Below are 144,179 nucleotides of genomic sequence, written 5' to 3' on the forward strand. Positions count from 1 at the left end.
TGCATGAACCAAACAGTATTATTATCTTGTTTAATTCTTTGGACATTGTTTTAACATGTTTAGAGTTAGAGAGGTGTTAATGTTTTTAGACCATAGCTTTCCATACTACATATTTGCATATCTAAAGCTTGTCTTCATCAACATTTCTAGCAGATAGATAGTCATAAAGTCAAAGCAAAATTATTTTTCTGTAAGTTAGAACTTTCCAAAGAAATGTAGTACAACGCCTTTACAATAATGTTGTACATTTTTGTAAATGTTTCTGTTAAAACACAGCAGTACGTTCATGACCACGCATGGCCAACCATTGGTGCTGCAACACCCTCCCATTAAAAATAAGGAAACAAGGGAATTAAAATAAAATCCCATAGGAAATAATGTTACAATGAATATATATTTTGTAAAAAGTTTCTAAAAAACTAAATATAATTGAACGTAAAAATATATTTACTGAATTCCAAAATATTTTAATACCCTAGTTTGAATTAAAAAGTTAGTGTAATCATTAGTATGAAAATGTGACTAAATGATTGCAATTAATTCTATACATTGCTTTTAATAATTATTAGGGCATAATAAAATGTTTTTCTTTAGGTGGCAATTGTTTTATTTATTTTAAAAATAGACTTACAGCTACCAGTTTTAGCAACTTTGCCATATTATTCTATTGAACTTATTGTTAAATTTTACTCTAATTTAGCGTTTTGTCTTACTTTGGTGATGTCACTTCCTGTTGATGTAATCGGGTTAAAGGTAATGTGACATCATTCCCTGTCATGCAATGAAGGTCAAGGTTAGCTGATGACACTTCCGGTGAAGTCACCCAGGAGTCAAAAGGTGTGTGATGTTACTTTCGCTACCCCTGACATTTTGGTGAACCGACGTCCATACGTACGCACTCCCTTCTTCTCGTCACTTAACACAAGAGGTCAATTTTAACTGTGCTCCTGAAAAGCAACCATTTCTCAAAGCCTCGCTGTCAATCCCTATGGTTTGGGATCTTTTGTTGTGGGAGGAGCCAAACATCATACCGTGCTTTCTCAGGCCAGCCCATTTAACATTTTGTACATGACAATGAGCTGGCTGGCTTTGTGAGGGCAGCCAGACTGAGTATGCATATGAACGATAAGGCTGCAGCCGCCTTTAGAATTGTGCACCAGCGCCCAAGCCTGCTCATGTAATAAAACTACAAATAATAATCTTTCCTACCGGCCATAGGCCCCTCGGTCAACTGTGCCTTCCCTACCCGAAACGACCCCCTTTCCTGTGCCTGGCAGCACTTAAGTATTGCAGGGTGGACTATTGTCCATTATCACTTTGCAGGAAACTTTGCACAGAGATATTTTTAAGACATTTGGTGGGCATTGGGTGGACTCTTCGATACAAAACACATTTTTGGTGTTTCATTCCATAACTACCATCTCTAAATCAATCATTTTCAGACGATGTAGCCAGACAGGCTGGATAAGGTGCTAATTGGGTAGGATTCTTATAACACCTTGTAAAGAGTTCCAATAACTATCACTTTCTGGAGTAAGCTTTGACTGCTCGGTATTGCCACATTTGGAGAAACAAGTTTCACAAAGGAAAAACTCATATCCAAATACAATAGTCTGTCCTGAAACAGCAACTATAAACAGCTGTATCCTCCACAGATGCTGTCAATGTATCACCTATTACCCCTGACTCAAAGAAAAGGTCTAGCAATATACTTCTGCTTTTCCCCCTTTACATAAAAAATACTTCGGGACATTAAAAAAAAAAGGGTAGCAAAGAGATGCTGTGAAGTTTTGAGATAGCTGAAGGTTTGTTGAGCAGAGAAACAACCACAACATTTTTTGTTTTACATTCGTAGGAACCAATGAAAAGACAAGCAAGATACCGCAAAGAGAGATCAAGGCAGGAGCTATGATCTCTAGATCTCCGGTCAAGGCATGTGCAGGGAGGAGTCATTCTCGGAGTCATATTTAACACCTTGGCTGCTTCGAACGTTCCGTGCCAGTGCGGAACGTTCGAAAAACGGGTGGGGCTGCATCAGCCAACGGTTGTTCGCAGCACCAGCCAGGTAGTGCTCCCGTCCGCCAAGCATGGAACGAGTTAATAGAAAGGTTAAGAGCAGTAATTGTGTACACAGAAAGCAGGCTGAAATTCAGCAGAGACACAGAGTGGCACAAGATCAGAACCCTTTTGAAGGATGACACATGCATCTCATAACTAAGACGAACTGTTTACACACTGGTTCAACAACATTTTTAACTCTTCTACAGCCTTTTACTTTTTTGCTGATTCAACCGTTATATCCAACTCCATGCTCTACTTTTTACCTCATCTCTTGACCAACCTATTAGCCAGTCTTGCTGGCTCAGCCCCTTCTTATATCCACTTCCCCCTTGCATTATCTCCTCTTCACCCCCCCTGCATTATCTCCTCTTCACCTCCCATCTCTCTCATGCTTCTGACATTCGTGCTCCAATTCTTTAACTCCTACATCCATACGTCCCCTCAATGGTCTACTCCTTTCCTCTCATCTTTCCACCCAACCTCTAACCTTCTTGTGCCTAAACTTTTCTCATTGGTTCTGCCCCCTATACATCAACCGCTCACTCTTCCCCAGCCTCTTATTGCTGCTTTTCCTCGTTTGCATTTGCATCTCCCCTCCAGACGCTGCTTTCCACCCCTCTTCCCCCTAAGGCGCTTACCATATTTCAGCTGTTCCCATCCACCTCCTACTCTATAAACGGTGGTCACATTTTGGCATGGATTCTGCGTCTCTTATCATTACTCTCTTTAGGTGGGCAAGCCAATGAAAGCTCGAGCCAGAGGCCTGGCTCTGCTCAGCTTGAGGTCCTCCTGGAAACTAAAGCCCAAAATAGGCTGAACTTTCACAGGAGGCAAAGCGGCCTATTGGCTAAAGCTTCCCACCATGCTTAATGGGGAGCCAAGCTTGAATCCCAGCCTAAGCTAAGCAACCTGTGAATCCGGGCAAGTCTGTGCATTGGAAAAGAATTACATAGTCAGTTGTGAAGTGTTCTTATATCCATATGCGGACCCTGCTACGGAAATGCCCTCTACGCAGGAACGTCGGCCAAGCTCCTGAGACGACTGCAACGCACCCAGAACGCCTCGGTAAGTCTGATCCTAGACATCCCTCGTCGCAGCCACATCACATCCCACCTGGGAGACCTGCACTGGCTCCCCGTCAACAAGAGGATAACCTTTAAACTACTCATCCACGCACACAAAGCTCTCAAGACCGGCCCAGCATACCTCAACAGACGACTCAACTTCTACTCCCCCGTCCGCCAGCTCCGCTCCACCAGCCTCGCCCTCGTCCCCCGCATCCGAAGAACGACCGCCGGTGGCAGATCCTTCTCCCACCTCGCCGCCAAGACCTGGAACACCCTCCCCACCAACCTACGGCAGACCCAAGACCTACCGGCCTTCAGAAGACTCCTCAAGACCAGGCTCTTCGATCACTAGCAGCACCCCTCCTCCCCCCCAGCGCCTTGAGACCCTCATGGGTATGTAGTTATGTTATGTTATACTGCATTTGTAAAGCTCGCAGTTACTAAAAGTATCCCGGAGCTAATTCCAGAGAGAGCCCACACACATAACCATCTAAAGAGGAGACACAGAAAGAGAAGGCCTCAGAAAAGAAAAGTTTTTAATTTCTTCTAGAACACAACAGGGTCAGACACCCTCCGAAGGCCCAGAGGGAGCTCATTCCAGGCAAGACCTGATTTGCGAGTGAAAGAGCAGCCACCCAGCCTATGGCGATTAAACCGAGGGTTCTGAATTAGAAGTTGGTAAGAGGACCTCAGTTGCCTGGAAGGTTTATAGAAGGCAAAACGCTTCTGAAGATAAAGCGGGCCCGCCCCATACAGAGCCCGTTGTACAATGGACAGCATTTTAAATTTAAGACGAGACTCGACAGGGAGCCAGTGCAGGTGACGAAGGTGGACCCGCACACTCCGCCTGGTAGAAAGTCCCAAGAGGAGTCTCGCTGCCGCATTCTGGACTACCTGCAGCTTCCTGGTCAGATAGCCCGGGCATCCCACCAGGAGAGCATTGGCATAGTCCAGACGGGAGAGGATCAGGGCCCGGACAACCGTCTCTTTAGCATCAGTTGGCAAGAGGGGGAGAAATTTCCTCAGAATTTTCAGGGTACCAAAACATGTACCTGTTAACTTTTTCACATGTGTCGCGAAATTAAGGTTTTCCTCGAACCAAACCCCCAGGTTTTTTGCAAGACCATTATCGGACAAAGGGGGTGGAAAGTCAGGCGGCCACAGCTGCGCGTTCGGCCTTGACACATTTAAATAAGGTATGGCCAGTGCTGGGAAGATGCGTGCAACGACTGGACCGCTGACCGCGCCAAGCGCGTGTCACGTCCAAGATGGCCGCTACCCGGCCGAAAATGAGGTCAGGAGTGCTGCGGAGCCGGGGCAAGGAGGATAGAGCCCCGAACAATGCCAAGCACTAGCTGGTAATTGCAATCTTTAAGAATCAATTATTTTGACAGCAAAGTGATGCGAAAATGAAGTAAAACTGTCAAGCACTCCCCCCCCCCCCCAAATTCCCTTCACACACACCAGAAGTAAATAAAAATTCAGAGAGCAATGATTAAAATAGCATCAGACTCGTAGTGTGGGAGCGAACAGGAGCAGCGCTCTCCCACAATGAGCCTCATTAAATAGACTTTTGCCCAGTGCCGGGAAGATGCGTGCAACGACTGGACCGCTGACCGCGCCAAGCGTGTGTCACGTCCAAGATGGCCGCTACCCGGCCGAAAATGAGGTCAGGAGTGCTGCGGAGCCGTGGCAAGGAGGATAGAGCCCGAGCAATGCCAAGCACTAGATGGTAATTGCGAACTTTAAGAATCAATTATTTTGACAGCAAAGTGATGCGAAAATGAAAAGTAAAACTGTCAAGCACTCCCCCCACCCCCCCCCAAATTCCCATCACACACACCAGAAGTAAATAAAAATTCAGCGAGCAATGATTAACATAGCAACAGACTCGTAGTGTGGGAGCTAACAGGAGCCCTCTACAAATGTCTTGATTGATTGATTGCTCTTCGTCCACGCTCTAGTCTCATCCTCCAAGTTTTAATGCAAAGTATTGAGCTTTAATGTCATAAAGAGATATCAATGTCGTGGCTGAACTGCACAGTGAGAACCTGAAAATTCTAGGGTCAACCCCGGTTTACCTGCTTGACCATATAATTATGGATTTGCCTCATTTGCTACATAAGCCATCTGCTACATAATCTGCAGCTGTTAACAGCTTTTAACAAACTAGTCTCTAGTTCAAATAGATCAAAAATTACTAAATACGCAGCAACACGTGTTAATGCACAGTGGAAAGCCTTTCACAAGGGTTGACTGTTCATCTTTATGTTGCTTACTGTTAATTTGGTTGTCAGACTTGTACCGAGATGCAACCTTTGCCAAGATAGTAATAACATGATAAAATGACAAAATAAACAGGCAATACCATCACAGAATTTGCCTTTTTCTTGCTGCATAAGTTAGTAAAACCTGTAACATAATTTGGTTCTTTCCTAACACATAATTCCAGGGGCCTGTTCTTAGTTCACCAATGCAATTATTATCAGGGTAGGGGTAGGAAAATATTCTTAGTTCATGTTTAAAAACTCTCATTTACTAAACGTATATAAATGATAATATATTACGAAGGTAAATAGTTTCTGAGTGTTAAAGAAATATGCTTTTCTGAATTGTGATGACATTTATGAGCTCATCTTGTTAATTTGTTGGCTCACCCATCTCTACATGCCATCCCTTTCGCCTCATCTCTCTTTCAGACACTCACAGAGTCTTCCTTTCATACACTGCTCAACCACCCCTCCCACCCCACTTTCTTCCATCCTCTGTGAGTAACGGCCATTGATGATGGGACAGGATTCTTTCTTTTTTGTGAGCACTGCAGGACACACAATGATTTCCAATCAAGCAGGGGCAGGGCTCACATCACACCAAAAGGCACTTTAATCACTCCACCTAATCGCTATTCTCATGCAGGTGCAGCCAGTAAGATTTCTGAAGGACAGGACTTTGACCCCAAAGAGGTGAGGCCTGGGGAAATGGGGCGGGTGTTAGGGGTCCCTCACTTAGGCCTCGGAGCGCTGTACCACTGCTGCTCCCTGGGCCACATAACACTGGAGTCTTTTTAGGAGGTGGTGCTCTGGTGCAGACTAGAGCCAGCTGCAAATGTGGTACCCCGGAATGCATTGATTTACATATTAAAATGAACCCCAGTATATTTTATTGCATAGATTAGGCAAGGTAAGAAGAAAACATTGTGAAGGCAAAACAGTTTTATAGAGTGGATGTTATTTGTTTAATTACCTGAACTTATGACAATCTCCGCACTGCAGAACAGGTCAGATAACGTTTCATCTTAAAATAATAAAACACTTTACAGTGAAAATGCTAAAAATCCCAACTCGAATAAAATGTCTTTAAAAAAAAAAAAAAGGGGGATGTATAACATCCAGTGGAGTTAGTCTTTCCATTTCCTTCTTGAAGTGCTCCTCAGACGCCCTGGTGTCTCATTTTGTAAGACGTATGCCCAGAACAGCACATGAACTGGGTGCCTCTGAAAATTCTCATTATTTGTTGACAGACCCAAGATCCAGCTCGAAGGACGTCGTCAGTAACATTTGCCAGCTCCCAACCCTCACAAGAACAGCGGATGCTCTAGTCTAATCCTGGGGTTTCAAGAACATTTTCTTTGCTTTGTTGCCTTTGATATTCCGGTTCTCATCTTCTTCATTTACGACAGGTTTTGCTCGTTTTTTCGTAAATTTGTTCTTGATGGTGCCTACTAAGGATTCATACCTACAAATGTAAAAAGAAAAAGAAAAATCACTTACAAAAGGCTACAACTCCTTTTGGTGAACTACAAAGTGTGACTGCAGAAGACAGCTTCGTTTAGCAGCTAGAAAACGACAGGGTCATTAATATTGCGTAATACCACAACCACATTGCAGTTTGTAGTTACGAATTCGGTGTAATTTCCACATCATTCAAAGAGATCACGCAAAGTTGAACCAAACAAATGTGTTTATCTCAAATGGATCATGTTACTAAGGACACTGCCCACGGAATGAAGTTTAGCTGCAGATACTGAGCAACAGTTAAGTGGTCACCTATTGATGGCTATAATTAGAACTAATTAAAAATGTTACCTAAATGAAGTTAGCCCTAATGTAATTTGTCTTTTGTCTACAGCCTAAAACAAAAGAAAAAGCTCAAATATATTGCAATTTAGTGGTAATAATTTGTCATTCATTTTCCTAAAAAACATTTAGTTTCACACCAGTATCCCAGTGTAGCAACTATTTCAAGACAACTCTTGGAATTTAGAAGCGTCCCACACATTTTCCAATTTATATCTAATCTACTGTATTTTAGAGTGCCTGCTGCGAAGACATTTAAATAATACAAATGCCGTCTATAATACTCTAATGCATGGCTGTTTCTTGTTGAATACAAGTACTTATACAAGCACAAAGGAATGGACACAGAATAAGCCAGGCATTGAATTCCAAGGGAGAATAAAACAAAATAGGAATGCACAGAATGAAAGAAAGAGGTCTTGCATTACAGAAGTGTGTGCATAAATATTTGGGTTCAGGTGAGTAAAACATGGTATGCTTCACACAAATATTTTACTATAGCAAAGGAGGATGGTCTTGATAAAATCGCCTTCACGTTGTTTAATGCAAAACAAACATTATTATCAGTTGATGCTATATGCTTTCCCTTCTTGCAAGAATAACGTATCTAGGTGTATTGCAATATCTTATAAGTTAGATAATAAAAACTAGTTACTTACCTTCAGTAATGTCCTTTCTCGTGATACTCCCTAACCACAGATTCCTCACCTTGTGATTACCCAACGCACCAGACTGGATCTGAAAGTTTTTCTCAGCACTGCTCTTGCACGCCAGTATGTGGTGTCATGCAGTTCTGCGTCAACTTCACCCTGTCCCAGAAGTGATGCCAGAGCCACACTTATGCACCACTCCAGAGTGCGGATGTCAGTTTCTTTCTCAACTCTGTCCTCACTGTCTGATGCAGAGCTTAAAAAGTGATCAGATGTGATCGTGTTCAGATCTCTAAAATGGAACCTTTTTATAGTTGGAGAAGTAGTCCATTACATAAAATGGGGCAGTCGAAGGGCGATGAGGTATCTCCAGAGAATCCAACACAAAGTAATTACCAAAACTAACTTGTTCTTCTGATGAATACTTCTAAACGCAGATTCATCACCTTCTGAATGGATACCAAAGAAGTACCTTCCAAGGTGGTGTGCCTGTGGAATAACAACCTAGAAAATCTTTCAGGACCGAACAGGAACACAGCCCTTCCCACTGGAAATAGCTATCAAGTCACTAGTTGTTTGTGAATGTATGGACTGAAGCCTATGTCAGACCATATGTCAGACATGTCGGCATGACAGAGGACCAGACTATGCAACACATGTGCCGAAGCAGTAGTAGCAGCATTGGTTCTGGCTATTTCAGCCAAGAGAGCCTCATGGGGCTGCTTCTTGGCCAATGTTTAGCAGATTTTTATACAGAGGACTATCCACCCTGATGGGGTCCTTTTCTGCACTGCCTAACCCTTCTTTGCCGGAGAGAACCTCATGAAGAGCTGATCGTCCACCTGATTGGCCTTGGTACGATAGAGGTAAAAGCTAAAAGCATTCTTGGCATCCAAGCAAAGGCCTCTCTTCTTTTTTTTTTGAGGAGCAAAGAATGCCAGAAGTATAATGGATTGTCCGACATGAAAAGGTGCCACAGTCTTTAGCAGTAATACCACCCTTGTCCATAACACCAGTTTGTCCGGTGGAAAAACGTGGTGTATATTTGATGAACTGCCAGCTTGCAGCTCACTCACTTGAAGAGCTGATAAGAATGACTGTCATGAGTCAGCAGATGCAAAGGATAGCTGTGCATTGGGTCAAACTGGTTACTCTGAAGGTCAGCGAGAACAAAATTAAGGCTCCACGGTGGCATCACAAAAGGTTTGAGTGGAAACATATGGGTCAGACCTTCAAGAAAACGCATCAAAACAGGTGATTTCGATAGGTGCAGTTCAGGTAAACCCAAAAAGGTAAAAAGGGCTGACAAATAACTTCACAGTGTCCAAGGCAAGTCCAAACTGGGATTAAGAAAGCACACAAAGAAAAAGCATCCAACAACTTTGTCTGTAATGCACCTTTATGGCAGGAATTACACCAGGGTACAAACTTATCCCAGTGTTTGCCGTAAACAGTTTTTGTAGGACACATGGCACATGACCACTGAGATAACATTAACTAATTCTGGAGGAAGATCAAAACCCAGCAACTGTTGTTGCTCTATATTACTGAGAGGAGGTGTAGATTGTGCAGGCCCAGGTGCAGCAACTCTCCTGGTCCAATCTGAAGCTAAAAGGGTGAATTGGGCCAGTTTGTTCTGGATCTTTAGAACTCGGGCCAGGAGAGGTAGCGGCAGAAAAGCATACCAAAGACCTGTACTGCACTCTTGGAGGAATGCCTCTTCTTGGGAACTCCAGCATGGAAAAGGGCTGACATTGTTTAGTCTTGTGGCGGGGAATAGAGTGAGCCAGGGTTCTTGCAATAACTGGATGATGCTCTGAACCACCTCCCCATGCAGCTGCGATTCCTGGTACATCTGGCATCACCGAGTTTGTCCATCCTAGCATTTAAAGATTCTGCTATGTGGTTTACAAAAAGAGATGCCCAGTCGACTCAGCCAATGCCAGAGACACAGAGCCCCATGGCAAAGGAACCCACTCAGCCCTGTTTGTGGCAAAACCACATGGTTGTGATGTTGTCTATGAGAACCTGGACAGGCCTCTCCTTGATGGACAATAGGCATCTTCAACGCCAAACGAGTGGCCTGCAATCCAACAGGCTGATGTGGACAAGAGTCTAGGATGAAAAGCGGAGATCTCAGATTTTCAAATCTCCCACATGACATCCTCAACTCAACAGTGACACGTGTCACCACCATCAGCTCTGAGTGGGGTGGGGTAGGGTGAGGTTCTGCCATGGGTCCAATTGCGGTCAAGCAGCCACCACTGCAGGTCTTTCTCAGGCTCCACTGAAACCTGGATTGAATCTGACAAGATATCTTGGTGCAGAGCCAATGAGACTTTGGATACCACTACAGATCCTGCATGTACAAGAGGGAAGAGGTGTGTCGCAGCGGCCAGGGCGACTGACGCTGGAATCTAGGGCTCACGGTTCGATACCCAGCACCAGCGGCAGGTCAGCCCAGCACCATGTGACTCGGGCAATAGCTCGCTTAATCTTCCTGTGGGCCCCCAGAGCCGGGACACCACTTCGGAGGTAGATGTGCGCTTTACAAATGCTGGTATTTCATGTACCACCTGGCATAGTTGACAAGTAGGATGAAGAGGCCACATCGTCTCAAGCCAATTCTGAACGAGAACCAAGACTGAGGCTGAAACATCAAGATCATAGCTCCAATGTCCTGGACTTGTTGAACTAGAGAGAAGGACTAAAAGGCACCTTATCTACAATGCCTCCAATGAACAGGAGTTTCTGCGAAGAAGTCAGGTGTGACTTAACTGATCAAGAACCCTAAAGACGCTAAGAGGTCTGCGGTCATCTGGAGGTTGTCTAGGACGGACTGTGGCAAGTGTGCCTTTAGCACCCAGTCTCCGGGGTAGGGCGAAGATTGGAAGATTGGAAGCACGCCGAACTCAGCTCTCTACTTAAGAAACCACCAGCCGACCCCACCGACCTCAAGAACTACCGCCCCATCTCGCTGCTCCCGTTTCCGGCAAAAGTCATCGAGAAGACCGTCAACAAACAACTGGCCACCTTCCTCGAGACGAACGGCTCCCTCGACCTCTCGCAGTCTGGCTTCCGGACCAACCACAGCACCGAGACCGCCCTGATCGCAGCTACCGATGACATCCGAGCCCTGCTCGACAACGGAGAAACAGCGGCCCTCATCCTCCTGGACCTCTCCGCGGCCTTCGACACGGTCTGCCACCGTACCCTAGTACAGCGCCTCAGCAACGTCGGAATCCAGGAGAAGGCACTGGAGTGCATCATCTCCTTCCTCGCCGGAAGGACACAGAGAGTCCGCCTACCCCCGTTCATATCGGAGGCTATCGAAGTCATCTGCGGCGTTCCTCAAGGCTCCTCGCTCAGCCCAACACTCTTCAACGTCTACATGAGCCCCCTCGCAGCCATCGCACGCCAGCACAACCTCAACATCATCTCCTACGCCGACGACACCCAGCTGATCCTCTCCCTCACCAACGACCCCGCCACCGCCAGAGCCAACCTGCACGAAGGGATGATAGACGTAGCCAAATGGATGTCGAGCAGCCGCCTGAAACTGAACTCGGACAAGACGGAAGTCCTCATCCTGGGATCATCACCCTCCGCCTGGGACGACTCCTGGTGGCCCCCCGCCCTGGGCAGCGCACCCAAACCCACAGACCACGCACGCAACCTGGGCTTCATCCTGGACTCCTCCCTCTCCATGACCATATAAGTCAACGCCGTCTCCTCGTCGTGCTTCAACATCCTACGCATGCTACGTAAGATCTTCCGATGGATCCCCACCGAGACCAGGAAGACGGTCACCCAAGCCCTCGTCACCAGCCGTCTGGACTACGGCAACTCCCTCTACGCCGGAACCACCGCCAAACTCCAGAAGAGACTCCAGCGGATCCAGAACACCTCAGCACGACTCATCCTGGACATCCCCCGCCGCAGCCACATCTCCGGACACCTGAGAGACCTGCACTGGCTCCCGGTCAACAAGAGAATCACCTTCCGGCTCCTCACCCACGCACACGAAGCCCTACACAACCAAGGCCCAGGATACCTCAACAGCCGCCTCAACTTCTACGCTCCCAAACGCCAGCTTCGATCGACCAGCCACGCCCTCGCCGCCGTCCCCCGCATCCGAAGAGCCACCACAGGAGGAAGGTCCTTCTCCTACCTGGCCGCCAAGACTTGGAACTCCCTTCCGACCCACCTCCGCCTGACCCAAGACCACCTCGCCTTCAGGAAGCAGCTCAAGACCTGGCTGTTCGAGCAGTAGTGGACCCCCTCCCCCCAGCGCCTTGAGACCCTCCGGGTGAGTAGTGCGCTATACAAATGATTTGATTGATTGATTGATTGTATCCATATCTCAAAAGGTGTGGTGCAACCATCACTTTCGTACACACCTGAGGGGATTTGGTGAGTCCAAAATAGAGCACAAAGAACTGAAAATATTCTTAGATCATACTGAATCACAGGTAATGCCTGTGGGACTGCAGGGTGGGAAAATGAAAACAAGCATTTTGCAGGTCATGCCCAACTATCCAGTCTCCTGGATCCAAGGCAGATAATACTGTGAGCATTTTTAATTTGTCCTTTTTGTGGAAGAAATTAAGAGGGAAAAGATCCAAAATAGAACAAAGACCTTCGTCTTTCTTCAGCACCAGAAAATAGCGAAAGTAACATCCGGTCCCTATTTCTGATGCGGAGACCCTCTCTATGGCTCCTTTGTCTAAAAGAGCCTTGACCTTGTGCTGAAAAAAGAACAAATGGTCCTACAATGGCCACTCTGATGAAGGACTATGACAGGAATGGTAGGGCATATCATTGTTGGACTATTCAGTCAATGGTATGTCCTGCCAAGAGCGGAGGTAACACCTTATTCTGCCGCAAAGACCTTGGCCATGTGCTGCAGAATGCAAGCTAAATGGTTTGGTGGCAGTAGCTGGAGGGACCGACGGGAAGATTTACTGACCATACCCCATAAAGCATGCAAATATTATACCAAGAGGCAGCTGGCATTTAATGAGCGAAAAGTGAGGTTGGCTGAAGAAAACATCCCCTTCCCAAATGCCTCCATGCATTTGATTCCCTATTAGGAGGTGTAGTAGGGAATGAGTCAGGGTTTAGCCTACTCAGACACTCCTTGACCACCAAGCTTTCAGGTGAAAGGTTCTGAATGAAGCAAGAAGCAGGTTTATATCTTCTGGGGAGTGGTCTATTTATGGTTTGGCCCAAGTGCCCATTAGTAGGTCTGTCAGGGCTTCAGAGAAAGTCTGCTCAGGTTGTAGGACCTCAGTTGGGACAACACTTAACCTCTACAGACAGGAGTTGCAGATCTAAAACTTCAGCAGCCAGTCTGATTACTACACGCTTTTTCCTTTATGAAAGGCCAAAGGGAAAGTTCAACTCAGTGTCCAGGGAAGGGAGAGGGAAGGTGTGTAGCACATTTTACTCCACGGAGTTTAAGAACAGCCCTAACCCTATAAAACTCATCTTTAAGGTCTGTAAAGATCTTACCAGCAAGAAAACGGCGGTAATGGAAAAACGCTCCCTGACTCATTGTGAAGAATTAGCAGCCTTCTTTGTGGAGAAAGTCGAGGCGATCTACCGAACATTTCCCCCGCAAACTGTGCCTGTTAATAACTTAGGATGTATTCCTACGACCTCTAGGTCTCTTTCGTCAATACCTAAGCCATCTCAGGAAGAGTTTAAATCTCTTACTATAAAAGTTAAATCGGGCTCGCCTGCCGATCCACTAAGACCTGCACAATTTAAAGAATCCGCTGAGGTTTGCTTTTCTCCTGTGTATGATCTTATTGGGCTATCCTTTGAGTCCGGGACGGTTACCAGTAAATGGAAGCAGGCCACGGTCATCCCAATTTTAAAGAAGCCCACCATGGACCCATTAAAACCTGAACATTATCGACCCATCTCTCTCCTCCCATGGGTATCCAAACTCGCGGAGGCTCATGCCAACAAAATCCTGTCTTGCCATCTCCAAAACGTAGGCATTCTAGATCCATCTCAGAATGGTTTCCGTGCAGGTCACAGCACGGAGACTGCCTTGTTGGCGATGGTGGAGCACCTGCGGAGGATGATGGACTCAGGACAGACGGCGGCACTGATCCTTCTGGATCTCAGTGCCGCTTTCGACACTGTCTCCCACTCCATCCTTCTTCAACGGCTGCGAGAGGCCAGGGTGGAGAATACAGCATTTGAATGGTTTCGCTCCTTTTTTATCAGGACGCACCTTCAAAGTATCCACCCCTCCACTTGAATCTACCCCACGTAACATTTCCCAAGGGGTTCCGCAAGGTTCGGCACTTAGCCCGACCCTTTTTAACCTGTACGTGCAGCCGCTAGCTACTGTCGCTAAGAGATGGGGTCTAACTATGGTGTCGTACGCCGACGACACCCAGCTAGCGGTTGCACTAAATGGGGACCCTGCGGTTGATGCCCCTAAATTCCAGACGGCCCTAAAGGAGGTGGCTAGTTGGATGACGGAGAACTGTCTCCAACTTAATACAGCGAAGACAGAGGTCTTAGTCCTGGGCAAACAGGCTCATCTCTGGGGAGACCGTTGGTGGCCACCGGAGCTAGGCCAAGCCCCCATTCCTGTGTCAGAGGCTAAGAACCTTGGGGTCTGGCTCGATTCCAACTTGACTTTCACCCCTCATACTAAAAAAGCTGCCGGCACCTGTTTTGGTGTCCTTCAGAGCCTTAGACCCATTTTCAAATTTTTTGATGCTCCTACAAGGCAACTCATTGTCCAAGCTACAGTGCTCTCTAGATTGGATTACGCCAGTTCGCTTCTTTTGGGCGTCAACCAAGCTGAACTCACACGCCTCCAGCGCGTGCAAAACGCGGCTGCCAGAATGCTGGTAGGCCTGCCTAAATTCTGTTCTGTCAGACGTACCATCCATGACCTACATTGGCTGCCCGTCGGACAGAGGATCAAGTTCAAAGCCCTGTGCCTGGTTTTTAGGTCGTGCCTGTCGATGCGCATGCGCATCGAGCTTGCGCGACTATTGGGGCTTAAACAGTCTTTAACCAACTTGCAAGGAATCGTGGCGATTCCTTGCAGTGCCCGTGAAATTCAAGCTCAATGCGCATGCGCTTAAAAGCGCGTGCACATGCCCCCAGCCGCCTGCCTGCCCCAGCTGCTTTCACACCCTCTCCCCGCTCCGCCCCCTCCCCTGCCCGCCGTGTCGCATTTCTCCTCCCCCCTCCCCTTCTCTGCCTTCCCTCCGTCTTGTCTCTTTTGGGCCCCCTCCTCCTCCTACTCTCCTCCCCCCTCCTCCTCCTACTCTCCTCCCCACTCTCTCTCTCACAGCCTCCCCCAGCTCCGCCCCCTCACTTCTTTGTTGCACGGCCGCTAGGCCGTGCCTCCCCTACTCTCCTCCCCCCTCCTCCTCCTCCTACTCTCCTCCCCCCTCCTAGTGCGTTAAAAAACAAAAGAACACTGCCATCACCTTAGCAACCGCACCGGGGCAATTTCTCATTGCATTCTCCTCGTGTCAGATCCTCGCAGCCATTGCACGCTGGATCTCTTACATAGTAAATTGTAATTGTATTTATGTAGTGCTTACTACCCCTAGTGAGGCGTCGAGGCACTTTACGCTGGCCAGCACGCAGCTCCAGAACCCAAGGTTACTCCAGTGTTATGGGTTACTGTTAGTTATTGAACGTAGTCTTGTGCGCTCAAAGCAAAACATTCCATGTCGTCATTTCCGTTTCTGTGCAATGCTCTTTGTTTCACAGACGTCCTCACACGCAACTCGGCCAGCTCGGGTCACACTTCTGTCGCACAGTCCTTCCACGCCCCCTCATGCCACTGATCCGTCGTGCACACGGCGAGAACTGGCACGGATCCCAGGCACGCCCCGTGCCAGCCGTCGGTTACCAAGCGGCGCCCGGTGTTTAAATCAGGAAGATGAGATTATCTTAATTGCTGTTTACTGAGCTGTGCGGCAGGCGTTAATTACAGCCCTTGGAAGGGGAGAATGCGTGCTTTACTCCTGCCCAGGAGGCGTGGGCATGCTTACCTCATTTTACACTGAGTGTTCCATTATTTCACTGCTGCTGGCTGTGTTTTTTTTCTTGACGTGTTTTGGCCACCCCCTCTTACAAAAGCGCACCAAACGCACGCCTACACCACCCTCAAGCTACAGATTTTGAAGGGGCCACTAATTAAGCTGAACAGGTCACGCAGGCATCCTTACCGCCATCTCTGCTTTAATTGGATGTATTTTATTGTGAATAGCGCAGTAAGGCACAGAGTTGGTGTGATCTTGCGTCACACATATAACCCAGCAAAGGACCTTGGGAAACATAACTTAGAATGACATTGTTATGACATAACAACGAATGCAATATGGGGGACAGAAAGGTGTTATCGATGCATAGGGTCAGAGGTCAAACCAGTTTTGGGCTACCTCTCAGCGAGTTATATTTGCGTTCAATAACACATCACACACAAACAAGCATACACTCCATTTAAAATAAAAAAATAAAAGCCCGCCGTGTCGCATTTCTCCTCCCCCCTCCCCTTCTCTGACTTCCCTCTGTCTTGTCTCTTTTGGGCCCCCTCCTCCTCCTACTCTCCTACCCCCTCCTCCTCCTACTCTCCTCCCCACTCTCTCTCTCACAGCCTCCCCCAGCTCCGCCCCCTCACTTCTTGGTTGCACTCTCCTCCCCCCTCCTAGTGCGTTAAAAAACAAAAGAACACTGCCATCACCTTAGCAACCGCACCGGGGCAATTTCTTACAATTCTAGGTTTCCTTAAAATTAAAAGTGAAATTCTACCGGTGCTATGCCCATAACCTCAGAGCAGGGCAACCCGTGCCAATATCAGAAAGGCTGACTGAAGCACAAACAACAAATATATATAGAATGAGCGAGTCTGCATGATTCAGACTGTTCTACTGTGTCCTTTCCTCCGTTCTACTCTCAACATTTTAAAAGTTTCCGAATGAAGCTCTGGTTGGAAATTCTTAGTACGAACCCTTCAGGTGGGCTGAAAAATGTGTGTGAGGGTTGCTCTGAAAAAGGTGCGACCCACAAATTGTAACTAGTAATGACGTAAGTAATTATATGTTTGGCTTACACGTGACCTAAAATACTGTGCATTATATGCTGTGCCACACGACCAGTTTTGGGCTACCTCTCAGCGAGTTATATTTTGGGTTCAATAACACAACACATTACAAACAAACAAGCATACACTTCATTTAAAAAAAATACAAAAAAAAAAGACAAACCTTTTGGAATGTTTATGGCTTTTTAGGTCTCGCCTGTCGATGCGCATGCGCATCGAGCTTGCGAGCCTATTGCGGCTCAAACAACGTTTAACTACGAAGCAAGGAATCGTGGCGATTCCTTGCAGTGCCCGTGACTTTTAAGCTCAATGCGCATGTGCATTGAGCTTAAAAGCGCGTGCACAGCCGCCCGCATTCCTCCGACACCTTTGAAGTGAAGCTTAGCTTCACTTCAAAGGCCCGGCTTCTTCACACCCACATGCCGCTCTCGCTCTCCCCGCTCCGCTCCGCCCCCTCCCCTGCCCGGCCGGCTTCTTCACACCCACATGCCGCTCTCGCTCTCCCCGCTCCGCCCCCTCCCCTGCCCGGCCCGGCTTCTTTACACCCACATGCCGCTCTCGCTCTCCCCGCTCCGCCCCCTCCCCTGCCCGCCGTGTGACCTCGGCTTACACTCACCCCTCCTTTCTCCCCTTTAGGCTGCTTTCGGATGCTTTGTTCGCAGCTTGTCATTTACTTTTGCATTGTGGGCGTATTATGATTCCTCATCAACATTCACTTGGATGAGTCAGAACATATTGGCCCTCAATATGGTAAACTTGAGCAATTATTGATTTAGCTGATCCAGTCCTTTTTCTGTTTGATTGTTTAACAGCACCACACCCATAATCTTTACTGTCCTAAATAGTCAGAAATCGTCAAGTAGAAGTGGGAGAAGGTCTGGTCTCAGTGGCGCAAATACAGAGGGAGTTGAGGTGCCTAAAAGTGTGTATTAAATGTATGGATGTATAATCGATCTTGCCTGTTTCATATACATCTAAAGTTGCCGCTCTGGCCATAAACTCTTGTAGCCGACCCTAGGGTCGCTCTTGGGGGTCGATGAATGTACTTGACATCCAACAAATGTTACACAAATTGACAACTGTATTGCATGCATGATTAACAATGAAAAGTATGTATTCAACTTGAGCTTGTTTTAATAAAAAAGATTTTGGGATTAAAGATCTTGCCCTAGCTTCTTGTATGCATGGTGGGGAAAGCTGTGATGAGTCCGGGGAACTAATGTGCATACTGGACCATGCAGTTTTGTTTTCCACCTTTAAAATGATTCTAATGTTTTAGGAGAGGACGCTTTGCAGTCTGGGACTAGTAGTTTCAGGTTTTACCATTACAAATAAGGCCATATACATCTCGCTAGGCAATCTCCTGTTCTTAAAGCATGGTGATGGTGCCATTGCACAGTTAAAAGTACAAAATAACAATAGCACGTTGCAGGGCTCCACTTAGTAGTTATTGAGCCGACTTCACTATTGGGGGTAACTGAATAACGAGAGAAAGCTGGGCGGATTTAAGCATCGTAGTTCATCCAGTCACAGACAGATGACCCGCGTCGTATATAACCGCCTCAGCCCGCCTTAACTATATTTTGTTTCAAACTGTAATTTATATTCTAGACCGGCCTGACTTGTAGGTCCTGATTAATGTAAAACCTGAAACTACATGTCCCACAATGCTTGTGCGTTGCTGAGACTAGAAGGCAGTGTCACATGGATGCATTTGGGCAAATCCTAGTAATTCCGTCGTTAATCTGCTTCAGCGCCACGATCCGGAAATAATGCGCTGCATTAATACAAATGCAGTGAGCAGTGTTAGCTTTTCTCGGCTCCTTTCCCCTCCCCCAGGTGCATATCCCACATTCCTGCAAAACAAAAGTTGCTATAGTTTCTAAAATCAACAGGCACCCTAAGTGTGTGTTCCCGTGCGTCCATGTAAATGTGTGATGGTATTGTAAATATGCAAAATATAGCTTTAGCAAATTATTACCTGCTTTATGTTCCTATTTAGAACAAAAATTCCTTTTTTATGTGAAAATAAATTCAGTTTTAGCAAACTAAAAGTGTTTGGAAGGTTAGTCTTGGTGTTTATGTATTCAAGGCTTTACAGCGACTCACTGGCACACGGCGCTGCTTGCAGTTAAGTTACTCTCCCGTATATCTTCCCCAAACACCTACCGCCCCTCACGGCTTGTTATTTAAGAGTAAGATTGTTCGTAATTGTGCCACTACACCCATTTTGTGAAAAAAAAACTCACTCCCTTACATAAAGAACAAAATGCTGCGCTGCAGGAAATAACTGATTACACTGATTACACGCCCAAAAGGACATTAAGCTGTCAACAGATATACAATCCAGAGCGAAACATAATACGAAAATAAACCGCAAAGCAAAATACGGGCTTTCCTACTCCGCTTACCCAGGCTCTTCCTAGGTGGCTTCCCCCTTTCATTTCACTGCGTTTCCATAGGCCTTTTTCAAATTTTTTCCTCTGGCTGTTTTCTCTCCCATCCCCCCCACTTTCTGTCGCTCCACACCCGTTTCCAAATATAATGTCCTGCTCCAACTGCTAATCCAGGAGGTGCCTGCCCCCCCCGCAGCTCTCCAGTTTGCGCTTCAAGTCTGGGATCCAGTGTAGATCGATTCATAGAGCAGGACAGCCAGGGAAGTAATGCTGCCAGCAGCTACTTTTACCTACCTCACTTGGCCCTGCTGCCTCCTACCTATCTGCTCTACGTTCTATCTCAGGGGTCAACAGTGGACACTGCCAACACTCTAACAGCTGCCATTAATACATAAACAGTGAACAGTACCATCACAGCACTAACTAGGAGTGGCGTGCTACTGTAACCGCACAGCTGTGTCTACCGCAGTGATAACACACTAATAATGGGCACTAACAACACTACACGTTCACTGACAGCTGCCATTCCATATTGGGCGCAAGTATCCGCTTGCTTACTGTAATATGTTCTCTTAGCCTGGCATATTTCTTTGTGACCCGAGCTGGGTTGCTGCAGGTTGGCGTCTGCACTTTCCCCCAAATAGTTCCCATATGTACAATTAATAACACTCACCCTCACTCACCCTCACTCACCCTCAAACCCTCACCCACACTCACCCTCACCCTCACTCACCCTCAACCCCTCACCCTCACTCACCCTCACTCACCCTCACCCACCCTCACCCACCCTCACCCTCACTCACCCTCACCCTCACTCTCCCTCAACCCCTCACCCTCACTCACCCTCAACCCCTCACCCTCACTCACCCCCTCACCCTCACTCACAACACATATTGTGTTACAATAGGTGTCACATTTGCGAAAGATAAAACTATCTAGAGATGTAGCATAACGACCAGAGCTGCCATATAAGTCACATAAATACAAAACATGTTGCATTCCAAATGCTATAGGTGTCACATTCGCAAAAGTTATAACTATTGGCATTGTAAATGACAAAGCCATCAGTTTAGCAATTTTTAACGACCAGAGCTGCCATATAAGTCACATAAATACAAAACATGTTGCATTCCAAATGCTATAGGTGTCACATTCGCAAAAGTTATAACTATTGGCATTGTAAATGACAAAGCCATCAATTTAGCAATTTTAACAACGAAAAAATAAATAAATTGTCATTTACAAGACCAATAACTACAACTTTTCTAATGCGAAACCTATTGCATTCCAACCCCACTCACCCACGCAACGTCACTCACACACGCAACGCCACTCTCACACGCAACGCCACTCTCACACGCAACGCCACTCTCACACGCCACTCATCCACGCAACGCCACTCATCCACGCAACGCCACTCATCCACGCAACGCCACTCATCCATTTGCAAAACGAAAAAAGTTAAACTCTTCTATTGCGAGACCTATTGCATTTTCAATGCTTGTTTTATTTGTAATTCTTTACCATTGGGTACAGGAAACAAAAATGCTAAAGATTTACAACAAAAACCCATAAACAATTCTAAAAGCACTAACTCTAATGATGCGAGACCTATTGCATTTCCAATGCTTGTTAAGATCTTAAAGGCTTCATCCCCCCCCCATTCTTGCACAGGCAATCTCCTACTATATTCCTTCTAGAATTCTACGTTCGACGGGTCAATTTCTGGCCTGTGTTCCTCGCTTCAGGAAAACCAGAGTTGGTGGACACTCCTTTGCTGTCCTGGCAGCGAGTCTCTGGAACACATTACCCGCTGACATTCGTGCCTTACCGGATCTGTTGTCTTTCAGAAGAGCTATCAAAACCTTTTTGTTTCCACTACTCTAAATCTGTTCCCCCGCTCTATCTGGTTTCTCCGTCTGGTTGTGTTATTTTGTCCAATATGGCGCCGGGACGCCACTTTGCTGTGGCAGCTGAGCGCTTTATAAATTCTATAACATAACATTACATAACATAACAGTGGTGCGATGAATGTCTATTAAAAGATAGTCCTCATCATAATCTTGGAAAAGCATCATCCCAGTCATCTCCAGGATCACTGTGTTGACAAAAGATATGTGAAGAGTCCTAGCGATCCGTTAGAGCCAGAATTCGGTTGGACCGGCTGCACCAAAGGTTGTGAAGGACGCAATTTGGATCAAGGTTTGTGTTTGGTTCACTTCAGAGTCTGATAAGAAAATGGGTTATTTCTCCGGCACAGGCGGATGGAGTGCTGGTGTTGATGTGGTGGGCAAAGGCTTGGATTGTGACGCAGGATTCAAAGTCAAGTTAGGTGTTGGTCCTGGAGCCGGAAGGACTCCACAGTAGAACCAAGTGGCACAGATGGCGAAAAGAAGACATCTTTGCCAATGTTAGCCTGCCTGTAGTCCTCCTCGGATCCGTGGGGCCTGAGGGCACGTCAAAGGGAGCTGAAAGGGTGTCAAAGATGCACACTTCACTTTTATTGAAAGTCTCTACTTATTGTAGAGTTGCCGAAGGACCCAGGAATTTCTGTTGAATCGATATGAGCTGTGGCATCGAATCCTTCGTAGGAAACCGGGACTGAGACCAGGAGGTGCGTTTGCAAAGGGGTGGAGAAAGGGAGCGTGGCCTCTGAAGATCTCTAAGCAATCAACCTGTGTTGGACTTCCTGGCGGTAACAGGAGGAATTGTAGGGCCCCCTCCCCCAGGACATCCTTGTGAGCAAACTATCCTACCTGTTACCTTCAGTAAGTCCCACAGCGGGATTGCTGAGAGGTCTTCATGGCCCGCCCCCTTTCTCTACCACTCTGCAAACATGCCTCCTGGCGCACTACTATTTGGGGGATATAGTCCCCTTGGCTGCTGAGGGTCCTTGGTGGTGAACAATCCTTCCTGTTACCTCCAGCAAGTCCCACACATTGGGATTGCTAAGAGGTCTTCAGAGGCCACGCCCCCTTACTCCTGGTGCACTACTGGTTCGGGAATGATGTCCTCTTGGATGCTGAGGGACCTTGTGGGCCAAGAAGCACTCCTGGTACTTTCTGTAATACATAGCGGGATTCCGGAGAGCTGATCAGAGGCCACGCAGTGCATTGCGGGAGTACGAGTTATAGTTAGCTCAGCTAACCATAACTGGTGAATTTCACTGGTTTTGTACAAGTGAAACCTGAGCCTAACTATAACGATCCTGTAACCTTTAGTTTTTTTCAGTGAATATATATCTATATATCACAACAACTCTCCGTGGAGGGAGCCTCCAACACTTGCAGGGCAGCTTCAGTGAAATAGGGGAACGGAGTGTCCTGAAAAAGCCTCCGTAACAACAAAATGAACTGAAGCACCAGATCCAAAAAGGGCACCTTATTCAATATTTACTGGCAACCTGCTCTCTTACTCCGACAAGTTTCGGCTGCTACAATCAGCCTTTTTCACAGGTGAGCAGTTCTGACATAAAGGGTGATCACATGCTTTTAAAGTAATAGCACCTATGTAGTCTCTTTGATCATATACGTCCCATAATGGACTTTCAAGTAATACAAACAATAAGTCAGAACTGCAGTGCAAATTGCCATTTTATACAATGTGTTCTTTCTGCGCACATATCCTGGATGTTAAAAGAGACTGTTACTACTTCTCCTAAAGTAATTCAATGCATTTTGTTATTGCGGATGCTTTTTCGGGAAGCTCTGTTCCCGTATTTCAGTGAAGCTGCCCTGAAAGGGTTGGAGGCTCTCTCAAAGGAGAGTTGTTGTGTTGTTTGAATTGGGAAGCATGACCCGCTTGCCGCAATGGGACTTACCCGAGTCATTTGGAAACAGCGGCAGGAAAAGGGATGAAGGAGGAGTATTAACTGATTGTAGCAGCCGAAACGCGTCGGAGTAAGAGAGCAGGTTGCCAGTAAATACTGAATAAAGCACCCTTTCTTGGTCTGGTGCCTCAGTGCATATGTACACACACACAACTATATACATACACATATATGCTGCTCGGTTTCTTTAAACAATGCAGACTCCAAACCACCACTTCTCGGCTGATCCTGATACAGTGCCCTGCTCCAGGCATCAGTCAAATTCAGGACAAAGATTATTAAAAGCGCTTAATGCAAGGAAGCACCAAGGTTCCCGTCAGGAGAGTCCAACGGCCCTAAGAGATAAACCACTGTCCTTGCTTCAGCCCTAACTTCATCCCAGTCCGCGACTGGGGGCTAGCTTGCCTCTTAATCCAATCCTGTCCTCCGAAGGAAAACCAGGGCAGGGTACCTTTAAGTGTAGTCCATGCAGAGCCAAATATTCAACTTTAAAATTTGGTTCTGCATGGACTCCATTTAAAGGTACCCTTACTTGGTTTTACCCACAAGGTACAAGTTAATGTAAAGCCACCAATGATATTAAATTTGTACATATTATCCAATCAATAGGTACTTCTTTCTTTCAAAGTCATGAGAAGGTCCACACTAAGAAGAGGCTAAATGCGTCAACACTTTCCTTTAGAGGAATCATCCAACTTGAAAATACTAAATAACTTTATCGACACACACCCAATAGATCCATGACAGGATTGTTCTTCATGCGACACCATTTGGAGGACTACCTCCTCTGTGGACTGCACAGAAAATAAGAACGGCAGCCACATTGTTCTTCAAAACAACCGGAAGACTGAAGCAATATTGTTTGTATTGTAGTTGGCACAATTTTTGGGTGCTTAAAATTTGGTGATTACTTTCTTTTCTTTTTGTGTTTAGTTCTAATACACACTCCAGGTATTCGTGCTGATAGGGAAGATTATGCCACCATTAAGTGAATAAATTGTGTACTTTAAAATCATACTTATAAACCAGTGACTAATTGAAGTATTCATTGAGGAACCCTATGAATGATATATTCCCACAATACATCATTAACATTTTAGCCTAACTTGAGGGTGAGCATGAGTATATTACCCATTAAATCCAACAGGAGGCAATCATACATAATATAACATGGGACATCTTAGAAACACTTGATAAAGGTGCTACTCGGGCTACCTGGTTAAGTAGTTAGCTGGTAAACTGAAGCACAACAGAGTAAAAGATAAATACAGCTAGCATTTGCAGCTAGGGCCCCAAAAATTATATGTGACAAGGAAATGCGGCCCAGCCCTGTGGTATTCATATTTAACAGGGAGAGCCTGCTGCATGACCATCAGAGCAAGCCACAGGTCGGTTCACTACAGAGGCCTTAAACAGGATTATCACGAATTGGAATCCCAACTGCTCAGTTAGCAAAAAGACATTAGCACTCACAGTATCAGGTAAATGGGATGTAGCATCATACAGCACAAACAAGACACAGTTCGAGATGAAAGCACATATACACTGCAGTATACAGTTTTGCAAATATCCCTAGAATTAACCGTGAGTTTTCAGACAATTGAATCAAGATATGCAGTACCCGGCATGACTATTTGTCAAACAGACTGATGAATATACCAAAAAACATAAGTTACCTTCGGGCCATCTCCTCATCAGATACGTCCGCTTCCATTTTCACATCTTTGCCATCATCATCTTCTTCGTCAACAGCGACTGCAGAGTTCATTTGGATCATTAACTTCTGAAAATATAATTTCTGACGGCATTAGGAACTGAACCGGACAGATAAATGTAACAGTTTTCAATGATTTCAGAATAGAGTTGTTAAACTGGGCTCGTACAGTAGACTTCAACCAATCAGGCATTTTCCATTAAACACATCATTGAGAAGTTGCTATAACTACGGGAAACGGGCATGGAGAGCCTACTGCTTATGTGAAACATAGACGTTGCTAAACATATTGATCAATAGTCCTTCGAAAATGATAAAAAAAGCAGAACTACCCCAAAAAAAACTTTATAGCGTTTGCATTTATCCTTGGAGAAGACAGTCAAACTGTGAAATTACTTAGAAAACTAGCTTTCTAATTCCTATTGCTACTCTTAACATTGTATGCTTAAGTCATGGCAGGAGGATTCTCATGAAAATGCTCCAATGACTTTTTAAAGTTAAAGTGAAGACTGCACAGGGGCTCACCGGGATGCTTTGTGAAGTGTTGGAAACCCGAGCTTCCACTGTCCACAAAATTGAAAAGGAATACATAGGTAATAGTCTTTCCAACAGAGGTAACTCCTGGAGCCTCGGGAGTTGATAGAGCATATTCAAATTAGGCCAATGAAAGCAATATGTGACCCCTTAGGGAAAAGCTTTTGTAAGGAGTGCCACATCTTGCACCTGATCTAAAGGTTTAGAGTAAAAGGGTTTGCACAGGAGAGATTTGCATCCGACTACAAGTAAAGACTGTACACAAACCGTCAGCAAGGGCACTGCAGCATTCTTTACATATTAAACATTGATATTGGATTACATTCCACAAATGGAAGCAGTCCTTTAGCAGAAATCTGCCTCTATTTATTTTAATCAGACACTGAACTGTCACTGTTTACACAGTTTCACGCACAAACAGTGCGAGAACAGGAAACGTGGGCTCTACCTGCAGTATCACTGAAGCCAACTTAACATTACCAAACTAGCTTTTCTAAACTAGGATTTTGGGACGGAGAGCCACCAGACAAAGGAAAATGCTCATAGTATGTTTAAAGGATGATTACTATGGAAATATGATAGGTTAAGGTCATAAGGGCAGTTAGAGGTGGATTAATAAAATAGTGGTGTGTCATCATGCATAAAATGTAACACTTATACTAAAAGCCAAATACTAAATGTTAAGTGTACACTTAGTGTTAACCCTAATAACTTGCCCAAGTCTTGCGCTAGGACCGTAAATATAACTTTAGCTCCATGCCCTCACTCTGAGACTAACTGAAGTAGTAGTGAATCTAAGCAGAATGCTAATCCCAGCTTTAATCCTAGTGCTGTCCCTAAACAAACAGTGCTTCAAGAAAAGGGAGAGACCCCACTACCCAAGAGAAGGGGTACCAGGGGTAAACCAAAAGAGCAGAATTCTCTTGGGACAATTTGAATATTCACAACCACTGCTAATATTCTCTAATCCTTATTGTTCAACAGAACATATCATCCGCACACACTCGGTCACCAACCAAGGACCCTAATAGGCAATTATAACATATCGTACTACAAAAAAATACATTAAAATCTCTTGAAGATCATGGACAAATCCACTACTTCACAATATATATTCAAATTTTCCCAAGAGAATTCTGCTCTTTTGGTTTACCTAAACAAACAGTACAAGACTCCTTGGTTTTGATACTAGGTGTAATCCAATTTAAAACTAACCCAACTGTACATTTCAGGTATTTGTGTTTTAGCATATTAAACGGACCACCACTGCCTCAAATATCCTTAAAGATAGTTTTCTACCACTATAGATAGCAATCACTACCAAGCAGATAGAAGAGGCATGCAACTTATCCCAGATGTAATAATATTGTACCTCAACTTCTGGGTTGAATCCTTTGAAGGACATTCGACCATATAGCAGGTCTTCACATGGAACAAAGCTTCTTTCTTCAACAATGGCGCTCCTATCAGCAAAACAAGAAGACAGGAATGTGGGAACTTCAGCAAGAGAAAATGTTACAAATGAAAACTGGAGTCTGAATAGAACAAATGAAATCAGCATATGATGGGCACTAGCGATCAACGATGCAGTCATGATTGTATAAGAATCCTAAATAAATTTGCAGACTAATAAAGCACCTGAAGTTTCAAGCGTGCATGTAGTGCAGAAGTCCTGAGGAACTGATAATTACTAGGCCACAGAACTCCTCACTGTAAAAAAGTGCCTACTGCTCCATTCAGGAACCTGGACCCAAGCATCAAGACAGTGCAAAAGTGCTCCACCTCAGTAAAAGATAGTTTTCTCCCCCACCCATGAAAGACCAGGAACTTCTCTATTCCCCTCAGGAGCTGTAGCATAACATTGTTCACACAAGTGAAAGAGCCCCATTACCAGCACTTGACCCACCCACCCTTTGCACCCCCACATCCCTGGTCCACACTGCCTGGGCACCACCTCCTCTCTCACCTATTGATAACATAGCCTGCAGTATCCTGTATTACCTTCCTGGTAGCTACAGGGGTGCGGGATTTAATAAAATATCTACTTATCCACGGGACAGGTAGCTTCATAAATCTACTTGTCCTGTAAATATCCACTTGTCCCTTTTGTGTCACGCAGTGCAGCGACAAATTATGGCAGCAATCTCATTATATAAAAGCTCTGATATTAGCCTTTCTGATTATGCCAGGGCTCATACTATAGTAGGGGGTAGCATTAGTTTCAGAGGTGGAATGCCCTTTTAGTCAGTGCAAACCAACTAAATTGCATGTTTTAGGGGTTTTCACCAGCTCTTCTCTATTCTTTTCCCATACTGGGTTGGAGGGAAAGTGAACTTGTAAACGCTCAACAATTTTCCCACAAGCAAATATACACCTACATATTTGCTCATGCTAAAAAGCAGTTCACAAATATTTTCTAAGAGTACGATTTCCTGACTAATTCTGTAAATTCATGAAATCCATAAATCTGCACTAATACAAGGACATAAACTATGGGTGTGCTTTTGTTATTCTCTATAAGAATTGGACCCCTAATTAGGTCTGGAGTTAAGAAAGACCGTTTGTTTTTATTAAAATTCCATTTCTCTATCTATCAACTTGCTTCCACTCTTTCACAAAGAGCATATCGGCACACAAAGTTGTTTTGTTCACTACCAGAGATTACTGTGGCAATGTGTGCTTTTGAGACCAACAAATATTGCTTTTTGTCAGTGTTTGCTATAATGGGAAGGGCCTGCCAGCTCCTACAAAAACTTTACACAAACCATATCAAAACAAGTCACGTTTTGACCAAACCAAAAGCTGACCACCAATATCAGACAGACTAACTGTGCCACTGCTTGTTTATTTTAATATTACCCATTATCTTGTTGAAACTGGTTGCATTGAATTTCTATTATGAATATTTTTGGGAAATACTATCATGCATCAATACTTTTTACTAACAGATGCTTTAAAGAAAAGTTACCTACAATTTCACAGTAGTAGAGCAAAATGTAATTTTTTCCTAGTTACATTTTTTACACTTTATTTTGAAAGTAAGCTTCTGTAGGTATTTGCATCTAATTAGAGAACTTTCGGGGAGCATTGTATGTAGCCTCATAATGTTAAACGTTGAGAGGGAGTGTGAACATGTTTACATTGGAACCACTGTCAGTAGTGTAGTCTGACTGACAAGATTTCCTTAGAGCGCTCACTCTAATAAGAAAGGCTTAGTATTAATGTATTATGAATATAAATTCGAACAGCATTAGCATATGGACACAAATATTACCTTAACTGCAGACACTGTCCTCCCCTGATCCATAATGCAGTATGGTACACTGGCAGCCAAAGGGGTTGGCCTACTTGTCCAAAGGACAAAATAAATATGAAAAGTCATTTTCCTTGACCTCAAACAATATGTCCTGGGAGTCCCGGACTCAGTACTAATGGTATTTCCAGTTACTGCATACATGCACATTTCAATTCTGTTGAAAGAAACTAATCACTGACAACTTCAACAACGTCAAGCATTCTAGAATCACCACTGCTCGTCCGTTCTACATTTTGTATTATAGTTCTGTCACGTAACACCTTCGCTGCGGCGGCAATTCCGCTGCAGCGCTAGGGGGGAGGGGGGCCGCACGGCGCTCCCATGCTCGTGACGGAACCGCTCCGTCACGAGTCTCGGGCGCGCTGTGCTTGTGACGGAGCGGTTCCGTCACGGCCCCGCCCGCTCAATAGAACGCGCCGCGAAGGCGCGCCGAGCGGGCCATGACAGAACCGCTCCGTCACCAGCACAGCGCGATCGAGGCTGGTGACGGAGCGGTTCCGTCACCAGCATGGAAGAGGTTAAGCCACTGTGAAGTTGAAACGCCATTGCAAAAATTAAGAAGAGCGAGAAGCAAACCATTAACAATACAGCCGACGACAGAGACATGAACTTTCTTAGCACTTCCATTTAATGTATTCAATTAACAAAAAGGTGACGTTAGTCTTTGGATAACACAATTGAAGCAATATTCTTTATTTGAGTGGCAGATAAGAGTAAACAACCAAACTAATTTCACATAGTCAAAACACTAAGAAATGGGAGGTTGCACAACTTTAACCATAACGGAATACTTATGTCTTCAAACCAAAAGGGTTGTATCACAAGCAGGGTAACCAAAAACCATCAAAGGCACCCTGCTGTCCAGGGTATCTTGGGCTAGAAGACGCCACGGATCACCAGCTTGACTCCCTGTGGGTGAGGCCCCGAGTGGGCCTCATAGGCAACACACCATTTTATCATTTCCTGATAATGGCTGTGCGGTCGGTCTCGGTCTCTCACTCTCTCTCACGTTGAGGAACACATTTAACATTGGCTTCAGCAGCCTTAGGTCAGCTATCACTAAATGAATACGTACAATAACAGTACCCAACATTGGTCCTTCAATACAGCTCAACAATGTTCTTATTATTGACAGTCGCAGCAGACCTTCCTATGCTGAGTAAGCATGATCTTACTGGACTTTCAAAAAAGGAGAATCTGTGTAGGTCCCATTGAAATCCAAAGACTTCTAAGTTATATATCCACCCTTCTCAGAGTGAACTGAAGATTTTTATTAAAAAGAGCCAACATTATGATATCTCTATATGAGGGGAGAAGAGAACATCACATGTGCAAGGCCCTTTAAAGAAGTCGACTATCTTGTAATTAACCTTCTCAACCTTCAATTATTTTATGAGCAAAATAGTAAGGACTTCGAGTAATACTCTAGAATGACTAACAAACTATCACCTACAAAGTCATAATCCAGGTAACAATATCTGAAGACAAACAAATCTTGGCAAAGCCAATTTCTACAATAAAGCAACATACATATTGTTTGAGAGTGTTGCAGTGCAGCCTTTACAATTAGAGGACCACAGAGAAGGCAGCCAGCCAAAAGAGACCAGTATTCAAAACAATTCGAATCTCGCTGATAAATCTATTTTTGTTGCTTTTAGTAGCAGTACCAGGATTACAAACAATGACCATGAGAAGTTGTAGTCCTTACCGAATAAAAAATAAATAAAAGCAGTCCGATTATGCTATTCGTCTACATATTTATAAATATGGATCAATAATAATGGAGCAAAGTATGGACTGCCCCAAAAGCAGCAAAGTCTTATGGAACATTATGAAGTGCTCCTCAACAAGTCCGAATTTGACCAGTTTCTATTTCAAATGGACAATTATTATAAACACCAATTTCTAAGTCAGGTAACTTAATGACTTGTTCAAATGGCAGACCTATTTGTTTTTCTAGTGCAACTTCAAGGTGCCATGGTAAACTGGCATTTGAAGGTAGAGAAACTGAAACCTTCTGGAGCATGAGCTGTTTTTTTGTTGATTAGGATGCCAATGACTTATGTATGCCCCTTGATATGAAACCTCTGGATCTGGAGTGACTCATTTGGAAAATCTGTTTGCACACTGCGCAAGGGACTGTTACACACAGACTCCCCCCATAGGGAGAAAGATTTTTCGCGGTAGACCAAGAAGGGTTTACAGGATAACGCATCCCTAGATTTATATACTAACACAACAGAAAATACCCAGTACCTCTGGTATCTACACATGGATAGATTATTCCATAATGATCTAAATTCCAAAGCCCCTAGTGTTTTTTTTTTGTGACCTTCGCGCACCCTATTGGTTTCGAGCTTCATCATCAGGTCTCAACTGCATTCCAGAGAGCACTTTAAAAGATATTTTCTCCAATGGGGGGGGTCTAGATGTTAGTAGATCAAAATACCTAGGGTGCACCCAAATATCCCTTTATCATAAGGTGCCTCCGGTATGGTTATAAAAACTTTGTGGGTGCTATATCCAGGTAGAATGTCCCTAAAGCCTCATCTTCACTATTCTTGGTATATGACAGCCCACTTTCTCAGCCTTCTCAGGGTCCTGGGCTTTCATCAGGACTATTGCTAGTACCACACTCATTATTTGTCACTGTATCCCTAGTCCTACCGGTCAGGGCTCTTTAAGACATAATTAGACGAACAACATTAAAACATAACTACTTGCCTGCCATGGGAGCATGTATTCATGCCTGCTATTGAGCAAAGGAAGAGAGATCAACAAATAATGTGTACATGTTTAAAAATTATTACATGGAACAAACATTTTTGACATACATAGTGTTAGACAGACACATTGATTCTAAACATGCAAATGGTCATGCTCGAAACAGGTAACACAACTATAAATATTGATGGATGGACATGTTGATTCTCAACATGCAAGTTGTAATGCTCATGACCAATATCAAACATGAGCCTAGATAGTAAATTATGGCACTCTTCAAATGCTCGTGAAACATGCTGTGAATCTCTCAGATAGCTATGCTTACCCCTAAAGGTATGTATTGTCACCCATAAGGAAGGACAGGCCCAAAGCCACGTCCCTGTAGTCACTGCGGGTTCACCACCAGACGTTTAGCTTTTTGGCTTTGGATTTTTGTTGGCTTTAGGACTCTGGGCAATTTACCACTGCTATTCAGTGCTAAAGTGCATCTGCTCTCCATATAAATTGTGTTTATGGATTGATGTTTTCATAAATGGCTTATTTGATTTAATGCCAAGCCCCTAGTACAGTGCGCTGTGTGCGCCCTGGGCCTGTAAATCAAATGCTGCTAGAGGACCTGAAGCACTGATTGTGCCAGCCACACAAGCAGCCTTCCAAAAGCTTCTCAGATCTGCCACTCAGTGTCTCGTGCACTTTCTACTGCCCTATCGACCTGGCAAAGCCCACTTGTCAGGCACCAACCTTCCCTTTTCTCACATAGAAGATAACCCTAGGATAGGCCCAAGGTACCCCTGTGGGCAGCGCACAGTGAGGGGAAAGTAGGACATGTACTGGTGTTTGTTCCATGTCCTGGTGGTGAAATACTGTGCATTTCGTTTTCACTGTTGCAAGACTATATTTCTCATAGGCAATATGGGAGCTACCTTGTGACGTCTCGCAAGCAAAACTTTCCATTGGGACAAGATAGAGAAATAGAGTTATCGCTTACTGAACTCAGGATTTTCAAAATACATCTTTTCGTAAAGATGATTTTGATATTGTGCATTTGAAAATCCAACTTTTAGAAAGTGGGTATTTTCTCGTCTATCCAGTAGCGTTATCCCATCAGTGAACAATGTCCCCAAATGCACATGGAGTTATAATGATCAAAAAAACAATTCAAAAGCAATTTTGTTAATGGTTCCTTGAAATAAAGTTGTAATTTTTGAATTTCCTTGAAGTATTTGATTTTTCACGATGTTGTTTTCACATCATAAGTATCCTTTAAACATAATTATGTTTCTTGCCCAATGCATTTCGGGCATTTAGCCCTTCGTCAGGGGCTTAGCGTTCTGTTAAGAAGAATATACACAACAGTAAATATATATAATTGAATGTGTCTTGACACGTTGAGAAAACAACTTTTAACCATGTGACTCTATTGAGATGAATTACACATAACCTTCATCCCTGTGTTGGAGTTCAAATAAATAGAAGGAGAAACAGTCCAAATATAAGTAAATGGTGCCTCCAGTGCAAAACGAACTCATGCAAGAGTCAATGATTTCTACAACAAGTGCCAAAGAACCTGAATCAAAGACAATTCCCGATGTGGTTGTGGTCAAGTAAATGACTAAAAGTGTATTAAAAAACGATCTTGCTAAATACCTTAAATGAGTCAATGTATTGAGTGCATGGCACTCTTATACACGACGAGGACGGTGATCTTGTTTGGTGCCTAAAAGGTTTAAAAAAGCGAGTGGGTTACGCTAATCAACAGATACACGATATAAATACGAGTGGTATAGCGCCACAAAAGTACCTGAACTTCCAAGATTTCTCTGATTCTGGCTTTCTTAAATGACAGTGCAGACTCGGTTCTAAATCTGCAAAAAATATATAAAACTGTATATTACATTCCAATGCACACTAAGCGTGCTGGTGTATCGTCATAACACACGAGGTTAGAGCAGCGTCTTACCATGGTAAATGGCGGAGATAAACCAGAGTCAGCACAAGCGTAGCTTCCGAGAAGAATCTGGAAGGTTAGAAAGATCGACGGAGATTGGGCGTGTATGAATTCAGATTTTGTGGCACGTGACCATGAAAGTGAAAAAAATACTAAAAGGCTCGCACAGCTTGTTGTTGAGCGAAACCCGAGAATATAGAACTGTAAAAGCACTGTAACACGCGCGTACATTAAATGTACAAATATAATGAGGCTTAGGTTTATGTGAGAAGTCACGAAAAAAAATAGTAAAAAATAGTAAGCACCCCGAAAATGGTCCCTGAAGAAATCATGAGATAGTAACCATCTATGTGTCTCTGCCCGTTGTGTATTCCCTGTCTGGGTTTCTGACGGACAGGGGCTGGTTTGTGCATTCACACTAGACAGACACAAAGGAGGGGGAGGGGGTTGAGGTGTGTCCTGCCTTCAATGGGTGACTCATAGCCAGGCTGATTAGGCCTGGCAGCATTTAGAGTAGGGGGAGGAGTTGTTGCTTGCACCTGAATGGACTGTGTCCGTCTTCAACAATGCTGTCTCCACCACCTGGAGTGAGCCTGCCAGAACTGGATTATGTATGCCAGTGGAACTTTGTTTGTGCCAACTTCAAAGGGAAATGTGGTTTAAATATTTGGGTCCTGTCCCTAGAACTTTAGATTACTGCTGGACTAAGGAACCTGCCAGGAAGAAGAGCTGTGAGAAGAGACAACCACTTTGCTGTGTGCTTTGCTGGGTTGGCCTGCAGTTGCTGCTTCTCTTTTGGGCAGGGGAAGGACTGGACTGTTCTTTCTTTTCTGCATTCTAAGTGTTGGAAAACGAGGCAGCATCTGTGAGGCCTGCACAAATAACATGCAATGAAAACAAAAACATTTTTAACAATGGAAGAGAGAATGACACAGCAGGACTCAATCTGCACCCGATATGTAAGACAAAGAACAAGTAAACACTAAACATAAAACAAAGGATAACAGGCAAAAACTAGAGCGTTGGAAGCTTGAACTAATCATACAGTAAAACAAGCTAACCAACATTAATCATACACAATGGAAAGCAGTGGCACTATTTAGTATGTCGACGACGTTTTGATCCCAAGTATCATCCTCTCTTCCATTGTTAAAACTATTTTTGTTTTCATTGCACATTAAATTCCTTGTCCGGCTGGACATCGAAAGTTTATAGTACCCATCAAAGTCTATATCGTAATTGTTTTTTGTAGTGGTTTCCTAAGGACCATTGTTCTACAAAATAAATGACACCCAGGGGCCTTAGTTACTTTTCGGGTTCCCTTGTTTGTTTGTTTAAAATTCACAAATAACATGACACATTTGTCCTTCACTGGGAACCAAACACCTTAGGGCAGCGCCTGACTCTCAGAGGGTAGCGTTGCAGAGCAGCCTGAGGCTCACTCAAGGGAGGTGGTGTGGGCTAGTAATCGCCATTTGCAGGTGCGCAAAAATAGCACTCAATAATTGATTGTCCAGTCTGTACTTTGCTTTATAAAAGTAAGAGTACATTTATTAAACACACACACCACTCAATACTATACACCAATTTACAAATATAAGCAAGCTGTTGGAATTACTTTGTGACATTGCATTGCTTCTCCACCCCTCCCGCAGCGGGCTGGGGTCTAGTACCAACACTCCCATGTCTGCACATCATTAAAATAACCCGTACTCCTTCCGGAGAACATCGTATCGTAGCCCTGAAATATTTAAGCATATTAAGACCCACAATATTGTCTGGTGTGTTTGGAGAAAGCAAAAACGGACATGGAGCAGTAAACTTATCAACATGAAATGCGAGTGGTTGTGACAATGGGCTAAGGGAAGGCGTTCCATCGAAACCTATCGATGTAATGGTTAAGCCAGACAGGGGAGCCCTTGGAACCAATTGTTTAGACAAGGCGCTACGAGTAGCTCCTGTATCAACCAGAAACTGATCAGTAGAACCCAAAACATGTGCTGTAACATAGGGACCCCTCTGATCTACTGGAACTTCAACTGATTCCTTACCGCATCCTAGGCAATCCTATGTACAAGCAGAATCTTGTAAATCAGACGTCACATAGAAGGAACTAATATCAAATGTCTGACTATCAAAAGTGTTAAACCCATCCTGCCCACGTGTATTAGCATCAAACCTAGCGCGATCATTCGTGCTTCCTCTAGGTCCTAAATATCCGGAGCGATTTCTCATTTGTCGCCGACCACGTGGACACTGCTGAGCACGCAGTACTGGACAATCAGAAAGCCAATGTCCAAATTTCTTGCAGTACGCACACTGGTCAACAGATAAATTTGAACGAGTATAAGAAGGAAAAGACGAACCATAAAATCCACGTCCGCCTCTATCATTACCTCTAGAAGGCGGTCCATATGCTTGAGCTAACATAACCTTTGTTTTCAACTCTTTAGATTTTTTATCCTCATTATTTCTAGCTTCTTATTCTTGTCGCTCATAATACTGAGCCATGGTTAGGAGAGAAACCGGAGAAGAGGTAGTCCATGAACTCTCACTGGCCTTTAGGCGACTAGCTATTCCTGGCAAAAGGTTTGCGACATATTTATCGACAAACAGATGCCTACCCGTGTCATCTGTTAATGACTGGCCACTAAAATCGTGGAATGCCTCTTCAAAGCGTGTAAAGAAATCTGAAACCGATTCATCTGCCTTTTGTTTACACGATGCTAATACAGTCCAATCTATCTTTTTAGGGGGAATAATCGTCTTTAACTTAACTAATATAGCTGCCGGAAGGTCTAAAATTAACTGACATGGTTTCTGTGCAGGTTCTCTATCTTCAACTAACTGCTCTAAATCTTTCCATAACTCTCCAAATGTCACCCAGTCATCAACTTTACGCACAGTTCTCCACATATCAGGCGGTAATATTAATCCAAAAAACAAATCAATATCAGGCAAAGTCATAGTACAAGAACTAATTGCACCCTCAACTTCCTCATAAAAAGCTGCTGGATTCTTTCGCGGATCAGGCAATGCATTTTTAAGGGCCATAACATCTGCTCTATTCCAAGGAGTGTAAACCGAATTATAAATAAAATACCCTTTAGCATCTACAGAAGTCTTATCATCATTTGCACCCGTTCCCTTAGGAGGAACATATAAAGGGGCGGCTTCCCGCATGGGTTTCACATTAATTACAACATTCCTCTGTTTCAAGAGTAGAAGTTCGTGCCATGCTGATCTGAGATGTTGGTGCAGCTGCGTCTGCTGCCTTTTTCTCCTCTCGCAAACAGGCTGCTTCAACACGCAGTTTAACCAAGCGTCTGATTGTGTCAGCCACCTGGGAGAAGACAAAGACCGTCAAGTAATTGTTTACAATCAGCTGTTACATCATCGGGCTCCATTTCTACCGAATGTTTCCTAAATCGTTCAATAACCTCTGCAGCAAATACCTCAGTAAAATATATCTGCTCCCTTTCGTGTCAACTTTTTATACTATCTAGAAGTTCAGTAGCAGTAGTAGTACTACGAACGGCTTTACGCGCAGCAGATCTAATCTGAGACGCACGTTCAGCAGATAACATTGAGCAAGTTTCTCTAGCTTTGTCCTGGTCTGTAGAAGAGTCCTCATCTGACTCATAAGGAGCAGAAGGAAGAGTATACGGAGGTGGACAACGATCTAATAAGAGAGAGTCATCTTGGGGTTTATTAAGAATAGGATAAAGAGGTCTACGAACAGCGTATTGGCCATTTACCTGTAAATGACGCTCCCCATCTTCCCTCTCTTTAATTTCTTTAATTTCCCTACTTTTCATTTCCAATGCTTTCGCATGGATACTCTTTCGCTGTTCTTTTTCAATCAAGGTTTGCTCACGCTTCATTCGTTCACGCACTTCTTTCTCCCACATTCGTACACAGTCAAACATATCTTGCCTAGCCTTTCGCTTAAACATCAGTTGCTCCACATACTGAATCTTTCGCAAATCAAATGACCCATGCATAGGCCAACGCAACTCAGGATCTTTACTAGTATATTTATTCCGTAACGTGCTGTACATTATGGAAGAAATACCATACTTAACATACATGTCCCTATTAGGCGTCCCCTTCGGGGGGGCTGGTTGTGCTTTGTCGAGTCTCACATTGGTACCACTACAAAAGCAACACATCCTACGAAGTGTGCTGGAAACAGGCATGCCAAAAATAGTGCAAAATATGCAATATTATAATCAAAAGTAGTGCTTAAGGTACTCTTCGTACATTGCGCCGTTCAAACAAATAAAAATAGACAAAAATCTCCTCATTACCTGCCTATATGTATTGCAACACATATATATTTGTCAAACGAAATTCAATATTGGCCAATCATACAAACAAAGCCGCAGTACGTGTTACTAAACTACCTCACCAATCAAAGGCGTCAAACCAACAGCAAGTGCCGCAGAACGGCTCTTACGAATCAAATGGTGTCCAGGTTCCAACTGCCAAGTTCTCAAATCGACCAAATGGTCACTGCACGGCGAATCAACAGAAGCAATCTCAGTCGAGGACCGGCGCCACCTGGATGGTCAGATCAGAAAGAAAGGAAAAACGCCGTGGGTGCCAAGACTCGGGTCTCCTCAGGCAGCGATCACGCCCAAAAGCGAGATTCCAATCCTTCGCCTCGACCAGTCCTTCGGACATCCGAGTCGCCGATGAGCCCCACGTTGGAAGCGCCAATTTGTGGTGGTGAGCCTCAGCAAGGTCTACCAGTGCTAGGGGTTCTCCCTTCTCTGCACAGAGTCCTCAGACCAATAGAAAGAAGTTGGCACAGAAGCTAGAATAGAAAAAAGACAGTTTATTAAACCTCATGAGGTGGAACTACATTCACACAACACCCTTCGGTAGTGTATGAGGTAGCACACTGACTGGAAGGAGCTTGGTCTTTTTATACCCACACAGGGGCTCAAATGAAGGCGGTACAAGCGGTACAAGTACAGAATGCTGGTTTCAAATACATACAAGGTCATACAGCGAGTGTGCTGGCAACAAGTGGGAGAGGCTGACAGTTAGCTAATTCTGGTGGACACATCCTGACAGTTACAAGTTGGGGACAGCTGTATGCTCAACTGAGCATGTGCAAAGCAGAAGAGGCTAAATATATCTCGTCTCTAGGCAGATTTCAAGAGCAGTTGACAGGAAGGTAGGACAGAGCACATGGCGAGCACATGGCAAACAAAATGGCTGCTAGAAATACAAAATGGATTCCACACAACAGACAAGATAGTCTCTAAATAAAAGATGTCTTCTGCTAATGCTTAACCTAATTCGCTGCTAAATTACAACAACACGGGGCCCGGAGTTGGGCTCCCAGGCCCCTCCTCCCTCACCTCTTCACTGGGAGCGCGACGGCGCTCCCCGTCGCAGGTTTCTGCGGGGGGCCAGGGTGGGCTCCTGGCAACCCGCGGGGGCAGCTTCACGGGGTGCGCGACGGCACACCCCGGTTTTACTTCTTACTGGGCAGGCTCCGGGACCTGACCCACCCCGGGGGCATCTCTGAGACTGGCGGCGGAGCCCCACGCGCTTCGTCGGCGGCCTTCTTAGGAGTCAACGGTCGCCTACCTTCCGGGGGCCATATCTCAGCACCTGGGGGTCAGATATGCAGCATTTTCACGTCTTCTCGCTCCTGGTGGCGACCCCCAGCCATTGGGAGCACTCTCCTTCGCTTTCCAGGTCACCAAGAGGGTGCATTCTGTAGGGAGCGGTCTTCTCTGGCTCCCTGCGCCAGCCTTTCGCCTGGCTCTCCTCCTGCGCCGCTCTTCTCCTTGCGCTGAGGCCTCTGCTTCTGCGCACCGGTCCTGGGATCTTCTTCTGTTAGGGCCCTGGGGGGAAGTCAGGGGGTACCTCCGTCCAACTGCCCATTGCCAAGCTCCAGCTCCTTTTGCCTCCGCAGACCACACCCCAGAGAGTGCTTCTCTTCCGGTGCAAGTACTTTTTAAAAGTTGAGTAGGGGGCTGGCAGGAAGTCTCTGTGTGTCCTATCAAACAGCGACACATCACTTCCCTGCCCCTGCTCCCTTCTTCATGTCCAGCCTCTGGGTTTGGTCAAAATGGCATCGTCCAGTGTCTCTGGCCACATGGCCCCTGAAACTCAACTCCTTCCCCCTTTCACTGCCTTCACGTAGTACTGCCTTCACGTAGTTCAGCTTGGTGCCTGGCACCGAGCAACAGCAGTTGATGGATTGGCTTGTAGCTCCACCTATCTTCTCCTTGGAGGGAAGATCTTCGCTCTGGGAAGAAAGGTAATTAATTTAACCTGCCGTGGCCAGACCTCAGCCTGGGACTCAGAGAAATTTCTGGACGACCCAAAAGCAGTACAAATATGACTTTGGACTCTGCAGAATACTAATTTTCACATCCGCTACACTGGACTGTAATGCGTATCTGGAATCTGTAGGTTTTGTGGAAGTCATATTAGGGAAATTAAAGACTAACTTCTTCTGGGTACCAGCTTCTGAAATTGGATGTTTCAGGTGGCACAGATGAAAAAGATAACCAGACGCCATCAACAACGCTGCTGCCGGCTCCCTGACCTGAAGGAGCCACAGAGAGAACAGCCACAATTCGCACCGCAGCCCTGGTCTCAGCTATGCCCCCACACGCTGCTGCTTGCACGTGACTTGTTGACACCGCACTCCACACTGCTTCGATTCACACCGCCGCCTTGGTATACCCAACGACGACACCTCAAAACAGTCACTGACGCCGATGCCTGCACCATGACCATGCTCACTACGCCACTGGAGTCAAGCTATCCTGGCTGATGAAGGCTGATAGCCAGAAACCGGTCCTAGGATGCTTGATTCAGGTCCAGGGAAGACATGGCTTGGCAGTTCAGTCTGGACTGTTCCCATGAGGCACAGGGTCAAGACTGATTTGCATATGGCCATGTCTGAACTGGGGTGGCTTGGTGAGCAAAATAATGATGGATTAAACCCAGATCTGTGACAGGGGGTGAATGTTTTGCCATTGTGCAACATTCCGTCCATCATCTTGTGTGTTTTGCTATCCGTTTGTCTAGGCCTTGAATGGATGACTGTCTCGAATGCTGATATTACGTGTGAATAAAAACATTGGATTCTTAACCAGTTTGCTGCTACCGCGATTTAGCGGTAGTGCGGAACTTCCGCAAAACGGGCGGGGCTGCGTCGGCCATTAGACGTGCGCAGCACTACGAAGGTAGTGCTCGCAACGTCCAAAGGCAGCACTTGAGGGGTTAAAATTGAAACCATTGCTGTTCAATATATGCAGATTCTTGGTTCTAATTCTCTTTACAACATTGGAAGGATTGGTATAAGCGCTTACAGAAGTTAGTTGATACATTTCCTCTCTATTGTCTACTAGTATGCGGTCTCTTTCACTAGACCTTGCTCTGATTTCTGCTCGTCTTACTAGTTGTCCAGGATACCCCCTCTCAGTCAATTTCCTACTCAACACATTAGCTTCACTTTGTAGTCTGCCACATTGCAACAATTCAGTCTTAACCATCGGAATTGGCCTATAAGTAGATTTTGGGTGGATACTACTAAAGTACAGTAATCTATTTTTGTATGTGGATTTTATATATACCATTGTGGTCAAAGTACCCTCCTTCCTCAGGTCCAAAAAGGGCAATTCCTGGTTACTCATTTCCACCGTAAACCTCAAATAGTTGTTCTGATTGTTAATCCAAATTACAAACTCTTCTGCTATGTTCTCTCGAACCGTACCATATGGCAAACACATCATCTATGTACCTCCGTCATTGGTTCACATGATTATTGTAGGGGCTAACGGTCCATATGCATTTTTGCTCAAACTGATGTACATACAAACATGCCACACTCGGAACAAAGGTACTGCTTATCGAAGTGCTGTGCTGTTGTTCATAGATTGTTCCCACAAACTAATTTATTTTTTAATGTAAAAGAGGCAAAAGTCATATGAAATCCAGAAGTTTTCCGAACTAGGAGCTCTTCTATAGTTTTTTAGACTTTCATCCTTTGGAATACTCGTGTAGAGTGCTTCTACATCTCTATCTAACATGTATTCGGCCTCATGGTCAAAATCCATTCCTTTGAGAGTATTAAGCAAATGCGTAGTATCTTCGTATAAGACGGCATTTCCATTACTAAAGGATGTAGAAACCAATCAACAAATGTTGACAAAGGCTCCAGGAGTGAGCCAATCCCTGAAACAATAGAGCGTCCAGGAACTGGGTTACGCTGTTTGTGGACTTTGGGCATCGTGTATAAATATGTTGTACGTGGATTCTCAACTGTAAGGAAATCTGCCTCCTTCTTTGTAATCCACTCCTGTTTGAGTAACTATTTTTTTTATCTCTGCATCCAATTTCTTAGTTGGGTCAACCGTAAGAGCCTTATGATTTCTCTGGTCATTCAAAAGGTTGGTACAAGCCAACAGATTGTTCTCTGTTGTCTGTATAACTATAGCTCCATCTTTATCTGAAGCTTTAGGACTACAGTAGCTTTTCTTTCAAGTGCCTCCAGTGCTGTTCTTTCCTTTAAAGTAAGGTTCGGATACAGTATTGCTTTGGGATCTAAAGCTTCTTTCTCCCTCACAACCCCTGGTTAAAAGGCAATGACCTGAGGTGGCATCGTTGTTGTAGGAGGATTGAAAAAGGACTACCTTCTGAGGTTAGTATGGGTGTTATTGGTCAGAGGGGCAGGAGAGTCCCTAAAATAAGTTTTTACATAAATCTTCTAGAAAAATTCTGCAATCTGAAATCGCAGATCAAATTTGTTGGTTTGTTCTGTCAAGATGAAACATAAGCCTTTGTTCATAACAGCCTGTGCTTCCGTAGAGAAAGTAAGGGTAAGATTGATTACAAGACTTACATCCCGCTGGTCCTTAGACTTGCTCCCGGTTTCTACTCCTTGTGATTCCTTCCACATACATTTTTGTCTATTTTTCTTCCCCCTCGGACGCCCTTCCTAAAAAATCTGTTTTGTTGGAAAAAAGGTGGTGGGGGACAAATCAGGCCCGGAGAGCTGTATGGATTTTGCCAGAAGTACATCAGTGGAGGAGACGCATGAAAATACCGGGTGTTATATCTCCTCCCTTGCCGTGGAGTGTTTTTGTACCTAGGGTTAGTGTTAGAACCATCACTACTCCATCTATCAGATTCAGAATTAGATATCCAGCCACCCTGAGAATCCCCTTTTTTGGCGGGTCTGCTCATCTGCTTTAGCAAAGTAAACCCTAGCATAAGAAAAATTCTTATCTTTTTGTAATTTAGTTATCTTACTCTGTATTAAGAACTCTTTCAGTTCCAATACTTCTTTTTTGGTTTCCTCCAATTTCTTTGGAGCAGACCTTTTTTTAGTGATTTGAAGGTGATGGAATCATTGGGGGGGGGGGGGCAGGGAGATTGGCAATGGAAGCTGGGGGAGATAGACATGGAAACTGGGTTGCTTTGAACGTGTATGACGCAATGTCAAATGTATAATTCCCTTTGGGATTAACAAACACTCAGCATACATCAAACCAGAAGCAACGGGAGCAGAAACTAACAGGATATCGAAACACTTATAGGTTCTATTTAATAAAATAAAATAATGGAAGCGAAATTGTTATGCAATAATATTGCTCAAAGTAACCTATTTCATGAAAATGGGCAAAACAAATGTATATATTTTATCACCACAGGGTTTTTAAATAAAGACAATTGAGAAGTGCAGGACAAGGAGCTGATTAATACTGACAGCTATACATGTCGTTCTTACGCATGCGTGAAAAATCTGCTTTCAGAAACTCAAACAGGTTTGCTTCTATTAAACAAGCAAATGTGGAAGAGTGGGCTAGTAAATGTGTCCATGTCTACTCGGGTTAATTATTTCTATACCTTACATGCAGGTCGCAGTTGACTTTGCGGCTAGTTTGCTCCAGTCAAGAAATCGCGCCTCGTAGAGTACTCTGACCGGTGAGTGAATAAACATGATGGAAATAAGAAGATCAATTGCTGCAATAAGGACGGGTGAGATGAACAGATGTTGTTTCATTGCATATGGTGATAGTATGAATGTGAAATTGTCAACCCTTTTGTTTGGGGTCAGCACCTTGTTGCATGGATACAGGAACACTTATCGAAACTACTGTGTTAAATTGAGGCAATATAATGCATAGTCTTGAATCATATATGTTATGACCCTTTTATGAACAAAGTGGATTACAGATATTTTTTCTTTTAACTAGGTGTTACGGATATTGAGAAGGATAGAAGTGTTTGTCCTGAGTAAGGTGTTTCCATTGTTCCCAACACGCCGAAACGTGTCGACGCCTTGTTTTGTTATTAAATTTGTATTGTACCGAACTACATTATGACAAAGAATTGTTCTTTTTGCATTATTTTGAGTTTATGTATCTTTACAAATTAATGCATTGATGACAAATGTGATGGTCTCTTTTAAGTCCTTTCCGGTTTTTTACATTATGAATTTTGTATGATTCATGTTTCTAGCAATTTTTAACTTGATAATTATGTGATACAATTTTTTTTTTGTTAATTAGAACCTATAAGTGTTTTGATATCCTGTTAATTTCTACTCCCGTTGCTTCTGGTTTGATGTATGTGAGTGGATGTGGAGTGTTTGTTTATCTATGCACCCAAAGGGAATTATACATTTAACATGGAGTCGTACGCGGTGCCCTGTCCCTTTTGTTCGCTTAGGTCACCTCTCACTGAATTTCAGAATCAGTTAGTTTGAACATGGCCTAAAGAAGGAAACGTGCAAGCTCGTGTTTGTAGTGTGAAAGATGGATCCATCTAGGTAAATCAACAGATCAAAAGCAAGTTGAAGCAGCATCCTCCGTGGATATCTGATCAGCTGAGTAAAATGACTTGAAGAGAAGAGCCCGAGCGTGCTGGGTAACGTGCTCCGTGCAGTAGACTAATTCGTAAGTTCATTTATTGCACCACTAGAGTACATACATTTGTGTGGCATGCTATGAAAACATTAAGGAAATAGGAAGAGGATAGGTGCATTGACTAGGGTTGTGAGATGTTTTATGCTTATGATTAAAAAGCATTAGAAGGGAGGAAAATACTAGGATAAAGTTGAGCATTTGTCGCTTTTGAAGGCAAAAAAATGGAGGTTGCATAACTTATTGGTGAGTCCGGTCATGTATACAGACTGATTGAAAAGAAAGAACATGAAGAGTCTGCATTTCTGCGACCAGTTTCCTCGCGGTGTGCACTTCAGATGGTAGATGCGTTACTTTTATATCTGCATTTTAACAGCCCAGCTGTCACACAGACTCATTTCTAGTAATATACATGGAATAGGATTTGGGTCTGCCCTTTTCAACCACTGGCTTGGTCTCTTTCATCCATTGGATCGAGGCTTTGTCAATCATGTCTTGGCTTAGCCTAGTTCATTATTAATCTCTCATCTAAAGCTACTTGATGTTTTAGAGGCCTCATCCTGCCTCCACTTGAGCACTTACATTGAACCGCATTAGGTACTACTTTACAACTATAGCCCTGTGTGTGCTCCTGCTGGTTCACTTCCATATCTCTCGCCCTACAGTGTTAAAGCAAGCATTAAACACATACATACTAGCTTTGCCAGTGCTTGTTCTGCACACCTATCACAATACATTTCATCAAAGCCCAAATTTTTTAAATCTAATTTTACAACTTAGAAGTTCTCAAGTGACTATGCATTTGGTAGTGACTTAATAATAATAATAATATATAACACCAGGGTTATATCACATCTAGTCTGCAAATGTAACAATACATGTCATACAGTAGGAGAGAGAAGATGAAAGCTGTGCGTTACCTTAGCTAAAGGAACACAACTAAATGGGTCTCTGGACTCGAATCAAGGAAACCAGATCCCATATAAGGACATAGATGAGAGGTATGCACGATTATAATCCCCGTCCCCTCCCCTTTCAAGCCCCCCTCATCTCACCCAAAAATGCATGGAACAGCTCCCTACGCTTATAACGAGGGAGTCCTCTTGTCGCCCCTCAGATGCATGGGAGGTCTGTATTCATTTGTGTATCTCATATTACTTCAAAACCATGCACCCCAAAACCAGCCAATGTTTTCCTATTGACGCTGCCATTTGATTCACATGCAGATGCTGCCTTGAGAAACACAAGTTTTATAATACTAAGCAGATTCAAGTATTGGGAATGCAAAACAAAGGCACGCTCCCTGCAACAAACACCTTTTCAGTTCTGTGACACCCTTGAACTTCATCAGCCCCTTCTCCAATATATTGGCACACACTGAACTATTCCAAGACCTGGTAAATGCCTGGCTGAAAGCTCCCACGACACGCAAAAATGCTGTATTCACTAATTTAGGAATGAAGTAGCTGCCTACACTAGAGCCTGCTCTTAATTTTTTTATGTAAAAAAGTGAAAAAGGAATGCGTAGCAGTGCACAGGTGAAAGAATGAGGATTAAATCCTGGAGATCTATTATCACTTGCCTCTCACAGACAAAAAATGAAACAGAATTACCACTATCCTATCATGAGGATCCTCCAACAGAAAACAAACATTTGGTCAAACCAGAAATACAAGTGTGTAAAAAAAGAGGGCAAGTGTAAAATTACTAAAAAGGTTCACAGCGAACACAAGGACCTGCTAAGAAATGGTGAGCTTGGGAGTAAAGCCTTGCACGTTTGACGGGAATTAGGAATCAGTAGGAGAGAATACAACATGCAGTAGGTGAGAACACTACCAACTATTGATTAAAGAAGAAGGGAAGAAGTGTACTTCAATAGTGTTCCCCGGGATATCCCCTGTTCACTTGTACAAAAATATAGGTTCTGGAAGTGGGAGGACAGACACAAAAACGGCACTATTTCGTTTAAGTTACAGTACAACACCAATGAAAATCTGCTTACACTTTTTCCTTTAGTTCGGGCAAATCCAGGTACCAGTGTTCATCACAAATTATTTTCTTTTCATCCTCTTCCAACTGTTTTCTAGTCTCCGCATCCAAGCCTCGCTGCATAAACTGAGAGATACAAAAGTGAATTATTATAACTTTTAATACACTTGGTGCTGTGAGCTTTACCAAACCGTAGCAAATTTGTTTTTGTGATGACCTGTCGCAAAGCTGTCAGTATGTGCATCATCGGCATTGTACAAGGACGGATTTAATTTAAAAGAACAATCCACTTTAGGTTTTATTTTCTGTTCTGAACTTTCACGTTAGTTTACATGACAACGCCGCTGGATGGACATAGAAGGCGCATTTGCTCACATGCATCTTCTTTTACTCCATTCTCATTGAATTAGTCTCATTTTAAGGACAGGTGAAGATAATAAGCAAGAAGCACAGCAGGTGAAATACATTACCACACTGACCCCCAGATGCATCAAGCCCATATTCTTCGAATTCTAAATAGCGAAAAATACCGAAACGCTATTTAGAATTCGCAGAATAGGATGCATCAAGAAAAGCGATTAAAAAAAGCAAATCGCAATCGGCCGCAATTGCCGATTGCGATTTTTGCAAAATCGCAGAATCGGCTGTTTTCCATGTAGAAATTGCGAACTCGCAATTACCGAAATCGCAAATTGCGATCTCGCTAATTGCGAGATCGCAAACAACGGGAAGTCGCATTTCGAGCACAATGATGACATCACAACCAGGAAGTAGGTAGTTCCCTCCCTCATTCAGATCACTGAGCCTGAAAGTGGAAGCAACACTGGCCAGAGCTCCACAACAGACTACCTGCAGCACCACACCAGGACACAAAGAACAACTGAAAATGTCCCAGGAAGCAGCAGGGAGCAGTGCACCAGGATAAAGAGGAAAATCAAATTCTCAGAGCAGGAACTGGAGTACCTCATTGAGGGAGTCTCTAAGGACCATGATCGCCTTTTTGGAAAGGAGTCCCGGAGGGTGCCTGAGGCGGACAAGAGGCGCATCTGGCTGCGCATTCGCGCAAAGGTGAACTCAGTCGGAGTGACCCAGCGCTCCATTGATGAACTAAAAAAGAGGTGGTACGACCTCAGAGGGGGTGCCAAAGAACACATCAGAGAGAGGCTGGGGGAGCGACTTGCCACCGGAGGAGTCCCCACTGTTGCACCCAACACTCCACTGGAAGACCTTGTGGAGAACACCCTAAATCCTGCAGCCCGCGTGGGGGTCACCCGGCTGGACTCCCGACCCACCCAACAATCCCAAGGTAAGTGCCATGCGACTGCGACCCCGTCCCCTAATAATGCCAATGACTCCAGAGCTAGCTATTTGATAACCCCAGTAATGCAGGCCATGCACACCTGAAATGCCCTATTGCATTGTGGTACTTGTAGTGTGACCACAATTCCCAGATAGCCCCACACAGCCAGACCTGTCAAGTGAAAGTTATTCCTAAAGCCAGTCAGGGAATGCAAGCCTGCATGCATGTAGCAACATCCCATGTGCAAGATACATATCATTAATCATGCCCCCATTTACATCACAGGCGCGTCTGAACAACCCAGCACCGACAGCGAGGCCCTACACACAGAGGATAACCCTGAGGACACAGAGGGTGAGGGCCATCCTGCCCCACGACCCGGAGTATCTCGGCCAGCAGCAGCAGTACCACCACCTCCCCATGTGGACAGGGCCCCCCCCTGCAGCCACAGGTGCCCAGCAACCACCCCAAGTGACACCCATGGCCGTGGTACAGGCCACACCACCAGCACCCAGGAGGCAGACACGGCGCACAGCCACTGTGCGATCCCAGTCCAGCGAACTGTCTCAACTAGGTTTGCACCCACACGAAATTGCAAGAGGAAAGATTACCCAGAAGTAGCACATTGAATATCCATGAGCAAGGCGGAACATCTGATTTTGTAAAGCAAGTTTATGTTGGGAAGCGTCAGCAGCGAATTACATATAAATTATCATCAAGGTACTATGTATTCGTTTTTTGTCATATTGAAATGCAATGTTTCTGTTTAAAAATAGTCGACTTTCAAGCGGACGAGGTCGGTTCTAGAAACTAAGCATTCTGGGAGTAGTAGTGCAGGTAACTGATCAGACCCCCCAGGATATAGCGGCATGGATTAGCAAATTTAGCGGCACAAAAATGGAAATTTAGCGGCACAAATATGGAAATTTAGCGGCAATTTTGCGGCATTTTATGTGGCCATTTTTCCTACAACAAACACAGATATCTTCGTTTTTTTAGTTATTTAACTACATGAAGCTATGTATATTTGGTTTCTTTACAATGTAGACACTTTGGGGCAGATTTACAAGCCCCTTGGGCTGCTTTTACGCTGCCGTTGCGTCACTTTTGTGACGCAGCGGCGGCGCAAAAGATGCACCATGGTGCGGGGTATTTACAACGTGATTAATTGTCTAACAGCAGAGGGGTGTGTGCAGGGTTTTGAGTAGGATGAAAAACTGGGGGTTGCTCACAGGGGCGTGGCCGATGTAATTAAGGGCCTGGCTTAAAACACTTATGCTAAAAATCTGAACTTAGTATAGTGTGCTGCCCCAAATGGTATTTTGCTGCTTCTGTCCATTCATCCATATATAACTCAACGTGGCCATGCAATTGATGACCTGCATATGTCTGCACTCCAGCGCTCCCTTCTGATAGTTATTCTGCCGCAGAAGGCTCCTATGGCTGGAAACTGACTTGCTCTCTCATTAATCGAAATGGGAATTTGTAATACAAACGTCGCTTGGCCAGAAGGAAGCAGAAATTGGACGGCGGGGAAGCGCCACTGCCTCTAGAGGGCTGTGTCACCTGAGGCGCCTCAAATGCTGACCTACAGGGTGAAATCCAGCTCTCTGAAAAGAACCCCGTTTACACAGTAGATTGAAATGCATGACTCACAGCTAGTTGTAAACACTACATTGATATGTTTGTTGTTAGTGTGGTTACGCCCTTTCCACAGTTTAAAGGTCACTCATATATGTTGTGTCATTTAGTACCAAGAATAAATCAATCACATATTTCTCTCCATTGTGTTCCTCCACCCCTTCTTTTTCCCTCATCTCTCCTACCACTTTCTGCTTTCACTTTCTCCATGCCTCTCTCCAGTCTTTGCTTCTCTTTCTCATTTCTCTGTTGCTTTTTCTTTGATTATTTTCTTTTCCCTTGTCTTTGTACCCCCATCTTCCTTAACCCTTGTTACCTTATCACTACTTACAATATTCTGATCCTCTTCTGTGCCTTTCCCCTTTATTTCTGTCTGTGCTGATGTGGTGAACTAATGGGTGATACATGCTCTCATATTGGAGGAAAAACAAACGGGAAACTCTGTGAAATAAAGTATTTGCGCCGGTATCCCACTACATTTTATTTTGGGGCACTTTTAAACAGCTGAAAACTTTGGACAGATTTGCAGAAATTGCTTGCTAAGCCGAACCGGACTCTCTTCAATAACGACAAACAAACACAAATCGTGCAGACGTATTGCCATATAAAACAAACATTTCTGGACGTGCACCTGAATGCTTCTCAACTCCTGATTAATCTTTCCCTACACGAATGGGATGTTTAACTTCCGGCTGCTCAGGGTTCTGTTATGACATTCCACAGGCCCATGGCAGGGAATGTCGACCGTTTTCGAACGCTTTCCCCACGCCTTGTAAACTCACAAGACTTTCTCCCTGCATTTCAGCACCAGGAAAAATACCTTTTATTCTTTTCACAGCACTCGTATTTTAGGAGGCTGCGGGCAGCAAAAAGTCTTAATTTTGCAGGAAGCAGAGACGTGCGCGCTATGCAATAAAGTGTGAGTGCAAGGGAAAGATAGTGTGCGCGCAAGTGCAGGCACGCATACTACCGGGAACCATGATAGGCAGAGTGATGGATCCATAAAAAAGGGATGAAGAACTGGCTGTCTTAGCTCACCGTGGACTCAGCCGCATCCTAATCCTGCCCTTCGTAAGTGAAGGGAGGGCGCGTGCTCTGCTGCCTGTCGCTTCCAAACGTGTCCTGCTTTCCTTCTCTCGATTTGCCGAGCTGAGCACCTCGCATTGTTGAATTTTAGGTTCTATTCCGTTCACTGGTGCACACGCTGATTATGTGCGGGATACACGATGGTGTTTTTGTGAAAAGCTTTAGCTCGTGAAAAGTTCGGTGAAAAGAAGGAACAAGGAAATGATTGCCTAATGCCGGCCGGCCGCAGTAAGAAGCAGGCAAGTATTACAGTGTAGGAGCCACGTAGTGACGTATGCGATATGCGCGTACAGCCAATAGGATGTTATCATTTCTTTTGCTGTCTGCCGGAGACCTTTTTCGCGGCCAAAAGGGTAAATATCGCGGGAATCGCGCTCCTCTGCTGATTTCGCGATTATTTTGCAAATCGCGAAATCGCGAAATGCTGGAGGGTCTGACTGATTCCAATGTACGAACGATGCCAGGTGTAAGCAATTTTGGATTAATGGGCGGTATAGATCAGGTACAGGGGGTGGGGCTAGTGCTCTTTAAGTAACACGTGGGAGTGGTACGAACAAAGATTTCTCAGTCGAAAGGAAGTGAGAAGGCTGGAACTGGGTTAGCAGGTACGTGATGGTTTTAGGCAGGATGCTAAACAAAGTGGGTTTGAAGTGTTAATGGGTTTCTGGAACCTCATTGTATTTGTCATAAAGTAGCGGGGAAGTGAAAGCTTAAGAAAGCGGGTGCGGAGTTTAAGAGAAACAAAGCATTTTCTCACACGAATCCGGTGCATGATAGTTTAATGTGACGGAACGAAGCTGATTTTTGAGAGTGGGTACTGTCAATGGGTGGTTAGAGGTTTGTGTTCGAAGTAGAAGGAAGCAGAGAAATCGAGTTTGGTAGGAAGTGTGAGCACATGGAAAGGGTATACTGATGGGGGAAAGGCTATGAGGCTAACGCGCAGGTACTGGGAAGAGATACAAATAATAACATGTTCATAAAATGAATTGGAAACATGATGATACCATCATTACGCTTGTAGTTAAATGATGTTGAGGTTTGTCATTGCTGTACCAATGTGAAAGATGAGAGTCAATTGTTAAATAGCATGTCAGTTTCATAGAGAAAGTGATGTATTGTACATATATTAATTGTCATATTATTGATCTCTCTAGTTACCCCTGACGAAGGGCCCATGGTGGCCCGAAATGCATTGGGTGTTTAATAAAACTGCTTTTTACGAAATTTGCACCTATACGTATTCTTGATTGAAGAGGCACGGATGGCCCATTGGGAGTATGAGAAAAACAGAAAATAAGCATTTCCTTGCAAGTGGATGAAAGATGCTAGAAAAAGAAAATATGAACATTGGAAAAAAAGTGATGAAAATAAGGATATTCATGATAAAAAATAGTTAAAGAAAAAAGTGAAACAATGATTACTGCAACAGCAGCAGTTACAGTGCCGTGGTTTTGGGGCACTATCTAGTGCCCCAGTGTTAGGATGGACTGTTTTCTCGTGCCACAGGGGCAGGGCACGTAACCATCGAGCACGCTTGGTCGAATTTAGGTTAAACATAAAAAGATGACGTGAGACTTAAAAATAATAGGTGTGCAACCTATCTACTTACAATGCGGTACACCAGAAGTAGGCACGGCACTTGGCAGCCATCCACCTGCAGCTGAATAAGACAGCGCGAAATGTGGGCCAGCTCACAGAAAGCATGCAGGTCATGACCGCAGCTGTCCGTGAGAACAGCCAGATCCTGGTGTCCCAGCAGGATTTCACCCGCCTCCGCCACCGCCAGCTGCTGACCCGCCTGTCAGCCTACACCAGATCTAACCACATCATAGGAAATGCCACCTCCCAACTTTCGCGCCGCTCCCTTGCGATGCAGATGGTCCAATCCTGCCAGGACGTCGCCAGGGCCCTTGAACAGGTGACAACAGCTGTGCAGAGTCTGCAGGCGTCTGGCCATGGCCAAGCAAGTGGGCGGGATGATGCCAGCGAGGGCACTTCCAGTCACAGCAGCCTGTCCTTGCCGCTGGTAACGGAACGCCGCCGCAGCACCAGGCCCACTGCAGCATCACGGGTCAATAGTGACGTGGAGAGGCGAATGGGTGCGTCCAGCCGGAGGCGCCAGTGACACTTTGAACTCTACCAGCAGGGTCATGCTGATTACACAAGCACGCCCTCTACCCTATCATGGGGCTGTATGAGGGAATACAGTTCGCATGTAATATTTACAAAAATTGTAGTAACCATTATTGTGAAAAAACAATAAGAATTTATGGTCACAAGTAAATCCGACTCATGACATTATTACATTTGTCATGCATGAGTGCGTGTTGTGTGAGGGGAATGGGTGCACTAGAAACAGTTCATTGTGATTTGGTTGCGGCGCCTGTGTCCTTCAGCAGGATTCTCCCCGCGTGCATGACGCACATGTGCAGGTGGGCGGTTGTCCCCTTCCGACTCACTGCCAGAGATATCCACAGGTATCCTCCGCTTGGTAGCAATGTTGTGGAGTATTGCACACACGGCCACGATGCGGCAGCAGACCTCAGGCTGGTATTTGATGGCCCCACCAGTCTTGTGTAGAATGCGGAATTGGCTCTTTAAAAGCCCAAATGTCCGCTCAATGCAATTTCTAGTGCGAATGTGTGCAGCATTGTAACGCCGTTGCTGTGGTGTGGCAGGGTTGAGGTATGGGGTGAGGAGGTACTCACGGAGTCCGTATGCGCTGTCACCTGAATGAAAGGAGCAGAGGGCGAGTGCCTGTCATGCGCAGCTACATGGTCTCGATGTACTGTTTGTTGGCATGTGTACTTACCTAGAAGGTGTCCTTTGCCATAGTCTCCCCTGGCCAAGTGTGTGCATGCCGCATTGCCGGAATATGAAGGAGTCATGCGTGGTCCCCGGTATTGTGCCACTATGTCGGTGATGATTGTCTTAGCGTTGCACACCATCTGGATGTTCAGTGAGTGGTAGGACTTGCGGTTCCGGTACATGTATTCTGTCTCTGCGGGTGGGCAGATGTGGATGTGGGTACAGTCACTGCATCCAATTACATGGGGGAATTGCGCAATGTTGTAAAATTGTAGCTTGGTTTGATTCAAGTCCTGTTGGGTGGTTGGGAATTTAATGTAATGGTGTAGCCGGGTCAGCATGGCCTCCAGGAAACTCCTTGGGCAGCGGGACATGGTGCTCTGGGAGATCCCCCCTGCAACGGCAACTATCCCCTGGAAGCTTCCGGAGGCCAGGAGGTGCAGGCTGCACAAGACCTGGACATGGGTGGGCACGGCATTGGTCCTCCTCATTGGGTGCTGCATCAGGGGGTCAAGGTCCTGGATGAGCTTTGCAATCATTGCCCCATTCAGCCGGTACTTTGAGTAGATTTCCTCCTCAGTTTGGCCCAGTAGTGTGATCCGCTGGCGGAAAATTCGCTCCTGGATCCTGCGTCTGTTCCTTGCTGCAGCCTGAAGCCTTCGCCGCCTAACCACCATGTAGAGTCCTGGCATTGTGAATGTCCTCATGCTCCTACTGTGTCTCCTTAAGTGTGTTTGATCAGCCCCGCACCTGTGGCTAGTTAGGATTTTTTTTTTTTTTTTTTTTTTTTTACTTCATGGTTACCACCTGGTTTGAGTTCTCCTTAAATTGCGCCACGCAAATTGCGATTAAGATTTTTCGCCAATTGCAATATTTCATGCATTTGGTTTGCGATTATTTTGCGATTTCGCTAATGAAATTGCAGAATCATTGGGAACTCGCAATTTCCGATTCGCAAAGGGGGTTCCACCTTGATTCTGCGATTTTCTTTGCGAAGTCGCAAAATAGGTTTTGCGAATTAGCAATTTGGTCCGGTTTTATTTCATGAATTGCAAATCATGGAATTGCGATCACAATAGCTATTTCGCAGCTATTGCGATCGCAATATGTGTTGAGGAATCTGGATGTAGGTCCTTTATTTTTTTGTTCAGTGTAATCCACACATGGTGCTGTTTTGGCTGCACAGGTATTACTTGGAGAAAATGGTGTCTGAAACAAAAACTATGACCGAGTGCAAATAGTCCCTAATCCTTATATGTGTGTATGGTTCCATATAGAGCAAGTCTAGCTATAAAGGAGGGGAGAGCACTTCCAAGAAGAGAGGGGAGATAGGGACAGGAAGAGGAAAGGATATGAAAAAAGGGTATGGAATGGGCATGGGGAGGGTAGACCTACACAGGGCAATAAGTGTGGGGTCCGTACGATTCAGAAATTGCTTATAATGTTAAGGGCAGACAGGAAGCTACACAGAGAGGGGGCATTTGAAAACTAGAACCTGGAGTTACTTCCCAGAATGGAGTTAAGGTGGGGATTGGCGGATTGGGACAGGGATAGATTTCCAAACCCTTGGTGTACAGAACGAGAAGTTCGCCTTTTTGGTCTTCTCTTTACATTCTGCTGAGCACTGAAGAGATCATTCAATTTCCATAAAACTAACACGAAGAATATTTTAATGTCAGTCAATTCATTTCGCAAAAATACCATGAAATGCCATTTTGTAACACTCCCCGGTTATGCTTTCACCTGAAGTAGTCACAGGGAAAGACGTTTAGTGTGGTCTGCAGGTTATAGATGACAAGTTTTAAGGTGTACCCTTAATACATTGTAGGCACCAAATCTGGAGTTATTACATCTCAGGTAAGATTTGCTGCATTTACAACAGGAGTCACTAGGTCACGTGACATTGCTTCACAGGCAAGTACTGTTAAGTGTTACATTTCAAAACACATTTTTATGTTCTTTACCTTTTGCTATAGCATATATATTTTCGACCACGATTGGGTGATCTGTTCGCACAATAGAGCAATAAGCTGCCAATCTATTGAGTGCCTTCTCTACCTAAAGATACATACACGATCTATTAGAACAGACACTTAACAATCCCACGACAATTGTGGCACCTTTCCCGAACTATTATTCCTTTCTATGTTTAACCACTAATCCCAGCATTATGTCAGGTCCCACAAGAAACAAGCTAGGTTAACATGAGCATCTCCCTTAGGACTATTAAAGGTTTTTTCACCATCAATGTTCTGCAATGTGTCAAATGTTTGTGCTTTGTAAAAATGTTAAATGTTACCAGTCTGCCTTCACTACAGCATGTTTTATTTTTGAATTGCAACATCACTTTTACCACATAGGGAAATGGCTTATGCCATATTCAATCCACCGAGAGCTACCACAGATGTGTGGGCATCCAGAAAAGTACAGAGTCATGAACCTCTACTTCTGCAACAAAAAAGAAATTCAGAAGACCCAACACCACATCGACAACAAGCCTGCTTCTGCTCTTATGCCCACAACTTCCCATAGAATCTTGCAAGGGTCAGTCTTCAAAGCCCTATCTCTCACTGATCTCGCCAACATACTCACCTCCGTCAAAATTACTCCTCATGAAGATGATGTCTTACCCTCGTCCTTGATTAAAGCTCTCTCAGGGGATGGTCCTACTCACAATTCTATGGCAGGACGGAGGCTCAGATTATGCTTTCTCATTTCTTTACTGACACAAACAGCAGCCAATGAAAACACAGTAAAGAAAACCAAAAAACTACATATCCCATGAGCACCAACAATGACCATAGAGGTGATATAGTATAAAAGGTTAATAATCAGCAAAATTGGACACTTGTTACACTGCTCGACTTTCAGTTCAGTGCAAGTAAGGAAACCCTCAGAGAAGTCAATGTACGTTTGGAAATAGCGGTATATCTATTTCATCCGGCCCACATTGACATTCACGCAGTTATCATAGGGTATTCCTGTTAGTGTGTACTGCTAGCCTCATCCAGAGGCACCTCCAGTCTCGAGTGCAGTGTCCAGAGACAAAAGGACTTGCCCAAAAAAAGTGGTTAAAAAATGCAAAAGAGTGCCCAGAAATTTTTTTAATATTTGGCAAACTTACATTATTAAAAAGTTGTGGATACTCAATGGTAGACCGAGTTACAGGGCTATATGGTATTACTTAGTTGGAGTTGTCGACATGTTTCAGCTCTATTTGGCCAGGCGGTCTGTAGAGCTTTCGCCAGGACTTACAAAGGGTAGGGACAAACAATATTTACAAACACATATAAAAACTACTCACACGAATTGTGCGGTAATCCCAAACTCAATGCATTGATTTGAGTATTGTGTTCTTCACGATCTATGGAAGAATATACATGTAAAGCTCTTTTTAGCTAAGTGCAGTGATTCATAGAGAAGGGTAAGTGCAGTAAAGTGACTAGTGATTGTATTAATCCTAGTGTTAATCATGAGAGTTTTATCATGAGGGTAAGAGTTCAGGTTCAGGAAATAGATTCATTTACACTGAAAACACTCGTGGGTAATGAAAAGGAAAGTGGTTTTAAGCTACAAATGCATTTACGCTTGTGGGTGCAAGCGCTTATTGATCTTGTCGTTCAATTTTTATATCACTGTTTGTCAAGGGGCTCTTTACCTCGCATCGCATGCCATCTTAAGTGCTGATCCTTCACACGCAAGGTTGCCCTTTCAATTATTCGTTCAGTATGCTCGCTCTGAAGTCTAATAAATATTATTGTGGCTCTCGTCAGGGTATGGCTGGCGTCAGGTCTTATCTCGCCGTTATTGTATCATATCAGGGTGGGGCGCTCTACGCCTTTGCATTATAGACGACAAGTGACAAGTTAGAAACACAGGCCGGCTCATACGGCATAGTGGAGTTCTTACCTGTCGTGATTACGAACTCCGCTTCGAAGCGGAGTTCGTAATCACGACAGGTAAGAACTCCACTATGCCGTATGAGCCGGCCTGTGTTTCTAACTTGTCACTTGTCGTCTATAATGCAAAGGCGTAGAGCGCCCCACCCTGATATGATACAATAACGGCGAGATAAGACCTGACGCCAGCCATACCCTGACGAGAGCCACAATAATATTTATTAGACTTCAGAGCGAGCATACTGAACGAATAATTGAAAGGGCAACCTTGCGTGTGAAGGATCAGCACTTAAGATGGCATGCGATGCGAGGTAAAGAGCCCCTTGACAAACAGTGATATAAAAATTGAACGACAAGATCAATAAGCGCTTGCACCCACAAGCGTAAATGCATTCGTAGCTTAAAACCACTTTCCTTTTCATTACCCACGAGTGTTTTCAGTGTAAATGAATCTATTTCCTGAACCTGAACTCTTACCCTCATGATAAAACTCTCATGATTAACACTAGGATTAATACAATCACTAGTCACGTTACTGCACTTACCCTTCTCTATGAATCACTGCACTTAGCTAAAAAGAGCTTTACATGTATATTCTTCCATAGATCGTGAAGAACACAATACTCAAATCAATGCATTGAGTTTGGGATTACCGCACAATTCGTGTGAGTAGTTTTTATATGTGTTTGTAAATATTGTTTGTCCCTACCCTTTGTAAGTCCTGACGAAAGCTCTACAGACCGCCTGGCCAAATAGAGCTGAAACATGTCGACAACTCCAACTAAGTAATACCATATAGCCCTGTAACTCGGTCTACCATTGAGTATCCACAACTTTTTAATAATGTAAGTTTGCCAAATATTAAAAAAAATTCTGGGCACTCTTTTGCATTTTTTAACCACTTTTTTTGGGCAAGTCCTTTTGTCTCTGGACACTGCACTCGAGACTGGAGGTGCCTCTGGATGAGGCTAGCAGTACACACTAACAGGAATACCCTATGATAACTGCGTGAATGTCAATGTGGGGCGGATGAAACAGATATACCGCTATTTCCAAACGTACATTGACTTCTCTGAGGGTTTCCTTACTTGCACTGAACTGAAAGTCGAGCAGTGTAACAAGTGTCCAATTTTGCTGATTATTAATTGAATATTTTGGGGAAAGAAACGGACACTATAATTCCTCATCCCTCCCAGTTGATTAATTGTGCATAGTATAAAAGGTGCCATAGAGGACAATACTTCCTCTTTCTTTGCTGCTACGCAGCCAGTTAAGTGCACTTTTCTTATTGTTGTTATTCTGTGCTTACTTCCTTGTTGTTTGCCTTTACAGCGCTTTGGTCTGTTGCTCGCCGCTCTGTCGGCACGCTTTTTCCCTGTGCTGGCGCGTCCCGCCAGCTTTGCTGTCTAGGCTTATTTGGGGCTTTGGTCCGTTTCTGTTGCCGGTTTCGGTCTCTCCGGCGTTTGCTACTGGGAGCGTGTGGCACCTCCCCAAGCAGGCGCGCGGTGTCCGCGCCTGCCTTTCTTTTGTGGAGCGGGAGCTGGGGGCAGAGAGACGTGCTCAAGGCTTGCGCGTCTCTCGTTCGGCAGGCGGCTATCAGCGCGCATGCGCGATACCGTGTATTTGTTTACTTTTCCTCCGCGTCTCGTCAGAGGAACCCTCGGTGATGGCACTTGTCTTTTGGGAGCATTTCCTGCGTTTGTACTTCATGAAGGCTGTTTTCACAGCGTTTGCCCACTTGCCTGCCTGATTTTGCCTCCTCTGACGCCCCTATTTCAAAATAGAATTGGGGTTGTAAAATAATGCATAGGCTTTGACTGGAGTGCTTTTGAGTTCGAGCAAGCCCTCCCTCCACACTTTATGTTTGTTTTTTTGACAGGTTTGTACCTGCATTGTCTTGGCTTGCTCTGGGGTTGCACTCCCCCTGCATTGCCCTTTGGGTTGTTGATATTATTATTCTCCTCACGTGGGCATAATCCAAAAAAATTTCTTTTGGCATAATGGGAGACTATTATGATGAAGAGGAGAATTACTACTATGAAGATGAACCCTCAGGTTCTGTGGATGCCGACGTTATGGGTCAGGCCTTATTTCATGCCATTGCCCCGCTGAAACGGCATTTGTCGGAATATGCAACACAGCAAGATTGGTTGCCTCCTTCCTCTGGCCATTCCAAGAAGTCTCCTAAAAATCCTCATCTTGCGGATTTTGCGAAACTGGCGAAGACTCTGTCCACTTTGTGTCCTGCTAAAAAGTCTGCGAAGTCTGTGCCTACGTCACAAGTCTCTCCTACCTCTTCTGATTCCTCCTCTTCCGATTCCTCCTTTTCCGATTCCTCATCTTCTGATCCTGCTCCACCGCCAAAAAAGAAGGCTCGAAAGGAGCACTTTGTGGATGCCCTTCTCCCCAGGTTCTCACATTTGCTCCCACTGACATTGTTCATCCCAACTCCTCGGCCTGGCTTCCATCCCCAGAAGTTGCAGAATATGTGCAGACGCATCTTCGTCGTCCTTTTGACAAGGATGTTAGGGCCCGATTGTGATCGCAATGTCCCCGTCCAGATCTTTCAGATACATTAGCGGACACGCCTGACGTTGATCCAACGATGGTGACCTATATGAAAAAATACTCCAAGGACCCAAGAAAGGTCTAGTCAGGTCTTGGAAGTCCTGTCAGGACAAGATGTTGGACCTTCTCGGTCCTCTGACTAAGATTTTGGATCTTGCGTTCTGCGCTAAATAGTCAGATGCTCTCATTGACCCAGATGAATCCTCCAACTCAGGAGAGCTTGATTCTATCTTTAGAGGTTGTTTTGGGGGGCAGGTTGAAGTTTTTTCCTCCGCAATTGGCAACAAATCTCAAACGCTGCTTGGGTGTTGGAGACGGTGCAAGGTTACAGAATCGAGCTCTACGAGCATCCTCACCAACACTGCCTTCCTACCCCCCTTGTTTTTTCCCAACAAGATCAGGTGTTCATCTCCGAGGAAATCAATTCTCTTCTGGCCAAAGGGGCCATCGTTCACACTTCCCTGCATCCCAACGGATTCACCAGCAATGTTTTCTGGTGTAGAAAAAGGGAGGCGGTTCACGATTGGTCCTCAATCTGAAGGATTTCAACAGCGGCGTGGTGTACCGTCACTTCAAGATGGAAGGTATCACTCTTCTAAGAGACCTTCTTCAGGAAGGAGACTGGATGGTCTGTCTCGACCTGAAAGACGCTTATCTGTTGGTTCCAATTTACGGGCCTCATGGCCGCTTCCTCCGCTTTCGATGGCAGGAGAAGTGGTTCCAGTACACTGTCCTCCCATTCGGTCTCTCCTCAACTCCGTGGTGTTTCACGACGCTTCTGCGTCCAGTGGTGGAGTCTTTGCGAACCCGTGGGGTTCGCCTGATTGTGTATCTCGACGACCTTCTTCTCATGCCTCAATCCCATTTCCTTTTGCAGACTCATTTACAGTGGTCCATAGAACTCTTACAATCTCTCGGATTTCTTGTGAATCCTCTGAAATCCACTTTCCAACCCTCTCCGACGATGGACTTCCTCGGGTTCCGAATCGATTCAGTTTCCTGTCAGCTCCTTCTGCCTGGTCAGAAAATCATAGCCATCAAGCGCGAATTGCGGATGGCGCTGTCCAAACAGATGGTCTCGTTGAGATCGGTGGCTCGAATTGTAGGGCTGTTGTCCACTTCAATCCAAGCGATCTTCCCGGGTCCGCTACATTATCGGGCTCTTCAACGCCTCCAGATCAGGCATCTTCAGAAGGGTCTTCGCTATTCCGACCTCATTCCTCTTTCAAAGGATGCTCGCTGGGAGATGTTGTGGTGGCTGGAACACATGGAGTCTTGGAACGGTCGAGCACTGTTCGGGAAGACTCCGGATGTGGTGATAGAATCGGACGAGATCCTTTGGGGATGGGGAGCCCGGTGCGGCCCTGTGGAAACGGGGGGCCGTTGGTCCCAGGAGGAGTTATCCCTCCACATCAATTGCTTGGAGCTTCTAGCGGGCTCTTTCGCAATTCGTTGCCTTACCCCTCAAGCGTCAAATTGTTGTATTCTCCTCTGCATGGACAAAATCTCGGCGGTGCGTTATGTAACAAATTAGGGGGTACCATTGTACCTTGCGGAGATTGCGAAGGACTTTTGGCATCTTTGCCTGCAACAACAGATCACAATTATTGCAGAGTACCTTCCTGGTCGCGACAAACGCACAGCGGACTGGAACTCTCGCCATCTGCGGGATTACAGCAATTGGAGGCTTCACCCTCGAGTATTTCGGGCATTGTCCCGGATTTGGGGACGCTGTCACCTCGACCTGTTTGCCTCTTGCCTCAACAAACAGCTTCCCCTATTTTACAGTTGGCGCCCGGATCCGGAGGCCTCGGCCACGGATGCCTTTCTCCAGTCTTGGCCTCCTCTCCTGTGCTATGCCTTTCCACCTTTTGCGATGATTCCCAGAGTCCTGGCCCGCACGAAACACTTTCTTTCAGAGCTCATTCTCATCACTCCTCTTTGGATAGCCCACGCGTGGTTTCCGGTTCTTCTGGAGATGTGCTGCTCAACGCTGCTCCTTCTTCCCCACAAGTGGAACCTGTTGCTGGACCCTCTTCTGGAACCTCACCCTCTCATACTTTCGGGTCATCTCCGTCTAGTGGCGTGGCGGATTTTGGGGGTCGCTGGCAAATCCCAGGCCTTTCTTCGGACGCTGCCAGATTTATCGGTGAAGCTTGGGCCCCCAACACACACAAACGTTATGCGTCCGCTTGGAAACGATGGTGTGATTGGTGTTCACAACGGACGGTGGATCCCGCTTCTGCAGATGTCCCTTTAGTCCTCAATTTTCTGGCATCCCTTGCTTCATCGGGTTTGGCATACAGAACTGTAAATAATTTTCGTTCTGCTATTTCGGCTGGGCATGTTTCTGTTGATGGTAAGCCTGTTGGGGAACATCCTTTGGTTTCCAAATTACTCAAAGGCATTCGGATGGTACAACCTCCTTGTCCTAAGTATGTCACTTTGTGGGATGTCTCAGTTGTTCTCCGTTTCTTGGATTCGTGGCCTTCCAATTCTTTGCTGACTCGCAAGCAATTGTCTGCCAATCTCACTATGTTGTTGTGCCTGTTGTTTTGCAAACGAGTTTCAGATGTTCGTGCTTTAGGTCTTGCTGGTCGCACGCTCTCTCAGGAGGGCGTTTCCTTTGTCATTTCTCGACGTACGAAATGTAACACGTCTTCTGTGTCTTACCCTTCTTTTCCGCACAACCCACAACTTTGTGTGGCTCAATGCATCAAGGATTACGAGGTGAGTACTGCTCCCTTTCGACATGATTTACAAGGTCAACTGTTAATTGCTTTGCATAAGCCTTTCAACCCTGTGACTCCTGCAACATTGGCGCGATGGGTGCGTTGGCTTATGTTGGAGGCTGGCATTGATGTTTCCATTTTTGGTGCTCATTCTGCACGGGGGGGCTATAGCCTCTTAAGGTTTTTTCCCTGGGTGTTGGTCTCCATGAGATCATGAAGGCCGCTGATTGGTCTTCGGAGTCTGTGTTTAAAACATTTTATTTCAAACCGATTGTGGATGTTGCTTCAGTTGTGGTGGCTCAGCTTTGAACAAGCATAATCTGAGCCTCCGTCCTGCCATAGAATTAAAAATTTGCTAACATTCGTGCCAAGAATTTTCAATTCTATTAAGGACAGGAGGCGAGGATTATCCCACCCTTATTTTATGTATGCATATATTTTCTGTTATATTGTACCATTTGCTTTATATGCAATTGTATTCTGAAATGTTCCTGCTGTTTTCTACATTGTTCCCACCCTACTTTTGATTCTAGATACATTTCTACCTTGTGGGTTTGGGTTACTACGGCTCTGTTTTACCTTTCAGGTTCGGATCCTAAATGAAATTCTGCGTTCATGTTTCCCGTTGCCGGAGGATGGTGCTTCGCACGGACGATCTTCGGCTTCAGTTTCTTCATTCGGATTTCCTCTGGTCTGCTTTTCGTGACCTTCTTCATGGCTCCTTGGTTTTGAGACTTTATCCTTTTGGTTGAACTGTTCTGGACAAAGAAAGAGGAAGTATTGTCCTCTATGGCACCTTTTATACTATATCACCTCTATGGTCATTGTTGGTGCTCATGGGATATGTAGTTTTTTGGTTTTCTTTACTGTGTTTTCATTGGCTGCTGTTTGTGACAGTAAAGAAATGAGAAAGCATAATCCTCGCCTCCTGTCCTTAATAGAATTGAAAATTCTTGGCACGAATGTTAGCAAATTTTTAATTGTCAATGCTTCCCCTCACTAAAGGCATCTTCCCAAATGCTCGCCAGACTAGCAGGACCCTGCGAATCCCCCAAAAAACCTACACTAGACCCCGATGACCTCACCAATTACTGGCCCACCAATCGCCAACTATTCATCAGCAAGATCACTGAAGAAGCAGTTCCCATTAATGCTAACCAATTTCCTGTAGGGATACAAGTTTGGCTTTAGATCAAGCTGCAGTATGGAGACTCTACCTTACATATCTTAGAAAATGCCTTCTGGAACACAAATGATGGCTCCTGATATTGATGGACCTCTCAGTTGCCTTTGATGCAGTCTACCATCCCATCCTTATGCACACTCTGGAGTCTCGAATGGGATTCCCTGGCAATGCCCTTTACTGGTTGTCCTTTTACCTTTCCTACCAACACCAATTTCTTCATGTGGGCCCATCCGGGTCCAAAAAAATCCCCATCACCTGCTGATTCCCCAGAGTTCCATACAGTTTCCAGTCGTCTTCAACCTATACATGGTGCTGATAATACACAATCAACCTGAAAGTCTTCTCTATCTTCTCTACTTTAGACGTCCAACACCTCAAAGACTGCCTGCTCATCATCCAAACCTGGAGGTTTCACCCCTACCTGAAACTAAACCCAACCAGAATACTTCTTATTTTCAAAGAACAAACAAGAAACAGTACAAAACTGGCTCAATGACATGAACCTTGTTAGCTTCAAACCCATACTTTTGCTGACAGGCAAGTCACTTGGATTCACTCTGAATACAAACCTCTCGCTCGAGGAAAACGCTGCAAAAACTAGAAAGATCGGCAGGTACGGTTGTACGACTGAAAAACACAGGAAATACATTGCATGCCTTCACCACGCATTTTTTTTGTACTCAGCTTTTTTTCTTTTACAACACTTATGCCTTTAAAACGCAATATATATATATATACACACATATATACACACACAAACACACACACACACAAACATATACATACATACATATACATACACACACAATGTATTTGTTTGTAGGGGGACCCCCCTCCACACCCGCCAACTTACCTTAAATGTGTGGTAGAGGCATGCGTTGTAAAAATAAAACATACACAAGGTAAAACATGCGTGCTAACAAATGCGTAGTAAAAGCGCAACGTGGTAAAAACTTTGTTGTAAAGGCTGTTTCCCGACTGGTGCCATCTGTTTCTTCTAAAGAAAGTGAAAATCAGAAAGCAACTGAAAAAAATGCAGTTCAATCCCTCATACTCTTGCATCTGGATTGTGGCAACATCATACTTAATGGCCGTGCAGACCACACACTGACGCCAATTAAGGGAAAGTAACACTCTACAGCAGGTATCATCCAAGGCCTGAAGAAATATGATCACATCACCATTCATCCGGTTGGAACTCTACTGGCTGACCTTGCTAGCCCGCATCATCCTCAAAAGCAGCTGCATCGTTTACAAAGTCATCACAACCAGTACAGCAACTTGTATTGCACACAAGCTCACCATCTCATGTATGCATTAAGGATCTGGAACACAATCCCTGCATCCATCAGAAATGTCCCAATGCAGCTTCAATTTAGGAATAAGTTGTAGACGCCCATTTAAAGAGCACTACCCCACAGTGCAGTCCAAAAACCAAGTACCTCTCCTATCACTTGCTGATGTTATGTTATTATGTGACCGTGTAGAATGCAGAGTTGCCTTTAAGATAGGTTTGTGTTATGGAAATATCAACTGCATACATTCATCTTAGAATGGTATATTTTTTGTATTTGTTTTTAAAGGCACCAAGCATGTGTCCATGTGGGCAGCAAAGCACAGTTTAGGGTGTGGAGGGGGTAGGAGGAGGGAACTGGAGAGCAGCAAGTGAGTGAAAACAATCTAAAAGCCCCAAACATGCACTGCAAAGCAAGATCTGGCATCAGCAGCAGAAGGATACCATATCAAAACACAAAGACCAACAGGGTTATGGGTGAGAGAAACATAAGAATAGGGAGGAAAAGCCATTGATTCAGAAGGAAGGGTGTGAGCTAGGCAACAAAGTCATCGAACAACAAGCAAGGGGCTGACCCAAAGCCCTCTCTAATCATATGTAATGCATTGGAAACAATAGGTCTCTAAAATACAACTAAAGATGTATGTTGCATAGCCCTAAAAAACAGAAGGACACTTTAGGCATGAAGGCATTGATTTGGCACCAAGGAACGGCATATGCTGTATTTGGGATATATTTGAGTGTTCACTCAACTTGATACAGTCCATGAGACCTCGTAGACAGTGACACGAAAGAGACTGACACATGTGGAGGACTGTAGCCTCCCTCTATTAGAGATCATGTCAACAGCAACACTAACATCAGAATGACGGCAGCTACACAACCTTTGGCTGGGATTTGTCCAAGATCCTCTGATAAAGCAAGAAAGGCAACCTGATGAGATGGAAGTTGCTCTTGTCGCTATATCAGAAGATCTTAGAAGAATATCAAGGCAGGATAAGAGGATTGTGCTTACAACTTCCAAAGCAGCAAACTCTCATGGGGCACAGTAAAAACGCTTCACAACTCATGCCAAAATAGCCAATCATCTTGCAATGTGCACAGTTCACACAATGTCAACATCATCTCAAATGTATTCTCTTTCCTCCTTCGTAAATCGATATAAGTACAGTCTGCTCCATCTTATTTGTCCAACGTTAAACTCCATGTGGGTGTTAGTTGCAGACTTTGCAATTCTGAAACATAGCTTTCCCATTGAGTGGCATTGCTATACTTTGATTTTTTTGCCTCTGGTGCTATTGTGGCTCTGAGACTGCAGTGACTGCCTGATCCGTTCTGGTGACAGTCATTGGACCTCATTGAGCTTGTATGGGAGTTTTTCTTCTGCCTGTACTTTTCGTCCAGTTCAGAACAACCAGGAGTGCTTTTACCAGCTTTCGAAGCAACACAACCTCAGAGGCAGATCAATGTGCTGACTTCAGCCTCAAGTACGGCCCTATATTTCTATTACCTAGGCGAATATTCTCGAGAAAGACTGCCACATCATGACCATATTGCATCCAGCCTCCCACGTCCTGAGAATTGGGCTATGAAAGATATCACAGCTTTTGTTATCGATTTCGCAATAATATTAAATATGGGCTTAGCCCATATGAGCTTTTAGTCACATGTTACATCCTTACTCCTTTTTTGAGAAGCATATTTGCCCTAGACCAGCTACCCTACATTGCCACTGTCGCCAGTTGCGTCCACTGTAGAATGATGAACCCCTTACAGTCAAAAAATGTGCAATATATTTCACTTCCCTCATACTGCCAGAAAAACCAAGCGTAGGATGCTAATTTTCCATCAGGCTATTCTTGCCCCTTTAACGCACTAACAGAATATCTTATTTACTTGTATTTATTATCTCAGATTTGTATTGCACGAACAATGCGTGTCCAACATGAAAGCATCTTACATATGAACAGTTACAACTGCATGCAAGCAGTTTACAGAAAAACTGTCTCAAAGTTAAAATAAGGTTAACATTTTTCTAGTGAAATGTTAAAATAAAGATTACATTCAGTTACAAATATTAACTAGCAAAATTGTTCAGAGGTAAATGAATGGAATGTGCAATTGTTCTCTATCATCCAGTCTGGCTGATAGTTTGACAATCACCTACTGTAGGTGGTATAAGCTTTAGGACATGTTTACTTCGAAAGTGGTGACCGCCATTCACAGTAGGATTGCATTGTATTGGTATAGTTCAAGTAACCGTCTTGTTGTTGGGATTACGTAACTGGCAGTGCGGCATCTAGAAATACACAGAGGGAGATATGGGGTAGGCTGTTGAATGTTGGTGCCCTCGTTATTGACCAGAACCTGGACCACTGACAGGCCTGTGGGCCTCTGCTGCGAACAAGAGGCCCCAGCAGCCAGTCCGTGTGAGACCTAGCAGGGCCAAAACTGCTCCGCCACAGGCAGTGACTCACAAAGCTCCACCAGCCAATAGTTCAAGCTGGACCACTCACACTTGGATCCAGCTCCCACTCCCTCAGCAGGCCATCAACCCACATCAGACATAGCAACTCCTCCTATAATGCCGGTGAGCAATCATCCATCAAGATGGATGTTATTTGTTAAGAAAAACAGACTGGATAGTCCACACGTACCACAAAAACACTTAGGAGCCCATATTTTCCTTACCTATTGCAGTTTTCTCCAATTTCAGTGAAGTCTCCAGTTATAAAAATTCACTGTGCTCCCCTATGGCCGGACACAGACCCCGTGGTCCTCTTCGAAGTTGAAGAAACTGGTGACAACATTTTTGCAGGCAAAAGGTGTGAGCAAGATCATTTATCTGGACAGCATGATTCTCCTGTAACAGGAACTGCTGCTTCGCCTCCTATGTCCAGTACCTCTCCTAAGGAACTAGGTTTTCTAATCCATGAGAAGACATCAGTCCTGAACCTGTTCAAGGCAGGTGGAGATTCTAGAGTTTTGCATAAATTCTGTGCCAGCAAAACTCCAACTACTAGAACAACATATATAGGCGCTGAGGTGTGCCCTTGTTTAGGGGCAGAGCTCCATACAATTTGTGGCATAGATTGTAGGCATTCTGGTCTCGATGACCCAAGCTGTCTTTCTGGGCCGCGTGAGATGTGATGCGGTGCTTGTCGCGTTGCTGGCAGGTTATGGTGCAGGCAGAGTCGTCGTTGCTGAAACGCTGTCGTCGGCTAACGAGCTGGAGTCAATGGCACCGGTAGGCCAAGGCTGCAGTGCGGGACAAGGGCGGTGCGTTGTGTAACTGTACAAGCGATGCCCTCGAACCACGGAGCAAGAAGCGGCATCTATTTTGGCGTGGAGTGGCATCGTCGGGGATACCAAGGCGGCGTTGTGAAGCGAGGCGATGTGCGGTGCCCACAAGTCGGAGTGCCAGCAGGGACTCGGTGGCGGCGTCAGCAGGCGTCGTCTGCGAGACCAGGGTTGTGGCGCGGCAGTGCCCTCTGCGGTGCCTTCAAGACACCGAGTCAGCAGTGGCGTCGTAGACGGCGTCGGGTTGCTTTTTCTTCAGTTGCAGCACAAAACACACAGTCCCCAGTGCGGAGGGTAGAAGAACTTGAAGTCTTTGCTGTTCCTGAGACTTCTTGAACAGGGGTTAAGCTCTACCCCAAGCCCTTGGAGAAACTCATAAAAATAGATTGCAGAAAGTTCAGTCCAGTCCTTTCACTGCCCAAGATAGAAGCAGCCACTGCAGGCCAACACAGCAAAGCACTCAGAAAAGTGCTAATTCCTCCTCACAGCTTCTCCAGCTCTTCTTATTGGCAGTCTTATTGGTCCAAAAGAGTTCTAAAGTTCAGGGGTTTGGGCTCCACTTGTTATAGCCCCAAATCCGTTGTCCTCTCAGGCAGAGAGTGTCTGTGCCCAGCCAGAACCAGTTCTGCCCTCTCTGGTGTGGCTACCTGGCAGGAGGTGGAGACGGCATTGTCAGAGGCAGACCAGGCCCAATCAGGTGCAAGGAAATCTCATCCCCCTACTCTAAATGCAGCCCAGGTCTATTCAGCCTTTCCTGACCCACCTAGACTATCTGGAGCCTCTGCTGCTCCCCAGCCGTCATCCAAAACCCAGACAGTCAATTCACAAACCCAGCAGAGGCCTGCTGGATGGCTGAGCAAGAAAATACCTACTTCCTAAAAGTGGTATTTTCAAACAAAGAATGTAAAAATCATCTTCACTAAAAGATGCATCTTTAGATTCTGTGTTCAGGCATTCTAAACTTTCATTTCCTACATAATTCCCAGGGCCATTTCTGTTTAGAAGATATTATAAACAAACTCCCCATTCTGTCCTAAGGGGAACAGGTAGCCTTGCAATAGTGAAAAGCAGTAATTCTCGATCTGGACATGCCACACACACCAGGGCATGTCCTACCTTTCACATACACTGCACCCCTGCCCCCTGGGGTATCTTGGGCCTACCTTAGAGGTGACTGACATGTAAGAAAAGGAGAGGTTAGGGCCTGGCAAGTAGGTGCACTTGCCAAGTCAACATGGTAGAACCAGATTGCACACAGGCTTTGCAATGGCAGGCCAGAGTTACATTTACGGGCTGTTTGTGTGTGTGTGGCACAAACCAGTGGCAGCCAACGAACAGCATTTGATTTACAGTCCCTGGCACACCCAGTGCACTTTATTAGGGACTAACACATAAATCAAATAGGCCAATCATGGAAACACCAATCCATAACACATTTTACAACAGGAGCACATGCACTTTACCACTGATATGCAGTGAGAAAAGTGCGCAGAAACACTAAGCCAGCAAGAACAGAGTAAAAACCGGGAGTTCAGGAAGCAAAAACTCAGGGAAAACACACGAAAAGATGCCAAATCCAACAAAGGCAAAAGTAAAAAACAGTTCTTACAAGTGAATTGGTGCGGTGTGTTTGGGGGGGGAGGGGGGTGAAGTGGAAGACGCGAGGACGTGAAAGACGCGAGGAAGTGCACTCAGGAGAGTGTGAAAAGAGGATGCTGAAAAGGAAATAAATTAGATAAAATAAATGTCGACGGACAAGATATGGAGTGAAATGGGCGTCCATATATAAGAGCGAACATAACGGTGTGGGAATCATTTTTCTTCTTTTATATTAAAAGCATTATGAACTGAAATTATGCCAACCTAGATTCTGCTTACACTGTCCTCCATCTTGCACCAATGTCACAATATATCGCAGGACGACTATAGCTGGCCTTCGTGTTCTAAATAAAGCATTATGAGAGTCCACACTAATAAACTGAGTGTTCCCAGAGACTTTCCCCAAGTCTCAGTAAAGTTTAATTCACAGCCTCCCAATTTCAAAATTGTAACATTTTCAACATTATTTACAAAATCTTTCTTGCTGCTCATTTAACTATTTAATCAGCATTGACAGAGCCAACAGTCCTGTCTGGTTTTAGATATGTCACTTGTTGTGTTATATATATTAATGCAATAACACATAGCTCAGAGAGGAACCAAAATACCTGTTCGGTGGCACACTATAGAAATCACTGAAATGTTTGCTGTTTGTTGAAGCCACAGCCCTTTGAGGGACCGCCTCCCCCCTCGACCCCACTAACACACACACTCTTTTCATCACATTTAAAGCCCTGGTCCTCATCCACACTACAAAAATACATTTAAATACTTGCACCCGTAGGCTCAAGGTGTCTTTAAACACGTGTTGACCTTAACTGTTGCGTCCACGTTATCCCTCAAATTTACGGGATTCCTCCCATGTGCTTTTCTCTCTACGCTCCCCATTATGCTCTCCCAAAAATCTCCCTCTGTACCATTCCTTACATGAACACATTGCCTCCACGTATAACCTCCAGTACATCATGTTCCATCGACCAGTCACACTACTCGTTATGCGCTCTACTCACTTTCATCCGCAGCAGATTCTTGGAGAGCTTCCCTGTCACTTCCGCAGCCATGTTAAGGCAATATTCTGCCACTAAATAAACTTCCCAATATCGGATCCAAATCAACGGATTAATATTCCACAACGGTGTAACACAGTGACAACCTGTGCACTACTCTTGACCGTCCATGAAATCAGCCTCTCGTCCGTCATCCATAGCGGATTTTTTTTTTAAACGTATATGATTGGTCCGTATTGTTAAGATTTCCGGGTCACGTAACAACCAATCAGACAGCTCAATAGATTCTCAGCTTGGTCTGTGGGCAGGGTGTACTGCTAATATGCACGGTGACCTTCGATGGGAGCGTTTGATCCAATCCAATCCTAGCGCGTTACACAGAATTCTGAAGCTCTGAATGGCTGTTAAATCCGCATGACATATGACCGAACAGTTCTCCTATTAAGTCAGTGGCTTCGCCTGCCTTGGAGAGCTGCATATCCGGTGAGGTCTAGTCGCTCACCACTGGGCAGCGAGTGACACCCTGTCTGCTGCCGGGTAGGTCACATAGGCTTCTGCTGCCTCCCGGTCCAAAACACGGAGTAATAGGTACCCAGGTCATGCGAGTGAAGAGTCGTTGGATTAGCCTATCTCTTATTGGTGGTTGCCAAGACGACATAGATGCTGGCAAATGCACCCACCGTTTCTGTGAATTGGCAACTAACCTGAAGCTTCTGATGTGCTATGCCAAACGATTTCAGTTTCTTTTGTCAGCTGTTCAGCTGTGACTGTATGGCCAGTCTTCTCAAAGGCTCGTAAATAACCTCCGTTTTGCTCGTGCTGTGTTTAATTATCATAATGAATTAGGAAGATGTGTGAGCGGAACACAGCAACATACATGCCAACATTTTAGGACAGGGACGTGGGAGATTTAAAATAAAAAATCGGGAGAATGAAAATTCCCCATTGACTTCCATTGAAAAAAATGCAATTTCAGGCGGGAGACAGCTAAAAGAAAGCAATTTTTGGCTTGAAAAATCGGTAGTCTCCCGCCTGAATCGGGTCTATTGGCATGTATGCAGCAAGTTCAACTTTAAATGAATAAGAACTGAGAGACCGCGAGGATGTTAAAGGAATGAAAACAAGCATTTGCAATGCAATCGGTCTCGCCTTTGGGACCTTATAAGGGTTTAGCCATGCAGCACTTTCTACTGGGCAGGATAACATCTACTGTTCTTTAACAGGGAATTCTTCTCAAAGTTGGGGGTTGCCTAAAGCAACATATTTAAGTGGAGAAAGGAATTGCTATCATTCACCTGTTCAAAATGTCGAGGGTCACTGGTCTGAAATGTATCAGATAGGACAAGCTGAGTCTGTGCTTGAGAGAGATTTAGCAAGAGTGTGTGTCTGTGAGGGTGAAACTGAGAGAAGGGAGGGGTGTCTTAAAGCATGTGCAAGAGAAATGTGAGTGTGAATATAAATTGGGTGCGTGCGTTTGAGAGAAAATGTGTGCATGAGAATGTGTTTGAATAGAGAACTTAAGAAGCATCATATTGACGTCCCTTTAAAAGCCCAGTTTGCTTTAACAGAGACCCGAAGGTTTCTGAAATGTGGCAGCCTGTTTTTCCGTTATTCCACACCCAATGTTAGCAGCCCTCACTATAAATCTAGGAGACCCCAAATAAATCCACTACGAATTTTCCGATGTAAAGTTGGCAAGTGATTGGAAGATATCGATTGCAGTGGGAAAAGGGGCCAAGGACTCAGTTTTAAAGAAATGGAATCCTTCGAAGAACAAGGTCAAGAGATCAGGCGAATGGCACAGCGCCAGACTGCAATTTACAGACTCTGAGGCCGAATGTTCAGACTTCATTAAATAATGGGGGGGCTCTGAGTCAAATGGACCCTCCGGAGAACTTGGATGAATAATGCAACACATGGATCTGTACAGGACACTAAGGGTACAGGGCAGGCCGAACAACACCCCTACAGGATGTGCACATTAATAACAGTACTGAGACACCCCCGCCCCAATCTGGCTCCAACGCCCTGAAGCCACTGCGTTTAATAACTGCTAACCCATATGAAGTGGAGACAAAAGGCCATAGTGTGTGTGTCCAAAAGACTCACTAAGCACACTACATTTTGGAATGTTATTTTTGACCTAGGCACTACACTCATAAACAGGAAACTAAATGAGGTGTAGGAGGTAAAGAAAGGAAGTTAGTACAGATAGAAAGGGAAAGGTGAAAAGAGAGACAACAAATGAAGCACAGAGATGCAAAAATGCCTTTGTGTTTAAGTGAAAAGTAATCCTAGCTCTGAGTATTCTGCGTAATATTTTTATATGAACAATGGCAGCGGTGGCATTTGCCAAACAAAAACTTTCCCTTCACATAAACAGCAAAAGTGAGGCGCAAAGAGAAATGATGGTGAGAGATGGGGCCCGGGAAATAGAAGTGTGAGATTAGACATACAAGGAGAGAAGAAAACAGGATGGAAGGCGGACGAGGAGGCTTCAGAGAGTGTGGAAGGGAGGAAGAAACAGGAGAAAGGTCAGGCAAAATGGATTATTTTATTCTTGATATATCTTGCCACCGACTTTTGATATCTTGAGTCGTCTGAGCACCTCTGGACTCTTTAGCCCCCCCACCCCTTGTTTACAAGCAGCCTGTTACTTCCCCTGCCTCAGCGTGAACTCAATGCCCAACATTTTTCTCTCCCCTTTGGGATGTTGAGAACTCTGGCCTCTGAGGAGTGAGTGAGGGCACAAGGGGCACGGAGCACATTATTTAGTACTGAGTCCTTGCTAACTCAGCAAACAGCAGGCGCCGTGAGAGATTATCAGCTCCGTGAGAAATAAAGTATTTTTTTTTACAAAACCCATTGGCACGTGCCCTTTGGTTTATCTAGGTGTTTATTTTAAGCAAACAAGGCCCGTGAAATGTTGTTATTGAGGTCCTCATTATTAGTTTGATAAAATATGTTTTTCATCAGGAAAGTGCAACAGCTCTCATTAATGCACCCCATCCCCGCCTGTTCCCATTCCCGCCCACAACATATGCCTGGATCCTTGGACCTGGCGCAAGAAGATCCCGGTGGAGCTTCCTCTCCTTGGCCTTTCCTCTCCGAGGCCCGGCCGCAACCTATGGGGGTTGGAGGATCAAGCCAGATTAAAAGCAGTACGGTCCATAGGTCTGGGGGCTGCTGCGGTAGTCAGTAAAGGGATGGGGTTTCCGGTACTCCACACTCATTGGCTGCTCCTCTCCAGCAGACACAGGCACATGTGCCCCCAGACACCTGGAAATGCCGCCCCCCAGCACAGAGGGGTAGGGAGAAAGTTCGGAATGGAGTCCGACCAGATGAGAAGCCGACCGAGTATGGCGAGGACAAATGAAACGTCGGTGTGTAGCAACAGGGTCAAGATAAAATGAAACCATCCCCACAGCCACGCAGTGAAATAAAGAAAGACCTGTGGGCACCAGTCATGCTTAGAAATAAAATGTAACATGTGGGCGCGCGCCCAGCTAATGAAGAACATGCATGATGAACTCTCAGCAGCCACGACTCGCTGTGAACAAAAGAAGAGCAGTGAAACACTGTCCTAGTGCCGCTGAGTAATTAAAATGTATATGTAGGACACGCGAATCAGTCGGCAGGCTAATGAAGAGGAGCATGCGCGAAGAGCTTTTCAATACTGCAGATTACTGCTATTTAAACAAACACACATCAATCCCCTCCAATTTTGAGTTATTGTATGGGGAGTGCTTACCTTACTTGCGTCCTGGGGAAGTTTACAGATCCTTCCTCATCCCCCTCGTCCGTGGCCGGCTTAGTGCCTGAAAGTGACGAAGGTGGATGTTGAGTAGGAGCACTGGCTACAGCCGGTGTTTACGTAGCGCAGTGTGTTCTGCAGAGGCAGAGATTGAGAGGACTGCCCAATATAGAGAATGATATTTAAATAAACAACTCGAACACTATAAAGTGGATACCGGGACCCGTGGAAAAAAACAAGGCACACAAAGGGCATTAATGGAGGAGTGTAGGAGGGATAGTGGAGGGAGAGGGAACAATGGCACCTGCAGATGTGAAAGCACGCATGACATGCTGAATGTAAAGCAAAGCACGTCGTTGTGCCTAACATAAGAAAAACGCTATAAAGGAAATAGTACAGGTACTGTGTAACTACCAAGTAAAGGGTCCAGTAGCCATGGGAGGTTACAAATGATGACATGGCCGTACGAAGGAGGGATTAACAAGCCTATTAAGGAATCAGATGCCAGCATTTACAAAGGAAAAAGACACAAGCAATGAACAATATGGGCGGGGGAGTGGGCAGGGCATCTCTCACATACTGAACTATAGCAGATCTTCCCCAGATCAGCGCTTGCGCACTGGCTCAGGCTCGACCTAAAAACGAGTGGAAGGAGAAATACATGAGTGCAAGTAATTGATGTGAAATAAGTGGAAGGCAGAGAGGCGAAGGGAAAACTACAAGAAAGGTGACCACCTGGCATGGAGGCCAATTCTACACAGGACTGTAAAAAAATTCAGGACTAAGGGCCAACATTCAGGACAAAGGGTCAAAATTCAGGACAAAAAATTCTGCCCAAAGGGTCAATATTTCAGACACATCCAAGGAAAGGCCATACCCTACTACTATATCGGTGCATTTATGTACTATTTTCTACGTAGCACTATTTATTCACTATGGTCTCTTTTTGATTGCTTCCAGATATGCTGCATTCATGTGGCACATTACATCCTCTTTCAATAGTAAATGAATGCCATAGAGCACAGTGTCAAAGGCCATCACCGCTACCCTAACTTACCCAACCTTGGACAGAAAGCAACAACAACATTAAGGGGCCGGTTCCGATTTGGGAAAAACTGCTCCGAATAGCCGTTCGGAGCGTTTTTCCCACACGAATCGTACCCTGCAACGTCCCCCGTACGTACGACGAAGTACGATTCGTACGAGTCTAATCTCCATACGATTCTCCCTCGGAACCCGCTGTACGCGACATCTGTACGGTTTGCGGCTGGTTTTTACGACCCAGCAAGTACGATACATGTCGGGTACGCACCGTACAACCCTTTTTCTACGGGAGATGAAAACAGCCGTAAAAGCAGAGTTTGCGCCGAAACAGGTACGGAACGCCCCCCCCCCCGGGTACGGTGCGTACCCCCCATGATCGCAGGGGTACGCACCGTACCCCTGCGATCATGGGGTGTACGAGCCTTACCCCATGTACAATGGGTGTACGAGCCGTACCCCATGTACGATGGGTGTACAAGCCGTACCCATACATGGGGTACGGCTCGTACACCCATCGTACATGGGGTATGGCTCGTACACCCATCGTACATGAGGTACGGTTCGTACACCCATCGTACATGGGGTACGGCTCGTACACCCATCGTACATGGGGTAAGGCTCGTACACCCATCGTACATGAGGTACAGCTCGTACACCCATCGTACATGGGGTACGGCTCGTACACCCATCGTACATGGGATACGGCTCGTACACCCATCGTACATAGGGTACGGCTCGTACACCCATCGTACATGGGGTACAGCTCGTACACCCCATGATCGCAGGGGTACGGTGCGTACCCCTGCGATCATGGGGGGTACGGTGTGTATGTGTTTGTGTGCTTTTCCGTACGACTCGCCCTTACCTGACGTGGACCGTACGAATCGCATCCTCATACCCTGGTCCGGATCGTACTCGTCGGGTCGTACGGCATGTGTACGAGTCGTACGGCATGTGTACGAGTCATACGGTTCACGGTTTCAGCCTTGCAATACGTACGGATCGCGACGATTCGTACGGATTCACGGAATACGCATCGTACTACGCGACTCGGACGGACGGGTACGATTCGTACGGAGAGGGCTCCGGATACAAATCGTACGGACGTTTTTTTTCCCGTATCGGAATCGACCCCTAAGTATATTTCTAAACATTTCAAAACCCATGGCAAACAGTTTTGGAAGCAATAAGGTAAGTTACGATCTGCTAGTTTGACAAGTTGAACAAAAACATCTGGCTCATATCAACCTCCAGTGAACTTTAAACCTAAATAAATAATTAATGTGTCAGAGCAGATGGTGTGGGTGATAGTCTCACAACTGTCAGGATGCTAGGTACTCACAACAGTCTCACAACTGTCAGGATGCTAGGTACTCACAACTTGTCTATAGTATCACAGCACTAGAGTGTGGTCCTTGACTCTACATTTATTTACACCACAACTGGGAGCCAAGACTACCAATCAAAGAGAATTAAAGGGGAGGATGGAATCGAGATCAGATGGAAGCCCACAGCAACTGAGTCAAGGGTTTTTTGCTGATTACTAGATAAATATAGAAGAGAAGAACAAGGTGGGACAGTTCCTAAAATCAGACAAGATGGGCCCTCCATGAGACTTGGAAAGTTTTACGTGTCTGGGGAGTTGACTCAGCAGAGAGGAGAGAAACAAAAGAGGCGTTGTCAAGTGGTTGAACAAGCAGCACTCACCCACCCTGGCAAACTCTGTTAGTTCAATGGTCCGCTGGTCGTGCTTGTGGAAGTTGAGCAGGGGCCAGGCCCCTTAAAAGGGTATGCTGGGCAATTGCCCACTCTTTCCATGTCTTAAAATGGTTTTGCAGTCGAGCCAAGACCAAACCAGTGATCTAGTTCATCCCCGAGTGCCAAAGTACACATAGAATATTCTAAATATTTGCATAAACAAAATGTAAGCACTGATAACGATTTTAAAATGTAAGAAGTGTTTCTTTAACACATGGTAGTATTTTCTCCTTTATATGCAATTAGACCCTAGATTGAACCAGCAATCGGTTACCTTTCAATAACATGGGGTTGATATCTGCCATTCCCCCACTGAGTTGCAGGATGGAAATCTGGGCACAGTGGCACAGTCCTCTGAGCCCACTTTTTTTTTGGTCTTCTCTTCCGCTTTTTGTAATGGGCCATTTGGCACTAGTGAAGATGGTGGTGCTATCCCGGTTATTGTATTATTTTGCAAATTTCCCCCTCCTCATCCCTTATTTCTTTTTCAGTCATGTCCCATGTCTGATGTAGGGTCTGGGTGCCACTGGGTAGCTCTTTCCACTTTTAAAGCTATCTGTGACTGGGTGGATTAGCTCTTCTGGACTTATAAAGCTATTATTTAGCTGCACAGCTCCTATGGGTGACTCGCTGACTGTCTGGCTGCCCCCTACATGAGATGGCGCTTACCCATAAAGACCTCAAGGAGGGTTTACTACATTACTTATTGTTTCCTACTGACCATTCTACCGAACACCACCATGCAATAATGCAATATCACACTGTACTGGTAGGGTTCACTTCCTCTGACTATCGTAAGTTTGACAGAGAGTTCGCTCTCTTTGTTTCAATCTGAGAGCACTCTGTTACACACAGAGGAATGAGCAGGTCTGAGAAAATATTTTATTGCACAGACGTGGTTTTTTTTGGTGGAGGGCTTTAACGTTTGAGCTTGGATTATAATCCTTGCCCCGTTAACTACCCTGATACACACTCTCTCGGTTTCTGTGTACTAGTTATTCTTGACACATCTAGGCAACTACAGAAGGCAGCGGCGTAAGGAAACTTTCTCTGACACACTGTCATGGTTTCCCCACTAGAACATTTTCTTCTAAGCACCTCAGTGTTCATTGGTCTGTTTTACTATACTGATAGTTATTGCAGCAGCAACTGGGCAGGGGGGGATGGGATAAACAGTTTATTATGGGTATGCTTGTTACAACAGAACATTTTGAAAATTGTGTCCTAAGTCTTCAAAATGTATGTTGCCCAGCACTGTACTTCGGTACATGTACATGTACGAAGGAATCAGTTGCTACATACCTGGCTACTATCCTGCTATTTAACCACATTAAAATATTTAAAAAAGAAAATATGGTACTGTTTCATGTTTGTATAATAGATCACAACATTACATTGAAATTTATATGAAGTGAAAGTTTCTAAATATGAAGGTTAAGACATCCATTAATCCTCCTTCTTGACAACCTCACGAGAGACCAAAGTGAACCAATTATAGTTGTGTGTCTTACATCACGGCCCATTGTATTGTTATGGCTGGTGGAACATTACAGTCTAATAAAACATATAAGTGAGATTTTTCTACACAGTCCATCTTAAACTGAACTACTTGAGAGTGCTCTCAAATGTCACTTTCAAATAAATTAAACAAATTAAGTAAATAGATCTGATTTAGATCACACAATTTAGTCACGCAGGATCCGGGATTGAAACCCAGGCTTTCCGGTAACATATAGAGCACTTAAGCCACTGACTAAGTTAGATTCTTTTTTTCAATCCCCTTTAAAACCGGATGACAGTGTTTTTGTACAAGTCTGCAGAATGAATAGTACACTGTGTTAAATAAATAAAGGTCACAGGTTCAACTGGCACAATATCGAAAAAAGAAAACGTTCCATAATGAAGGCAAGGGAATGCAGGACACCATATGCTAACACCACTGGCTTTTTTCAGACATTACATATCTATTCAATGCAGTGGTTGATGTGCATTTTAAAAACATGGATACTGCAGTTGGACCAAGCTCAGTGAGCGCAGAGACAGAATTAAAGGCAAGGCTAAACAGAACGAAAAATTCTATAAAACATTTTGTTGATCTTTCACTATCAAGTAACTACATATAAAATAAGGCACACATTAAACGAAAGTTAAAGAAATCACTGGGAAATGCACTATTTTATGTTATGAAACCTCTGTTGTATAACCTGATCCCTACGGATGTCTATATGTGCATTCAGAGGCCCACAAAATCGAATCCTGTTTGATGCAGCAGAGAAAAGTGACGTGTATTTTTAGTGCTACAAGGTCCCTGAAAGTACTGTGAATGTGTAAGTCATTATTATAAATATGCATTACATACAATATAATATAGGCTGCCACAAAATGCACATATAGATTTAGGTTAAACATGAGTGCTTATAAAGTATAGATTTTAGTGATGTGCAGATTGTGCCTAGTGCATACATGTTTTTTTTAACTGTCCATTAAAAGCACACACTCAACAGCTCAGCTTGGAACACCCTTATAGTACCTTTAAAAATATATATCTTTGTTATTAGGAAGATTCAAGTGACTCCATCAATTAATGCCTAGACTGGCTCCCGAGCAGCCTTTACATTTGCATATTTACAAGTTGCACAACATTGCATTTCTTTCGGGAAACATGATTCCTGGCAAGAAGGTGTGTTTCTTATCTGTCTGCCCCTCCTTCAGCACAGGAGACCCCCCCTACCACTTCAGCTGGGAATCTCTATTGTTGGATGTAACCTTTGACCCCCCTTACCACTTCAGCTGGGAATCTCTATTGTTGGATTTAACCTTTGACCCCCTTACCACTTCAGCTGAGAATCTCTATTGTTGGATTTAACCTTTGTTGCTTATGCGAGAATCTTTAATTGCGGACACATGCTGTCCGTTAAACCAATCTTCATGGACAACAGACATTGGGGCTAAATTGCAAACAGTCTATGATAATTATGGACGTCTGGTCAACATACCTACAAGAGGCGGTGGATGAGAAAATTATGAGGGGGAAAAAGCACAGAAGAAACATAAAGGATTTGACTTTAGTTTGTTTTAATTATAGAAGGTTCCCAAATCTCACTGGAGGTGTGTGAGGGAATACCTTGGGAGGCAAGATGGCGCCGGAGTGAGCAGTCGCATCGATCTCGCTCTGGGAACCTGAAGTTTACCGATGGTGATGGCTGGCACTTGTTTACTGATTTAAAGGATAATGGACAGTGGGCAAGCTGAGTGACAATCGAAATTGTAACAGCTTCCTGCAATAATTTCCTGGCGATATAATCTTTTACGATGCTCATGCAGTATGTCTCACGTTCCTTTAGCTCCAGGATGATAAGCATGGGATTCATAAGGATCCTTCATGGCTGTGGTAAAAGTTGAATTTGTGCAGGAAAAAGGACTAAAGGATTAAGGATTAAGGGATTAAAGGGCAACTCCGGAACCTACAAGCTGAATTTAAGTCTGGAAAAAAAAACGGGGGAGACGAGGAAGATACTTATTCGATGTTATTCAGATGAATTCCAGAGCCTAGGGCTGTTACGGGAGTGTAGGAGATTTCTGGCGGCTTTGGGAACATTGGGCGCATTTGCTAAGTACATAACGCTACGGACTTGCATACCATGATATCCTACTCTGTACTGCTGGTTCGTGTGATCTCCCGACTTATATTCCCCAGCTCTCCCGGCTCCTACCGGATTTACTCGATCTCGTGCAGTAAGCCTACATACTAAATACAGAACACAACAGAACGTGAGTACAACGTAACCCTCAGAAATAATCCCATTCGTTGCACTTTACCTTTCTGTTGGTGCGTGACGGGGGAGGGGGTCGCATTCAGTCGTGTTTGAGCCGCGTTTGGACTTCTTTCTGTGCTGTGTCTGGCTCCCTCCAGCCTGTTGATTGTCGTGTGGGGCGTCATCAGAACACTGCTCGCTGTGAGCTAAGTAGCGAGATCGCCACGCCTCAGGTCTTAGGGAGCATCTGCAAATTATCGTGCTCGGATTTATTAAGGATATGCCATATGTTACTGCTGACATCGTTGTTTGTGGAGCAAGGCACGAAGGCTAAAGCGAGTACTCTGGGGGGACTGATTGTCTATATGAGTGCACTTCAGTTTATCTACTCTAGAAAGCCGGGGGGCAAGGTTAAATATAATGAGAGCCTTCACAGAAAAATTTATAAAGATAAGCGGAGACTTTGGCAAAGCTTAAGGCAGCTTGAGTGGAGGGTAAAGCCACACAGGATCACGATAAGGCTTATTTTCAAGGAGAAACAAGAGGGAGACTGTAATTTAGGGTTTTATGATCCTAATGAACTTGAGAGAACCTGTATGGAGGCAATAGCATTACAAACTCAAGCACAAACCCAAATTGCACAGAAAATGTCTCAAATAACTCCGGGCGAGCTAGCAAGCAAACGAGAGGCTCAAGAAAATCCCGAGGTGCTTTCTGGGGATGAAGCAATTGAACGATTGAAGCAAATGAAGCGGCAAAAATAGCTGCTAAAAATACATCAGTAACTTTGGATTACGAGAGCAGTTTAAAACAAACGATGAGCTGCCAACTAAAAAGCAATAGTTCCATTAGAAGGCCAGAAACCAGAGGATTGAAGGCACAAGAGGTTAAAGAGGCCAAAAATGGAAAAGAAGGAAAAGAAGGCAATGAGGATAATGTTAATGTAGCGATCACGTGGCCTGTGGGACTATTACCATACCATTCACGCAGTTACTGTTGTTTCCCTGGTCGATCCACTAAAAGACTGCAACTACCAGCATGCTTAGGGGCAGGAACTGTGAGGCTTAGGGCAGAATTAACTTAAGCACCTCCCTTCCGTGCAGAAGGTGCTTGTCAATCAACTTTGAATCAGTGAGGAATGGCGGATGGTGTTCCCCGCCGGATTTCAGCTGGAAGATTGTAGCCCCTGGATTGCGGGACATTGATCAGGAGATACGAGAACAGTTGTCAAACTGTACCAGGTACTTTCACGGTAGGAGTGCGGGCTCGCCTCCTCCGTGCTCCGTTCTAGTTGCGAGTGTCTTTGTAAAGAAAAGCCGCGCTGCAATGGTAAACGCGAGGCTTCGCATTTAAAGTGCAGACTGCGGATAGAACGCGATTTTGCTCTAGACGCGATTGAGATTCAAGACGCGTCTGGAGTCATCTCGCTTTTTGTGCTGAAGGGGAATATTACGTGACTCTTCTGCCAACTATTTTGAACTGCACGGAAGCAAAGACATTATTTCTTTTGACATCGAGGGCATGCCGGCTGAGGAACAGTTTGTTTTCTTGCGTTGTGTCATTAACAGCGCATGTTATCAGCATAAGACTTTTGCCTGAAATCGCTCTCACAAGTTGCTGGGAACTTTTACCGGTTATTGTGGATAACATTAACCCTGTTCTGTGTAGCTGTTGAATCCACCAACAGAGGAATGCTTTGAATCGGACAATGTTTGTGTTTCACGATTATTTTTGGTTTTGGTGAAGGAAAAGGGAAAGTATATCCTTGAGTGGCTGTATTACCTCTGGTAAGTCAAGGCTACAGTTTCCTGCATTGAGTTGTTGAGCAGAGGACGAGACTGGTATTATATCCTTGTATTCTTGTTCCCTTCTGCAGTGTGGCAATCCTTCTCTGTGCCTAGCAGTGCCTTAGACCAGACCCTGAGGGACCCTTGGAATTACAGCTCTTTTATTATTTTGTCCACTTCCCTTTTCCCCGGAGCACGAGTCCACGCAGAGGGTGTTACGATACCTTTGTTGGGAGTCGTGTTGGGGTGGAACTGGGAGGCCTTTCGTCTGACATCGTCTCTGCTGGTTACAAGGTTGAGGTTAGTGGCAATTCTTATCCTTGAGCTACTGACAATCCTGACAGTTAATGGCAAAGCAAAACATAAAAACAATATGGAGAAAAGCAAAAGCAAAAGCAAAAATGCTATAAAAACTGCTGAGAAGGAGAAAGAGAGTGAGAGGGGAAAACAGAAGAAACAAGAACAGATAAATGAGCTTTACCCCGAAGAAAAATCCGATGATCAAGTTGATGAAAAGGCGGAACTTATGGCTAAAAAGGCTAAGAGGTTGCAAACCATCAAAAACCTGAAGGCCGCAGCAAAACTAACGGGATCGCGTGACGAAACACAAGCAAGGATTTCTAATATATTTGTACCAGTTTCAAAGGACGCCTTGAACGAAGGCAATAAAAGTGACAATAGCAACAGCATACCGGGAAGCTACATGATGTAATGAAAAATAAGACTCCCAGAGACGAATTAACTGCAAATAGAGTAAGCACAGATATGGGTGTAGATCTGGTTAATCAAGATCTGGATCTGGATCATTCTTCCGCTACTGGACAAACCACAGTTGGAGATTAAAAGCTACAAACAGAGAGTAAAGAATCGTCAGAGGAATCTAATTCGGATATTTATGAAACTGGACTATCTATCTCTAGTGAAATGGCAGAGGCAAGCGCAATTAGCGAGGACGAAAAACTACCTATTGCCAATCTGGAAGTGTTCGATCAGACATATCAGAGAGATACAAAGGACAACAATGAATCCGGTCGAGATTCGATATCTAAAAAGAAAGTGGAAAAAAAAAATCAAAACATAGAAAACTCCACAATCCAATGGATGATGATACAACGGATCAGGGGAGCAACCAGGACCAAACAAAGAAAAAATCTAAACACTTTCGGAAAAGCTTGACTCCTACATCTATAGGAGACACAGAACTCAAACATCCAAACAGTGGGGCAGTTGAAAAGGGCACGGAAAGACAGCATCGCGATACAGGTAAACTAGGATTTTCTGTAGAACCATTGTTGAGTGAGGTCCTGAAGACCATAAAGGATTTTCACTCAGACGTTAAAACTGATAGCCCGAAGGAATCACGATGCTATTCAACAACTCCAAGGCGCTCTCCAAAAGGTTGATAATACTTGTACTGAGATAGTGGACAGAATGGCTTCGATGGAAAGCCGTACAGAAAATCTGGAAGCAGATGTTATTAAACTCCAAAGTAGAGAAAAGTCCCAAGCTGGTATCATTGAAGATTTAATGACAAAAGTGGAGGATCTTGAGAACCGGGGGAGAAGAAATAACCTCCGCTTTCTGGGAATTGCAGAAGGTGCAGAGGGAAGCGATCCGAAGGGATATATTATCAATCTTTTAAAGACTACCATGCCTGAACTCCAAACATGGGAACTGGAACGTGAAGTTCAATGGGCTCATCGCTTTCCTCTTACACTCCCCAAGCGGTCTCAAAAAGGAAACCAGTACCCAAGGGCCGTTCTGGTCTGCTTTGGAAACTTTCTTTTACGTGAAGCGATCTATGACCTGGCCCGACCGACGAGTAAAAAAGAATATCAAGGAAACAAGTTTTTTGTTCGTCCGGATTTTGCTCACGCAACGGTTGAACGCCGCTGGAGGATGAGGCAACTCTTTGCCCCGTTTGCAAAGATTGGAGCAACTGTCTATCTGCTTAATCCAGCACGTTTAAGAGTACTTTACAAAGGAACATCAAGGAACTTTACAAGTGAGATCCAAGCGGAGGCTTACCTGCATGAACTCTCTGAATCAAGAAAATAGGGGGAAAAAATTGGGGGGAGGGAAAAAAATACAATAGGATTAAAATAAGATTCAAAGGGATATGCAAGACTATTGTGGGAAAAACTTTAAAAGTTAGCCATCTGATATGTTATGTGTTTAAAGTTTTTGATAATTCAGGCGATCTAGCGAACGGTGATGCTCGGATCACTCGGCCGCCCCCACCTGGGGGCCCTCTGTCCCAGGATGCCTCAGGAAATGGTGGGGGGTGGGAGGGGTGAGAGGGGGGGGGGCGGGGTGCGTTGCTGCAGGGGGGGGAAGGGAAAAAATTCATCATCAGGAAAAGAAGAAATTTTTGTATAGCGGTGGTGGGAGAGAATGGCAGATACTGAAGGGAAAATGCAGATGGTTTATCAAACAGAATAGGGATAAAAAAGAAAAAGAGAAAAATATGGATAAAAAATCTAAAGCTGTATGCGCATAGTTACAATTAATGTTTGTGGTTTAAACGATGCTAGAAAAAGAAGAGAGCTGAAAGAATATTTTAAAACATTGCAAGCAGACTTAATTTGCTTGCAAGAAACGCATGTCGAGTTCTCGCAGAAATATTTATTGGAGCAATTGGGTTATTTGGTACTAGCCTGCACTACCCAGGGTATGAGGACACGTGGGGTAGGGATATTGGCACGAGGAAATAGTGTTAAGCTGAAAAAACAGGAGGTAGATAAGTATGGTCGATGGGTCTTGGCTGAACTACAAGCACAAAACTTGAATTTTACTTTATGTTCTATTCATGCACCCACGGTGGATGATCCCGATACTCTCATCCAAATAAATGCACAGCTACCTAGTTGGCCACTTCCGATTATAATGTGTGGTGATCTAAATATAAACGGTCTCGAAGGGCTGTGGAAGGATGATCCGGGCAGGTTTAAAGGACGGAAAAAAAAAGTCATAGAGCCTTGGTCAATCTTATGAGAGATAATGGCTTAATCGACACTTGGGAGCAGCTTATGGGAGGGGGAGGTAGCACATATTACTATGCTCCTCCTAAAATAGTAGCTAGGCTTGATTATTTTTGGATTTCACCCGCACTGTTATCGATGGTTAAAGTTAAAAAACTACCAAGACTAATGTCGGACCACAACCCACTAGCCCTGGAGGTTGCTCTGGTAAATGCAAGGATAAATCTAACTTCTTGGTCATTTGAGAGAGCTCTACTACAGGATGTTGAGTATGTTGTCCTTATGGAAAAATGGTTAAAAGAATTATTTTGGGGCATAACAGGGGTACGGCACGACCTTCAATTGTCTGGGATGCGATGAAGGCTGGCATAAGGGGAGAAACCTTAGGCTACTCTCTCAGGCGTAATAAATTACAAAAAGAACTAATAGAGAAGAAGATTACGGCTGTGGTGAATCTGGAGGAAGACCTGGTAAAGATTTTAGGAGTTAAAGGGGATGTGACAGGGGTGACTCAAAATTTAGCCTTGGCTAAAGTAGCAGTAGGGGAAGTATATAGTGCAAGAGCAGCCGAAACGTTTTTAGCAAGGAGGGAAGAGCAATATGAATATAATGAGCAAGTTGGACGCATCTTGGCGGTAAGAACTCGACAGGCAGCTACCAAGGGACAGATAACAGAAATGGTCACAGAGGGAGGGGTGGTAGTTAAAAACCCAAAGGAAATTTGCGCAGTGTTTCAGAATTTTTACAAGAAGCTTTATAGTCAAGAGGGAGAAGAGCCAGGAACGAGGGATATAGAGAGGTATTTGGAAGAGGCTTTATTAGATAAAATTGCAGAGGAAGATAGGATTAGCTTGGAGACAAAATTTACCCGAGAAGAAATTCAAATGGCCTTCAACGGTCTACCATCAGGGAAAGCTGTAGGACCCGATCTTATACCCTTAGAATTTTATAAGAAATTATTTGCAATACTAGAGGGGGACATTAACACACTTATGGTCTCGATCCAGGAAGGAGCTGAACCTCCTGGGTCCTGGAGTGAAGCGGCAATGGTGTTTTTTTTAAAGAAGAATAACATTTCTACTGATCCCGGGTCATATAGACCGATCAGCCTGATGAATAGCGATACCAAGGCTTACTCGAAAATATTGGCTAATAGGCTGAGTTCGGTAATTGGAAAGGTGGTCTCATTCCAGGCAGGGGGACAGCCGATCATATTAGAAGGGTAATTACCTTGTTTGACGGAACGACAGCCTCACGAGACCCTATGTCCTTAATACTTTTGGACGCAGAAAAAGCCTTCGATAGGGCCTCGTGGGGCTTTCTTTGGACAACAATGTGTAAACTTAATTTGGGGCAAAAGTGTATAGAGGGATTGAAAGCGTTATATAGATGCCCGGTTATAAGGGTCAGAGTAGCGGGGGAACAAAGCGAAAATATTAACATCAAGCGAGGAACCAGGCAGGGATGCCCGTGCTCACCGTTGCTCTTTGCCTGTTACTTCGATTCTTTTGTAAGACACATAGATAGAAACAGGCTTATCTGTCCTATCGTTTTGAATGGCTATGAGAAGAAAATCTTGGGTTATGCAGACGACCTAGCAATTATGTCACCTACTCCAGCAACAGCGATAGTGGAAATAGAAAAAAAGGCAAAAAAATATGGGCTTCTGTCTGGGTATAAACTGAACCAGACTAAAACACAGATAGTTATTAACCAATTTGCCGCAATAAATGATGAAAGAGTCACAGATTCAGCTGTCTACTTGGGCATAACGATAACATCCAATTTATCCAAGCTGGTTGAGGAAAACCTGACTCCGGTGATTAGAAAGGCCAAACAAGATCTGGATAGGACGGATAATTTACATCTTACAATAATCGGACGCTGCAATGTAATTAAGATGCTACTTCTTCCCAAAATATTATATTTTTTTCAAACTATTCCTTTAATATTTCACAATAATTGTTTTAAGGACATTGAAAGGGTCTGCAATCGATTTATATGGGCAAAAGGTAAAACTCGGAGGTCCATAAAAATGTTGGCACTTTCTAAGGAAAAGGGAGGTTTAGCAGTTCCAGATTTTAAAGGATATTATCTAGCAGCAGCCTTGCAGTATCTTAGAGGACTTCTCGGGGGAAACACTAATGATAGGTGGCGGGACGGTATTGGTATACCAGATATATATGATATACTGGTTAGAGATTCCAATAAAGGATTACTTACATTTAAGGAGTTTAATTATTACAAAAGAACAAAGTTTGAGGTTTTCGCCGCAGCTATATCAGTGTGGTCTATGGTCCGGAAAAAAATTAAGCTAGGACAGATGAGCTTTTATACACCTCTATATAAGAACGAGCTCCTCCCTGAAGTGTTTCATGATCAAGTTATGAAAAGATGGGATAACTCTGGGGTGTGCACTATAGGAGATATTATAGATGACTCTGGTATAATTTCTTTTGAAAGGGCATGCCAATTATACAAGCTAGATCGTAGAGACTTTTTTAAATTTCTGCAGATTAGGTCAGTAATACAAAGGAAAATGCTCGGGGGAGTTAACTTTAAAAGAGAGGATCTGATGGAAACCATTCAAAATGAGAAGGGTTGCTCAATCTCACAATTGTATGGGGTGTTGAGTGAATGTAAAGAAGATGATAGGATTAAAGTTTTTGATAAATGGAGGAGGAAGCTAAATTTAGTGGGAAATGAGGGGGAAAAATCGCTGCAGTTTACTAATTCTATTGTCAAGGTTGCTAATTTGCAAGCACAATGTTATAAAACTTTTCATGAATTATATTATACACCGCATAAAATAGCACAATGGGGGGGAAGTAGCGGAATATCCTGTCCGAGATGTCAAAGTGTACAGGCTGACACCATTCATATGTTCTCAGCATGCCCAAATCTAAACCCTCTTAAACAGGCGATTGAAACATTCTTTAGTGATGAACTAGGGATATCAATTAGTTTAACAAATGAAATTATGATTCTGGGTGTTGGGAGAGAAGGGCTGGATATCCCCCATCAAGAATTTATATTTATTGCAATGGCTATAACCCGACTTTGTATAGCAGCCCTGTGGAAGGATCCTAATCCCCCGTCATTTAACCAATGGCTCTTAAGAATGCTATCAATGTATACCTTGGAGAAATCTTTGTATGAAAAAAAGGTCGTAAAGCGATGCAGTTAGGTAATCGGATCTGGGCACCGGTAGAGCATTGGAAATTAAGAATAGAGGGGTAATCTATTCTATAATATTATAATAATTTTTATTTTTTATTTTTCTTCTTTTTTTCTCTCTCATGATTTTTTTTGTGTAATGATTTATGTGTCTTGAGAATTTTAATTATTCAATGATGTATATCTGCTGTATGGAATATGTATATGGAACGAAATAATTGGTTGGAACTGTGTGGAATTGTATTATCTGATGATGAATAATAAATAAAAAAAAGGTTCCCAAATCTTTATTAACAGATTCTGTACAGACTTGTCACGGGTTGCATCAGTGCAAGCTTCTCTTACAAACAGTAGGTCATTGTAGCTGCGATTTAGCTGTCATTCACATTTGACCCCTTCAGTCAGGCTTTCATTTTAAGCCTACAGAAAGTTTACAAGTGGGACTTGTAGTTTGTCTTTCAGCATAAAATGTACAGGCTAAAAATTGCAGCAAGTGAATTTTTGCTGCTTTAAACGACAAAAACTGAAGTTATCATACTTTACAGAGAACCCCTTTCTAGATTTGAGTGCGATATGAACATCAGCAGTACATGTACCTCACACTGCATTGGGTACACCACAGTTGGCAACAGAACAATCATTCATTAAATTGTTGCTACCTAAAATGACTGGCAAAACTGGAGTTCTCATACATGGCAGGGAGCCCCTTTCCAGGTATGAGTGCAATATGAACATCAGCCATTTAGGTCCCTCACAATACATTGGGTACAGCACAGTCAGCAATATAAAAATTATTATCATGGGTTACAATTACAGTCATAAAGCAAACAAGGCTGCTCCAAATATATGAAATAATACAGTTACAAATATTTGGAAAAACTTTTTATCTAGATGATATGTAGCCAGTTACTGGGATAAAATGAACCCCTGATACGCGACTGTCTGAAAATGCTGTGCACTATAGATGGGAGATACAGGGCAGTTAACCAATTATACAGAACACTGCTGAACTAAGCTAAATTATTCTTGGTAGATGTGAAGGATAAATGGGAAACCAATGTGAGTACAGAAATTGAGGATGATGAATGACTCTACAAGAATATGAAGGGTGAACCCTGAATATCCAGAAATGCGGTTCAAATAATACACGTTATCTACTGGCTCCTGGCTTTACATTACCCCCCTAAAAATGAATGCATACTTTTACTGGGCCCGAGTCAAATGCCCGGGATAGGAAGAGGAGAATGCAGACTTCTTTCACATGGTTGAGGGCTGTTGATAACCGAAAGTATATTGGGGAATTGTAACACACACTATCAACAAAGCAACATATAGAAAGGTGGGTAGTTCTATAGCAGGACTGAAGGCTCCGATTACGCTTCTCTATCTTTACTGTAGAACTGACAGCAGACAATTAAAACACAGCAAAATCAAAACTACATTTCCCATGAACAATGTGTACACTATTACAGATCCCATGCATCAATTACCTGACTATCCCTTCAAGTACCTGAACCACCATTTTGTAAACCTCTTTATTTGCTGGTGCGCAGCCATTTAAGTACCAATCTCCTTCTATGATATTGCTTATCTCTTTACAATGCTTATAATGATTAATTGGGTTTATTAAATGTGCATTGAATATTTTGTTACTTCATTTAACATTGTTTCAGTTAATAATTGTTTTCTATATTTAAGATTGCGACTGCACTCACTTCTTCTGTACTTGCATTGTTTGGCATATTAGGTGATTCCAAAACTAGATTGTAGGGTGATGGGCATATTAAAGCCTGGAAGCTCCCCCACAACCTAGTCATAGGAGCAATGCCCATTTAGATAGGGTAAATGCATATTAGATTAAAATACATTGAGGTTAGGTACATGTGGGGTGCAGCATAATTTTCCACTTTTTATCTGCAGTGGTTTTCACGCTGTTGTGGGGAAAGAGTGGCACGCAATGGGTGGTGGGAGGTGGAGCGGGTCCCCGATATGCTGCTGATACATTTAGGGAAAATGACCTGGTGTAACTGTTGGCTATGACTTTACTTAAATACATGAAAGAAGATTTGCTTTTAATCAAGAACATGTGGTCGGGTACCAGTACTGTGTGGACTGAGTTTGTTCCGGGGAGGCAATGCAGGGGTGCTGTGAAACATAATGAAATAGACAAGGCCTGATGGAAACTAAATAAGGCAATGTGGGTCTTTTGTTCACAGGCAGGTATTATAGTTTTGTCACAAGTTAATATAAGGGAAAAGTATGCATAACTGTTCAAGGCTAATGGGGTGCACTTATCACGGTTTGTTAATGCATTTTACTTGATGGGGATGTTGTATTTGCTGGGAAAATTGTGCAAAATCTATTGGCTTTGTCATTGTGTTTTTGTACATGTTAAACAGCAGTCGATCTGCAACATGGCTTAAAGTAAAAAAGTTTAAAAAAAAATACTTTGACGCAGGAAGAAGCTAGGAGAAACAATGGGCGTGGGTCTAGAACATGCTACTGAAAACACTTGTGGCAAGCGCATGTATGCACAGATATACACATATACATGTGCATATATAAATATGTAAATGGACAGTGTTTGGTGGGGGGACGGCTCATTTCTGTAGAGGCTAGTTTCTGCTTCTAGGTGGAAGGGGTGCTTTCGATAAGATGTTTTAGTCTCTCCAGCTGGGAGAAATTATATGTTTCTGTTACAGCATTTCAAAGGGGGGAGTACGTCAGCTTAGGTCTGGTGGAACAAATAATAGGACAGTCTGGTAGGGGTGGGGCTGGTAATGCAGATCATTCATTCAAAATACTTTATTCCGTTTCAGTAAACCATAAAAGTACAATGAGCCATACAGTAAAAGAAACTCGAAACATGCAATCAGTAAAACTTAAAGAAATATATAAAAAGACAATTTATCCGGCATAGCTAGGGGGGGAGGTTGGGGAGGGGGGGGGGGGGGTAGTCCGCCCCAGGTGACACTCGTTTTTGGGCGGCAGCTGCCCGGCCCTGGCACTTGTGGCCCGTGGCGGCGGCCTTTATAATTTATTTGGGGACACTGACTCACTGACACGACTGTCAGTCAGTCAGTCAGTGTCTCCAAATAAATTATAAAACGCCGCCGGAACGGGACGCCAGTGCCACTCGGCCCCCCGTGTTGAAGTGCAAGGCCAGCACACGCACCTGCTTGTACAGGCTGCCTGCAGTGACGTGGTGCGGTGCTCGACGTACCTCGTTTGTGGGTCCCGTGATGTCCCAGGGCCGTCAATCTTCTAGCGCGCGAAAGCGCAACCGATGACTGCCCTGGGTTTAATGTTTGGCCAGCCGTCGCCCTGAAAAAAAAATTCAGCAGTGGCGCATCACGCAGCGTGCAACTGAAAGCCTCGCTGCGCTTGTCACTCGCTCCAGAAAGACTGCAGTTCAAAGGCATACAGAGAAATGCTGGGAGGTGGGAGGTAGGAGTCCTGGGAATGGGTTGAAAATAGCCATATATGCAACCATTTGTTGCTGGAAAAACTGTGAAGAACTCTTTGTTAGGCGTGCGTGCCTAGACATGATGCTATTGCAGCGTAGGCGTGTTATATTATACAGTGACTGGATCAGGGCTTTAAACGTCCGGCCTGTGACATTCCCTGTGTATCTCTGGAGGTGCATACACTATGACTTGTTTTCGATCGAGTCACAGCCAGAACAGCCAACGCATTTCGCCCCACACGGGGCTTCCTCAGGGCGAGCTTCACAAAGTTCACGTTCTAAAATTAATCACGTCTGCTCCCAATTAGTATTTAAATCCATGCTCAATAATTTTGGACTTAGCCCACAGGGCTGGAAAGGTGACCGTCATACACTGGTATCCGAATAAAATGTATAGAATGGCAATTCTCAATTGTTGTCTTCTTCAATTATGACAAAAATGATTCTGACTGAGTGTAGGTATTTCACGCATCCATTGTAAGGAGAAGGGTCAATACGATGGTTGACTTTATCCGACGAGTGTAGCCGTCTCCGCCGAGTAAACGTACTCCCTCGCTAGTCAGTTTGCAAAGAGACTTACAATGGATGCGTGAAATACCTACACTCAGTCTGAAGCTCGCTCTGAGGAAGCCCCGTGTGGGGCGAAACGCGTTGGCTGTTCTGGCTGTGCTGCTGGTTTTGAAATACCTTTTGGCATTCTATGTGACGAGAAGACAAGATTAAAAGATTCAGTATTAAAAACGAAGAAAGAATTTGGATTTGATTACCACATTGTGCATTTATGCCTTTTATAACTGTTATGTTGCCTCGCTGTATCTAAGATATTGTTTAGTAATTGTTGAGTTCTGTGACAGTGGACTAATGGGCTGGGCAACTTTGATCTGTGCATGTTTAAATATCAAATTTGTATAGCTTGGTGGTGCGGCCCACCAGCATCCCATACTGCCATTTTCTTCTGTTGATTTACATTTTACAGCACGCCTGTGTGCATAGGTTTTTTTTAATAAATATATATACATAGCTGCCAAGGTTTCAGATTGCTACGTGTGACATTTTTATAATTTCAGTGTAATTATGAGCGACATTTCCACAACAATGAGTGACGCTTTCTCTTGAGCAAAATCAAGCAATGAAGACGAGGGAAGCACAAATATCAGAAATTGGCTATGCAACCCATAAAATTAGTTACCATTGGGAAAATACTTGTTTTCCGTTTTCACTGATAGTTCTTTCAGGTTTATTTCGTTATACAGAAAAGGTTTATTCGGAGAGCAACGGGGTGTCTGTGTAAGGCAAGGCAACACAGCAACCTAGAGCTTTAGCCTGTGAAGGAAATAAGAGCAGTTACTTATAGTGTCTGGGCCTGGAGCCTGGACCCCTATGGGTGTGACTGGACAGCAACAGCATCCGTTGTTGGGAAAGAACGGTGCTGATGTGGAGGCCCTGCGTAGCAACAAGTGCACCGTCATTTAGTGGGTAGGTGATGCTGCTGTGCGTGGTCCTGTGACACTTTCCTGTGCTTCTGAGAGATACTTCCAAGATTCATGCACAACGCTCTGGGCCAGGCTTTATTAGCGCTGGCGTATGCACGAAAGGAGGTGGGGGGTGCAATCAGCTGTGCAGATGATCACTCTTCACATTCAAAATGAGTTTTGCGCTAGAAGTTAATAAAAGTGAAATCTCAATAGTTTATGAAAGTGGGCGTAAAGGCCGATAGTGCAAAACTGTAGGAAACCACACAAAGTCAGATCAGTGTGATGCAAAGCAGCACATCATAGCTTAGTTTGATAGCACAGAAGCAAATGAAAACTAGTGCAAACGGTGGACAGTCAGGGGGTAGTATATATGAGCGGCGCAGTGTTTGCCTACACCCGACAAAAGTATGTCTGAGCGCTAACAAACATAGAGGGCGGAAAGTGAGTTCAGTTGTGTTTACTCACTGTCATCCAGCAGACTCGGAATTTTGCCTGACAGCCAGAGCGCGCCCTCATCTGCAGCATTAAGCAGCATCTAGAGTCGCATGTTACGTGCGCCACTCTAGCTGACCCAGGCGCCGCAAGGAAATCCATACATGCCGCCTCAAGCGCCAATCAGACACCATCACAGTCATATAACGGGTGTCTCCTTGCCAGAAAACACCAGGCAAGTCGCCACACCCGGATCCACTAAACGTAGTCACTGCCGGGTCCTCGTTGCATTTGTTAACATTACAAAGCGGATCTGAATGAGATGAGGTGGTATTGGCCCACAGCAGCAAAAAGTAAACACCTCTGTGTTGACGGGTGTCATGGTACATTTGTAATTGAAAAACGGTGCATGCCTGCATGGAGTGCCCTCCATGCAGGCAGGCAGCATGGAGGGCACTCAAGCCGTGTGGCGTTTCCTGCTTGAATGTAGCTCTTTGTCTAGCGCTCCTCGCATACGTAGTCGGTGATTCAAAATTTGAGTCAAGACTTTACCGCACACAATCACAGGACTGCGGATGCAAGGGGCGGCAATCTGAGGGAAAGCCCCTGGCGCCACAATCTCTAGCTACGCCTCTGATTAAGCAAAAACATTTACTGTTGTGGCGCTTCACACAGGCTCGGTACAGCTCGACAATACCATACCAGCAATTAAGGTAACAGCTGTCGCACCTGCTGCAGTCCCTTCACTGGATGCGGCAGGGGCGGTGCGTGGCTACCTTAAATCCGGCATCAAAGCTGCTTGGAATTTTAGTTTGTTTCCACGCCTGCAGCTTCCTACCCTTGGGTCATTCACCTCTGCTTCCGAGTCCCTGTATGCCATGTCGGTGTTTTCGGTGTTTTTGACGATCACTTGTCGGGTTTTCAAGTTTTCGGTGAAATCCTTCTCCTGTCCTGGAGTTTCTTCTCGTTTTCTGCTCCTGAGTTGTACGTGCAAAAAATAACAAGCATTGAAAATGCAATAGATCTCGCCCTTGTTTAGTTAAAGCAATTCTGATTGTAATTAGGTGGCTTTTTAGTTTTGCTTTTATTAGTGTTTTTCAATCTTTCATGTACATAACATGCATATGTATGCATATATGTATATGTATGCATGCATTTATATTTGTATTTATATAGATATGCAGATTATATGTATGTTTATGTATGTCTATATATATATATATACACATACATATATAAATGCAAATGCATATATATGCATATATATATATGTGTGCGCGTAGAGAGAGGTAGAGAGGTAGAGAGTAGTAGAGAGAGAGGTAGAGAGTACGTACGGGCATATGCATCAACATTCGGTAATACCTGTCGGTAATACCGAAAAATAACGACTCGCTATTATGAACATGCAAACCGCGATGCATCAAACTAATCGGTAAAAATTACCGAGTCGTAAATAATCACTATTAAATAACGATTATACGCCAGCGAGAGTTGCAAAAACCGAAATCGGTAATACCGAGTCGGTATTACCGATTCCGGTATTAGCGGATTCGATAATAACGAAAACGGGAAATATACGCAACGCTTCGGAAGCAGGCCGATGACATCACAACCAGGAAGTAGGACAGCCACGCTGCATTCAGTGTTCGGAGTTGCACAGAGGAGGAGGCAGAGCACAGGAGCTGAGGACCCTGACAGAACCAGTAGCAACCAGGAAAAGGCAAACAGGACAAGATGGAGAAGGAGGCCCCCCAGCATGGAAAGGACACACCCCGAAAGCGAAAACGGAAGTTTTCAGATAAGGAGCTGGAAATCTTAATAGAGAGTGTGACCAGCAACCATGACCGACTCTTTGGAAAGTTGTCGCTGAAGGTGCCAGAGGCTGAAAAAAGAAAGATGTGGCTGCGCATCAAGGACAAGGTGAATGCCTGCGGAGTCACCCACCGCAGCATCGACGACCTAAAAAAACGCTGGTACGACCTGCGTAAGAGGGCCAAGGAGAAGATTGCGCAGAGGGTCAGGGATGCTGCTTGCACAGGAGGGGGCCCATCCAATGTGACGCCTAACACAGACCTGGAGGATCTAGTGGAGGCCACCATAGAACGGGAAGCTGTTGTGGGGGTCACAAGTCTGGACACCTCAGGTGCTGCGGAAGGAGGACAAGGTAAGAAGCATGGCAGAGTCCCTGCCCAATCCCCCATGCCAGACCCAGTGCACATGTAGCGTTGCCCTAGACACACACCCTCACCACTGTGTTGCACCATGGGAGATGTAGTCAATACATGAATGGGTGCATGCCTGAGCCCAGAGATGTATACAGCAGCCAAGGGACAAATGTCAGTCACAAAAAGTAATTTATTGTGTGATGCCACAGCTATAGACACATCCTATACCATGATAATAACTATGCACTGTTTTACACACAGATGCATCCCCCATCGATTCTGACGACAGTGGCCGCCTTGTCATCTCGGAGACGCCAGTGTTGTTAGATGCGGAGTGCTCACAGGGAGCTGAAGTCATGTCCTCCCCTTCACCACCACGGCGGACAACACCTCCACCGTCCTCGCGGTCCAAGCCAGCACCACCACCACCACCATCCTCGCGGTCCAAGACACCACCACCACCACCACCACCATCCTCGCGGTCCAAGCCACCACCACCACCACCACCATCCTCGCGGTCCAAGACACCACCACCACCAGTGCGGCCCACTCCGCAGAGCCACAGAGCAGATGTTGCCGCCCTGTCCGTGATGGAGTCAGATCAATGTTCATCACACCCAAATGTTCCACGCCAGGCTGGCGTCACTCCAACCAGCCAAACTGCAGTCCGACAGCGCATCAGGCAGAGGGTTGTGCCCCCGGGTCGGGCTGCTGCAAGACCGGTCGATCTGTCCGGAGGGTACGGAGTTGTGGAGACCCGGATGCTGCGTGTCCAGCGCCTGCAGGGGAGACACATGGGTGCCATGAAACTCACCATGACAAAACTTTGCAACAAACTTGGCAACATGACTGACGCTGTGCGTGAGCACACCACTGCCGTATCTGCCGGCAACAAAGATATCAAGCTTTGCCTGCAAGAACTGACACGTGCCATAGTCGCAGGCCAACAGAGTGAGCGCCGGCGTCACAGGCAGATCATGCTGGCAGTGAATACTACTAAAAAGGCCATCAATAAGCTGTGCAACAGCACGGCTGTGCTGTCCCGCAGGTCCGTGTCCCTGCAAGTGGAGCTAGGTCATTATTGTGGGGATGTGGCAAAGGCCCTTGAGAGGGTGACCACTGCAGTGGAGCAACTGCAGCCAGGGTCAGCCAGTGTCAGCAGTCTGGGAGCGGAAGAGGGGAGTGAGGCAGCCTCCAGTGTCAGCAGCGTCTCCCTGCCGGACACCAGCGTGAGGAGGCGCAGTGGCCGCAATGCAACTGCCACTGACTCCCATCGTGTAGAACCCGAGGAGTCACAGGACAAGAGACTGGGGGTACGCGGCAAACGGAAGTGAACATGTGGCAAAGTCACACTGTCCTTGGTGAGGTAACCATGGCCAGACCAAAGTGCTGCACGCGTCACCTGTTCTGAGAAGGGACATTTATAGTTTTAATTTAACTGCAGCAGCAGCATGTTCGTGTTACGTATTCCTGCACCAGTCAGGTGCCCATGCCCATTAAACCCTTGCAAATCAGTTCCTGTTGTCAAGTCACTCTCTTACCTGTCTCAGAAATGATTCCGTGTGATGTATGTCCGCCTCCTTTGCCCTTCAGCTGTGTTGGGCACATGTGCCTGTTGGTGTTGTGGGGGGGGTTGCTGGGCACGTAGTTCATCCTCTCCCTCCACCTCTATGTGTATCCCCTGCGCGTGGCGATGTTGTGCAGGATGGCACACACAGCAATGATCTGGCAGCAGGTCACTGGGTCGTACTGCAAGGCACCTCCAGTCTTGTGCAGTATTCGGAAGCGGCTCTTGAGGATGCCGAATGTTCGCTCAACCACATTCCTTGTGCTGATGTGTGCTCTGTTGTAGCGCTGCTCTTGAGGGGTAGCTGGGTTGAGATAGGGAGTGAGGAGATATTCACGCAATGCGTATGCGCTGTCACCTGCAGGATGGGGAGAGAATGGTAATCAGCATGAATGAAATTATACATGTGGGGATGGAGTGGATGGGGAGTACGATGATGCAGCTATATGTACCTAGTAGGTGTCCCTCTCCGAATTCACCGTTGATCAGGCGCCTGTGGAGGCCACAGTGACGGAAAATGTAGGCGTCGTGTGTGCTCCCGGGGAATTGGGCTACAAGGTCCGTAATGATGAACTTGGCATTGCACACCACCTGCACATTAATAGAATGATATGATTTCCGGTTGCGGAAAATGTATTCGGTGGCTGATGGAGGACAGATGGGGACATGCGTGCAGTCAACACACCCTATGACATGGGGGAATTGTGCCACCTGGTAGAATTCCCGTTTGGTGAGGGTAAGCTGCTGGGGGGTTCTGGGGAAGGTGATGTGGCGATTAATAAATGTCAGCATGGCCTCTAGGAACCGGTGGAAGAAGCGTGATAAAGCACTTTGCGACACGCCTCCTGTCTCAGCTATTACCCCCTGGAAGCTTCCAGATGCAAGCAGGTGCAGGCAGCATAAGACCTGCACATGGGCTGGTATGGCGTTGGTCCGACGGGTCTCGTGCTGCAGTAATGGTGCCAGGTCTGCTATTAGGTCCATTATCATGGCACGGTTGAGTCTATACTTGGCGTACACCTGTTCCTCGGTCTGCCCCAGCAAAGTGATGCTCACCCTGAAGATCCTGTCCTGTATCATCCTCCTGCGCTGGGCCTGGGCGTTGATCCTCCACCTCCTAGCAAGCACGTAGAGGGCAGCCATTTTGGTGTACATGTGGGGTTTCCCAGGGCATTTATGAAGGGTTACTGATTGTCAGCACCTGCTGATGGGGTTAGTTTTTTTTTTCTGTCCTTCTGTTAACTTTACCTCCTGATTGTGATTCCCCTTATTTTGCTCATGCTAAATAGCGATTTTAGGGATTTCCGGTATTAGCGACTGTTCATGCATACCATTTAGATTCGTTATTGCCTATTCGGTATTTCAGAAGTAAGCTTTGGGGTTCGGTATTTCCGAATGTCTGTTTAACGAATCGGTAATTTACCGCGGGGGATTTTAGCGGTTCTTTATTTTTTTCCGATTTTTTGTTTGATGCATTGCATTTTATGGTTTTGCGTTCGGTATCGGCCTGTTTTACCGATTCGCTGTTTTACCGGGAGGTATTTTCGTTGATGCATATGCCTGATAGTGAGTAATAGAGAGTAGAGTGTAAGTTGTCTAGAGTGAGCAGTAGAGAGTAGTAGAGAGTGAGTAGTAGAGAGTAGTAGAGAGTGAGTAGTAGAGAGAGTAGTAGAGTGAGTAGTAGAGAGTGAGTAGTAGAGAGTAGTAGAGTAGTAGAGAGTAGTGGAGTAGTAGAGAGTGAGTAGTAGAGAGTGTAGTAGAGAGTGTGAAATAGAGAATGAGTAGTAGAGAGAGAGTAGTAGAGAGTGAGTAGTAGAGTAGTAGAGAGTGAGTAGTACAGAGTAGTAGAGTGAGTAGTAGAGGGTAGTAGAGAGTGAGTAGTAGGGCATGAGTAGTAGAGTGAGTCGTAGAGAGCAGTAGAGATTAAGTAGTAGAGAGTGGGGGGCGCTAGAGGGCGCCGGACAAGATGGCCGCACTTGCGTGAGGCTCTGTCAGGACCACACAATATCCGTTCATTTATCCTGCTTACTTCGCAACCTGCACCCTGTAATAGAGCTGGGGGGGCCCCGCTGACATCGGGGGCCTGCTGCATACCCTTTAGCCGGAATCTGAGGCTGTCCTGAGTGCGATTGGAGAGGAGCGCAGCGAGCCGGGAACCTGCCGCCTGCAACGCTCGCACCTCGTGGACCCGGATTGCCGCTGCTGGCTGACTTGGGCACCCGCTGGATCCTGACGCTGCCGGCCGGCGGAGACGGGGACTGGCACCGGCGGATGCGGGGCGGAGCGGAGCCGACCCTAGGTGTGTCACCGGAGAAGCGCCGGAGCAGAGAGCGGCCTGGACCCGGCTCCGCCGGAGTTGGTGAGTGGGGCGGGGCGCTACGCAAGCCCGGGGCTGCGGAGGTGGCGCTGGGCCTGCCGAGGCCGCGCCGCGCGAGCCGCTTTCGGTGGGGGCAGGGGAAGGGGGCAGGCGGAGCAGTAAAGCGGAGAGGGGCCACCACTGAATGCAGCGCCTGCACCCTGGACAACAAATGGGCGCTAGTTTGGCCGCCTTTACACGGATACCTTCCATGGCCATGTTGGATGCTTGAGAGATCTATGGGGAGCCCGCCAATTCACTTTTCCATGCAGCAGGCTTCGGGCTATCGGTCCCTGAGTGGGGTGCAGTGACCCGCTGCTTTGGAGGGGAGCGTTGAGAGTATCTAGACTCGATTGGGGTGCTGGTTCCTGTTGGGAGTGGTGACCTTGCCCGACCTTCGGACAGGTACATTACAGTGGGCTGAAGCTGCGGAGCCCGCCTGATAGTTGCAACGGACCCACTCGGCTGGCACGTGTGATCTGCTAACTTGTGTACTTGGTAGTGCTGAGTGCTCTGCGACCATGGGCCGAACAGACAGAAGCCAGCCGAAAATCACATTCGAGGCAAAAAAAACTGCACTCTCGTCCTCCCAGGCTCCGGTGGACGCTGACCAGGGGGGGGCCGAGGGGGGCGCCCCGAATCTGGAATCCACGTTAGTAGCCATGCAGAAAACCCTACAATCCATCGAGGGCACCATGGAGTCAGTCAATCACCGTCTCGATCAAATGGCGACGCAATTTGACCGCCAAAATGAGCGCATGGGGGAGGTGGAGCAGCGAGTCTCTGCCACGGAGGACGGCCTGGCCACTGTCTCATCTAAAGTATTCAGCATGGAGAGGGTGCTGGCGGTCATACAGGCGAAGAACGAGGAGTTGGAAGGGAGGTCCAGGAGGAATAACGTGAGGGTCACGGGCCTGCCGGAATCCACGAATGTAGGACGCATGGAGGACTATATGGAAAGGATGCTCGTTGACATATTTGGAGCAGATCAGTTGTCTAGAGTCTTTATAGTGGAGCGCGCCCATCGTTCGCTGGCCAAACGTCCGCCACCTGGGGCTCCACCGCGGCCGATAGTAGCCAGAATTCTGAACTATAGGGACAGGGACACTATACTTCGGCTCGCCAGGGAGAAAGGGGCCATTGAATATCAGGGCAACAGGCTAGAGTTCTACCCCGACTTCACCATGGCGGTGCAAACAGCCCGTAAAGAATTCGCCCCGGTGAAACAACTGCTGAGGACCAATGACGTTGTGTACGCCATGTTGTATCCTGCGCGCCTGAGGATAGGGCCACCGTCGGACAACAAGATCTTCTCCTCCCCCAAGGCAGCAATGGACTACGCCAAAAAATTGAAAAAGCGCGCCAAGGAACCGGACGGGAGACAGGCGGCTGAGGACGAGGGGCTGGAAGAGGCCGCGTGAGCTGTGTCTGGACTGAATGACTGCGACAGGGGCGCTGCTGCGGGGCGCTGTGCTGAGATCTCCCCTGCGGTTTGTCATCTGCTTATTTTCTAACAATGTTGAGCGACCCACTGAGGCCTGGAGAATCTCAGAGCGAGAACATGTACATTGCGGAATGAGGGAGGAGCTGGCGGGTGGCATTTTTACATCTGCTGTGGACATACGGTTTGCTGGCTCGGTCCCCACTGCACAAGACTGAAAGCTTGCTCGGGCGGTGGGCACGGGGGGGACTGATAATGGGGCTGCCTGTGCTCTTGGTTATGTTTATAGCGCTGCTGGTTGTGGCCGAGTCCGGGGTTTTTCTGGCAATATACTGCAAATGTTTGCCTTACCGCTGGGTGTTTTGCTTACGATATCAGGGTTGCAAGGTTGGAGGTGTTCTTATTTAGAGTGGTCCACGCTCCCGTCACTTCTTGGCGGGGGAAGTGTGCCTCTACGCCCCCCGATATGGGAGATCCCCACACACTGTTGGTTGACTCGTTGAGGGTTGGGCGGAGTTGGGTTTTGGGATGGCTTTGGCAAATTGGGTGCGCTGAAGTGGGTGGTGGGATGGGGGACGGGGATTTGAGGGATGTTGGGGGATTGTTTTCTTTTCTGGTCTGGGATGAGGGATCTGTGATGCTGGTAATGTATGTTCGAATCCATTGTATGGGGGTCGGCCTTCTCAATGAAGATATTCCTGTTGCTCGTGGTTTGCGGGGTGCAGAGGTGAGGCCCTCGGGGTGGACAGGGGGGCTGCTCTACTGGCTTTTGGGCGGCTTACAGAACGGGAGATATGGATAGGGGAGGCAAGATCACATGCGTAACTTGGAATGTACGGGGTCTTAATAGGCCGCAAAAGACAAGACAAATGCTTGCATTTTTGAATCGACATGGCGCACAAGTGGTGTTCCTGCAGGAAACACACCTTCAGGGCAGGGCGGCTGAAATGGTGGGCAGACAATGGGCGGGGGTGCGCTTGGCCACTAAGTACTCTTCCTATGCTCGGGGGGTGATGATTTTGATCAAGAGAAATATACCCTTTGAAGTGGTACATGAGGAAATAGACCAGGAAGGAAGGTTTATTATTGTGCAGGGCAAATTGTGTGGTACGCTGATTACTTTGCTTAATGTATATGGTCCAAATGTTGACGATCCTGATTTCTATGTTATGCTCTGGAACAAACTTTATATGCTTGCTCCGTCAGCTATCGTATGCGGGGGGGATTGGAATGTCACGCTAGATTCGGAGCTGGACAAGAAACATGATAGGCCTGTTGTGCACAAGAGGGCGGCGGAAGCGGTGTGCGAAGGTATGGCTGGGCTGCAATTGCTGGATGTATGGAGACTGCGAAATCCGACTGTGAGAGTGGGTACTTGTTACACATCGGCGCACGACACGTGGTCGAGACTGGACTTCTGGCTGGTGACTAGGGATGTGAGTGGATGGGTGGTGGAAGCTGCTCATCTGCCTCGCACTATATCAGATCATGCACCTACTACACTGGTATTGCGGATCCCATCGCATGCTCCGCCCCCTTTCACTTGGAGACTCTCTCCCGGGATCTTGACCGATCAGGTGCTTTCCGAACGCCTGGGGCAGATAGTGGAGGATTTCTTTGTTAATAACGTTGGGTCTGTTGAAGATATAGGTACGGTGTGGGAGGCCTTTAAGGTGACGGTGAGAGGTGCATGTATAGGTTTACGATCAGGGGTACTCACGTCCATCAGGGACTCCATGTCCAGGCTAGAGAGGGAGTTATTATCACTTGAGCGACGGTTGGAAGAGGGTGCGGAGGGCACGATACTTGCAGATATAAGGCTGAAGGTCACTGAGTACAATGAGTTGGCGGAGCAAGAGGTGAAATTCATGGCTAAACATGCTACTGCTAGATACTATGGAGAAGGGGGCAGGCCGGGAAAGGGACTGGCGGATCGCATCAGAGAGCCGTGGGCGCGTCACTGCACGGTACAAGAGATCGAGGACCAAGGGGAAGTAGTGACTAATACTGAAGGCATCTTGGCCTGCTTCTCGAAGCATTATGCGCAACTCTATGAGCGAGGGGACACGGCTGATGAGGAGGAGGTGAACCGTTACCTAGAGGGTGTTGCCTTGGTGTGGCTCTCCAGAGGTCAGCAAGAATTCCTAATGCAACATATTACGGAGGCTGAGTTTAGGGATGCTATTGCGGCGCTTCCGAATGGGAAGGCAGCCGGCACGGATGGCCTGCCATCCGAATTTTATAAAAAATATGCTGATATCCTGATTCCGCAACTGGCACAGGTCTTGGAGGAGGCGATTGAGCGCGGGCGACTCCCAGCGACCATGAGAGAGGCGCTCTTGGTGGCACTGCCCAAACCCGGGAAACCACCAGATAAATGCGATTCATATCGTCCCCTATCGCTTATGAATACGGATGTCAAAATCATTGCCAAAGTCTTGGCTACAAGACTGCGTCTCCTCCTGCCGGTCATGGTACTACCGGACCAATCAGGATTCATCCCTCTCAGGTCCACGTCGCATAATCTGCGGACCCTTTTCGCCGTATTACACCTGCTTAAGCCGGACCTCCCTGCAGCTGCAGTCCTGTTGGATGCGGCTAAGGCCTTCGATTCGGTGGCATGGAAATATATGATAACTGTCCTTCACCGGATGGGGGTGCCTTTTTTCTTCACTTCCCTCATTGCTCTGTTGTACACTGCGCCGTCTGCGAGAGTCAGGGTCAACGGGCATGTCTCCTCGTCGTTCCCGATCCAGAGGGGGACAAGGCAGGGGTGTCCTCTATCGCCGCTACTATTTGCCATCATGATGGAACCTTTGGCCTGTATTCTGCGGCAAAGATACGCGGAAGCAACGTTAAAATTCCCCCTCAGAACGCTGGCAGTGTCGATGTATGCGGACGACATGGTCCTATATGTGAGAGACCCGGGGCTTCATCTCGAAAATCTGCTCCGAGAATTCATTAAGTTTGGTCGGCACTCCGGGTTGACTATCAATTGGGACAAATCGGTGATACTCCCACTCACGGATGCGACTAGCCAGATACCGCTGGAATTCCCTCTGGAGTGGGCAACGGAGTCAGTTCGCTATCTGGGTGTCTGGGTACATAGGGATTGCCAGGAGGTCATAAGGGCTAACTACGGGGTCGCCATATCTAAGTTGGAGGATCAGGTGGCGAGATGGACTCGGCTCCCTCTAACGCTTGCCGATCGCACCTCTTTAATTAAAATGGTGGTTCTGCCGAAGTTTCTTTATCTATTCGTAAATATCCCTGTACAGATGAAGTCGCATTTTTTCGCGAGACTGAAGTCTCTTCTGATCTCGCTCACCTGGGCCGGCAAGAGACCACGTGTGACCTGGGACGTCATGATCAAGCCGCATGCACTGGGTGGGTTCGCCTTACCGGACATGAAGCTGTACTATCTATGCGCGCAAGCGCAATTTGCTAGTTATTGGATACAGGCTCCGCCGTATACACCACATGTGGCGCTTGAAGCTAGTGCAGTCTTGCCGTATCCGCTTAGGGCGATGATAACTAACAAACATTCGATATTTGAGAAAGGGGAGATCGATACTGTGCGGCGCACGGCATCCGCCTGGGAGGAACTTGGTAGACGAGCTGCCAGATTGCCACTATATGCTCCGGCTATGCCTCTGTTGTACCACTCCGATATTTCAGTGACCAGTGAACCCGGGGGATTACAGGTTTTGAGGGAAGTTGGAGTTCAGACCATGGGGGATCTCTTCCCAGGGGCGTCCTTTCTTTCTTTACGAGACATGACAGCAGGCCCCACCAACGCCACTATGGCTACCTTTGTTTATGCACGATTGAGGGCAGCAGTACGAGATTTATTTCCATCATATCCGGCGGAACCGGCGACGCTTGGGGCATTACAGCTGCTCTACACAGCCAAAGATAGAACTAAATTACTCTCTAGACTTTCTAAGGCTGCGCAGGAGGATGAGGGAGGAGGGGCGGTCTTGGCCAGGGCGCGCTGGGATAGGAGCCTTCCAGACCCTCTGAGCGATGATGAATGGGAAGAATGCTGTAGCATGACTGGGGGGTGCGTGATTAATGGCAACTTTCGCCTTCTGCACTTTAAATTTCTGCACCAATGGTATTACACACCGGTCCAGCTGGTCAGATATGGGCTCCGGGCTGGTGCCCAATGTGTTCGATGTGGAGCTGACGACGCCGATTTTATACACCTGGCATGGGGTTGTCCGCGTGTGTATGATTTTTGGAAGGAGGTAACCGAAAGACTGACTGTTATGATCTCTAGCGAGGTACAATTGGATGTGCGTCTCTGCCTCTTGGGCATCGCTTCTGGGGTACCAGCCCAATCGAGACGGCTTGTGGTCCTGGCTTTGCAGTTGGCTAAAAGAAGAGTTGCGGTTGGTTGGGGGGGGAGACGGGCGCCTGATGTACAGCTGTGGCTGAAAGACATGGCCTACTGTAGAGACCAATTGCATTGCTATTATGAGGGGCTGCCAGAGAGATCACGTCCGAAGGATGTGTGGGGGCCGTTTACGCTCTACGTGCTGTCATTGGATGACTCGGATAGCGAAAGGAATGAGACAGTTGAGATGCCGAGGGGGGTCCAGGAGTCTGATTGAATGCGGCCACACTCTGTGTGAGACGTCCCTACTATGTGGGATGCATGACTGGAGATGCCACCTGGGACTCTCGCCTTTGCCCTGAGTGAAGTCGGAAATTTGCTGGCCCTTGTTGCTCCGTACTAATGTGTGTGCTGAAACAGAAACTGTGAGATATTGCCCAACTCGTTCATATACTTTCTGTACCCTGTTGAACCGGTTGACATATGTTCCACACACTGACTTGATTTGGTATCTTCGTTAGGACCAGGATGGAGAAGGGAGGGTGGGTGTTGGGGTTGGATGTTGGTTACCTTTAGTTCTACAAAAATGGGAAAAGACCGAGATCACATAAGGGCTATACGGCCGGAATTGATAGTGCACCTTGGACAACGTTACTGGAACATTTGTGGTGCCTTCACGGGCTTAGCATTCATTGCATATGCGTTTAAACTGAACTGACACGATGTATTGCTCGCCCTGTCTACTCTGTGGTGCTCTGATTGCGGCCGGCCCTATCAGTGGGTTGTAGGCACACCGCTGTGTAACTGTATAATGTACAATAAAGGTCTACCAAAAAAAAAAACAAAAAAAAAAAAAAAGTAGTAGAGAGTGAGTAGTGGAGAGTGAGTAGTAGAGAGTAAGAGTAGTAGAGAGTGAGTAGTAACGAGTGAGTAGCAGAGAGTGAGTAGTAGAGTGAGAAGTAGAGAGTAATAGAGAGTGAGTGGTAGAGAGTGAGTAGTAGAGTAGTAGAGAGTGAGTAGTAGAGAGTGAGTAGTAGAGAGTGTAGTAGAGAGTGAGAAGTAGAGTGAGAGTAGTAGAGAGAGATTAGTAGAGTAGTAGAGTGAGTAGTAGAGAGTGAGTAGTACAGAGTAGTAGAGTGAGTAATAGAGAGTAGTAGAGAGTGAGTAGCAGTGAGTGAGTAGCAGAGAGTGAGTAGTAGAGAGTAATAAAGAGTGCGTAGTAGAGAGTAGTAGAGAGTGAGTGGTAGAAAGTGAGTAGTAAAGTGAGTAGTAGAGAGTGAGTAGTAGAAAGTGAGTAGTCGAGTGAGTAGTAGACAGTGAGTAGTAGAGTGAGTAGTAGAGAGAGAGTAGTAGAGAGTGAGTGGTAAAGAGTGAGTAGTAGATAGTAGAGAGTGAGTAGTAGAATAGTAGAGAGTGAGTAGTACAGAGTAGTAGAGAGTGAGTAGTAGAGTGGGTAGTTATGAGTAGTAGAGAGTGAGTAGTAGAACAGTAGAGAGCCAGTAGTAGACAGTAGGAGAGAGTAAGTAGTAGAGAGCAGTAGAGGAGTGAGTAGTAGAGAGTAGTAGAGAATGAGTAGTAGAGAGTGAGTAGTTGAGTCAGTAGTCGAGTGAGTAATAGAGAGTAGTAGAAAGTGAGTAGTAGAATAGTATAGAGTGAGTAGTACAGAATAGTAGAGAGTGAGTAGTAGAGTGAGTAGTTATGAGTAGTAGAGTAGTAGAGAGTGAGTAGTACAGAATAGTAGAGAGTGAGTAGTAGAGAGTGAGTAGTAGAGTAGTAGAGAGTGAGTAGTAGAGTGAGTAGTAGAGAGTAGTAGAGAGTGAGTAGTAGAGAGTAGTAGAGAGTGAGTAGTACAGAGTAGTACAGAGTGAGTAGTAGAGTAGTAGAGAGTGAGTAGTAGAGAGTGAGTAGTAGAGAGTGAGTAGTAGAGTAGTAGAGAGTGAGTAGTACAGGATAGTAGAGTGAGTAGTAGAGAGTGAGTAATAGAGTGTGAGTAGTAGACTAGTAGAGAGCTTAGTAGAGAGTGAATAGTAGAGTGAGTAGTAGAGAGTGAATAGTAGAGAGTGAGTAGTTGAGTAGTAGAGAGTGAGTAGTAGAGTGAGTAGTAGAGAGTAGTAGAGTAGTAGAGTGAATAGTAGATAGTGAGTAGTAGATGGTGAGTAGTAGAGAGTGAGTAGTAGAGTAGGAGAGTGAGTAGTAGAAAGTGAATAGTAGAGAGTACTAGAGAGTGAGAGGTAGAGAGTAGTAGATAGTAGCAGAGTAGTAGAGAGTGAGTAGTAGAGAGTGAGCAGCTCTACTGACCTGGTTACTCTGGCTCTACAGCAGCTCTGCTGACCTGGTTCTCTGGTTCTAGAGCAGCTCTGCTGACCTGGTTCTTAGGCACTGGAGCAGCTCTGTTGATCTGGTTCTCTGGCTCTAAAGCTGCTCTGCTGACCTGGTTCTATGGCTGTAAAGCAGCTCTGCTGACCTGGTTCTCTGGCTCTAGAGCAGCTCTGCTGACCTGGTTCATTGACTCTAATGTAACTCTGCTGACCTTGTTCTCTAGCTCTAAAGCAGCTCTGCTGACCTGGTTCTCTGGCTCTAAAGCAGCTCTGCTGACCTAGTTCTTTGGCTCCAAAGGCTCTGACCATCCAAACATACCTCTGTAGTCCAACCCCGCCTCATACAAAATATACTCATCAGCTCATCATAATGCGCAAATGAATGCATGAATAGATTGCTTTAAAAAGGTAAACACAGCTAAACACCAGAGAGATTAGGTGCGTTGATGATGCAGCAGAATTCCACATTTTGCGAGGGTGGGGGGCTGAAGCAGGAGAGGCTGTCAGCGGCTATTACAAGTGTGTGAACAGCGCTGCAAATTAGAAAATAAAAGTGCTTCCAGTCCTTTAAAGGAAATAATGTAAATCCGCCCGTAAACGATCCAATCCCAGTGGGCGTGCCTGAAAGGAGACAGGGTGGCAACAAGGAATGATTGGCATGCCTTTTGTGCAATCATGGCACTGCTTTAGGCATAATTTGTGACGCCAAACGACGCGCACGAATGAAAGCTGAAGGCAGAGCTAGGACGAGGCTTCTAGAATCGTATAGATTCTAAGAAGCCTTGTATGACGAGGGCAGCGCATTCGCTGCCAACGTCAGGCCGAGACCTAAAAAGAGAGAACACAATTAAAGGATCAAACTCTAGAGTTTCCAATTGGGTGCAACACGCTATGCACAACTTACAATTGATCAGATTAGCACTAGAGAAATACTTCTTTCCAGGGGTCCATATCTTGAAATATGATATTTGCACATATATGGACAAAATAATAGTTTAAGTTAATACTTGATTCTTACGGAACGAAATTAGTTGTACATGTTCATTTTTGCCCATTTTCTTAAGGATCTATTTTTATTTTTACTTTTTACATTTTCCTTCCGACTAGAAAAGACAATACACGTAGGACTGTATGTACATTGGTTTTCTACATCTCTTTGCCCTTACTTTTCTAGACAGTATTTATGAGCCTTCTTTTCACCATTTACAGTAAAACATGAGGTATGCTTACCATACGTTAGTATGTGTTTTATAAAGCCCTTCTTATTCCTTTTCAACATGTACATTTACTCTCTCTTGTTTCCATAGATATAACTGACAACTGCAATATCTGCATATTTTTTGGGATAAAATAAGGGGAATTGCTCAGGTATTTAATTATAGTAACATGGATATTTATCCTCTGACATTTACCTTTAACAGCAAACACCATTGACACTGCCCCTTTTGTTTCCAATTTGTTTTAGGAGGAGTACGGACAAGCCTTGGTAGGCAATTGCACCTCAGCACAGTCTCTGTGGGACACTTGTATTTTTTCTCTTCCATTGCCCCCTTTCCCTTCTGCCTTGATTTTCTTTGAATTATGTTGGACTACCTTGGTTGACGGTGAGGTTGGGAACTCGCATCGTGACTTCCTAACCCTCTTGTGGAACAAATAAGGTGAGCTCTTAACAGCCTGGGCCAATATGACTGGCAATTTACAAAAAGAGACACAAGCATTATCTTCAAGGCTAGACATGTTACAACATATGGGTGTGTCAAATCCTTCCCCTGGGACTAGTAGGGTGTCTCAGGTCACACACCTTCTACTCCACACCTGTATGGCCAGGGGTTGGGCCGGAGGCTGCAGTAATTCAGGCAAAACAAAAAGATGATGGAAGTAATGTTGAACATTGTCGCAGATCTGGGTTTCATCCATTGTTATTTTGCACATTCCAGTTTGGACCCAGCCAAATGCAAATCAACCTTGACACTGTTCCCCACCCATGGGAACAGTCCAGCTCAAACTGCCAGGCCAGGTCCTCCTGGGACTGGGAAACAAGCATCCTGGTGTGGAAAAGTAAATTTTGCCATGTTATATGTGCCTACGTGTTCCCCATCCTATGCTATATGTGCATGATCGATATGCATGTATCCCCTCATGATCGATTAAAGACGCAATTATAGTTGTGTCCAACTCTAGTATGCCAGTTTCCAATTCTCGTGAAAGCAACGAGTATTAGGCCTATGTTGCCACGTTTTACAGTGTGCACGTTAAATCATTGAATTGTCCCCGTTCCTAGGCCTCAAAAGGGCCCGGACATCAGATTCAAGCTCCAGTCTCCTGAACCCACTCCGAGGAGCGATGCAGCCCCCACCTGCATCCCTGACCCTTCACTTACTTCCTGCCGCGCAGTGCCCGGCCCGGCCTGGCTCTGCCTGCCTGTCTGCCAAGAGTATGTTATGCTTCTAGTTATCAGTCCAGCCCTCCTTCTCTGCATTCCTAAGCTACTGAACCGCATCAACAGTTTCAGCTATGGTCTAGTCTTTCTGTCTCCATGTAAGAGAAATACTGTATTAATATTCATAGAATATTCCTAGCACACGCAATACATGTAGAATAATGCATGCACCAGCCTTAGTGTCAAGTAGCTTTTGCCCTGATAACTTCTAGATTCTATCAACATGTACTCCAAACACCAGATACCAGATATGCTATAGGTACATGTCGTCCTGACACCGCAGACTTTAGTCTCCTCTTCTAGCGCAGAAGTCATAGCCCCCAGTTCTCCCTAGTAACACGTCATTGCCCGTTTGCGCGCACCACTAGGTTAAAGGTCCCAGCTGCTTGAGTAGCCCCCTCCATGTTTCCGCCCCATTCGTGACACTTTTGTGACGTTCACATCACATGTCTCAATGCACGCCCTGTACACGCCTTCTTTTCTCCACCCATGTACTCTTATCTTACGTTTGTCATAAGTTACGCCTACTGTATGCAATGTAATGTAATGTATTACTATATATATGCTGCACTGTCGATGAAGCATTGCAGCTGCCTTCCTTCCTTCCTGTTTTATTTCAGGCTGTCCCGTTCCAGTCCCTTCCCTTTTGCCTGAATAAATCCTTTTGACTCGGACACATCGGATCCTGCCTCTTATTTATTGAGCTATCTGTTATTGTTAATATAGTCAAAAATAGTCCCGGTATTATTTATTTATATACCACATAATGGCGCCCGAACAGGAACGAGCCCCTTCCTCACGCGCTGGCGATGCCACGCAGGCCCCCTGACCCTCTACAGCCGTGACGGAACTCTACTGCGCACCGGCAGATATTTCTGCTTCAAGTCTCCCTCAGGCCCACGGAGGAAACGGAGGCTGCGGTCCGACATCCAGACGAAGCGGTGTGGAATGCGGTTCGTCCCGACCAGAGCCCAAGCCGAGAGAGCAAGGTCCGAAGTATCCGGAGGCCCACCTGTAACCGAAGTTTCCGAAGTTCGTAGTCCGACGTCGTAGCAGTCCAGTCCAGTCCGAGGCCTTCCAGTTTCTGCTTCCCGGTGAGTACCGTCGCAGCGGAAGTATCTAGACAGGACCACTAGTGTGGTCCTGGTCCGTTGGGTTTGGGTACACAGATCCATTACGAAGTATTCACCTAGGTGGATACGGGTCCTGACGTGTCTCTTTATGGGACCGGTATGTTCTGTACTGTTTTAGCAGTGCATCCAGTAATTCTAGTAAGTTTCGTTCTCGAGAAATTCATGTGTTCTGTTTTCAGTGTATCAGGTAGTATTCTGTTCGAATTGTTATTCATGTATTTTTATGTCGTGGTATGAGTGCTTTGTTTGCTATATTATTACTGTGATTATTGTGTATCGTGTTCCAAGTATATTCTTGAAATGCCTCTGTTCTCGAAGTTACGTCAGTTAAAGACCAGAAAAGGGTTACTCGAAGAAGCAGTTCCTGTCCCTCCTAGGGACAGTCCAGGACATTTTATGTATCACAAGCATGGCTTAGATGCCATAATATATCTAGACTTATGGGCGGACTATACCAAGGAACTAGAAGAGAAATATAGATGGCCCGTATCAGGTACATGGGATGCCGAGTGCATCATGCGAGTAGAAGAAGCATTATGGAAAAAGAAAGCCAGACAGTCCCAGAAAGATGCCATCGAGTTATGGCGCAAAGAATCTCATAAAAGAACCGAAAAAGAATTCAGAAAAACAGGATTAAGTAGGGAATCCTCAGAAAGAGCCCAAGAAAGGGAATTAATTGAAGAAGGTGAACGAGTTAGAGCAGAACAGTCAGACAGACAGAGAAATGCCCTTATTAAGGGTATGTATCCTCTTCTTGCCGAGGGCTTGCCAAAAGCAACCCCGGAAGCACCCTGTAATTTTCCGCCGCCATTGGTCCCGATTAAGCTACGTCATAAACCGACCGCAGCTGATATTTTTCTTTCGTCCTATTTGGACGATACAGTCCCAGAATATGCAAATCCTATTCCGCCTGCTCCCGTAAATAATGTAATTCCTGCTCCTCCAGTCGTTGGTCCCATGGGTCCAGTTAATGTTACAGCACCTGTTACAGCACCCCCGGCCCAGCCCACAGTACATGTACCCGCTTTGCCAGTCGCTCTACCAGCACGTACAGTATACACCGACGATTCTAGTTTAGGAGCCGCGGGGGGAGATTTTCCTCGTACCCCGCCTCAACCCAGACGTCTGACGCTACATGAACTAGCGTTACAGCGTACGCCAAAAGTGACTACATACGTAGATATCAAGCGAGCACTTACTGAATGTCGTTATGATCCAGTCCCAGGCGATGGCCACATGGTCATATATTCATTACGTTTAAGACGGGTTGCCGGCTATTTGGACACCCTGCCCGATATGGGAGAACATCTAGACAGAATATATAGTTTTATCCGTACAGGAGTGAACCCAGGAAGTATTCACGAAGCCATGGTTCAAAGAAAAGTCCAGACTCAGCTCATGATTTTAAATTTTTTGAATAACTGTTTAATAAGAGAACAAGATTATCCAGAAAAAGATCAAGAAGAAATGAAAGTCCTGACTAGGTGGAGTGACAATATAGCCGAGGGAAAACACAAGACACAAAGTTGTATAGAGAGTATGTGCAAGAAAATTCGTAGGGAAATCATAAAGATACACGAGAAACGAGAAGCAAAACAAGCAACCGAGAAAGAAGATGACTCTTCTACTGAAGAGGTAGACAACGAGACTCCCGACAGAATAGCGTATGTAGGTAGAACTAGACTTTCCGACCGACATTCACGCCTAGATTACAAGAAAGCTTTTCCTCCTCCAGCACCAGAACAGGGTTCTCTTGAGCAAGTGTTCCAAGCTACCGATCACATTCTGAAATCACGAATAGGTTATAGTGAGCTCAGTACAATGCATGAACAAGAACTAGCCCGATCAGCAGTCCGGTGGACTACTGATTCTACCACTTTTCCAGACGAAATAGTGGCCCAAATGTTTCTGAAATTTCCCCCAGCCGAGCAGCGACTGGTGGGTATGTATATGATCCAGCACCTCATTACACTGTATGAGGAACAGCATTCTGATCCAGGTCCTCTACATGATGTATTGAATGAGTTACTGCAGTACAGATGGAAAGGTCTAGGTACCGATTTAATTAGTGTCATTCTAGAACAGCGCCACAAATACCGAACGTTTCTGAATCCACATTTTGTTCACGTCTCACCCCCAGAAAGTAAATCATTCTACATAGACAGACAGAATCCGTTACGAGAAGTACATCCAGTCAAGAAAGAGGGTGGTGGTCTAGAACGAGTATTTGTTTACACCCCCATCACAAAAATGGAACTCTTAGAAATGAAAAAGTTAATTCCCTGTCATGATAAAGATCCAGCAGGGTTCCACCGTGAATTAAAAGACATGCTCCGTATGGGAGAATACACGTATCCTGATATCATTAAAATGTTAAAGGTCCTGTTGCCTGCGGGCATATATGAAAAACTCAAAGAAAAAGAATGGGAGGTGGGAGAGAAAAAGATTGATTGGACAGCTCTAGAAGCTGAAGATAATATACGAGTACCAGGTACCGGTCTTGGGGATAAAGCTAAGGAATTGCCCGAGTTATTGATACAAGTTTTGCCAAGATTACTAGCCACGAAAAAGGAAGATTGGGATGCCATCTCAGCCTGTAAACAGAAACAAGACGAAGATACTAGTGATTTCTATTCTAGATTTGAAAAATGTTTTATTATTAATAGTGGTCTGAAAACAAGTAGTGAATCATACCCTCATCTATTTGTTACCAAACTAGTCGAGAATTCAAGTCCACAAGTTAAAAATCGAGTCCTGAAAGTCGAAAGTACCTGGCAAGCTAATACTCCGTCACAGATGCTTCAAATGCTCCAGTACCACCAGAACAGAATCAGGGAAGAGCAGGAACACGAAAGGAGACGTATGAAAGACACGAAAATTAAAGTATTAGTTGCACAGTCTGTTCCACAAGACAGTCAGAAGAGGGGTCCGAATCAAGCCAGTCATCCTGCAGCTCCCGTTAAAGGGACATGCAATTACTGTAAACAGCCAGGTCATTTTATAAACGAATGTGCAGTTCTGAAACACAACATAGCTACTGGTAAAACTAAAGAAAGACCACGTCCGCCTAGACAAGAACAAGTTTCACAGACTTCCCAGCCACCACAGAATGCACAACAGACAGTCACAGCACCGCAGCCTATCGCTGCAACACAACACGTTACCCAGCAGATGTACCAGTACGCACAGTCAGAGTATCCAGATTATCAGCCAAATTCATGAAACAGCCTAGAGAGGGAGGTAGGCTTGCCTCTCATCGAGATTCCTGTAGATCAAGAGGGTCCCTATGTACACAGTCAAGTATTAGGGAAAGACAGAAAGTTTCTGATTGATACAGGGGCAAGTAGGACTACCATCAGTCATGACGAGGTTCCAGGGGCTCCGCTCTCAGGCTCTAGAAATGTTTCCCTTGGATTTTCAGGAAAGCCTATTGTTAATGAAATATCGAAACCAGTTACTCTAGAGGTTGGTCCATTGTCCCGAACTACAGATCTGTTACTCACGAAGTCTTGTCCAGAAAATTTGTTAGGCATTAAGACACTAAAAGAATTAGGAGCAGTCATATGCTGCTCCCCAGAAGGGGTCCGTCTGTTCCTTCGTGATTTCAAAGGTCATTATGTATTACGTGATTTTGATCCAAGGTTATTGAATGTACCACAGCATTTATGGGCGCAAGGTCCAACTGATGTAGGTTGTATGCATATCACACCCCACCGTGTGACTCTGAAGCAAGGTGTGGTTTTACCACGAATCAGACAGTACAAATTGCCACCTGAGGCTGTAGCAGCCTTATCCAAAATTATTGACGAGCTTATTGTTCAAGGAGTGGTTGTAGAAACTGACTCCAATGTATGTAATTCTCCTATCATTCCAGTCCTGAAACGTACTGATCCAAATGCACCTCCAGTATATCGATTAGTGATTGACCTTCGAGAACTTAATAAATGTATTATACCCCAGTACCCAGTGGTCCCAGATATTTCTTCCCTCTTGACAGCCATTGATTCTGAAGCTACGTTCTTTACAGTTATCGATCTCAAGAACGCATTTTTCAGTGTCCCCATTCATCCAGACAGCCAGTTCCTTTTCGGATTCTGTTTAAATGGAAGAAGCTATAAATTCACACGAGCACCTCAAGGTTTCACAGAAAGTCCTAGTATTTATAGTCAAGCACTTAAAAGACAACTAGACAATATTCACATGCCAACTGACACTGCCCTGCTCCAGTATGTCGATGATCTACTGATCACAGCCCGTTCTGAACGTGACTGCGAACGTGCGTCACTTACAGTTCTGTATTTTCTGGCCGAGATGGGGCACAAGGTGTCCCCTTCCAAATTGCAATTCTGTGTCCAGCAAGTGGTCTACTTGGGACACTTACTGTCCAAGAGGGGTAGGCAGTTGACACCAGACCGTATCCAGTTAATAGCACGTCTTCCACAGCCAAAGACACAGAAGGAGGTACAAGCTTTTATCGGCCTCACTTCTTACTGCAGACAATGGATTCCTCAGTATGCATTTCTAGCCAAGCCACTGATACAGTTAACGACACAGGAGGCAGCCGTATCGACTGTCCTCCCTTGGACCCAGGAACATACATTTGTTTTTAATGAGTTAAAGAAAGCTTTATGCCAAGCACCTGTTCTAGCAACACCGAACTACAGTAAGCCTTTTACACTTTTTGTCACAGAACGTGATGGTACTGCATTATCTGTTCTCACACAAGATCAAGCAGGACAATACAAGCCTTGTGCTTATTTTTCTAGCACATTAGATCCAGTGGCCCAGGCTCTGCCTGCGTGCCTCAAGTCAGTTGCAGCCACAGCTCTAGCTATCAGACAAAGTGATTCCATAGTGTTAGGACACTCCCTGACAGTACAAGTTCCACACTCCGTGGAAGTTCTTTTAAACCGAACACAGACTCAGCACTTGACAATTGCACGTTTAACAGGTTACGAACTGACACTGTTTCAGCCACACATAGAAATAAGACGCTGCAACATTTTAAATCCAGCTACACTGTTACCGTCAGTTACTTCAAATCCTGCCACACATGATTGTGTGGAAGTTGTTAACACCATGACAAAGCCAAGACAAGACCTGACAGATATTGCATTACCAGATCCCGACCTGACACTTTATGTGGATGGTTCATGTATGAGAACAAGTACAGGAGAACTAGTAGCCGCGTATGCAGTGACTACTGACACCGAAGTTATAGAAACACATCGTATTGATACCTTGTCTGCTCAAGCAGCAGAGCTTGTCGCTCTGACCCAAGCCTGCATACGTGCCAAGAACATGAAAGTAAATATATACACAGATTCACGTTACGCATTCGGAGTCGTACACGACTTTGGAGTGCTCTGGCAGGAACGAGGTTTTATGACTTCTCATGGAACCAAGATCCAGCATGGTCTCCTCATTCAAGCTCTGTTAGATGCAATACATTTACCGACAGCTATCGCTATTATGAAGTGCAAGGCACATACAAAAGTCACTGACATCATTTCCCAGGGTAACGATCTAGCAGATCGAACAGCCAAGCTAACAGCTCAGACTCCAGACATTCCAGTTAACACGACACTGACACATATTCCAGAACAGACCACTTGTATGACAGTTAAGGACCCTACACAAGATGTCATAGACATACAGTTACATGCTACTCCCGATGAAATCAAGAAATGGTCCGAACAAGGAGGGGTCCAGACAGATCAAGGATGGTTGACGAAGGGAAAAGCCACATGGTTTCTCCCCGACTCTATGGTTCAAATCATTATTAACACCGCACATAGTCCAGCACATTTAGGAGAAAAAGCCATGTTAGACAGTATTCAGAACCTCTGGTTCAACAAGCATTTACGAGCAGCAGCCAAGCAGAAAGTACGTACCTGTATGATATGTTGTCAGTTCAATCCAGGTAAAAGTGTCCCGGTGGAACAAGGTGGATTTCATCCTCCTGACCACCCTTTTGAGGTCCTCCAGATGGATTATATTCAGATGGAGCGATGTCGAGGTTTCAAGTATGTCCTCGTAGTTGTATGCGCTTTGTCCAGGTGGACAGAAGCATATCCAGTTCCAGATTACACAGCTGCGACCACTGCCAGGCAGTTGGTTCTTGAGTTCTTTCCCCGCTATGGATTACCTAGGGTCGTGTATTCAGATAACGGCCAGCCATTCTCATCCGAGCTCATGAAACAAGTATCCCTTCTGTTAGGGTACCAGTGGAAGTTCCATTGTGTACGTCATCCTGAAGCAGCCGGTCTCGTAGAGAGACATAACCAGACTTTGAAAATCCGCATTGCGAAAGTGTGTGCAGAGAAAGGTGTAGATTGGATAGTAGCACTGCCAGTTGCCCTTTTTTACATGAGAATGGTCGCTCACTCCCGTTCAGGTCTATCTCCTTACGAGATAGTGTTTGGTCGCCCCCCTAACATGTGGGGTACACCTAGACCCCGTAGCATTACCGATATTGACAGTAATATGCTGACAGATTACCTTGCCTCCTTGATGTCTGCACTACAATCTTGTCGTTCACAGGTTGCCGCTGCATTTCCAGACAACACCGAGGTGAAACCGCATGAAGTCGTTCCGGGGGATTTCGTGTTGGTTCGCAATTTTGATCGTTCAAGTCCGCTGGAGCCCCGTTGGAAGGAACCCCGCCTCGTTCTTCTTACCACCCGGACAGCAGTGAAGGTCGAGAACCGCAAAGGGTGGCTACATATGAGCCACGTCAAGAAATTTCATGGACTTAGAACTAAAGCATTTCTCAAGGACTGCCCCGTCCCTAAGGACTGTCCAGACTATGAATCTAAAATTCCCCTGTTAGAGAAAACTCCGCAGCAGGAGTATAAAGCAAAGTTGCGGTCTAGTAAGTCAGCCAGTTTAATTGTCTAAGTCCCTCTCGGGTGAAACGGTTAGACAGGTTCCTGACATGTATGAGATAGACCCACACAGTGAGAGAGTTAGTCAAAACTCTAAAAGATGTATTATCGTTCTATTCTTTTTATTGTTCCTGAGTCTTATGGTTACATGCATAAGTTATGCTTTACATTTATGTTTTCCTATTTCACATGTACATATGTTTTCTAATGTTACAGTAGAGCACACATTTAGTGATCTGCCTCCTCACGAGTTATCCTATCGTCTTGCTATGCGTAACAATACTTTTATCCGAATGTTGCACTATTCACACCAGACCAGCAATGCCACTAATTGTTGGGTGTGTGGTCGACTCCCCCCTTTCCAGACACCGAAGGGAGTTCTGCCACTCTTTCCCTATCCGTTTTCACATAATGGTTCGTGTGGAGCATGGTCCACGTTAACGTCATCCTCAACTGATATGTCCCTTTTGAATCGAACATGTTTCCCAGACAAGCAAGGTCTTTCCCATAGAACAGGGTTAGATCTAGAAAATGAAGTATATGATTTAGGTAATTATTCCTCGAATTTCATGGTTCTGAATGTTCAGTCCGATACTACTCCAGATTTGCCTGCTATTTCAGTACTACCAGTCAAAGGCGAATTATGTGTCAGAAAGAATGGTTCCGCACATGTAGGACATAGTGATTGTACTACTGTGGTCGAGTATAGTGACAGTGGGAAATCTATTTTCAAAGCCTCACGTCATTCTTATTTTGTTTGTGGTCAGACCGCATATGTTCGTCTGCCCCTCGATTGGGATGGAACATGTTACATTGCCTTCCTACTACCACCAGTTTTCCTGGCCCCATCCGATTATCACAGAAACACACATCTAGTACACGTTAGACATAGAAGAGAGACCGAGTCCCCAATTGTCGATCAAACTGAAACTGCTCTAGAACAGTATCAAGACTTCAATAAAGGTTTCTTTTTCTTTATAGGTCCTGTCCAGAATAGTAAGTTAATACGCAGGTTAACCAGAACCCTTGAAGCAGTAGTGAATGAGACTACTTCCGCCCTAGGTAACTTAACCGAAGAGCAATCTGCTATGCGTTTTGTTGTGCTCCAAAATCGTCTCGTTCTTGACGTCATATTGGCCGATAGAGGAGGAGCTTGTAGAGTCATCGGATCTAGTTGCTGCATTTTCATTCCTAATAACGCGCCGTCTGTTTATTCAGCTATAACCAGACTTCATAAAATTGCCCATCAGTTACACCAGAATCCAGGCACCTGGACATGGTCCGGTTGGCTCTGGAGTATCATATCTGCCTGGGGATGGAAAGTATTGTCATTCCTAGGTATAGCAGTAATGCTCATATTCAGTTGCTGCCTCTGTTTACAATGTGGCCCTGCGATTTGCGGCATGTGTGCTACCTCTTGTATTCCTAGTCCTAAATCCCGTTCCAAGACAATTCGAGATGAGCAAATGATGCTATATGAACAGATAGATGGTATCATGAATATTGATGTTTCCTGATGGAAACGTAGGGCACAAGGAGGGAATGTGGAAAAGTAAATTTTGCCATGTTATATGTGCCTACGTGTTCCCCATCCTATGCTATATGTGCATGATCGATATGCATGTATCCCCTCATGATCGATTAAAGACGCAATTATAGTTGTGTCCAACTCTAGTATGCCAGTTTCCAATTCTCGTGAAAGCAACGAGTATTAGGCCTATGTTGCCACGTTTTACAGTGTGCACGTTAATTCATTGAATTGTCCCCGTTCCTAGGCCTCAAAAGGGCCCGGACATCAGATTCAAGCTCCAGTCTCCTGAACCCACTCCGAGGAGCGATGCAGCCCCCACCTGCATCCCTGACCCTTCACTTACTTCCTGCCGCGCAGTGCCCGGCCTGGCTCTGCCTGCCTGTCTGCCAAGAATATGTTATGCTTCTAGTTATCAGTCCAGCCCTCCTTCTCTGCATTCCTAAGCTACTGAACCGCATCAACAGTTTCAGCTATGGTCTAGTCTTTCTGTCTCCATGTAATAGAAATACTGTATTAATATTCATAGAATATTCCTAGCACACGCAATACATGTAGAATAATGCATGCACCAGCCTTAGTGTCAAGTAGCTTTTGCCCTGATAACTTCTAGATTCTATCAACATGTACTCCAAACACCAGATACCAGATATGCTATAGGTACATGTCGTCCTGACACCGCAGACTTTAGTCTCCTCTTCTAGCGCAGAAGTCATAGCCCCCAGTTCTCCCTAGTAACACGTCATTGCCCGTTTGCGCGCACCACTAGGTTAAAGGTCCCAGCTGCTTGAGTAGCCCCCTCCATGTTTCCGCCCCATTCGTGACACTTTTGTGACGTTCACATCACATGTCTCAATGCACGCCCTGTACACGCCTTCTTTTCTCCACCCATGTACTCTTATCTTACGTTTGTTACTGTATGCAATGTAATGTAATGTATTACTATATATATGCTGCACTGTCGATGAAGCATTGCAGCTGCCTTCCTTCCTTCCTGTTTTATTTCAGGCTGTCCCGTTCCAGTCCCTTCCCTTTTGCCTGAATAAATCCTTTTGACTCGGACACATCGGATCCTGCCTCTTATTTATTGAGCTATCTGTTATTGTTAATATAGTCAAAAATAGTCCCGGTATTATTTATTTATATACCACACTGGGACCGGTTTTGGGGCACCACCCCTCATCAGGCAGGCTACATTCATAAATCAGTGCCAGTTGCACTTTATGTGCAAGGACTTTTGCTTCCCTACTGAACAAGCAAAGGAAACTTTCTTTTGATCGTATTTGAGGTACTACAACCACATGGTCAAGTCCCCTAGTCAAACGGAATGATCCATTACTGTATGATTATCAGGCTTTTAAAGCAGAGCTGAAAAGACTGTTTCATAGGCATAGTTGTATGCAGTCCTTAAGTTCAGAATGATTGAACTTAAGGCAAGGTAATAAGGACCTTATGACATATGTTTCTAACTTCAATAGGTTGATTGCAGAAGCATGGTGGCCAGAGACCAAACTAGGCACTTTGTTTTACAGATGATTAAAGGACGAGCTGAAAGAGTTTCTAGCCCAAGTAGTGAACCATCCCAACCATAAAGTGATTTAATTGACTTAGTAATGAAGTTAGACCATAGACTTAACAAACAACATAGAGACAAAGGGCGCTCTGACACTATTTTATTTATATACAGAGAGGAAAAGTCTGAACCCAAAAAGACCACATTCCAACCAGAACTGATGCACATCAGTAGTGTTTGTGGACACCTGACTGAAGAAGAGCGACAAAGACGCCGTGATATAAAACTTTATTTATAATGCGTTAAGAAAGGACATTTTTTACGAGACTGTCCTGTAAAACGAAAGAAAAAAGAGGACTCTGGAAAATAGTATTCCCGAAAGCTGTTGAAGTGAGCATTTCGGCTAGTTCCGGTCTCATAGTCTCACAAGCCTTGGCTCAAGTCACTAATGTGCCCATGCCTCATAATGTCTTTATCTACACCCACATAGATTAGGAGAACCAATCCATTGACATACATAATCTGCTTAATTCTGGTACCACAGGGAATTTCATGGACTAAAAGCTGGCTACTCACTTGAGTATTCTCATCTTACCTAAAGAGAGTATAGACAAAGTGAAAATAATTGATGAAAGTGCCAATAAGTCAGGCCCTATCACTCGTTCTATGACTAATCTTTTTCTAACTATGAAGAATTCTCATAAGGAATCTACAAGGTTTGAACTGATTCAAGCTCCCCAGTTCCATGCTATATTAGGCATTCCTTGGCTCATGAAACAGAATCTGGATATTGATTGGACACCCTTGGATACCTGTGTATCTGCTGTTCGCCGCTGGAGTCTCCCGCCTGTTTCCCGCTGCCCCGCTGGTTTGACCATCTTGCCAGCACGACTGTCAGCCTCCCGCCTGCCTCCCGCTGTCCCGCTGGTTCTGCTACCTTGCCAGCGCGACCGCCGAGTGGAGTGCGGGCTGGGAACTACACTTCCCAGCAGTCCCGGCGGCCCACGCATCAACAAACCGCGCCAGGAGGCGCATAAGAGCCGTGCAAGCCCCGCCTCACGGGACGCCGGGCGAAGGTCTGCAGAGGCGGGGCTGGGCCACCCCCTTCGGATTCCCTCCAGGTACCCCTGAGTGACTGTGTAGGTTATGGCCATACTCCTATTGGTAGGCTAGTTGTTATAGCCAAATGATTCATTCGGTTTGAGACTCTCATTTTAGACTGGTAAACATCTACTATTTGAACTGTTCGTTCCTTTTGTTCCACAAGGATCAATCTATACTCACTCTTGATTATTTATTATTATTTTTTTTTAATATTTTGTCATTTGATTGTAATCTCTTTTCCAAATTTGTATTCGACTGCCACATATAGATAACATGGGCAAAAAAACATCTGCTGCGCAAAGGTCTACAAATAGACAGAACCTAACTACCACCTCTACCACCCCATTACCGAGTCTTACTGCAATAGATAAAATGTTCCAGAAGACTATTGGGGTGGTGGTAACGGCCATAGAGAACACGGAGAGACGTTTCTCGCTTCCATCGAGTCTACCTTTACTTTTGCAACCGGATAATACTTCTATAACCCTGGCAAATTCATATGATTCTTTACTTGCGGTATCTTATGCAGGGTTTCCTGGGTCAGAGAATACAGAGAACCAACCCATACGGGAAACAGCTTCTCTAGAACATATACATTCAGGTAGTAGACTCTCTTCCACTCCTACTATGTTGTCATTAAATAGGAGTGTAAGCCCAAACCATATCTCTTGTACATCTGATGATTTGGTAGAACTTGTGGGACCTGATGTATGTTTAAGTAGTGACATGATAAATAAGGACAGGGATAACAATGATAGTCCACCTGCACGTACAAGGGGGCAAAAAGCCAAAAGTAAATTAAAACATAGTAGTAATGAGTTACCATCAAATAAGACAAACGGCAAGGGTTGACGCAAACAGCTCCAGCGGGTGGTACACAATAACGGAGCCCAAAGCGGCCAAAGTAGGGATAAGGTCTTCGACCAGCCAACCAACATAGTGCCCAAAACCACCGAGACAAATATAGAGCCAGGGAATGGGAACAATTGGGAGAGAATGGAGACCCTGTTCACTACCCTATTAGGGCCCATTACCCTAAAGTTAACAAACATTGAGAAAAGGTTGGGCACTATAGACGTTTAATTAGCAAAAATTATCAGTATGGGGAATAACCAAATAGGAAAATCCGGACAAGGGTCCAATGTGGGAACTAAAGCTAAGAATAACAATGTTAATCCAACAGTAGTCCCCATTACCAGGAAAGATTCTATCCCGACCCGGGACCAAGTAAAAATATACCAAGTACTAAATCAGTAGTGACAGGGTTACCTAATCCCAGTACCTCAAGGGGGGCAAACCCAGGAACAGTAACCGTGGCTCCTGGCCAAAGCAAAACGGCACCTATTATACAGGGAGATGGGGGTGACAGGAGTCACCAAGTACCTACAATAGGACTCACTACAGCGACCAGCCCAAGTCAGATTCCGGCTCGTATCAGTTTACCCCCGGAATGCGGGGCTTATGTTGCGGTTCTTGTTAATGTCCCTAAGCTAAGAAATGGTCAGCTGGAAAATCCTGACAGTCTTAAAAATCGAACCCTCCACTGGCTAACTACAAAGTGTAGCTTCCCAATGGAGGAAGCCAAACAAATTGTTCTAACTCAAAGGGTGGGCTGGGTAGGGCCACTTAGGAAAAAATGTGAGGGCCCAAAATACGCTTATTAATGCCCCACCACCATCCCCCTGGGAGTATAATACAACGTTACTTCCATTAGGCTATTTATATAGACATTTATTAGATCCTAACCTTAATTCTGGAAACATCCTTCCATTGCATCATCAGGTTATGTACCAGAGACATCCCATGCCCCGTTTTTCTATACCAACACACAATAGGTTTCAGGCTTTTGACTCTCTTGAGGAGATCGACTGACTGAGGAGGCCATTGGTGAGTCAACAGAACCATCCTGCAGCAGGGTTTGGAGGGGTACATTCTAAGTTCAATTATAACCTAGATGAGGCAGGTAATAACTTATTGACCTTCTTTACTAAAGAGGCTCATACCTGCGAACAAGTAAATCTGATTACACAATACCTACAGATAGTTACCAAAGATGAGGTATGTCATGGCCTCCTTCATTCAGTGGAAGAGCCGTATGTGTCCACCACTGTAGTAGGATCAGAAATAGAACATCTAGAGCCAATAAGAGTGAGTATAGATGTTAGTTTCAGTCCCGATTACGGTAACTATATAGCTACGCCATCGGTAGAGACAACCGTAACGGATAAAGAAGGTTACCTATTGGCTACATGGAATTTAGCAGGTATAAAGGGGAAGCTGAACACACCATTTTGGAAAGAATTTATTAATAGGGGGTATGATTTTATCTGCCTACAAGAAACGTTGTGTCAGGAACCAATCTATGTAGAAGGATACACCTCATACTGCCTAAATGCTATTAGCTCCCCTTCTGGTAGGGCAAAGGGAGGTCTGTTGTTACTGATATCCAACAAGCTTATAATGTTTAAAAATAAAAGCTATTCCGTAGTGGAGTCACATAGTCAGGTATTGCGGTTGAGTAGAAATAGAGGCACAGACCTAATTCTTGTCAACTTTTATAATAACAACTTTGATGCCTCAAGGGACAAAATTCTTCCACCTTTAGAGAATGAAATCGAAAGGTTTCTATCAATTTCAAGTAGGCAGGCTACTATCATATGGGCTAGAGATTTTAACATCCAACCATGCCCATTGGCATTAGGTAACCCATGTGGATTTAGGGAAGAGATCGATGATCATCCTGATAGGGAAGGGAATGACCATTTGCACTTCCCACACTGTAAATATGGCCTGTCACTAAACCAACTGTTAGTAAAATTTGATCTAGATTTATTGGGCTGCAACAAGAACAAGCATAATATCAGCTGCCCCACATTTACTGGCAGGAATGCAAATACATTTATCAACCATATCCTCATTTCTAACAACTGTGATTACTCTAATCTATGGGTTAAAGAAGAAGCCTTAAGTGATCACAACAGCATCTCCCTATCTTTACTGTGCTGGGGAAGGAACCCTTTTTACAATACTGCCTGCTCCAACAATATAGTAGCCTCACGACCCAATGGTATGAGGATCAAATGGGCCAGTATTGACCCCCCCAAAATACACAAAGAGGTAGTGGATAAATGCAGAACAGAGCTAGAGTACTGTCTAAGTGATGTAGTCAACCCTGAAACACTGCTCCTAAACTTTATTAAGATTAATGAAAATATAGAAGAAATCTTCACTAAAAAATCCAGAGTAAACCGAAATGTTAGGATGGGATGGTTTGATAAAAGTTGCACAAGGGCATTGCATGAGTTAAAAGAAGCATTGAACACTAAACCCAGGAATAATATAAATATTAAAAAGCTACGTAATAAGTACAAACGAACTTTGACTAAAAGGAAGAATGAGCTCCAAGTAGAGGCATGGCATAATCTTAATTTAGCTGCAGAGACTAACAACAGCAAACTTTACTGGGAGACTATAAATAGTCCCTTTCTTAAAAATGATAGTATACCAGAAATTACCTCATACGTGGATTGTAATGCATGGATTGATCTTTTTACAGATATTTTTAACCCCGACAGAATTATTTTAGCAATAGATCAGCAAGAGGATTCAGTATGGCTGCCTATGTCGCTTCGAATAAGCTTAGACGAAGTATATGAAGGACTAACTAATAGCAAAGGAGGGAAGGCGCCGGGCCCAGATGGGGCCCCGGTGGATTTGCTTAAAGCTGAAATGAAGCTTTGGGCGCCACTTTTAGTAAGGGTCTTTAATATGGCGGCCGAAGGAAGTTTACCCCCATCATGGAGCCAGTCGGTAATTGTACCCCTCTTTAAGAAAGGCTCGAAATCTGAGGCGTGCAATTATCGACCGATCTCCTTACTTGACGCATCAATTAAAACCATGAGCAGGATAATGCTGAAAAGGCTGGCAACATGGGCCTCGGAAAATGCAATTATAACTAAAGTACAATATGGATTTAGAAAAGGGCTGGGGACCCTAGAGCAGTGTGTCAACCTGGACCTTTTAATTAACAAATACACTACTGCTAAGGATGGTACACTGTTTCTCTGCTTTGCGGATCTGAGCAGTGCTTTTGATCTCGTAGATCATTCCATATTATGGCTCATTTTAATTGATTTAGGAGCACCGAAGGAAATTATACACTTTCTAGCCAGACTCTACGAGAAATTAACTTGTAAAATACGATATGGCCCCTCTGGTGAATGTACTCCCCCCTTAAGGTTTCAAGAGGCATCCGTCAGGGTTGAGTTTTAGCACCCATTTTATTTTCTTTATTTATTAATCAAGTTGATTCTATTTTGGGTCGGATCCCTGCAGATGCACCACTTATAGGAGGGAAAGCGGTCCCTATATTACTATATGCGGACGACGCTGTACTATTGTCACGCACACAGATTGGTTTACAGCTGCTTATCGATAACTTTATGATCATTATTGATAGTAGGAAACTTAAAGTAAACAAATCAAAGACATTTGCGATGACATGTGGGAGAAAGGCTAAGTTAGTGAGCTCTAGTAGCTTTTATATCGACAAGGTCAAGATGCAAAATGTTAAATCTTTCTGTTAGCTTGGGATTACTTTTGCAGGAGATGGCAGATGGCAACAGGAGTTTGATAATATCAGTCTTAAGATGAGTAGGAACAATAACAGCATCTTTAGATTTTCCTCTAAATTAGGGGTTAGAAGGATCAAAGATATGATGGCCATTTATAATATGAGATGTACTTCATCAGCGCTGTATGGTGCCGGGGTATGGGGGCATCAACATAACCCAGTACTGCAGGGAGACGAAAATAAATTTCTTAAAAAACTATTATGTGTACCTCCTTCAGCATCGGTGGAACTAGTTCATAAGGAGGTCGGAATTGAGTATATCTCCGACATAGCTGCATTACGCCCTCTGCTGTTATGGCGTTCGATCTGGGCCAAAACTGAAACGCAGTTCACACAAGAGATTATCCGTGACTGTTTGAGCCTTGATCATGTATCCCGGATTGCCTGGCTTAAATATATCCACTACTGGTACAATCTCTTGTTTGAATGTAATATTTATTTCGAACTGGAGAATGCAGCTTTAATTCCTAAGAAAGAGATCAAAGTACGGTTCCTAACCTATAAAATGGAGCAGCGGGAGAAAGTTTCAGGGAAGTTACAGACTGTGGCCTTTTACCGGGAACTTCATCTTAATACAGGGTTCCAGTCCTACCTTTCAACTGTTACCCGTAACTCTCACCGGTTTGTATTAACCCGTCTAAGGTTGGGAATTGTACATCATTTGGTATCCTTTCCCAAAACTAAATCTAGTTGGGATTCTGTATGTCCATGCGACAATACCTCTAGACAAAGTTGCTGCCATTTTTTATTGTTTTGCAAATTTTATCATTCATATAGGAAATTTTATTTAAAACCAATCCTCTTAAAGAATCATGTTTGATCCACTAAGACAGCAATGGAATTTATTTGTTGTTTGGGGAGCCCAGATATTTGTTTCTTTGTGGCAACCTATATATTGAAATGTACAGCTGCCAGGAAATCCATAGTCATTTAATTCTAGTGACTGTGTTTAACTCATTTATTTGATTTGACCTGTCTGTACACTCACAATTTTATAATCATGTTGAGGTAATCTTGGTTTCTATCATTATAGTAAATGTTTGTGGTTTTATCTAGCCAAGTAAATTATATTGTTTTGTATATATTTGACCAAGGGTGCGGTCCTTGGTAATTACCATGCCCCATATCAGGATGGAATCATTGATTACTTTTGTAATAATGTAACTAGGTACTTTAGGGCTAAATGTGTTATATATGCGTACTTTGCACATGTCACTTTTTAGAAAATCTTGCAATTGATTTAGCACCCAAATACTATTTTTATATGTTGATTTTAATGACGTAATTAATTAATTATAGATTACTGTCAATCCTTTTGATGACACCTTTTGAAATGTATTAACTTACATGTTTATGTATTTGTTTGCTTATATGGTTATGTTTTATAAACCGAATAAAGCATTTTAAACTGAAACTGATTAGACACAACAGACTATCACTTTTTGTTGAGACTTCTGTACTACACATTGTAGACAAACCCCTATAACTCAAAAGAAGATATCCACTATAGCTGAAGCAATTGTGCTTAGAGTAGCATCATGCTACCAAGATCTTGCATAAGTATTGGATAAAAGCAAGGCTTTTCTCCTTCCGCCCTATTGACATTATGATTGTCAGACTGACTTGATACCTGGAGCTCATATTCCTTGTCTCAGAACATATGCCTTGACTGAAAATGGAAATGTATATCTCTGAGAATATCTTGATGAAATGCTTAAAATTGGTTTCATTAGGCCGTCACGCTTACCAGCCTCTTCGCCTATTTTTTTTGTACTCAAGAAGGAGGGTGGCCTTCATAAGTGCATAGACTACAGGGCCCTAAACAATGTCGCCATAAAAAAAAATACCCCTTGTCTTTGAGCCATTCACTACTCGATCAAATGAAATAAGGCAGAATATTCACCAAGCCTGATTCAAGAGGGGCATACCATTTGGTATGAGGATGGGAAGGTGAGAAATGAAAAAACCTCCTTCTGTGCCAAATTCGGTCTGTACGAGTGCAATGTTCAAGTTGCTTTACAGTTTTTTATTCATAAGGTTTCACAAAGGGACAAGGAGTCTGGTACCTCATACCCTTTTGCCTTTTTTTCTCAGAACTTGAGCCCAGCAGAAAATAATTTCTCTGTTGGTGATAAGGAATTGTCTGTCAAAAATGCTTTTGAGGAGGGGTGCCATTACCTATTGTTGGCCCTCCATATTACCACTGTTCTGACTGATCAGAGGAATCTATATTTTCTAAGATCTGCACGCCGTTTGTCCACAATACAGTTGCCCTTGACACCATATCTTAACAATTATGATTTCATTATCCAGTTTCAATCCAATAGACACCATGGGAACTCTGATGTTCTCTCATGTTCAGGGTATGACATACTTGACACTGGTATTGTACACACACCTATCATTTTCAGAGATAACATCTTAGGGGCTTTGTATTCAGAAGAACAGTTCACTAAGGAGGTGCTGCAAGAACAGAAAACTAAGGATGCAGAACATATAATTCAGATACATAATGGACAAAAAGTACAATACCTCATATACGTCCAGGAAGGTTTTTTTATCCCCACCGTACTATTACAACAATAAGCTCCAGAGTGGTGTCACTTACACTTACTCGCAGGACATCCAGGGGAAAAGAAAACAACAGTTCTCTCAGGAGATACTTCTGGTGGCCATTTTTATCCATAGATGTCAAACACTATATATACAGACATTCAGCACATGTGCACAAAGCAAAGTTTCACAGAATGCTCCCACAGGATTACTAACACCTCTAACCACTCCTCTTGCCCCTTGTCATACCATAGCTATTGATGGACTTCATTGTTCAAAACAGAACAGTGGTTGATCCGTGGACTAAGGTGTCACATTTTAATTCTCTAAAGGGCTTACCTGCCTCTAAAGATTTGTCTTTAGTTTTCCTGCACCTGTACGTCTTCATGGTCTTCCATTCTTTTTCATTTCATATAGCCCAATATCTTCCCAAAAGATTCCGCCTTAGCCATTAAGTTTGGAAGAGCTACCTCTGGATTAATAGTATAGAGTATAATATCATTGGCGTACAATGCCAGCTTTGCCACCAGCCCCGCAAATTTAAACGGAAGAATAGTAGACTCTGCTCTGATCAGGGAAGCTCTATATAAAGAATAAATAGAAGTGGAGACAAGTGACACTCCTGCCTGGTTCCCTGTGTAATATTAAACCAGTCTGATAGCTCCCCATTGACCAAAACCCTGGCTCTAGGCAGATGGAACACATTTTGGACAGCCCTTACTATGTTCTGCCGGAACCCAAAGATCTTTGAAGCATCCCACAGGTAGGGCCAATGGACTTAGTCGAACACCTTTGCGGCTTCTACAGCTACTGCTGTTGTAGCTAAGTTCTGAGCTTCTGCCAAGTCCACAACCCCAAGCATCCAAAAAGTAAGCTGATTGAGCTGCCTCCCAGGAATAAAACCTCTTTGGTCCTGATGGATAACCCATTTGATGACCTGGGTGACCCTAGAGGCCAATATCCCTGAGAAAACCTTATGATCGGAATTCAAAAGCGATATTGGCCTATATGAGTTCACTACCAGAGGGTCTTTATTTGGTTTCAAGATTAACGTTACAGTGGCCTCATCCCAAGAAAGCTGAGCTTTTTCCCCTTCCAGAAATATAGCGTTAAATAAGACTTTCATTACTGGTACAATGATATCAAGGAGTTTGGAATAAATCTCAACCAGGAGGCCATCAATGCCAGTCGCATTCCCCCCCTGCCATTTTACTGAAATGTAGCCGGACATCATCCTCGGTCATCTCAGCCTTTAGAAACCTCTTTTGGTCATCGTTTAAACTTGGAAGTTCAATCTACCCCAGGTAGGCCTCTATGTTCTACCTCCCCGGCGAAATATCATCCTTATATAACCTACTCATGTACCAATGGGCCTCTATGCCTCAATCCAAATTGGTGTCTAGTAAAGCTCCTGTTTCAGCATCCCTTAGGTTTCGGATTAGATTTCTAGATTTATTGGTTTTTACTTTCCAAGCAAGAACCATACTCCTCCTCTCTCCATATGGGAAATGCTGCAACTTGCTAACCCTCCACCTATCTAGTAACCTTTTATCAAGTTGCCTTAGATATTCCGCCTGCAGATATTCTAACTATTTGCCAAGAAAAGGAACTCTACTGGAACCTTCCAATGATGCCTTTTGGAGGTCACGTTCCTTACACTTGATCTTTTTAATTTGTTCCTCGTCTTGCCGTTTCATTGCCAGCCCCTTTCCCATCATTATAGAACTACCTATTGCCCTTAGAAAAGATTTGAAGGCATCCCAGGTAACTTGAATTCTAGCTGAACCCATAGTAGCTTGGAAAAAGACAGAGGCCTCCTTTCTTACACTTAAAACCACCCCTTCGTCTAACAATACAGTTCTATCTAGGGTCCACCTTTTATTAACGGGTTTGTAGTAATGCCTAAGGGACAGGAGAACTGCTGAATGGTCTGAAAAAATATCGGGCAGATTTTTAAGTTCATCAACCATTTTCTTTTTGCTGTAAAAAGTAAAATCCTCAGTCTCCCCCATCTTACTCCGCCACATATCTACCAGATTGAGCTGGATCATGGTCTTCACCACTGCCAATGTTTTAGGGGGACTAACATATTTAACTTTAGAAGTTCTATCCAGGCCCTTATTTTGCACTATATTAAAACCTACCATTATTACAGGGGCAGTAGCCTGTAAGAGGCATAATTTGAGCTTAATTAGAGCATCTGCCCCATTGATTAGAAGTTTTAACCTGAATCTAACATCCTATGCTGATGACACCCAGTTGGTGATCTCTTCGGTGGGCAATGACGTCAATTACTCTCTAAGACTACATGATTGTATGAATGCCCTGAGCAACTAGATGAGCAAATACTGCTTGAAACGGAACTCAAGCAAGACAGAGGTGCTACTGTTTGGTAACCTCTCTCCAGCTTGGTGTCCTGCCTGGTGGTCAGACAGCTTAGGCTCACCCCCCCCCCCCCCACTCCAGTGATTAAAGCCAAAAATCTTGGTCTCTTCATGGATGAGAAACTTAATTATGAGACCCAGTGTCTAAGGTAGTGTCCTCCTCTTTCTACACTATTAAAACGCTGAGGAAAATCCTCCCCTTTATTCCCAGAAACACCAGGAAGACTGTTGTGACCTCACTAATTCTGTCCAAGCTGGATTATTGTAAAGGTTTATAAATGAATCTTCAGTTTACTTAGGAAGCTTCGGTTGGTACAGAATGGTGCCGCCTGACTGATCCTGCATTTTCCCAAATATCAGCCTATAGCGGCAGGCATTCAGAATCTTCATTGTCTTCCTCTGTGCCAGGGAATTACATTTAAAGTGCTCTATGTTGCTCACAAGGCCCTGCATAGAGAAGGACCAATATTTATTTGGAATACTTTTAATCAATCAATTAATCAATCAATCAGAACAATTTGTAAAGAGCGCTACTCACCCGGAAGGGTCTCAAAGCGCTGGGGGGGGGGCGGGGGGGCCGTTACTGCTCGAAAAGCCAGGTCTTGAGTTGCTTCCTGAAGGAGAGATGGTCCTGGGTCAGCTGTAAGTGGATGGGGAGGGAGTTCCATGTCTTGGCCGCCAGGTAGGAGAAGGATCTTCCTCCGGCGGTGGCTCTGCCGATGTGTGGTACGGTGGCGAGGGCGAGGCTGGTCGATCGCAGCTGGCGGGTGGGCGTGTAGAAAATGAGGCGGTTGTTGAGGTATTTGGGGCCCAGGTCGTGGAGAGCTTTGTGTGGGTGGGTGAGGAGTCTGAACGTGATCCTCTTGCTGACGGGGAGCCAGTGCAGGTCTCTCGGGTGGGCGGAGATGTGGTTGTGGCGGGGGATGTCCAGGATGAGTCGTGCAGAGGCGTTCTGTATGCGTTGAAGTCTTTTCTGTAGTTTGGCAGTGGTTCCCGCGTAGAGGGTGTTCCCGTAGTCCATTCGGCTGGTGACGAGTGCCTGAGTGACCGTCTTCCTGGTTTCGGTGGGGATCCATCGGAAGATCTAACGGAGCATGCGCAGGGTGTTGAAGCAGGATGACGATACGGCGTTGACTTATCTGGTCATTGTGAGGGCGGAGTCCAGGATGAAGCCCAGGTTTCGTGCGTGGTCCGTTGGCTTGGGGGTGGTGCCCAGGGCAGGGGGCCACCAGGAGTCGTCCCAGGCGGAGGGGGATGATCCCAGGAAGGACTTCCATCTTGTCTGAGTTCAGCATCAGGCGGCTGTTCTTCATCCATTCGGCGACATCCTTCATTCCCTCGTGTAGGCTGGCTCTGGCGTTGGCCGGGTCGTTGGTTAGGGAGAGGATCAGCTGGGTGTCGTCGGCGTATGAGATGATGTTAAGGTTGTGTTGGCATGCGATGGCTGTGAGGGGGCTCATGTAGACGTTGAAGAGGGTGGGGCTGAGCGAGGATCCTTGAGGTACGCCGCAGATGACTTCGGTGGCCGCGGATCGCAACGGGGGGAAGCGGACTCTCTGGGTTCTTCCGGCGAGGAACGAGTTGATCCACTCCAGTGCTTTCCCTTGGATTCCGATGTTGCTGAGGCGCTGTATTAGAGTGCGGTGGCAGACTGTGTTGAATGCTGCCGAGAGGTCCAGGAGGATGAGGGCAGCTGTTTCCCCGTTGTCAAGCAGGGATCTGATGTCGTCGGTGGCTGCGATGAGGGCGGTCTCGGTGCTGTGGTTGGCTCGGAAACCGGACTGTGAGGGGTCGAGGGATCCGTTTGTCTCGAGGAAGGCGGTGAGCTGTATGTTGACGGTCTTCTCGATGACTTTGGCAGGAAAAGGGAGGAGCGAGATGGGGAGGAAGTTCTTGAGGTCGGTGGGGTCCGCTGTCGGTTTCTTCAGGAGGGCGCTGAGCTCGGCATGCTTCCAGCTCTCCGGGAAGGTGTCGGTGTTGAAGGAGATGTTGATGATGTTCCGGAGTGGGGTGCGATGATGGAGCCGGCCTTGTTGAAGACGTGGTGGGGCAGGGGTCGGTAGGGGATCCGGAGTGGATGGTGTTCATCGTGCCGGTGGTGTCTTCGGTGCTGACCGGGGTCCAGTTGCAGAGGGTGGTGGTGGGGGGCGTTGTTTCGGTGGTTGGTTGCGTGGTTGGTGCGTCGAAGCTGTTGTGTATGTCGGCGATCTTGCGGTGGAAGAAGGAGGCGAGTGAGTCGCAGAGGTCTTGCGAGGGTGTGATGTCGTTGTTTCCGGCGCTGGGGTTGGAGAGCTCTTTGACGATGCTGAAGAGTTCCTTGCTGTTGTGGGTGTTGTTGTCCAGGCGTTCTTTGAATGATGTCCTTTTGGTGGTGCGGATCAGCTGGTGGTGTGTGCGGGTGGCGTTCTTGAGGGCGGTCATGTTTTCTGTGGTCTGGTCGTGGCGCCAGGCTTTTTCGAGGGTGCGGCAGTTTTTCTTGGATGTTTTGAGTTCGTTGGTGAACCACGAGGCTTTTTTGCTGCCGTGTCTGCTGGGAGGGTTCTTCAGTGGTGTGAGGTCATCGGCGCAGTTGATGAGCCACTGTGTGAAGATGCGGGCTGCTTCGTTGGGGTCCGTCGTGTTGGTGGGAAGGTTCTGGCTGAGAAGGTGGTGAGCTGGTCGGCGGTGATCTTCCTCCAGCTCCTGCGGGGAACTTGTTGCGGGTGGTGGTGGGTCGTGGTTCTCTTGAAGCTGAAGTGGACGCAGCTGTGATCGGTCCAGTGAAATCCGGTGGAGTGGCTGAAGGCGATGTGCTTGCTGAAGGAGAAGACGGGGTCAAGCGTGTGGCTGGCGTAGTGGGTGGGGGTGTTCACCAGTTGCTTGAGTCCGAGGTTGGCAAGGTTGGCCAGCAGGGTAGTGGTGTTGCTGTCGTTGTTGTTCTCCAGGTGGAAGTTGAGGTCCCCTAGGAGGATGTAGTCAGAGGAGGCGAGGGCGTGCGGGCTGATGAAGTCTGCGATGGCTTCGCTGAATTGTGTGCGTGGTCCCGGGGGTCTGTAGATGAGAGTGCCTCTGAGGGTGGTCTTGGGGTCGGTGTGTATCTGGAAGTGGAGTTGCTCGGCGGCGGTGAGGGTGTCGTCGGAGTTGGTCGTGATGCGGATGGTGTTCCTGTGGACGATGGCGATGCCTCCTCCGGTCTGGTTTACGCGGTCCTTCCGGGTGATCTTGTATCCGTCCGGGATGGCTATGGCTATGTCGGGTGCTGAGGAGGCATTCATCCATGTTTCCGTGAGGAAGGCGACGTCTGGAGATGTTGAGTCGCGCAGGTTCCAGAGTTCGACGGCGTGTCTGTGGACGGAGCCGTTGTTGAGCAGGATGCACTTGAGGTGGTTGTTGCTGGTGCCTGACCTTTCGGGTGAGGTGATGTTCCGGAGGCAGGTGAACTTGCAGGCTTGGCAGGTGAAGGGTCCGTGGGTGCGTTTCGGTGTGGCTCGGTGGCAGGCGGGGCTCTGGTCGGGTTTGAGTGCGTTGAGGGTGGCGGCGTTGTACGTCCATCGTGTTGGCTGCATCTTCGGGGGCCAGGGGTCCTGGCGCTGGGCGCGGTCCAGGCGCGGACGGGTGCAGACGGGCTTGCCTTGGCGCGCCCGCTGCGCGGTCGCTGCGCGGTCTCCATAAGTGGGAGGGGGAGGAGGGGTCAGCTGGGAGGCGGGAGGGCAGGCTGCCAATGGGCACGGGGGCGGGGCCGCAGGGGGGGTCAGTGGCGGGGAGAAATGGCGGGGTCAGCGGCGGGAAAAGCGGTGGCGCGGGGTCAGGGGCCGCTGGAACACGGGGGTGCAGGAGAAGGCTGCAAGGCTGAGGAGGCGGCTGGCTGGCAGGCTGAGGAGGCGCTGTAGCGGCAGGAAAGCGACCCACCCAAGGGTCAAGGGTTAATTGGTACACTCCAAGTAGATATCTTCGATCTGCCAATGCCAGATTGGTTACCATCGTTAGAATCAGAAAAGCAAGTTGAGGAGGTATGAGTTTCAATTATAGTACAACCATGCTGTGGAACTCTCTTCCATTATATCTTAGGACTATACCCACCCTTCTTGTATTTAGAAAAGAACCAAAGACCTGGCCTTTCAGAAATTAGCTATACCTCAGCATAGTATGTTCATGATCCCGAAAGCGCCAAGACACCAACTTGTATACGCATGCTATACAAGTTTCACTAACATAACATAACATCCTCTACTCCTGATCCTACCTTCGTCTCCCACCTCAGATATTCCAGCTGCTCAGGATCTAGTAGATATTATTTATGACATACAGCAAACGACACAAGATAACCTAAACAAAACTAAGGAAATATATAAAAGCTTTGCAGATCTTCATCATCGACCCAGCCCTGATTACTCTGTTGGGGACATGGTATGGTTGCCAACTCACAACATTGCTTTGAAAGTATCACACTAGTTTAAACTTCGTTTCATTTGACCCTACAAGATTGTGAAACAGATCAACCCTGTTGCCATGAAACTGGGCCTGCTTACCGCTTTGCAGATTCATTCTGTTTTAAATGTCTCACTTTTGAAGCTTGGCTAGGCCCTCAACGGTTATAGTGGATGATGTACCCAGGTTTGAAGGTGAGGCTATTGTGGACTCGAGGAGGGTATGGGACAGGTTCCACTATCTTGTTCATTGGGAAGGTTATGGTCCTGAAGACCGCACCTGGGAACCTGCTGGGCACCTCCACGCCGCCAGCTTACTTTGAATATTCCACAGGTGTTAGCCTCATAAGCCAAAGCCCATTGTGGGTGCTATGGGGGGGCGGAGTGTACTTTCACCCCTGACGCAGTCCGTTCGTTGGATGCGGCAATGGCTGAGCTTGGATACCTTGAAGCCAGCATCATCCAGCAGGAAGCTGCTTAGTGTTCTAGTTGGTTTCCGCACCTGCAGCTTCCTGCCGCCAGGTCGCTCACCTCTGCTACCGGATTCCTGCATGCCACATCAGTCTTTTTGCCGTTCCCTCGTCAGGTTTTCAAATTTTCAATGAACTCCTTCTGCTGTCCTGTAGTTTCATCTCGTTTTCTGCTCCTGAGTTGTACATCTTTAAAGGATCAAGCGCTACATTTTCCATTCGGGGGTAATGCACTATGCACAACATGCAATTGATTAGCCTAACACCAAATAAATACTGATTTGAAGTAGCTTCTTTCCAGTGGTCCGCATTTTCAACTATGATACTTGCATATATGTGGACAAAAAAAAGTTTAAGTTAATACTTGTTTCTGAAGGAAAGAAATAAGTTGAACATGTTTATTTTTGCACATTCTCTTAAGGTTCTATTTTTGTTTTGACTTTTTTCATTTTCCTTTTGAGTAGAAAAGAAAATATATGTACGAATGTATGTACATTGTTTTCTTGATCTCTTTTGTCCTTACTTTTCTGGTCAGTATTTACAAGCCTTCTTTTTGTCGTTGATAGTAACACCATATGGTGTTTACCAAAAGTTAGTATATGTTTTATTAAGCACTTCTTACTCATTTTCCACATATACATGTATTCTCTCTTGTTTCTATAGGTATAACTGACAACTGCAGTGTCTGCAGATTTTTTGTAATAAAACAGAAGGGGGGAATTGCTCACGTATTTAGTTATAGTACCGAGGGATATTGATGCTCTGACATTTACATTTAACAGCTAACACCACTGACACCCTCTTTCTTTTCCAGTTTGTTTTAGGAGGAGTACTGACTAGCCTTGGTAGACACGGGCACCCCAGCATTGTCTCGTGGGGGCACTTGTCTTTCGTTTTTCTTCCAATCCCCTCTTCACCTTCTGCCTTGTGTTGCTTTGACTTATGTTGAGCTACCTTGGTTGACGGTGAGGTTGGGAACTCGCATTGTGACTTCCTATTGCTCCTGTCGAAAAAATAAGGTGATGTCTTGACATCAACAATTTCAACATTAAATGAAGATGGCAATTTACATGTTAATTATAATATATCTATACTACTATTATAAAGAGAGAACTGTGTCCTTTGAGCCAGGTAAACTCGAAAAGTACACCACCAATCGAAACACCCAAGACATATTTGAAAACCTCAGGGCAAGCAGAAGAACATAGGCTATATAAAAATAAAAAATATACGTTGTTTAAAAAATTTAGAAATAAAAATAAAGTAGTGCCTTGCAAGTATCGCCGGCCGCGACGTCTGCGTGATGACATCGGGAGCGCGGGGAGGAGCGGCGTTCAGGAGCAACAGGAGGAGCGGAGGACATGAGCGCGGGGAGGAGCGGCGAGCGGCGGTCAAGCGGTGAGGAGCAGCGAGAAGCGGAGGAGCAGTGGAGCGGTAAAATCAGCAGCGCGGGGAGGAGGGACGGGTGAGGTAAGTGAAGCAGCCAAGAGCCGCGGGTGCGCACTGAGGGACGGGCAGGAGCCATGAGTGCACACAAGCCGAAAATGCTGCCCCAGCCACCTTCTGCCCCGGGCAACGCCGGCGGGTGAGGTAAGTGAAGCAGAAAAGAGCCGCGGGTGCGCACAGAGGGACGGGCGGAGGGACCGGCGGGAGCCATGAGTGCACGCAACCCTGAAATGCTGCCCCCAGCCCTCTTCTGCCCCGGGCAACGCTGGGGTGGGCTGCTAGTATTTATATATATATATATATATATATATATATATATATATATATATATATATATATATATATAGGAAGCAAACGCTCTGGAGCTTGGGAGGGAAACACGACCATGGTCCGCCCTCCGGCCATAACATGCAGCCTGCTGTTACCTTAGTGTTTTTCGTTGTCTCTGCCGACGCGTTTCGGGGCTCACACCCCTTCATCTTGGGCAAACAAAGAGCACGCCATGAGCCCTGCATCGTTCGTTATCCAACTTTATTAATACCATTCCCGCCTCCCAGGGGCGTGGTTACATCGCGCTGGCCTCTGGTGCATTCTCATCCCAGGGGCGTGGTTGCATTGCGCTGTCCTCTGGTGCATTCTGGGGGATGGAGTTTTCGATGCAGGTAAGTCTCCTTTTAGTAAGTTCAGGCATGGTCCTTCAATCTGTTAAAAATATATTTCTCTTAGTGAGTCACTGTTAGGTGCGAGCAGGCTCAATTTTGCATCTGACACGGCGCCTGGCCGTGGGGTAGAGGCACCACAGCGTGCTGCTGAATACTTCCATCAACAGAAAGCTGGCTGTAGTCTGAACTTTTCATGACAGAAACGGCACCTTTTCCGAAGTGCTGACGGAGCCTGCCTGCTGACATCGGTAAACTCACTCAGAGTATGAACAAAACATAATGATTAGAATCAACTGGGACAGCACAAATTGTACCTTCACTAAGACAACATTCTTACCTGCATTAGGAACTTCATTTCCCAACATGCACCATGGGCATATGATGTGAGGACACGCCCATGGGAGGGAAAAATGCCGGAAATAAAAAGCTAGTGAACGAACAATGAAGGTTTCATTCTTGTGTTTTCCCTGCCCAGGAAGAAGGGGCCAGCGAGCCCAGAAACGCGTTGGCAATCTTAACCCAAAACTGATGGCAATCGGAAGGCTGCACTAACAGAGCTGGATGGCGGGAATTGGTTGTGTGCTCGCCCGAGCTCCAGAGCTTTGCATAAACATATATATATATATATATATATATATATATATATATATATATATATATATATATATATATATATATATATATATATATATATATATATATTACCTACTGGCCTTCGCCAGTAGGTAGTTATAGTTAGGACCTAGCTACCATAGGAAATCTGCAACATTCTATTGGGAATAACTTTGGCGCCGGTTGAGGAATTTGCGTGTACGTTTCCAAAATTTTGGCCAGCTCCGCTCTGCTCCTTCCCTGAAAGTTTCGGGGGAATTCGTGAAGTGGGGGCTGAGAAAAAAGGGCGGTCCCAAAACGTGTTTTCCCCATGTTAATTTCCATAGGACTGTCTGACAAGTCTACAGCCAAACTTGGCAAAATTGTAGGGACTGGTACGCAGATGTGCCTTTGCTATATTTGGTGAAAATTGCTCCAGAGTTTTTTTTGAAAATTAACTTCAAAAACACATATATATATATAGGCGCGCTCCGAGCGCTCACCGGTATGCGTACCGGGGAGCGCACCCGGCGAGCTACGGGAGTGCGCGAGCGGAAAGCTGATTGGCTGTCGGATGTCTGTCAACATTCTAAACAGTCCAGAGAGTCCACCATCTTGTGTCTCGGTAGAATCGAGACAAAAGAGGTGAAAACAAGGGGGAAATAATTAAAAGGGGGCAGGGTAGACACCCCTTGACCCCCTAGGTTTTTTGAGGGGGGCCTAGAAGGACCCTGAAGGGCAAAACAACTTTTTTTATTTTTTTTTATTTTCGTGGGGTAAGCGCTGGGTGCGTTCCCAGGTGCGCTCTCCAGTACGTGCACCCTGAGCGCACCACGGGGAAAAATAGTGCAAGAAAATAAAGTAAAAAAATAATTTTGAGTGCTTAGAAGTAGGGTAGCTCTGAAAAGAGCTCTTGTGTTATGTGGGTGTTTTTTGTACCTACAAGTAGGTACCAATGCAGAGTCTCATATTCAAGAGGAAAACTCTATTCCCCTCATCTGTAAAATGTACACCATCTCTCCTATAGATGCCTTGCATGTTGTAACGCAAGTTGTTGTGGTAAATGGAACCCATACCATATTCTCTGAGGAAAGCAGAAACAGATTTATTTACATGTTTCCTTGCTTTCTCAATCTGTGGACAAAATTGGTTGGACCAGTTCCGTTTTTGCCTTTGACATATATTAGAAAATACCAAGGCAGTTTTTGGAAAAAGTGACATCAATTTCCCAAAGATTTCCTTTAAAAGCATTTCCAGACCTACCCCAGTCAAAGTGCCTAGGTCATTTCTACCACAGTGCACAATTATAAGGTCAGGGTGTGGAAGATGCATACAGGATTTTATCAATGGTATCAGTTGGTGACTTCTTAATCCTCTCTGTCCAATCCACACAATGTCCACATTTGGTAAATCAAGGTTGTAAATACCTCTGTTGCTTGCAAATTTTTCACTCCAGAAGACATAGCTATGACCCACAAATCAGACTTTTGGCATCTTGAAGGTAGATGTGCTTGTAATCAGATGAGTTGTGGAAATGAAATGGCAGTTTGATTATGATAAAAAGTGGTTGAGATTCACTGCACTTGAAAAACCAGAAATGATTGGTGCTTTCTTAAAAATCTCCACTGAAAATTAGGGTGCATGCTTTTTTTTTTTTTTAAAGAAGTCATTTCAATGGTTGAGAAAAAGTCATTTAAAGAAACATTGCATTTGATTAGCTAGTACATTGAGAGGTCAAACACCCTTGATGGATTCTTTTGCAACATAGTATGATGAACTTCTGAACTGTGTGCTGGGTTAGGAGGGAGTTACCATGGTAACAGGGGAATGAGCACTGGGGGGATGGGTGAATGTTATGTGAGTTTCAAACTGTTCAAATGTACAACCAATTAAAATGTGCAGTTTGGTTTTGAATTTGTGTGGGAAGAATTTTGATTGGTTATGTACAAGAATATGGGTCTGAAATGAGAAAGAATCTGTGCCATTATTCTGAGGCTCAAGTGAAAGAAGCATTATTCAGAGATTCTGCTTAAGAAAATCTGTTGAGTGTGACTGACACTGTTCTATATCTTCCAAAGCATTTTTAAAGGTGAGTAATGATTCTTTAAAAAAAGATAGAGTGCTGTATGCACTATGGGGACGATTAAGAAGCATATTGTGCTTCTTTATTCTTGCATTTTGTGTCATGTTTTTTTGTAATGTTGTTTAAAAATAGAATGGTGCATATTGGAAATGTATTTTGAAAATGAGTTAGGTTTCTGCTTTGTTTCTGTAGTGGTCATTTAAATGAGCTGTACTTTGTGTCAAAAACGATTTAGTATGGAAAATATTTTCTGGAAAAAAGTCTGCTTTTTAAATTTTGGTGAAGTATCACACTGCCTTTCTGTTTGAAATAAGCGAAAACATATTCACATTTTTCAATAATGTCACCTGTGCCTTGTAACAGTTTGCCTCAATCAGCTTAAAGAGTATTCTTTGCTTGTGCCTCACTTTACTCTGTGCCTCTGTGTTATCTGATATATGATTCATTTAATGAAGATACACTGCTGTATGCAGTATAGGGAAGATTAAGAAGCATATTGTTTTCCTTTCTGAGTCCTTCACTCCTACTTTATCTCTTACTACCCTTTTATGACTTTTAATCTCCTACTTTGTCTCTTGTATTGTAAAATATATATTATAAATATTCCAACTTTTTTTTTCTCTTTCACAGATCTTAAATTTACTGAAAATATGTAATTAAGTTTACATTACTTATAAGGTAAGTCTGATGTACAAAATTAACGTTCTCTATACTCTTTTCCTTAACCACACTACTCTTTTCTCATGCTGCCACACCCCTGTTTCCTTATTGCGCTTGCCTCACTTATTCTGAATCCCCATGTTTACTCCCCTTTTCTTCACTCTTCTCTCACACTCACATTCTTTCAGACCTTCTCCTTTACTTTCCTTCCTCTCTCCTCCTTTCCTTCGCTCCTTCACTCTATTCCCTTCCCTTACTCTCTTTACTCCACTTCACTAACTCCTTCTCATAGTCCCTCTGTCCTCTTAGTTCTACACTCCCCTTCCCTCATTCTCTCTCTGTTAGCCTCATTCTCTCCATCCCCTTAGTTTCTCACTCCTCTTCTGTCACGCTCACTCCCTATAACTCAGCCATACTCCCACACTCACCTTCTTTCAGACCTTCTCCTTTACTTTCCTTCCTCTCTCTTCCCTTCTTTCACTCCTTCACTCTTTTCCCTTCTCTTACTGTCCTTACTCCACTACACTAACTCTTTCTCTTACTCCCTCTGTCCTCTTAGTTCTACACTCCCTTTCCCTCATTTTTTCTCTGCTAGTCTCATTTTCTCCATCCCCTTAGTCTCTCACTCCTCTTCTGTTACGCTCACTTCCTGTAACTCAGCCATACTCCCACAGTCACCTTCTTTCAGACCTTCTCCTTTCCTTTCCTTCCTCTCTCTTCCCTTCTTTCACTCCTTCATTCTTTTTCATTCCCTTACTCTCCTTACTCCACTTTATTAACTCCTTCTCTTACTCCCTCTATCCTCTTAGTTCTACACTCCCCTTCCCTCATTCTCTCTCTGTTAGTCTCATTGTCTCTGTCCTCTTAGTCTCTCACTCCTCTTCTATCACGCTCACTGCCTATAACTCAGCAATACTCCCACACTCACCTTCTTTCAGACTTTGTCCTTTACTTTTCTTCCTCTCTCTTCCCTTCTTTCACTCCTTCACTCTTTTCCCTTCCCTTACTCTTCTTACTCCACTTTACTAACTCTTTGTTTTACTCCCTCTGTCCTCTTAATTCTACACTCCCCTTCCCTCATTCTCTCTCTGTTAGCCTCATTCTCTCCATCCCCTTAGTCTCTCACTCCTCTTCTGTCACGCTCACACC

At 45.1% G+C, this 144,179-nt stretch overlaps 1 protein-coding gene across 1 annotated transcript; it reads right to left on the reverse strand.

Annotated features, from left to right (window-relative positions):
- Positions 1 to 6,339: 6,339 nt before the first annotated feature.
- Positions 6,340 to 70,944, reverse strand: MPHOSPH6 (M-phase phosphoprotein 6). The gene is made up of 5 exons (XM_078669392.1): positions 70,726 to 70,944; positions 46,316 to 46,428; positions 26,794 to 26,884; positions 24,850 to 24,956; positions 6,340 to 6,863 (listed from the first exon to the last, which is right to left on the reverse strand). The coding sequence occupies exons 1-5, from the start codon at positions 70,774 to 70,776 to the stop codon at positions 6,728 to 6,730; spliced, it is 498 nt and encodes a 165-aa protein (XP_078525518.1). The 5' UTR covers positions 70,777 to 70,944; the 3' UTR covers positions 6,340 to 6,727.
- Positions 70,945 to 144,179: the final 73,235 nt, after the last annotated feature.

The sequence above is a fragment of the Lissotriton helveticus genome, chromosome 12, assembly GCF_964261635.1.
Source record: "Lissotriton helveticus chromosome 12, aLisHel1.1, whole genome shotgun sequence".
NCBI classification, from domain to species: Eukaryota; Metazoa; Chordata; class Amphibia; order Caudata; family Salamandridae; genus Lissotriton; species Lissotriton helveticus.

Coding starts and splice junctions, on each gene's coding strand:
- MPHOSPH6 (XM_078669392.1), bottom strand. CDS start 70,776: ATGGCTGCGGAAGTGACAGGGAAGCTCTCCAAGAATCTGCTGCGGATG. Junction 46,429..70,725: donor AGAATCTGCTGCGGATGAAA/GTGAGTAGAGCG, acceptor TGTATCTCTCAG/TTTATGCAGCGAGGCTTGGA. Junction 26,885..46,315: donor CCCGAACTAAAGGAAAAAGT/GTAAGCAGATTT, acceptor TTTTGCTGATAG/GAGCGCCATTGTTGAAGAAA.